Genomic DNA, 115918 nt, shown 5'->3' on the forward strand with positions numbered 1-115918 from the left:
CTGCCTTCAGAGCAACAGGAGCTTCAGTGAAACAAGCTGCTGGGTTTGAGTGACTGAGCTCAGAGATTGGTGTAAATCCAGATTTAGCAATCGCTTCTGGCCATAAACACCACGACCCTGCTGGTTCTCACAGTTTACCAGTGGGAAAGGGCCGAATTTGGTAAACTCAGACATCCATGTCACGTGCTATATTTATACAAACAGTGCAGCTCTCTCCTTGTAGGGGAGCAGCCCTGTCCCCATGTGGCAGCAGTCACTCATCAAAGGCCAGCAGCGAGTCTGGGATGGGGGGACAGTCCCTGGGAGTGTGGCTGGAAGCTGTCCACAGCTGTCTGGTTGTAGTGGTGTGCTGGCATCCCAGCCTGGCCTCTCCACTCCCAAGGAAGCTCAAAAGCAGAGAGGGAGGGTTCTGTGCTCCCAGAAAGGCACTTGCAATAGGTCTGGTGTTGGCAGCATCCCGGAGCACCCAGCCAGGAGCCTAACACAGAGGGCAGTGCTGTTTCTGAAGACAGTAGACAAACAGCATTCACATGGCTGTGACCAGATCTGATGTTGCTCTGCTTCATCTCACATTGATATAAATGCAGTTCTTAGAAAACCCAGAGAAACCTAAGCTTTACCAGCCCACTGATCCCTGTAATAGCAAAAGAATCCAATGAGGTAAAATCCTGCAAGAAATATAAACTTTGTAACTCCCTAAACCCACTTTGATTCCAGACTGTTGCTCTTGCAAGACAGAAGAGATTTTCCAGGTTTTGTCTGGAATTCAGGTTCACCTCCTGTGCAGGAGTCCCGGGCACCAGCCCTCTCTGTTCCCTGCAGGTAATACACATGTGCAGACAGAAATGCTGCTAACTCACCTGAGTTTCAGCACTAGTTTTTTGTGAGACTCTTGGTATTAACCAGGCCTCCTCTGAAAGGATCTTGAGTGTGAAGAGTAATGCAGGAGCAGTGTGAAACCCACTGGGGAGAGTAACCAGAGCAGCAGCATTGCTATGGCCACGGAGATAAGGGGCAGCTCTCACACCACAGCTGATGAGTGACATGATTTCTAGCCCTTTCAATGCCTTCAAGTGTTTTCCTTCTTGACTCAAACTAGAAGTAGCACAATTAAAAACAATGTCCCCTTGGAGGGGAAAAAAAAAAAAAGAAAAAGCGGCAATTTTTCCTTCTATTTTTAAGTCTCCCTTCACCACAATAGCTCCAATATTTCACTCCTGACTCAAAGGCAAAGTCCGAGGCAGCAGGATATGCTGTAGGGTATCACTCTTGCCACACTATTCATGTTATTTTCAAGTTCCTCTCTGCAGGGTTGATCTTGGCAGCAGATCACAGCGCCGGCGCTGCACAATGTAAACTGGAGCCATTGTTACTCCATCTCCCGCTCCTCATCGCTGCAACAACATTTCCCCACACGCCTCCCTGCGAATTGCTGCGTGTCCCATCCTGCTTCCCACCCCCCTCCAAAGGCCATTAGGCTGCTGCAGTTCAGCTATTCATCCAGCCCCCTCGGAGGCACTGAAATAAAGTGGTTTTTCTTTGGGGCAGGGTTTTGAGAGCTGGTCTCAGTGACAGCAGTGAGGGGCTGTGCTCTGGGCTGCCCACTGTTTCATGTCATGTGCACCAAGCAGGCAGAAGAGGGTGGTAGGGAAGAGGGCAGCTGTTAAAATGGCCTTAAATGGCTTCATTTTCTTCCATCACCTGCTGAAGGCACAGTTGTGGGTCTCGTATAGGGCTGAGGAGGGGATCCCTCTGCATGGGATCAGCCTATGGCGCTGTCTGAGGAGTGCACCAGGGCCTGGATTCATACAGCCAGGGGGCTTTGGCTGATGGAGCCAGAGCTGAGGATGAGGATTATCAAGGGTCTCAGTCTTCGTCACTGGGTTCCGCTAAATGGCAGTTGTTTCTGGGATTTTTCCATACAGCTTTGAGGCCCTGATATACATAAACATGATGTAAATATGTGTGTGCATCTGTGCTCACTCTGCCAACAGCACAAAGCCAGAGGGCACTGCACAGAACCAGCATGATGCTGAACCTCAGCTGACCCACGTTGCTTCATGAAGGTGCTTGGCACCCTGGACCAGCAGCTGCAGCAAACCCAGCCCCATCCCCATCCCCAGAGAGCTGCTGACAGCCCCACTCTGCCCAGGCTGCTGGGGATGGCACCCAGGATGGGCTGGGAGCAGCGACAAACGTGACATCCATGGGAGTGCACCGCCAGCCTCAGCGAAACAGGATCAAGCCTTCAGTCACTTGGCAACCTGCTTTATCAACCTGAACTTGTATCTCTCTCTGCTGCTGTTTTTCCAAGGGCTATTCATGGTTCAAAGCTGTAGACAATGCTGTTCCTTTCTTCACTCACTGCCACCTAGTTATCTCTGGCAGAGTGTGACTCTGGAGAGAAGCAATTTGAGAGAGGAAATACATTGGAGATGGAAATAGCATGGAAGATACAACAAGGACTTGACTTTCTTGTTTCTATCTTATTCAAGATTATGTTTCCTGACTGAATCCCTGAAGACATTTGAGTTGTTCTAAAAATTATGAAAGGAACAAAAGAAATTTTTTCATGCACATTGCAGAGAATCCAGAATGATTCTGCTGATTTCCAAAGTGTAGAAGTTGGGGAAATTGGGGTTGACATTTGGCCCTTGGCTAAAGCATGAAATATAGTGAAGGCCCAGGGGTCTGGAGGAAAGAAATGTGTGTCCCAATCAGATACATACATGGGAACATTTGTTTCAGCATCCCAGTCCATAGTCCTTTGGAAAATTCCTCTTGGTCTCTGCAAACATTCTATTTCATAAAAATTCAGTAGGTGGACAAAAAGTTATAGAAAAAGATAATTCTACAAATAATTCCATGACAGGATAGGATTTTGTTGAAAGAGATGACTGATGGAACCCAAAGCCACAGGTTTCAAACGTTGGCCATGATCCTGTTCCTTGGAAAGTTGCTGGATCAGCTCATCTGCACGGTGAGGAAGGTTTGCCTTCTCGTCCTGGGCTTACCCTGAGTTTCCTAACTTTAAACCAGAATTTGGCTCAGGAGCTCTCACACATTTCATCCATGTAAAGGTGCAGTTAAACAAGTGCACACACCCAGTACAATTTTTACAGCAAGGGTTTTGCAATCTGGACAAAACTTTCCTTGAAAGACTAAAGTTGTCCTCCCATGGGTGAATCTGATCAGATTGATTTGATATTCTGAAAAAAGGTATACATAGACATCAGTTATATGATAAGTTTGCAATGAATTAACAAAATTAATGAAGAATGAACAAAATAAAAAAAAAATACAGGAAAATTTAAAAAACAATAACCTTGAGGAAAAAAATTTAAAATCCTATTTTTCCTTACTTAGCTGACCTGTAGAAATTAAGGCAACAGTTCACATACACCCCAGTGGGATGGTGGCTCTGCCTGGAGCAGTTCCCTGAGGATGGAGGGTGCTCAGGGAAGCATCCCATGGGCAGAGCTTCTGCCCTGTCCCACCTCCTGGGACACCTGCACTGGCCAGGACACTGGAGGACAAAATGGCACCAGGACATGAACTCATCCCCTCCATACCATGGGGCTGTGTGTTGGAAAGCCTCACTGAGAGTTCTTCTGAAGAGATCCAGGGCTGCCCAAATGCCCAAACTGAAACTTTCTGTCTATTTTAATCTAATCCAGCATGATTGCAAAGCTTTTTTCCTGCCTGATCCCAAATGGATTTTCAGGCAGAGAGATTTATGAGAAGTAAACAGCTAGAGTTAAATAAACACTTGCAGGCCTCTGGCTATCCTGGCAGGGGACTAAAAAAAATAAATAAATAAAACCTGACGGTAAATATTAGCAACAGATATTTAACAGGTGGAGGAATTATCGTATGTATCTAGGAAAGAAAACAAAACAGGCACTCCTAAATCACCAGTGCTGATTTAAACATGAGCTTTTAAATATAGTGTGTGAGCAGCAAATGAGTTCTAATTGAGGAGAGCTTGTAAACAAACAACAGCTTTCATCTGCAGCATCACACACAGGCTCTGTGCTGGGGCTGGACCATGCTGCCACAGCCCAGGCCTGGCAGTGGAGAGGGGAATGAGCTCTGATGTCCTCAAGGAATGCCAAGGCATCCTGGAGCAATGAGGAACAAACCTGGGCTCACACTTCGCAGGGTCTGGATGGGCAAAAGGAGCAGCTCAGTGAACCAGGAGTGCACCAGGATCCTGGCACTGCTCCTCATCCAGCTGCTGCAGGCACCCAGAACAACATCTGGAGCAGTCAGCCTGCCATGAGGGCCACTTTTAAAGCCACCTCTGAGTGACCTCATTTGTCTTGCAAGAAGAGAAGTGAGGGCCCTTTCCAGCAGCTGTGTAGGCATCTGATCCGTGCCACAGTCACTCATCATTCCTGCTCTGCTCCAAGGTCCATCCAGCACCATGAGGAGTCTGAGGAGCAATGTGGGAGCTGGACAAAGGAGGGGATGTGCCTGGAGCAAGGCTGTGAGAGGCAGCTGTGGTCAGAAAGGAAAGGTCTGCTGCAGCAAAGCATGCACAGTTAATGCTCAGCCTGTGATGCAAGAGCGGGGGAGATGCAGCACGTCAGGAAACATCCACACAGCGCAGATACAATCAGGCTGAAAACACACAGAGCATGCCAAGGAAGTAACCTTGGATGTCTGCTGGTATTTTTTCTCTGGAAAGCAACAACAGGATATTACAAAGGGACAGAAGCATGGACATGGTTTCCAGTTCTTACCAAGATACATAAATTACCTGCCCTGGAAATGAGCATGAAAGGGAAAAGTGTTTATGCCCATTCCCAGACCAGGGCTCCTTAAAAGGCCACTTGTAGCAGTGTTCCACTGAGCTGTCACAGCCAGCTGGAGGTTTTGACATCAGGGTGGTCACACTCAGCATCAGAGCTCAGTCTTTCCACTGGTGTGCAGGGAACAGGCCTTGGAAAGTGCTCCCACTGCATGAGGGATGTCCTGCACCAGACACACTGTGTGAGCAGGCATCTGCTGCTGGGAAGAAGCAGCTAGCCATATTCAGATTTTATTTCTATAAGTTTTAATCTCTCTGTGCTCTGAAAAACGATTAATGGCTCAGATGAGCTGAACCAGAAACTGGCAAATCAAAGCCACCCTTGTTTTGAAAACACATTGCCCACAAACCCCAGATTAGCACCGTGCCCCGCAGCAGGAGAAACACAAACCCCAGCAGAATATAGCACCTGCAGCTCCAACCCTTAGTACCCAAATTTAGGCATGCAGAGGGAGCAGCTGAACCCCGAGCCTCGCTGGGACCCATATAGACCACCAGAGTCCCTGGGAGCAGCAGGTGCTTGGGAGCACTGCGAATCAAAGCACTGCTTTGGGGCACTAAATATAGAGCAAAATCCAAACAGCCAGGCTGGGAAATGTCTGCCATGTGCTGCCTGCACTGCCCTGTGCTGGGGGTCCCACACAGCCAGGATGCCCCTAGAAGGTGCTGCCTCCCTGCTCCCACCACCCCTGCCCACTAACAGGCTTGATCCAGGGTGACACGGTGCAAAGAGGGTTCTCCTCCTCACTTTTGCAGAGGATATTGCTGCACTTGAGATAACCTCACTGCTTTATCTGCACTGAAAGCGATGTCAGCAGACTGTCAGAACCTCCCTGGGGACCTGCCCTGTCCTAGGGCCTCGGGGCCATGCAGGAGGGATGTCCCTGTGCCACCATGCCAGGGAGCCTCACCAGGCTGAGGGTGGCATCCAGACACATCCCAGTGGGCCAGGGAGCCCAGGCAGCACCCCTGCACTTCCCAGTGCATGTCTTGAGAGAGCAGAGCTCTTCACTGTTCAATTTTTTCTCTTCTTTCTTTTTTTGGTTATCACAGAATCACAGAATTTTTAGGTTGGAGAAGACCTTTAAGATCATAGAGTCCAATCCATGTTCTAACGCTTCAACTAGATCATGGCACCAAGTGCCACATCATTTAATTAAAAAAAAAAAAAAAAAAAAAAAAAAGGAAGAGAAACGAGACAGCACACCTCACCACACTCACCTTTTAACGAGCCCAAGTGTTCAACTCCAGCAGTTTTACCTCCCATTGAGAAGCTGCTGCACTCACCATTTGTTTTCTTTTGGGAGGTGGGGATGAGAAAATGCAGCAGCCATTGAGCTGCAGTGCCCTGTGGAGGGACAGCCCTGCCTGGGGGAGTTTCAGCCCCACAGAAGGCAGAGCAGGACAGGGACACCAGCTCAGCCAGAAAAAGGGCTGTTCGCACATTCCCTGCCCAGGCTGAGTGGGGGTCCAGCACTGAGCAGCCCTTTCTCCCAGCCCTTTCCACCTCCTTGTAAGTAACACATGGAGGATCTTGGAGTGGAGCCCAGCCATGCAGACACAGCAGTGAGGGGACCACCAAAGAGGGAAGCACTCAGACAAGCCACATGGCAAAAACAGATACAAACTGTCCCAGAATTTCTAACCCACAGAGAGGTCAGGCCCCGGGCCCACAGCTAAAAAAGATACAAAAGAGGGACAACCTCCTCTTCCCAACAGCATTTCATTTTGAAATGATGCTACACCTACATGTTTATTTGAAAAGAGATACACAAAACTAATCTTGAGCTGCTTTTTGCAGCACTTGCAGGTATCAGGATCTAGAAAAGCCCTGCCAGAGGATTTCTTCTGCTCCTAAAGCAATGATCTGTCTGAAGCAGCTGTCGCACATGGGTAAGCTTTCCACAAGAGGCAGCCCAGTGATGAACCAGAGCTGATAGATAATGGTGGGGAGGAGCCTCTGGGCTGTGCTCCTCCAGCTTGAGCAGCCACAGGTCTGACAGGGCTGGGCACAGGGCAGTGGCCACCAGCCACCCACCCCTTCCTCCTCCTCCCTGCTGCCTCCCCAGCAGCAAACCACACATGGTGATGGTGGTGCAGCATTATTGTGGCCCTTTCAGCCTCACCTGGAAGGGTGAAGGGCTGGGGGTTCACCATTTGGGGACAGGCTGTGCCAACTGCCACTTGTGGCACAGCTCCTCAGCAGCAGGGAAATTGAAGAGGGATGAACCAGTGCAGTGTGGTACCCATGTAACTCTCACCTCTAGATCTTACTGATGTAGCATTCCCCAAAACACAGTCTTCTTCCACACTCACTGAGGCCCACATCCTTTTCAGCCTCCTGACTGCTGGGGAGGCTGCAGGGCTTGTTCCTCTACTGCCTGGTGTGCACAAATCCTTGTCATTGGCATATCCACCCACTCCAGCCCTGCCCCAGATAAACAGGATCACAATTCCCTGGCCCACTGTGGACCCCACATCCCAGTGCTGCTCCTTGCAGACAGACATGGCAGAGAGAGCTTCTCAAGGGATCCCAGCACTCACAACACTGGGATTCAGACAGCTTTGCTCTAACAAGAACCACGAGCATGCAGAGCCAAGGCATGAAACAATCACTTCTTCTTCATCATCAGCCTTGAGGCCAACATGGATCAAAAAGTAACCATTGCACCAGGGATGGTCAAGAAAGGATCTGAGCAGAGTATAAAACAGTGCTGGCCTTTGTGGGGTGCCCACACATCAGATACTGGTCAGTTTGGTCAACCTGACTCTAAAGGGACAGAGAATAATTTAGAAGATCACAGAGGTCATATAGGAAAACCAGCCAGAGACCTGGAACAGGCCTGCAAGTGGAAAGAGAACAGACTGTGAGTTTGAACTCCAAGACTTAGGGAGAAAGTGGTGTCTGCACTGTAGGCTCCCAAATGTTGTGGAGATGGAGAGGGAACAACTGCTTTCTGGTTTTACATCACTTTATTGAGGAGCAGGTTCACAACAAACAGAATGAAGTGCTTTTCCACCCAATTCATGGTGCAGTTGTGGATCTCAATGCCACATGATAAAAAAGCACAAAAAGGATAACATAATGCTACAGAGGAGAGATGCCTATCAAATATGACCCTAAACTACTAACTGAAAGAGCTGGATGGGTGTGAGAAGGGCTCATGCTGCAATTTGCTGCTGCCTTGCACTTTCTGTAAGCATCTTCCACTGGCCACTGCAGGACAGAGGATGCTACAGCAGATGGACCTTTGATGTGCACCAGTGCAGCTGTTGGCTGAGCACCTTCCACCCACAGGTGGGGCTGCACTAATGAGCAGGTGGGGTTATGCCCAGAGTTATGCCTGCAGGCTGATGGCCAAGCCTTCAAAGGCCTTCTGAGACCGCTGCCACAGCACTTTCCAAACCTGCTCCACTGCTCCTGCCCAGCCTCCTTTCACAGCCTATCAGCACAGCACATCTGCCACAGGGAGAATCCCCTCCAACCAAGCCTCCTTCAGATGGGTGGGAGAAAAGATAGGATAGCAGCTGAGAAAGACCCACAGCTTAACAAGTCTCTCCCTACCAACAGGGCTGAATGATTTGCCTTTGGCTGGCTTGCTGGTTCTTCTTTTTGCCAGAATATGTGAAAGCAACAGCCTCTCTTGGGAACCCAGAGGTCAGAAAACATGGTGCCTCCCTAATCATAGTCTTGTATCCTTACAGAATATCACATTTACACCTGCAAAGTGATCCTTCTGCCTTATCCACCACTGCAAACCAAGAAGTCTTAGTTTGACTTCAGCAAAGCACATTCATTCCTTGTGTCTCAGTGCTTATAAAGAGTAATATGGATGGAGTACAGTAATATGAGCAAAAACATGACATCTCCTCAATATTGCATAAGTTTTCCCTGGTTTTTTTTTCCCATCTAGAACAAAACCTGAAGCAGCTTTGTTGCCAGGGAAAAATAAACAGAGCTTTTCTTCTGAGCTTCTAAAGACTGGCTCATTGGTCCCTCAAGGCAGTTAATTTATGTACTCCTTTCATAAAGACAGTGCAAAGTATCCTTTGAGAAGGATTTCTACAAAATGATGCTGGATGTCTGCAGGAAACCCCAGATTATTAACTTTGAAGCAGGACAGGTGGGTCTCTGTTCAGCTCATTTGTAATGTGCACTGCCCTGTACATTGTCTGTTTCTTCTTGCTCTAGAAATAGTAAATACAATATAAAAAGGAGATTTGTATAAACCATCCAGATTTCCTAGATGGATGCAATCTAGCTTTTCCAAGGGAAAAGGTGACCCAATGAACCATGAAATCTAATGATTCTCATAAAAACCCCAAAACTTTCCGACTTCAGAATATTGTCTATGACAATTAATTTATAAACTTTTGATTGCAAGCACCTGTTTACAATCAAGTGGTTGAAGAAGAGACACTTTTGCACTTAGATTAAGTCTCTGTCACACTGAAAAAATATACAGAGTTTCATTTATACAAAGCAAAAGCAAAGAGTTCCACATATTCATAGAAAAACAAGGATGGACTTGGGAAGGATTTAGTCATCTCTTAAGGGGACCTTTGTTCCTTTACTGTTTTATAAGCCCATTCTATACCTCACCACCTGTGAGGTAAAATAAGAACACAGGGCTAGTCAGAGACTCCTTTGCAGCACTGAACAGAGCAGGTCAGAGAGTCACATAATTTTTTCACAGCAAGAGCAATAATTTAAGCTTGATACAAACACCAGCCTTAGTGTTGAGGATAGAGGAAGAGCAAAGATAACCTCTACTCCCCTCAGACACAAGAAACCTCCTAAAGGTCACTACTAGGCTGCCCAGGACAGCTCACAAGCTACTTGGACTGTTCTTCAGGCTCATCCTTTCTCCAGTGCATCCAAAGCACCAGGGCAGCCCACCAGCGCTCAATGACAATGGGAGTTCAATTCAGTCACACACATCATATCTCTAAAACAAATTCCTCTGCAAATTTGTTACATGCTAACCCCATCCCTTTAAGTTTCCCCATATCTAGAACTACAGCTGATGTCCTCTGCAGCTTTCAGGGCAGTGACTGAAATGCCTTCCAACCCTTAGCTTGTTCTTGGAAATGTATGGGCAGAGTGAGTTATTTTGCTGGATAAATTAACTTGCCATGCAAGCACAGTCTGATCTGAAGAGCAATAATTACGTGGCCTGCTGGAGAACAAACCAGACAACAGCAAATGGCCAAAAGAAAAATTGAGCTCAGCAGGTGTTTCAGGTTAACATCAGGTCTTTGAAAGAGCATCAGGGAAGAAAAATTAACCCAGAACTACTCATGGCTTAGAAAAATCACAAGAGTGCATTTATTAGTGTGCCTCATTATGTAGTTCTTGTAACAGAGAGGATTCTGGCAGCACCATAATGCTTAGCACATGTGCATAAGCAAGAAGTTGAGATGCAAGAGCAACATCTGTAAAAATAAATCAAGATGAAACAAAACTACTGAATAAGGTGAGATGAGGCATGTGGAGACATACAAGTAATTTAAGAGCAGCATAGAAATAAGATCTGCATAAAATTGATCAAGGTTAATTTGTGGAAGTCAGAAAGTTTACTTTTTGTTTGTTTATCCTCCTAAACTTATTAATAGTGTTTCACGTATCTCAGTGCACATAACTCACTCATCACATCAAGGAGGTGTCAAATCATTCTTGGTTTTGGCAGGGAAAGAGCACTACAAAATTGAACATTTGCCCGTGTTTTTTTTTGTGAATCCACAGAGGAACAACTCCTGGACATGGGATCAGTCCCTTTGTTTAAACAGTGCGCGATGACCACTGGTGTGCCCCCTTGCTACTTCAGTACTGGCAAGAAGCAGAATTAGCACCTTTGGGAGCAGTCAGACAGCTCATGACCAGATGAAAGAACAGCAGTGACCTTATTCCAAACATTCTTATTCTTTTGAGAAAGGTAACAGAATTAGATTTTGAGGACTGAGTTAGCTGAGAGTTGTTTCTGTAACAATGAAGACAAGCAAATACTCCAAGAAAAAGCAATAAAAAGTAGCTGTATGATGACTAAAATAAAACCTTTGCTAGAATCTAGAATTCTTTCTCAAATGCTGATAGCTACTAGGAAAAATTAATCTTTTATATTCCATATTATCTTACAGGAATTCATCTTTTACTATGTAAAATATCATATACAAAGGAATTGTTAGAGAAACAGGAATAGACCTCAACTGAGATTGGAGCATGACATGTAAAAACTCAGAATGGCTGCACAGTAGAGAAAGGAATTACTTCAAAATCCAACTCAGTTGGGAAAGGACACCTCCTCAGGCCCCTGCATGCTCAGCCAGCCCTCTTCTCACCCAGGAGGCCAAGCTCTGCTCAGAGAAGGCTTCACTGAGCAGCCAGGAGGAGAATCACTGCAGAACAGGCACATGGAACACACAGAGCATCCCGAGCTGGGTGGCACCCACAGGGATCATCCACAATTCAACTGCTGGCAGCCAAACACAGCCCTGTGCTCTGCAGGGAGAGCTGGAGGTGTCCCTGAGGCCCGGGGACAGCACTTGCTCCACAGGCTGGCTGTGGCTCAGGAAATGTTGGAGATCAGTGCTGCACACTCGGGTTATGGGAAATGCTGGGAATTAAACCTGGACTTTCACTCCTCCTCCCTTTAGCCTGGTCACATCTGAGCTCCAAGCGCTTAGAAAGCAAACAACAATCTGAAGTATCTTACACACAATGAGGGAATCATTTTATTAGATTATGGAAGACAGCAGCATTACAGTACAAAAAGTTACAAGAGTAGCAGAAAAAAAGTGTTTTTGGTTTAAATACTCAGGATTATACTGGGGAACATGAGAAGGATAGTACCCTTTTCTAAACTAACTCCTAACCAGGTTATCAAAATAAGTTTTGAATATTTAGCACAAGTAAAAAAGTTACAACAAACATCATTATAAAATGCTTTAATAAATAGTTTCTTTTCTGAAAGGTTTTTTTTTTAAGAACATGTCAAAAAAATGTACTAAAACAGATGATCCTGCAAAGCAAATCCTGCATTCCTGTATAAAATAACTGGTTTCAAAACATTCATGTTTACATTGTTCGTGGGCCAGAGTTTACACTCTCAGACATCCGTTCCTCTCAGTGGTAGGGTAACTAGGTGTATGTAGTGTTATGCTTCTTCAGTAATTAAAATAAACTTATAGTCTGCCCAGATAACAGCAATAATAAAAGCCTTAAAAAAAAAAGCATAAGCCTTCCAAAACATTTAACCATTTCTACTGAGGTACTCCCATCCTCTGAGCTTTGCCAGCCTTTTTCCTTTAGAGCGAAAGATGAATAAAGCACAACAGAAACAAGACTGAGGAAAATATTGTTCCCTTCATTAGGCCTGTATTTAAACGCAAAAAAAAAGTAATACCACATGTAATTAACATATTCACAAAAGAAAAAACAATGCCTCTCTATGTTGGTACTGTACAGTAGATGCACCCGTTAGTGTTCTTGAGATGGGCTGAACATGGGGATAAACAAACATTTCTGGATCTATTTACACGTAAGTGGTTATGCTCCTATGTAAATACAAATGACCAACAGATTCCTAACATTGATTGTATTAACATCATTTTCTAAACTGGACATAATACCAAAAAAAAGTCTTATAAACTGCCATAGAACCTCCTTTTCTGCAACATAAATTAAAAGGAATGACATGTAAAAAAAAAAAAAAGACCAAAATATTTAACTTATTAAATCAAATATACAGAGTGATTCATTTAATATGTACATATTTACAAAAAAGCACTTTCACTATTAGAAAATAAACTGTGTCAGTTGGGGAACCTAGAGTTCTCACAATTTTACTATATTGATATGGCAGTCTTTGACAGTTGCTATAGAAAAAGTTTAATCTCAAGGCACTTGTCACATGCTTCAATACTGCAATTCTAAAGTAATTCAACAGAAATAAAAAGGCCACTTTTAAACCACAGTTGAAAGATCTCTATAATTTTTTTTCTGTTCCTATTACAAAGTGTGTAAGGCAAATTTGGAAAAAATCTTACAGAAGCTACTAACGTAACAAGTGCAGTGAGCTGCCATTAATAGAGATTCAAAGTCAAGAAAGCAGTTTAAAGTTCACACAATTTCCTCAACCAGGAGGTTTTAAAGCCACCATTAAATTAGAGCAAGTAATAAAAAGAAATACATTCTGTAAACAGTGTACAGTCTTTTGTAATAAACTTTACACATATTGAAAATACAACCTCTCCTCTGCCACACAGCGAGTGTATTATAAGTAAACTTTACAAAAATAGCAACTATCAAAGATTACTCATTTTTTTTCATCTGACAGTCATTGAATAATTTATACAAGGCTAAAGAAACAAAATAAATTTTATTTATTATTTTTATTTATTTTTTTTACGCAAAATAAAGAAACTATGAACATTTGACTCCAGATATTTTTAGTCCTTGATGCAAAGTGAAGATGTCAATTTTTCCCCTCCCCAGCAAGCGCAGGCGCAGTCTGCCTACATCCCAAATACAGGTTAGTCTCTACTGCCTTCAAAGTTTGATGCATTCACATTTTTTACAGATCTGTTGTCCATTTTGCCTATTTGGTGGGATTTCTTTACTGGACTGCTCTCTGATGTGTCAGACACCTTTGTCGGCAAAGGCTTTGCAAGTTTGTGAGAGAGGAATTTGTCCATTTCCTCATCTCTTTCCTCCTCTTCATCCTCCTCTTCCTCATACTCCACATACTCCTCCACCGCATCACAAGTTCTCTTTTGAGGAGATATGAAGTTTTTGCATTCATAACGAATGTCTTTGTTACTGTAAGATCTGTCTATAGGATTTCTTATGGGATTTAAAGGTGCCCACTGGTTATTGGCACCCTCTTCTCTGGGAGGACGGCTTCTCTCTCTCTCTTTTCTCCTCTTCCGAGTCCACCACACGCAGATGATGATACAAGTCAGCCACACAATGCTAAACACCGCACAAAGAATTGGAACCAAATAATCTGGAGGGCAAATGGAAAGAAATAAAAGTCTTGTGTTAACAAAACAAGATATATAGCACTGGAAATTTGCAAGAGAAGGAGCCGTACTTGGCTACAGGTGATCACCTGAACCATTTTTAGGAGAAAGGAATTAAGATGTTTTTACAGCACAATAACTACCTGAATGCCCCAGGTCCATTTGAAAGTGCTCTTTACTAGTTTAGTTTTACATGATTAATGATGAGGGAGGAAAGCTCCATTTGAGATCTATTGTCCCCTCCAACAGTCAAACTGGTTTTGTTAAGTAGCATCTTTCTCTAGCATCTATGCAAAGCTGGCTGAGAAAACCTCAGTAATCCTGCTAATTTCTGCTAAGAAAAACCTTATCCTAGCAGCAGGCAGACAATGGAGTACTGTGCACCTAGAAGTACTGGCACTTGCACCTGCATTTATCATCAGAAAGAACAGTCCTTTACCATCAGTGTCTACAGACATTTATGTATCAATAATCTCCAAAAACATCCAGGTTAGGGCTATGTAACCGAACTGGTCATGAATTCTTCAGCAAACTCCTGTTCTACCTCAGGATGAAATACCAGAATATTTGCCCTAGGGAGAAGAGTCTTCACTGCTCAATGAACAAACAAAAGTTGTTGAGGCAATTGCTTTTCTCCACTCTCTCAATCCAAATCTCACTATAGTGCTCTCCCACATAGACACAGATTATTTCTCTAGGAAAATATTTCTCAAAATTTTATGTATATTTGGATTTCTTCTGCCCCCCTTCCTCAAGAGCTGTACAGCTAGGAGAGTATAACAGCTTTTTTCTGTTCTTGATAAGCAAAAACTCACACATGGTAAGGGGCAACAACAGATGAGGTGCTTTGTTTTTATAGAGAGAAACAGGGCTGTTCAACAGCTCTACAGACAAACGCTGTCAAACCACCGCTCCAATGCCTCATCCAAACAAATTCCCTCAGCAGTTTTACAATATCTGCTTACAGAATAACCTGGAAATGACTACAAAAACAACCAATGTTTCAACACCACAGTCCTTCCCTCCAATGTTCAAATGCCTTCTGAGCACATTCTTATGTGGAATGTGACACATTCTCAAACATTTCCTTTTGGTACAGGAAGGTGAGTACACTGCCAACATGGCTGGCCTCAAGGGATCTCAAAATTGTATTTTAACAGTTATGGGAAGGGTTGCACTCACATGAGTAACTGCTATCCTCTCCTGATTTTTCATAAGCAACCTAACATTAAATCATGAATGGGAGAAATACTTCAAAGAAAAAGAAGCTTTTTATTACAGCTTCTCCAAGATTAGAACACAAAGCTTGCATTCTCACTGCTATCACATCTATTATTTCATCATATGACCATAGATCCAAGTTCACTTAATAACAGGTTCTTTATATAGAATTTTTGGCATACAGATTCTAAATTCAGACTACTTTTTCTTAAAGCTAGAGAAGCCAATGAAGCATCTAAATTATCAGCTCCACCTAGATACTTGAGCACCCCAGAGAAATGAGATTCTCAACACATAGGGCTCTCAAGCACATTTTCTGATAGCTTTTCACCCATCTCAACCAATTAAGGGGCAGCAGTAAAACAAATAAAAACCAAAACCAGGTTATAAACCAAACCAAAAATAACTTCACTTAAGAACTAAGGGCCAGTGGTCAATACTGAACACCCATATTAAAATGAGGAGTCTGGAAACCATTTTGCAAGAGAACCCAAATTAATTAACTATTTTGGGAGACTCTTTAAATCTCATTGAGGTGGGAGGCAAAGTAATCTGTAGCCCTTTAGCCCTAGAATTTAATAAGCAATCAGAAAAGCCAGAGGGCTGAGGCATGCCAAAATCCCAGCTCAAATCCTTATCTCCTACACAACTGCTGTTTAAGGCAAGCACACTCCTTCAGGAGAGCTGAGGAAACAGTGCATTTGCCAAGACTTTAACAGATGAAAGGCATTTCCTAGAAGGAAAATGCAAGGGAAGTGGAACCAGGCAATTGTTTAGGCTATGGATGGAAGATCTTCCAGAAGATTATGTTGGGGAGGTCTAGGAAAAAGCTGGGAGAGCCTCCTACCATTGTAAGATTTTCACTCTGGGGCTTGGTTGAACTTGAGCCGACCAGTGGTCTTCCACAAGCCCATCTCCTGCCTCCCCCAGGCAGGAACACAGGCATGCAAAACCTGCAACAACTCAGTTTGGCACAGCTCTTGGAGATAAAGCTCTCCAATCACACCATATCCTCCTGAAGAGGAATGAATGCTACATTTCAAGCCAGCTGTGCACTAGTGAGAAACACATGTTGAAAAAGAGAGCAAAGTTTTACATCATGGCCAAGTATTGGAAGAAACTAGACATCTTTAACTCTGGTTGAGGTAAATAAATAGCGCATGAGCACTTCAGAAGAGATTGGGATCACACCACACCTTCTCTCTCCCTGAATTTTCATTTCCTCACAGCCTCAGTGCAGCAGCATCAAGGGCTGAGGCTGGTTTAAGGTTAATGTAGGAGAATTGGACAGGCTTGGAACTGCACACAACAACTCCTGATCTTATGAAAGGTGTGCTTGGGCTGGAAGTCAAAGCCAAAACCACGGCAAGAGTATCTGAGCATGTCACTTAGGGATGAGGTCAAGTTTAAATGAGCACACAGGCACAGAATCTTGATCTCAAAGGCACTTTCTCTTCAGTTAGTAACAGCAACTAAAAACACAACCCAGTGGATAATTTTCTCCAATATGTAAAGAAAGATAAGAAAAGTCTGAGAGCAGGGGAACAAAAAACACACCACAGAGGAGGTATGCACTGGAACCTTACCTGATGATGAATTCCCAACAACGATGGTCTCCACTTTGACCTCAGTTACTGCCAGCATGACTGTGCTGTTCTGTCGCTTGGTGATGGCATTGACTATTGTGTTAGCAGCATTCTGAATGAGGCTGTTATCTTGCTCATCTCGGTGTGGGACAAAGGACTAAAGGGAGTGAAGGGGGAAAGAAAGAAGTTATTGCAGTCACCTAACCATGAAAATGTACTTCTAAAATCTAGCAATATCTTAATTGAGTTCACTCAATTTGCCTGACAGTAGCTACAAACAGTTCTGTAAAAGCTTACCACAGCAACAGCATGGCTGGCTCTACCCAAACTGCAGATGCAGTGTCAGACTTGGTGGGTAGCACACCTACTTGTTAATTTAATATACCTCAAAGCATAAGCAGTGACTTCCATGTTACTCAAACTGATGAGCTAAACTTAGTCATAGTTTGGAGCAGTTCAAGACATGTGGATTATCTAGATAGAAGCTTGGACTAATAACAGTCTGCTCTATTTATACCATACACTCTGGTCCCTGCATCATGGCTCAGCATGTTCTTTACAGTACTAGCAGAGACATACAGTCCAGCTTCTGCCTGGATAAATATTTACCATGAAGATTAACTCTTTCTTGAAAACTAAGCTATACACAGGCATGGAAAGATTGAGCATCTAAAATAAGTCTTTAGTTCATTAGGGCAAAAGTTACTTTCATCTACTTGACTTGCACCTTCTTTCACTTCTCACTTAGTACCTTGTGTTTAAAGAACGTCCCTGAAGCAGTCATACACTAAATGCACAGCAGAAACCTCTTCACAAGAACAATCCAGCCACCTGTAACCCTATCTCCTTACTGAGAAGGTCAAGAGCCCAAGATTTCTGACAGAACAAGTAGGCACCTGTTCACTAATTTGGGCTGAACTGGTCCTTAAAGTAATTTATCATGAGCTTGTAGTAGCCATCTGTCATTAACAAAACCTGCAGTTTCAGCTCTCTGGCAGTGTAGGAAATTGTGAGATCATAAAATTGCTTTGCAGACAAGACTAGGCCACAGATTGGTCCACCTGCATTCAAGTGAAACAAGCTTGAACAACTTCTTCCCCAGTAAAAACTAATAAGAAAACATTTGTATATATATATATATACACACACAGGTCTCATACTTACAATAGCAACTTCCACTGCATTCTCTGTGGAGTAAGATGGATCACACAATATTATCAGAGTTCTGTCCCTAGAAACAGTCCTTGTAGCTGGTAAATACCGGATTTCAGAACAGATATTTTCTGTTGTAGTGCCCTGTTAGAAGCAAGGGAGATTGTGGGATTTTAGTTCAAGTAAAAAATAGCACGTAAAAATAAGGATCTTCAGATTTCTTACAGTTGCTAAGAACTGATGAAGACAGCAAAGAGGGGAGCAAGAAAGGGCAGAAAAGTGAAGAACAGGGTTTTGACTGAAGGGCAAAAAACTGAGCTTGCATGAATATGTTAGTACAGTCTGAGCCTGAAATGTGAATAGTTCTTCAAGACTCAAGAAGATGGAATATTCAGTACAAACCCAAATTTTGCCTCACCCGTTAGAAAAAGCTCAATTAAAAGCAACAGGAGTCTAGTAATAAAATTTCCAAGCTTATAATAGCAAGGATTCATACTAGAAACCTTAATCTTGCATGCTGTGACATAGAATAGACCCCTACATATATTGCCACACTTCATTAAGAATTCCATTCTCACCTGGGGGACTTTGTCTCCATTAAAAATTAAAGTAATTCTAGCACAGTCATTGTCCAAGTACCCAGAATTAGGCAGACACTTGATATTGATAGGCAGAGGTTCAGAGGCACTGCATTCTCCCCAGTCTGTGCATGGTGGCTGAAAGCATTTCATATACTTCTCCTGGCATTCTTGACCCATGGGACACTGGTTATTGGAATTATCCCAGTATTTGTGTAACAGACAAGGCTTTTTTCCACACCACACCTAGGAAATAAAAAGAATGAAGCACTGTTACAGGTAGTTGCTCTCATGCATCAAATCCAAATCAACAATTCACACAGAAAAATATCTCTCTTTTGATACTGCTGTAGTTCCATTAGCAGATGGATCTGCTTTTCCACAAAATGAGGACATTTAGTACAGACACAAGAGTAAAAATCCGTAAAGATAATCTGAGAAACCACTGACTGGGCATATCTCCTTGAAGTTTATAGATTTGTCCCACTTAACTGAGTTATACAGAAATTAAAGCATTTATTTTAATTTAGTCCTCTAGGCTTCTACAATATAGAAAGAGCAATATCAACATGAAGATTAATTTCCTCGATATTCACAACTGAGACCCTGCCAGAGAATGCAGAATATGTTGAGAGCTGATGCACATTGGTGATAAGCACAACCACTCCAACCATGCTCCCAAATGGTAACAGTTTGCTGGTACCCACAAATTACTGGGGTGCAGCAATTTCCAAACACAGCTCCATTCCAGGAACTGGACTTGGATGATCCCTGGGGATCCCTTCCAACTCAAGATATTCTACAATTCCACAAAGCCTTTAAGAGCCTACATAGTACTGCACAGCTATTAGGAACTTAGGGATTTCTTAAAGCACAATTGTCTGCAAGTGTTCCATTACACATGGAAGAAATCAAATACCACACATGGATGAGTTGAATTTAAGGCACATGTTCAAACTGCATTTAGGTCTTTTCCTCAGTCACAAAACCACTAGGATCTAGTTCACACTAAACATACCAAGGTTGAAAGCTCTCAATTCATAAAGCTAATGAAGAACAATACAAAAAGGCAGTTAATACTCAGTGAAAAATTTCTTCCTACATGTCCCCCACCTATGGAACTCACTAAATTTCACAGAATTCGGAGTTCTAAAACTGTGTTTGCAAAGCTTCAGCAGTGTGATTTATTTATTCTTTATTCCAGCTCATATTTTATTTTCTACAAGTGGTCTAGAGAGCCTGTTCTAGCAGGTTGACAGCAGGACAGTAACTCATGATACTAAGGACAATCCATAACTGCTTTTACAGGAAGCAACTTAAAAAAAAAAAAAAGGGAAATTTAGAGGAGACAAAGACTAACTTGTGCATCAAGAACAATGAGTTTGTTTTAGTTTTTAAGAAAATAGGCCAAAATGCCTACCTTGGTGCAGTCAATACGTCCATCCAAACAGTGGCAGCTGTTGCACTCCTGCTCCCACCGGCTGCCATGGGGAAAGGTCATTCCTTTAAGCCAGCAAGGCTTTCCAATTCCAATCACTAAAGAGAAAAAACAACCCAAAAAGCACATTCAGACACTTCACTTCAAGTTATATAATAAATACTATACAAATTTAAATTAAAAATATTAGCTACTATTCCTTACATATCAGACTATTGTATAAACTTTATACTGGCTACATTGTGCTCTATTGTGTTTTGGGTAAAGGTTGATAGCAGATATCAGAATACCTTCTTGGCATCTTGGACCAATTCTTCCAGGAGGACAAGTGCATCGGTATCCATTTATTTCATCTATACAGGTGGCACCATACCCACAAGGAGAAGACTGGCATTCATCAATATCTGGACAGAAAATAGGTAAAACTCAGTGACAAGGACACAGGACATTGTAATTAATAATTTACTGAGGCGTAATCTAACAGTACCTCCTTTCTTTAAAAGCAGGGGACAGTGTGGCTACAGAATTAATGTTGTAATTAAACAGTCCTGCCATTTCAGCAATACCCTGCAACAGATTTCTCATAATTGCACTCTAATTGAAGTTCTGTTAATCAAAACAGCAGTCATATGCTGACTGATCTCACAGAGCAGAGGTGTTGGACAGCTGAAGGTGTTAATGCCTTGTCCACATTCAGCTACAGAACAAGTCCCACATCCTGTTCTGGCACTAATCTCAGACATTTAGGCTTCACACAAAAAAAAGCATGTGTTTTCATGAAGTTATCAGAGTGCAAGAGCTGAACAATGATCTTGCTCAGCAATGCTCAAAGAAGTGACTTGCTGCAATACAAGTGACCAAAAGGAAGAAGAGTAACAGTTTAGTTTGTAACACACGTTTGATGAACATTAATGACCTTGAAATAGTGAGTAGATTAATTTAATACATAGATACTTAGCATAAAGTCCTCTTTAAAAAACCTTCAAAGACTCAGAGGCTTAGCCACAGAAACCAATGGAAAAAGGCAGGGAAGCATGGTCCATTCAGTGGACAGCAATGTGTCATTTGTTATCCTGGGGAAGTGACCAATACTGATTTATGCAACAGAAACCAGCACATCAAGTTGTGAGCTACAGGCACCAACTGCTTCATTTTCAACCAGAAACATCTTTCTTCCAAAGCATCTTTTGAAATCTCTTCCATTGAGTATGAATGCCCTTTCCAACCCCAGAGAAAACTGTTTAAACACCAGTTCTGGTCCAATACATGATATCAGCTCATTTTAAAGTACAGGACTTTGAATATGAACATGAAAAATGGCAATAGTGAGATTGCTACACTTGTAGGCAATGTATAACAATCCAACAGATATGGGAGGGCTTTTGGTTCTATTTTAACTTCCTTCAAAGGTGATCTAAACTTCTAAGATCTTCTAAGATCTAAACTTCAGCAGGGTTCAATTACTCTTTCCTCCTGTCTTCACACTATATAAGTTTAAGATTCTCCAGCCTATGTATGCTGAAAAAGGTGATTTAACTCTGTTTTTGAATCAGTCACAAAAGGCATTTTTTTTTCAAAGCTACTCCTTCCATCTATACCAGTCTAAACAAGTAAAAAAATGTCTGCAGCTCCATTACAAATGCAAAGTATTTGTATTTGTGACATCCTAGCCTTAAGGGGAAAAGGAGCAGGCAAGGAGAATTCAATATCCCTTTCTGGGTATCTGGATTTAGACACACAATGATTGCCATGCCTGGTTCTGAACTGAGACACCACTGAGCTGATGCTTCCACAAGTGCTGCCTTCCACCCAGAAGTGCTGGCTTGTTTGCTCTATGCCAGAATGAGGATGAACTTGAAAGCACATCACCATACTGAAGAAGTGGAAGGACCAAGCCCAGAAGCCTTGAGGCTACAGAATATACAAAGTCTGAGCTTCCAAAGCAGAAAGTAAAAAAAAAAAAAAAAAAAGGTATATATCCATTAAAGTTACAATGGTAAAATTCCTTTAAAAAGACAAAACCAAAACTATGCAAAAAACCAACCAAACAACAAAAATCCCCCACCAGCTTGCTCTACAACACTTCAAAATACTTTAGGGTCTGTTTTTCTCCTTCTTTTTGGCCTCTACCCTTCAGAATAATTGCAGTGTAACAGGTTTGTTTTCTAGCTTTGAAAGACCTTTATCATACTTCTGTTATTCATGTGCCAGCACTACACTCAAATGTTTTTATGTTTTTGTTTCCATTTGGAATGTTTCGGTGCATTCTGGTTTCTTACATTAGGTGGAACACATTCAGATATATGTCATCTTTACCAACAAGATATTTATCAACAGAGAAATATTTAAAATTTAAGCTTCTATGAAGCCAGCACCCCAGAAACCTCAGAATTATCCAAGAAAATCTAGCAATCAAGTCTTTAAGCATGATTTAAGCCAACTCATTTCAGTGCCATTTAATGAAATGAGTAACAGACCATAACCTGCTATTATTTACAAGGTATCAATACCTGGCTAACAGGTGGCTTCTGCTTCATTACTTGGAATTCAGCTGAGCTAATGTAAAAAGGCTCACCAGGTGTTCTTTCCAATTTGTGCAGAGTGGTACAACCAGCCAGGTACTTACTGATTCTGCAGTCAGGACCAGCAAAGCCAGGGGCGCATTCACATCGGAACCAGTTCACTCCATCGACACAGATCCCTCCGTTGTAACTGTGAATAAAAAAGGTGCTTAAAAAGCCATCTACACTGCTTCACTGGTCAATTAAAGCTCTGTTAATTAAAGTTTCTGCTGCTCTTTAGGGGGACAATGTATTTCTATCAAGAGCAAAAGCATAAAGCTAGATAAACAATATTGCTTAGCAAGTCTGCAGCTAAACAGCAACATCCTACAGATGCATGAGGAAGCACATCCACAGAATTCAGAGAGGTAGAACAGCACTTTCAAGGGAATACAAAGAAAGTCCAAGGCTTTCTAAATTTGGTTGCTTTTTTAATACATGAAGCACAGATGATGGCATCAGAGCAGATAACTGAGAAAGATAAGGCAGATTGTTTCATCCACATCAGTTTTTTCCCTCTTCAATCATAAATAGCAGCCTCTGTATTTAAAATATTCCCATTTTCTCTCCCAAAAATTCAGTTTTGTTTTTAAAAATGTTTATACATAGTAATTGGTCCAACAGGACATTTTTATATTATTTAAAATTATTTACAGTAAACTAACAGGTTTTGATTTCTCATTTTTTACTCTACCCAATTACAAATGCTTCAAATGTTATTGCATGTGATTCACTTCCTATCATTGTAATTTACTGGTCAGTTCCACCATGGAGACTACACGAAAATACTTTATTTGTTCATACATGAATCAACTCAGCTTGTTTTGTGGTCTTTGGTGCTGTCAAGGAATACGGCACAGCGAAAAAAAATGGTTACAAGATATTTTACAGAGGCTGGCTTCAATTATTTTAGAGTAAAATTTGTTCCAATCTGTAATGTAAATCCATATTACTGTGCTCATTTGTATTTTCACAATAGGTACAGGACTGGAGTTCATGTACTTACCATGGATGAGGGTTGCAGTCATTGGTATCTAGAAAAAAGAATATTGGCTAGTGTAAATAGTGGCACAATTTATTTTCTAAAATATAACACTATAGTTCAGAAGCCACTATATTTGATAAATAAAGAAATATACAGAAATTAGTGTTTTCTTCCACACTTGAAAAAAAAAGTTCAATTATCATATCAGCAGTAGGCAGCATAAAAACAGAACTCAAATTTAGAGTTTCCCTCCCACTCCCAAAGTCACACCTTGGGGGAAAAAATAAAAATCGAGGTTGCAGGCTTTACTCCACCTAGTCAATTCATTGTCTTGGTATGCCAAAGTACTTAACTGCTATCCTCAGAGAAAACAGCTTATACACTACTGCCTGCCTTCCAGATACTCTTCATTATTAAAATTATTATTTCTGTGAGGATTTTTTCCACTCTGCACACATTTCCAAAATTATATTTTTATAGAATGTCGAGAGTCTTATTTTGGCAGAGACTGGACGCAAAAAGCAGCACAACAAACTCTCCATTCATTACTCGAGCATCGTCTTCTTTACCTACCTCCCACTCTGAATGATTCAGATATTTTGGCACATGAACCCCATAAACTTGCTTTGTTTCAGTTAACAGCTCTCTGCCAGACACTCCCAATATCCCAGGGGGATGCAGGGGAAGAAGGAGAAAAGCCTTACTCTGTGTGCATGTGCGTCCTTCCCATCCTTCCTTGCAGATGCACGAGAAGGAATCCCCGCTGCCAACACACGTTCCACCATTCATGCAAGGGTTCAGAATACAGCTGCTGTTTTTAGCTTTGAAAACAGAAAAAGTGCCTGTTAGCCCAGAAAACAAAGAGTACCTATCATCTGGGTATGTCAGTGTCACAGTCCTAAACAGTATTTAAGTCAACAGTTAAAAACTTACAAAATATCAAAAAACCTTCAGAAATACTCAATCACATGACAGTCTCTCACCCACCTTCACCATGGTCCCAATTCAATTGTTTAACTGAACCATGAAATTTTAATAAAAAGGAATTACCTCCTTTCTGCCCCATTTGTGTAAGCATTCTTCAAGTACTGCTAAATTATTACTTTGGCAGCGAGTTACCCAGGCTGTGAGGTGTTGTTTGCAATAAAATACAAGTACTTAAAGCTCAGGTTTTGGTTAAAAGCTGCAATTGTATCTAAAAAAGTAGAAAAACTCCATTAAATGATCTTCATTCGACTTCCTGATCATAATGGAAGTTTCATTTTCAGAAAGATGCACCACAGATACTACGTTCAGTCTCCAAAGGGGGAAAAAAAAAATCAAGTAGTTCCCCACAGCAGGCATTAACTCTGCAAATCCCTCAGGAAGAACTGCTTAATTTCATTTTTCCTGGTATACCTGCTCATACACCTCATGGTCACAAACCTGGGGACTCTGCAATAAATTCCCAGAAAAATCTTTATATAGGGCCTCTAAAGACCAATAGAAAAGTCAAGACACAAGTCCAAGTTTTCTAAAACTGTTTAGGAGAGAAGCTATGGAAAAGACCATATAAGAAGCCAGAGAAGAACTGCTTCCTAAAAATCAGTATCATGTCAGGTGAGTGGAAGAAATTATTTAAATTTCAGTCACCACCCAACTGGAACAGCTTTGAACTGGCCAGCCTGAACAGTGTGTCTGTTTACTAAACAGTTGTTTAAATAAACATTTCTCTGCTTCATCTGTAAAAAATTTTAAAAGCTTACCAGTGTTGCAAGTACTTCCTATCCACTCTGGAGGACATGAGCAGCGGAATGTGTCCCCATCATCATAGCACGTCCCACCATTACTGCAAGTGTTTGCATCACACTGGTATTCACCTACACAGCACAACAAAGCAGTTTTGATTCCCATTGGTCTTGTTGAAGGTACTTTTAAATCACAAAATTAAAGAGACTTTGTATTTAAATGCACCAGTATCAGAAACACATTGTTCTGCTTGCTGTATTACAATAAACAACCCAAAGAATGGAAGCTAAGGACATCTCTCACGAAACTGTTTCACTGCATGAAGGAATACATTTTTTAAATGTTCCATTTTGTGACTGGGAAACTGGAAGGGGTAAGGAAAGTGCACCTATTTTTTCCACTGTGATTGTTTTATTTTAAATTTCAGGAACTCCAGTCCCACGAGAAGAAAATAAATCTTTGGGTACTCTAAAGATCAAAGCAAGGAACACTTACGTGAGTGACAAGTTTTGCCTTTCCAGTCATTCTTGCACTCACAATAGAAGTCATTTACCAAATCAATGCATCGGCCACCGTTGTGACATGGGTTAGGAGAACAGTCATTGAAATCTAAAAAAAATCCAGTTATTCAAATTAGATGATCTAGCTCAGCCAAGGCCTTGAGAAAACAGAAAAAAAAAAATCTCTTTATAAAGAAAATACATTTTGTACTACCTAAGAAGACAGCAATACTCATTATTATGAGGTTATCTTTATACAAGCAAGGAAAATACTTTGATTTAATACAGAACAACATGAATTATGACTTTCTGACAGCTTAGGAGCATTCAGTATGGTTTCCCAGTAAAGCACCAAATGTAGCTGGGTTTTTACAAACAGCTGTATTCTGAACTTCAGAAAGAGCTTTCTAGTAGGGACCACAAAGTCCTGAAAAGGAGCCCCAGCACAGGACATGCTGGGAGATGAGAGAGCCAGCTAAGGCTCCTTTGTTCTGTTTTAAAATACAGATTTACAGCCATTAGAGGTGGCTTAACTACATACATACATATGTGCACATATTAGACATACTAACACAATTATGGATTTTAGAGAAAGCTCCTTTCACTTGAAACAAACATTTTAATAGGGGGAACATAACTATTCCAGAACATACTTCATCTAGACCACACAAAAGGCTCTTCTGACAGCAATAGCTGCCAAAAGCTGCTCAGAAAGTATTTCACATCTTAATTGATGCATGTCCTGTAATAAGTCTCAGCAAGTCCTTGCCATCATGTTTTAGAACAGGCTTCGTTCAGAGCAGAAAAAGAAACAACTGCAGTTTCCTCTGAGGTGTCTTAACCATGAACTGGCCCAGTTCACTTCCTGGCCAGCACTCTTGCCTGTCCCCAGGACAAAAAGTTTTCTCCTCCTGAAATAAATGCTGAACTATACCAAAGAATCAGATTCTGCTCCTAGTAAAGGAGCTGAGGCTTTTAGAGCAGCTACCTAAAGGTATTTCTGAAAATGCTTCTGCAAATAAAACAATTACGGAACAGAGAAACTACCCCATTATTAAGCACATGCCAACCATCTCTGTTACAACAAGGCTGCATCATTTGGCCCTGCAACACTGAGCAGTACTCACTTGTGTCACACAGCTCTCCTTCCCAGCCACTTGAGCAGAAACATCTAAATGAATCAACTTCATCAATGCATGTCCCACCATTCTTGCAAGGTTTCCCAAGACAGTCATTGATATCTGCAACAAAAAGTCAACAATTATTGCTCAAAGCTGTTTTCACCTACTCAGAGGATTGATCTACATTTTTGTCTCTACGAAAAGCAGCACAGAGTTATTGCTGCATTTGTACATGCAAAAAAAAAAAGTTCAAACATCTGTTTTCAAGCCTGATAGGGTTTCTGGCTGTATTGTCTCACATATAACAAGTCAAGTCCAACCAGAGCATTACACTTACCTGGCAAGAATATTCAGGGGTTTAAAAACACCCAGACCAGCAATACAAGTTCTGGTCCCCTCTTTGTGTTCTCATTTTGGAGAAATCTGTAGCTTGTAAGACTGTGCATAAAGGTAGTGGCTACAAACACATTTACACTGAAGCTGGACTAAAACCAGTTTTCTATCACAGAGGAAATGCAAACCACTACTCTACGAAGACTCCTACCAGAAGAAACAATTTCAAGCAGTACATCTGAAACAGCACCTTCTGCAACTTTACTGACATCTAAATGTTTTATTTTATGTTGTAAACCTTCATAACACTAACTTTCAAATAAATTTATAGCAAAAAGAATAATCTTTTACGAGCTCCTACTTACTTTCATGACAGTATGTTCCAGTAAAGCCTCTGTCACAGGCACAAGTGAAATTCCCTCCTGGCTGACTAATGCACCGTCCATGAGGCCCACAAACATTGGATGAAATGAAACGGATTCCTTCTTGGGTAGCATTAGTGAAGACTTCTATTGTACAGCTGTCTATTACTGAAAAAAAAGTGAGGTCTTTAGACTAATGATCTCTATCACCAACCAGATTTTAGTTTTAAAAGAAGTTTTACAAGAATTAAAACTAATCATGATTTTATAAGTCACCATCAAGCTCTTCATAAATGAAGAGCACTTCCTCTCACTGCCTCACTATTTTATGAAGTCTAAGTGAGTGAAATAAAAACATTTCTGCATTATACTATTCCCCAAAATGCCTTTTTTTTTTAATGTACCACCACCAAGACAGATTTATGGACAACAGCAGCTACCTTTACAAGAATTGTTCTTGCAGTGGTCCTTGAGATGAGAACAATTTTTTCCATCATAGTCATCAGGGCAGGCACAGTAATAATCCCCTCCCAGATCATAACATTTAGCCCCATTCTGGCAAGGGTTAGGCTCACAGAGATCAATATCCATCTGTAAGAGAGAGACCACAGTTAGCAGCAGCTGCTTCATTTCCCAGGAGTAAGCAGCATTATCTGCTTTGCCAGAGACACAGATGAATGTACAAGGAACCTCAAGTTTTAGGGTTTATGAATCATAAATATTGCATTCCACCCTGCAAGACAGAAACTTCAGCTTACTTTAGTCTATCCTAATACAAAGCATGTCTGACACTGCTAAAAAAGTACTCCTTTGGAGGAGGCTGAATAAGCACATTTGCAATAACTCACTGAATAATTACTTAAGCCATTAGAAGACACCTTACTGCAACTTCTCAGGATCATTATAAGTCACTTGTCTGTCCTTCACACCCACATACCAAGTGCCACAAGGCAAGTTAAACACAAGTGCACTTGTCAGCTTTCTGTCTGCAAGAGACTTAAAATGCACAGAACCTGAATAAAATCCCATCCCCTAGAGCAAATTCTCTTCCCATCTCAATTAATACATAGAATTTATTATAAAACCACACAGCTTGGAAGGGACCTCTAGAGGTCAGCTACTCCCCACCTCCTGCTCTAAGTAGCTCTAGTTAGACTCAGCTTCTCAAGGCCTTATTTTAAAAAGTACCATCACTACACCACTTTACACAGTTACATGAAATGCACTTTGAAATCTGACCATCTGATCCAGAGAGCAAAATTTAAACTTTGCCTTCATAATACAACATTTAACATGAACATTGCTGCGGCAAAACCATTCTGCTGCTTTCTGCTTTAGACTGACACACAAGATCACGGATTCGTGATGCCCTAAATTGGTCTCAAAATCCACAAAGCAGCCTCAAAAGGGACATTTTTACATCATATATCTTTCCTCCAAATTATTTTTCTTAAGGACTGCTTTTCTCCCACTCCAGTTATCTTTCTCCCAAGAGAGATGTGAAGAAGGAAAAACTAGCTTTTCAACTTTACAGACATGAAATTAAGTCCAAGAGAGGTTTTAATCCCTATTTTTAGCAGTTCAGTAGCTAAATAGGAGAAAAATGCCAAACTAGCCAAAGGAGAAGGAACACAAATGGTGTTAAGTATTTAATTCAGAGAAGCACATACAATTCCAGTCACAACAGAAAATTTTTAGCAAACCATTTCGTGCTCCCACACAGAACATTCAAAGCAAGCTATAAAAATATAGCTATGGTCTGAGAAAGATTCTCAGATCTCCTCTATCAGATGTCTCCATTTGTTTCCTTCCATTAGTGTAAATTTCCCCTTCCCAATGCAAGTTCAGTAGCTGGTACTTTAGCATCTGGAATCAATGGTGGATATTTCCTGCAGCATACAAGGCAAGCAGCCAACTCCCCCCTATTATTCAAGCACATTTGCTAAAACTTTAATTACACAGTATTGTATTAATCAGCCCAGAGTACAGCACTGAAGTTATGATCCTTATGCAGAAACAGTTTATGAGCTATTAGGTGCTGCACCAGTTTGATTAAACTGGTTGGTATCTACAGTCCTTTTAAATTTTGACTAAAATGAGGGCCCTACTTCTTTAATAATGCAAATAACATAGAATAAAATTAAAGTTCAGCGTTTAAGAGAGATCACTCCAATATCCTCTCCAAAAAATTTCTGGAGCTAATCCAACAAAATTCTAGCCTAGTGCCTCCACTTGATACTAAGCATAACATCCAGATGAATGTGACTCTCAGCAAAAGCCAGAAAGTGAATACTTCATGCAAAATAATTTTACCCTGAAAAGCCTAATGTCCTCCCAAGAAAAAAGGAATATCTTTACCATGAATTACTTCAGGAATTACCACTAAGACTTCAATATTTCAGATCTGAGTCCTTAAGCACTAGAACTCCATGTTCCTATAATGATCTCAGAGTTCTGAGAGCTAATACTTGTCTATCTGCCTGCCTTTAGTAATTATGTTAATCATCACCATTATATATAATACAAATAATTGATATATAATTATTCTACTCCTGCCAATAGCAGTAGGATTAGTTGAAGGGTAATTCAATTATGTGCCTCAGCATTATTAGGATGAGAACCTAAAGCACTCCAGTGTAACAAAAGGATAAAAGGTCCTGAAAATTGCAAAAGAAAACATTTCAAGCTTAAGGAATACTTGCACAGCCTTAAAGCCCTTAGGAAGGCCAACACCTACATACAACAACTTGCAGTTTATCAGGCTGCAAATTCAAGTGTTCCAGCTACTATGACAGCGCTGCACAACAAATTTGCTTATTCAGAGTATCAGGTAACAGCTACGGCAGGCAGTGACGCTCCAGCTCTGGGCTACTCCCATTTAAACCCAGAGATATATTTCTTTCAGGAATTCAGTCCATGACAAGCATTGCAGTAATGTCTGCACTGGCCTCACCTCGCAGAAGACTCCTGAGAATCCCTGGGAACACAGGCAAGTGAATCCATTCACCAGGTCTTTGCAGCGGCCCCCGTTCTGGCAGGGATTGCTCTCACACTCGTTGGTTTCTATCTCACAGTTTTTTCCTGTGAAACCACGAGGGCACAAGCAGTGGTATCCGTTCACTTCATCCTTCACAGAGCAGGGAAAAGAAGCAAAAGAAGAAGGATTTGTTTATTGACAAAATTGGCACACAAAAATGCAAGTTACTTCTGTATTCTGGATTTGTGAACAGCAGTAACACCACAGAATTTTATTATGTGAAATGGGTGCAAGACTCTACAAGTACAGTGTTACATCTTTAACATTTGTACTTATTTAACCAAACTTTAATTGCAAACTATAAAACTCATAACCAGTCAGACAAAGATTAATTTTCAACATGGAATGTATTGAACAAGAGTTACCTTGCAAGTCCCTCCATGCTGGCACTGTCCATGACAGTCATTTATATCTATGGATAAAATATGCAAAGCATTAGAATTTAGACTGCAAGACTAAGCTGTAAAGTATAGGTTTAGCATAAAAATAGAGAACAAGTGATTTTCAAAAAGGCTTCTTTTCTACATGTTCCAATGGAAAGGAAAGATTCTCGATGTCTTAAAAAGATCCTTATTTTTTGAGAATTACCAATAGAAAATGACATTCTATACTTCTACTACATGAGATATCAATATAATTTAATATCAAACATTTCAGCCTTAAAGTATTTTAAATGGAATCAGTATATATTATTCAGAAACATGTAAGAGTCAAAATATTTATTAAAGTGTATCTCTAAGATCACTTTAATACTAATTACCTTTCAAAATACATTTTCAAACACTATTTTCAATTTACATTGCTATAAGTTAGAAAAATCCTGACAACAGGTATTTTTTCTTGTTAAAGTACATAAACTATCACTTATAATATTTTTTTCTGAAGAACAAAGCATCCTACTGTCAACATATATACTAAAGAAATACTAACTGATATGACAATTTACTCCTGTCCATCCTGGAATGCAGTCACAGTAATATCCACCAATGAGATTTTTGCAAGAGTAAGCATTAACACAGGGTTTCCCCTCACACTCATTAGCATCTGTGAAAGAAGAGAAAATAAAGAATAGAATAAAGAACAAACCCAGAAACAGATTACCACAGCACCAAGCAAAGTGTCCATGCAATCCCAGCATCAGAAGCTCACATTAAACATTGGTAGGGCACTAAAACCATTTACATACCACAGGATTTTAATGCACACTTGCCCATAGTAGCACATGCATGTTATCTTACTCTTCCCTTGGCCAAAACTCAAAAAGGCAATTTGTTAGTCAGGGAAAATCCCTCTCTGGCCTCCACAAGCTTAGTCACTGTTCTGCCACCATGGAAAAGGAGTTGCCATCACCAGTGCTGCATTTTGCAACAGAAAAGTTATGGTGCATTCTAAAAGACCTATTACAGGTAAGCTTAAATTGGGGCTTAAATATTTACAGATCCACTTGAAACTTCCAGCTTTGAGATCTGCTAAAGAGGAGCTAAGATACCAATAACGACACACATATTCTACATTTTCTTCAACAAAAACCATTCCAGAAACACACAGAGTTATTCATTGTTTAGGAATAATCTCCAGTGGTCTCCAAAGCTGTAGAATTACTTACCAAGCTGGCAAGTTGCTCCAATCCACTGCTGTGGACAGATGCACTCGAAGGCATTGACACCATCAATGCAGGTCCCTCCCTGAGCACAGGGGTTCGAGGCACACTCATCAATATCTGCAAAGGCAAAGGGGGACTCCATCACTCAGCCTAAAGCTTGGCTTCACAGGCTCTGCTTCAAAGTTAGCTTGAGATGAAGGGGGAGAATGTGCAAAGAAGCCTAGGCACAGATTAACACAGCTAACCCAATTTTTTAGTTAGGATTTCTCACATTTTTGTGACAGAGAAGATGAGCAAACATCTTCAAACAAGAATCAGATAACCTAATAACCTACCTATGATTTGCATGATCATTGAAAGTCATGTCTTTAGATTGTGACACATATTTAGCCAGTTTTGGTTCGGTGGTTGGTAATTTTCAGGGTTTTGGTTTGGTTTTTGGGGTTGGTTTTTTTTTTGAGGACAGTTGCTGTTTGAAAAAAGGTAAGCCACCTGTGTTCAAATTACAGGCAACATGCAAACCTAATGCAGCCCCACAATACATTTCAACCACTTCTCTGTCATCTGAACCAGACACTTAAGCATTTAAGTGTGCAAATCTACTTTTCTGTGATTAACGAAGGGAGAACCTTTGACCTTCACATTTATATTTCTCAAAATGAAACTATTCTATATTTTGCTTCAGACTGGCTAAGTCAGGAATTGACAAACAAGCTTTGGCAAAAGGCATTTCTTTGGATAGAGTCCAGCTATTCTTCCGATAACTTTTTGGTAACAGATCTCAACTGCACTGAGTCAATACTGTGGGCTGCACAGAACCCAACCTCTTTTCACTCTGCCAATGCTCAGCTGTTAAAAGACAGGGAAAGTGAAAGACTACCACCAAATTCCACACCCACAGAGCATGTTATCAACCAAGCATCAACCCTTCCAACCCAACAGGTCAGTCACCAGCAAACCCATACCCACCAATAGCACATGTTGGTCCACTCCACCCCGATGGGCAGTGACACTTGAAGCCTGACGAAATTTCATGACAAATTCCACCATTAGCACAGGGATTAGATACACAAGCATGCTCAGCTGGGGAGAAAGGAGGAAAGAAATTCTTGCTAAATACTCTTCCAGTACCAATTAAGGAGAACTTGCAGTTAAAAGCTGCATTGGGTAAAAGTAATCTAGGTAAATAACAGTGGAGAGATACCAGTACAGAAGTTTGGAGCCTTCCTCTTCCACCTGCAGAGAGTTAAGATTCCCAGGATGAAAATGAAGCAGGATTTCACTGAAGATGTATCATCCTTCCCACCTAATGACTTGAATGCCTAAGCACAGATAGCTCACTCTATTTCAATTCCAGCTAAGTTCCCCACTGACACTCTGCTTCTAGCCATGCACTTCCACCTCCAGAGCACTCCAGCACTTCTTTTAAATTCAGTGAGAAATAACAGAGCTGTATGCTGAGGTCTGTTGCAGAGGTCTGAGCTGTAGTAGTTTAAGGTCTGTTTAGCTTCATTCTAGCACTGCTCTTGGAAACAGCAGGGAATAGAGGTGCTCACAGGCAGTGATGCTGCTTGTCACTCCATGTAGGGCTGTAACAGTACAGAGGCTGCACAAAACCATCAGGTTGAGGAGGGACAAGCTTTTTGTAACTTCTTTTTGGTAACTTCCCCTCTCAGAAGCCAAGGAAGTCTTTTTGTACCAGTACCTAAGGCAGCTCACACACCAACCTACTGTTAAAAATCACTGTAGATCTCAACAAGTATACGGCTCCCTTTTCACTGTCTCCTCACTAAAAAGACAAGTTACTCCCCCACAGCTTTCAGAACAAGCTATGGCAAGATTTCCTCCATTTTAGCCTAAACTTACATCATGTTCTACCAGCTGAAGCAAAATTTAAGTTTTGATGGTATCTTTAATACCACATAGAGCTTTAGGAAGTTCAAAGATTTGCATCCTGATTAACTCCAAAAACCTTCTGCTTATAATAGTTTAGTGAACTTAAGGCCAAGCAATGAAGTGGGAAAAAAAAGGTTCTTTCCACCTAAAATTTTAACTATCAAGAACAGCAAAATTCATATGAGAAGCTGTGAATATCACATTTCAAAAAAGGATTAAACAATGCATCATGACAAAGAAAAAGAGCACCCAACTAACCACTATATGAAGCAAAATATGAAAGAACTAGAAACTGCACGCTGTCCATTTATCTCCTAAGTGAGAATAACCAAGAAAAGTCTCCAGAGACCAAAACTGTCCCTAGAACATGAACATTTTTGTCTTTGTGTAACACAGTAACACATACACAGACAGAAAAAAGCAACATGCTATCTTTGTATGTGGTTGAGATAGGAAGCAGTTTTTCAAGACAGATCTGTTAAAGGCAAAGCCATACTTCCTCACAAATGTGGTCTAAATGCTCTCCTCCATTTTGCCAATAGGCACAAGGAAGACACTTTTTGTTCAGACTGCTCAAGGTGACTCTGTAAGAGAGTTTGAGCACATTTCCACAGGAGTTAACATTTCATTATTAATCTAAATATATTAGAAGTCCCACATTAAAAGATTAAGTTTCAGTTGATTAAAAAGCATAGTCAACACATTCAGCAAACTAAAAATGGGGCCAAAGAACCACATCAGAGTAGGAGCTGAGGTGTCCATCACCACCACCTTTCTTAGTCCCCAGCTTGGAAAAGATGCATGCCTGCCAGCAAGCCAGAAGACAAGAAAATGGGCAGCAGGGAGTAAGGCAACAGGTTAGACATATGGCTTTCCCTATTTCATGAGACTACAGCCCAACTGCAAATTTGGATTAAGGAAGAGAAGTCAAAGGGAAGAAATAGTCTCAGTCTTATCTAAAGGGAAACTGGTGCAGCATCTCTGTTGTGTTTGGTGATATTTTGAACAGCCATGCTCGGGCCCCAGAAAGGAGAGGCTGAGCACATCCCAGTGCAATGCAGCAGTGCTGGGGCAGCGCAGGTGTCCCAGAGAGGTGTCCCACGTACCGATCTCGCAGTTCTTGCCCGAGTAGCCGTCGGGGCAGGCGCAGCGATACTCGTCCGGCTCCGTGTTCATGCAGGTGCCGCCGTTCAGGCACGGGTGGTGATTCCCACAGTAATTCAGATCTGCACAGAGAACAGGCTCAGTCAGCAGGGAACACACATCACACCATTCCAGACACACAGATGCCTTTCTGGCTCGAACATCCTTCACCCACATCATCCCCATATTCCAGTGGCTAGCCTGTGATCTGGTAACTATCCACAGAACAGGGAAGAATGAACAAGAGACAATTGCAGGAGTTAGAAGAGTCAGGACAATTCCAAGCCTTTTGTCTTGAACTTCCTATATTTCTGATGCCTAGGCACCATCTGCCACACAAGAATTAAGGCACAGAAACACTCGGGTAGTTGCACACTAGCAGAATAGAAAAGGGGTTAATGAGTTATCAGTTAATCATGCAATTTAACTTATTTTTCCTGTACATTAATGTTAAGTACCTTTGTTACAGAGCAGGCCACCCCAGTTGGTTTCACAATTACACTGCCATGGTTCATTACAGCTCCCATGAGCACAGCCTGGGTAGCGGACACACTCATCACAGAACTGTCCTTGCCAACCATAATGACACCTAAGATGTAAGTTCACATGTTAAAAGTTAGCAACATGATGCTTCATCATCAGCATTACATGTATTTACAACACTACACTTACCATTCTCAAGAACAAGGCCAACTGTTCAATGTGCAACAGATAACAACACTTTATCCTGTTTAGAAGGGACACAACTAGTCCTGTTGAACATCCTTTATGGGAACTCATCCTGCTCAGATGTGTTACACACAATGGCAACAAACACCACCAAGCACTACACGTTATGAGAACTGGACATGAATTAGTTGGTCTTTCACAAGAAGTCCCATCTTCACATAATCACCTCACACTAGGACAAAACTTGTGATTGATACAAGAAAGCTGAAATTGATTTTCAGGAGACTGCTGGCTTACTGCATTGAGCACCACAGTGTTTTTCTGTAAAGAGAGATTTCAAGATAATAGCCAATTTGCTATAGAGTGCTACAGCCTTAAAAGGCCAGGGCAGCCAGAAAGGCAGCAGTCTTGACAATTTTCTCAATGCCTGCTTTCTCAAGAAAACCTTTTTTCACAGATTTATTCCATTATATACTCAGTGTTCTCTACCGGCACTATGGAAAAAGTACTTTTTGGAGAAAGGAGGAGTGAGAACAGAAACAAAAGCCATTAATAATTCATTTGGTTTAGAGTTGAAATTTCCCCACAAAATTTCTTCTGAGACTGGTATCTTTATGTTAATCTGTATCAGAACTCCATTAAAAGAAGCAACTGTTTATGCTACAGGGGGGAAGGGCATAGGCTAATGATTTTAAAAAACATATTTATATTTCACATATATTTAAATTACCAAGAAATAGTAAGCTTGCTCTTTTGGGCCAACAAAAGAAATGCTCTGTCTGTTAAGAGTGTATTTCTTACACAGAATTCAAAACACATACTAGCAATAAAGAGATCACATTGAATGAGAGTTGAGCACATGCACAAAAGTGCAGCCCAATTGCCTAGAGGAAAAAAAACCATTAGAAATGAAACTACATTTTTTAGATTTGACATGACCATTTTATTTTCCACATAATTTATTTTATGCTCTTTTATACTATTTAAATCAAGTCTTTGGGGAGGGGCAGTGAGAGAAGACAAGGAAGAGAAGTATAAATGAGGAGTCTTGGTTCCTTGTGAATCAATCCCCTTCCGCTGTTTCAGTATTCTGGATCAATCCCCAGAGGAGCAGAACAAGCTGTGATGGAAGTACAGTATTTAAACCCTTACTGCTTACATTGGAAGTAAGGACTCTAGATGCAGCATCTCTGCAAAACCGTTCTTTTCATACAAGTTCTAGAGCTACTTTGAGCTCCTGTCCCAGTACCAGCTCCTGCCCTGAAAAGCTCCAAATCTCCAAGGAGGGCCTCAGCTGAGAACCCAGCCCAGAGGCCTTGATGCTCCTCTGAGCAGGGCTGGCAGAAGCCTGGAGAGCACTCACATTTTAGAAGCCTCTTTCTTTGGCTGCAGCAGCAGCAAGAGGAAACAAATACTGCTCTTGCTAAATTTGATCTCTTCCTTCCTCCTCAAGGACAGAAAAATCTTTTCAGAGGATGGTAATAATAAAAAAAGCACTGCAACTTACTTTACTGGCCCCGACCCAAATCTTCATCCATGCCAAACCTGGCACTACTGCCAGTGATTCACCATGACTATCCCAGCCAGAGCCAACTCCCCACCCACATACAACAAGCATTTTCAGGAGCTGAAAGTCTGCATCACAAAGCAAATAATCACAGTAACTCAATTTATTCTCCATAGCCCATGGATAACAAGTTTCTTTGTTTGACAGTGCAGCAGTGCTTAAGAATGCAAAGAAAAATACAGCCACCTTCTAGAACTTGAAGGCATCTTAAGCACCTACTTGAGTTTCTAGCTATGCTTGGTGACATTAAAGTTACTTCAGCAGAAAAAAAGTTGCTGCTTTTTCATGATATTCAACACAGTCAAAGTTTACTGTTAGTTACCACCATGCCTGAGGGAAATGATTTCTAGAGGCTAAAGCAGTCCAAAAGAACATAATGTTTACAAGTCAAAAGGTTACTATGTGGTAAGCTGATCAGCCTTCAGTATACAAGGAAGAGTAAATTAGGATTTCCTCTTGAACAGGAAGTCTGGTCGCATCCTACATTAACAGGTGCTAGAGCAGCGTTAATTCCACTTCCTTCTGAAAAGATAGAGCTGATATGGATCTCAGCCCACCCCAAGAGCAAGATGGGATCAATAAAGGTAAACCTACCCAGAAATTGGTATGTTCTATGTCATTTATGGGTATGAATGTGTCATTTATGACAAAAATATCAAGAAAAAAAACAAAGATGAAAATTATTAATGATTTACTATGAGAAGTCCAAATGGTACAAACACAAATTCAACATCATTTAGGGAAAAAAAAAAAAAATTCAAACCAAAATTCCTTTTCAAGTACCAACTACTTGTGCAAAAGCCAAAAGGAAACAGTCAGTGCAGCTAATAGTGGGCTAAAGTTACTTCTTCCCTGCCCTCCCATCCCAGTCAAGAATCAACTAAAAAGCAATTCTAAATTCTTCACATCTGACAAAATAAGAAAGCCAAATATAGAGAATCTATAAGGATTCTCATTGTTCAACAGACAAAGAAAATTCTTATTGGAATCAAGATTCTACTTCCTTTGTCCTTCCCCTCTGCTGACTTCATCAGCTCAAAGTTGTCTTCGCAGTCCAGCACACGCAAAACAAAAATCAGACCTGGCTTAATCTTAGCCCTTGCTGGGTTATTAGCAGTACAAAGAAGCTACCATAAATAGATTGTTACAGTTTAGTAACTTCCTGATGGAAGGCTGAAGCACAGGCATCTGCTCCCAGACTAAAGCATCCCCTTGGGTCACAACTAACACAGAGTGTAATTGGGAGAGAAGAACAATTGTTGGTTATCTCAAAACCAACAACTTGGAGAAGAGATCTGGTAATTCTACAGGAACACTTCACAGCATCCATTTTCCTTAGATGAGAGTCTGGGGGCTAAAGAAAAATGAGAATTCAAACAAAAGGCTGGAGGTGGGGGTGGGCAGGAGTTAACATGAGCAAAAATTCTAGACAACCCTTCAATAGGCAGATCAGAAAAACTGCAACTGTGCAGAAAAAATACTACTGTCATTGTCAAGCAGAAAAAGCCACAATAATTCAGCTCAGTGGGGCTTCAAACAGCTAAATTTCAGGATAAAGGACTTTCTACAGTAAATTTCAGTGCATTTCAAGAGGTAAATTTGACATCAGGGAATCCCACAAAAGCACTCATCACTACACACAGTTCAAAGTCAGAACTTTGAACACACAGTTCACAGTCACATCTGTACTCAGAGGTGGGGAAAGTGGGGAAAAAAAGCATGAAACAGAACATTTGGTGTTTTTATTTTTCCTGGGGTCATTCAAAACTAAAACTTATCAAGTCTAATAAAGAATTTTTCTATAGAAATATGCTTTCCTTATGTTCTTCTCAAAGAGATCTAATTAAGGAAAAAGCTGACAGTGGCCTTTGCTTTCCTTTGAGGAAGTTTGTTTTAACAACAACTCTTATTTAGTAAGAGCTAAGTTGAAACTGAACGTTTCCAAATCAGATGGAACTAACTAGATAGGAATAACTAGACCTCCTTGGGAAAAGAGGGGACTACATGACCCTGGAGATGTTGTCCAGACTCCATAAATTTATGTCAAATCCTACAGTGGCAATTATAGAAGTGATATGGAAAGGTGAAGAGATGTACTCAGATCCTGAAGGTCTGTGAACCATGGCTCCTCAGCACCTTGAATGATTAACTCCTCCTCATCCAAAAGGAGGATGCTTCTGCCACCACAGCAGAAAATCAGGGTGCCCTCAGTGGTCAGCTTAAACTCAGCTCTTCTGTACTATCTTCATATGTGGTTTATTCTCCTGGTTATTTGAGAGTCCTGATCCTTCTGTGCAGAAAGTTCAACTGAGAAACTTTGTATTGCACACCTCATCCAATGACTAATCTATGCTTGTTAACCTTAAAAAAAAAGCTCTGTAAATTCTGTTCTACACCTACTTACAGAGCTTTGTCAGCACTTCATGCAGAAATACACCTGAACCACCAAACTGAAGTCTATTCCTGAAGTCATTGCAAGAATATGGGGCCTAAAAATAAATTTTAAAAAATCTTAGGGAGGATGCAGGCAATGTGGTTCAAACCATTAAATATCACAGGTTACACCTCACTGATATATTGCTCATCATACAAAGAGTGAAGACAACATCATTGTGAGGTATTCTTACACCTTTTGATAAGCAGACTTTTTGGAAGGAGCCTCTTCCCAATCATGTTTCAAGTGGAAGCTGGGGCCAAAAAACTCAATACAGGAAAACAAAGCAAAAACAGTGACATTAAGAGCAGAAGCAAAATGCATCATTCAGGGGTGGGGGAGAAATAGCCCTCTTAAATAGAAAACCACTAAATTTTCTAGTGACGTGAACAGGATGGTGTTGCATAGGCCAGAACAATAGCTTTATATTAGTTATTTACTTAAAATAACCATAAGAAAGTCTGTTTAAACTTTTAGGAGATTACTTGTTGCACAGCAGGCAGCAATATTGCCCAGCTGTTAGATCCTACAACTCTGAGCATCTGGATTCAATGTTAATAAGCAGTACAGTAGTCATTCACTAAAACTTGTCACAGAAACACTTTGCCCACTTTCCTACCTTCAAAATAGGCAAGATAATTTTGTGAATAGCAAAGGAAAACATACTCATTAATGAGCTCAAATAATTTAATTACCTGAAAGCTTGTTATCTTTTCCTTTCACCCCCAGACTTATCATACCAAAAGATACAAACCTTTCCCTACAAACATTTTTCTCCTCTAATAAAGGAAGTTATTGAAAGCTAACAGTCTCACTCCAGTACTTTGTAGAGTTTTGAGAACAAGTTAAAAGAGGGGATGGTTCAAAAGTTTTTAGCCAAAACATCGCTCAGTTAAGTTACATAAGTGGCTCTAAGGGTGTGCCTGTATTTGCATTGGTTCACACCAGAACATGCTTTTTACGTGAACTGCCTGATCATTCCTGTTGCTGGTGTGTTAGTTCACATTACAGAGCTGTTCTGGAACAAAGGAATTGGATTCCTCTTAGGTTAAACTAAGGTAACATCAGACAATGTATGCCAGGAGCACACCCAATGTGTTCCAGCTGCAAACAGGCATTCAGGCCACAAGAACAGACTAGAGAGTCTAAAATTAAAAGTCCTGAAGTGTTTGGAGTGTGATATTGAGTTCTCTGCACTGCTTTGATCTACTGTTCTAGTTCAGCTGCTCTCCTCCACACTGCTGTGCTGCAGACACAAGTTCAAGCACTACATGTTTTCCTTCCTGCACACCCACTCACCTCTCCTGGATGCAGATCCACCTTTAGGATATGTTCTATACCCTCCAACCCACCCATGCAGAGCATGCCTCAGTTCCTTGACCAACAAAGAAGCAAAACATGAGATTCTTTATGTAACTTAAGGTGTCTACTTGTGAAAGGCTTGCCAACATTCCCTAAGGGCTCACCATTAGGACATAAAAGAAAAAAAAGCACACTAGTTGTAACAGCAGAACTCAACATGAGCAAAGACACAGCAATGGTAAGACTTTTACAAGATCTTGGAGACCTGAAGTTGTGATAGGATATCTTACACCAAAAAGGAGACAGGAGATGTCCCAGTCATGGTACCAAGTGCATTCCTGCAGGGCCAAACAGCAGCCTCACACTTTTTAGGGATCATGGGCAGTGCAGCATTGCTGGAATTGAGCTGGTCAGATGCCAAAGCAGCTAAGCACACTGCTCCAACCAAGTTTTTTTCTAGTTTACTGCTCAGAGCAGCCTATGAGATTTCTAATAATTCCATTCAGGAACACCTGTGGAAGATCCCCATCTCTTACCTTCTCCCAATTGTTAGAAGCTGGAATTTTATTTCCTTTTTCTTTCAGCTCTATAGGACCTTCTGCTAGTCCTCTACAGTCTTTCAATAACAACCTGTTTTGAAAAGCCTCATCAGATCACTTTATACCCAAGAAGGAATTTACAAGAATCCAGATGTTGGGGTTTTTTAAAATAAAAAGTTTAGACATAGTTCCCCAGCATTGATGTTAAACATGTTATCCACCCAACTATCACAAACCACAAGTGAGACATCAGTGATATTGGATAGCCTCTGAGAAGTCTAAGATTTAACAAAGACTCACTAGAACACTTTTTACACCACCGATACTCCAGGTAGTTGTAGCTCATTTTGCAGCTCCAGCTTTTCTGCATCTCTAAAGAAAGTACTGGATAACAGCTGAGCAGGGTGTGTAAAGTGACAGATGAAGGGAGCAAAATCACTTGGGAGATGGCCACAGCCTTTGCAGGCACTGCAGGACTGCTGAAGGGGAACACAAGGACTACAAAAGGCATGGCACTGGGCAGAAAGCTTGAGAAAACTTTTTCCATGGGGCAAAGATAAGGTACATGTTTAAACAAAACCAAACAAACATAAAATCACCAAAACTGTAAAACTAAAACTGTCACAGATAGTTCTAGAACAAGTCAGTTCAAACCACACAAACCTTAATTTATATTAAAAGTTCTTTTAAAAATAGTACCCTTGCTTGGTCCACCTTGCACAGAATTCACATTAGAGTACTATTAATGACCCCATTTCTAATTCATTTCAGTTAGTCTGCACACTCTAAAGAAGTTTTCATATCAGTTGTGGAAAGTAAGACTGGCATTTCCCAGGACAAAACCAGGCTCTTACCATGGCTGCAGAACACAAGCTGAGCAGTGTTAGGGATTCAACTTCTCTTGTTTTGTTTTCAGATGAGAAACAAACATTCAAAGGCAATAAGAAAAGTAGAAAGACTTCTGAAAATACCACATCCTGGCAGGGCTATGACAATGTAAGCCAGATATGAGGCCTATCTGGACGTCAACCAGAGCCATAGCACTCTGGATAACAAGGAAGTGAAAGATTGAGCTGTTAAGCCTAGTGACAGCTTATGAGTGGTACCAAACATACCCAGGTCAGCAGTTTTAATCAAGGAAAGAGACTGTCACTGGTGGTTTCTTTACATTCAACTCTGCTAATTTCATGAGGTCATTGAACCCAAGCCAGATATGAGCCATTAGATCAAACTTCATTCTCCTCTAGACAGCTTAATGGGATTTAACAAAGTACTTTAAATGATGCAAAAACATACAAAGAGTATCAGCATCAAGGCTCTGCAATGTTGTGTCTTTGATAATCCCTCCTATTTCTTTGGCCTGGTGAAGTCAATAAAAAAGAAAGACCATTTATCCTGCCACTACAGACCAAAGTTTATTGTCTTTCTTTATGCACTGTGGTAAAGACTGGTTTGTTTTCTCTTTAGGATGGTGGCATTCTTCCATCCTTGCAACATCAGCTAAGTTACTTTTGATTTCCTCAAGGATGTATTTTTTCATCTTTATTCAGGAAACTTTTATTTTTGCTGAATTGCCTCTACAATGACAAAAATACAACACCTAGACCCAGCCACACCACAAAATCATTTCCTACATCAGGTCATTTTGAGATTTCTGGTCATCCCTAGTTATTTTCCATTTGATGGAAACAAAGAAGAAATGGAAAAACATTTCAACACTGTAACTTTGTCAAAGCATATGGGTACATGAACTTGACCAACAGATAATGCACACCCAGAACCAGTGACACAGGCTCTATTAACAGTCTCAGGTCATTCAGCTACTTCTGATTGTAGTGTAACTTTTAATCCAAGAATTACTCTAAATTACACTGGAACATAAAAGATGGAGGACACATCTTTTCTTGAGACCTTGGTTGGAGCCTTGGAACCTCTAAGTTAACTCCACATTTATGCAAGTTGAAGATGGAAGCCATTTTCCAGCTTTTCTATTTACTAACAGCACTGCAAGTTTTGGCAATGAAGTAGCTTTTGGCACCAGCTGGTTCCCAACTACCTCACACCCATATTTTTTCTCACATTTTCATTTTCTTTCTGAATTAAAAAAGGACATTGTTTTCACCTGTTAAATTACAGTGGCAGCTGTCCAGAAACCAGGATGAAGGAATCTAGATTAAAATTCAATAGCACCAAACATAGCAGTTTCTTTTAAATAACAGCTTCCTTTGTACAGCTGAAGATAAAGGTCATGTCTGTAAGCCTTGTTTATTTTTAGGCCAGCATAATTTTTCTACAGAAAATATTATCCATTTTGGTTAAAAGCAACATTTCCAATATAGTCTAATAACAATGACAGAGTACTATTTAAAAACACAATTTAAAGCCTGTGTGTGAACACACTCAAGCTACCAAACCACCATTAAAAATATAGCTAAGACCTTTCTGCAATATTACAAAGAGTAGCCACACAGAGAAAAGCCATTGTTTTCCTTCAGTTTGCTGATCACAGCTCTGACTTGAGCAGACAGGCATCAAGAAATGAGATAAACTGCACACAATAATCCACTATTCCTTCCCTCAGTGCTTTCTTCCAGGTGAGAGAATCACCCATCACAATAGCAAGATACCTGGACAGAGTTCTTCAGTAGATTCAGGGTTATTTTTGTGGGCTCAGTTTAACTGGGTGGATTGCAGGGGAACACCTGGATTTACAACCCCAAATGCTTCTTCCCATCAGCTCCAGGCTGCAAGGAAAGGCTTTGCCATGTGGGATCACCTGTTGACAGCCCCCTTGAAAAGGTAACAGCACTCAGGTTTTATATTCCCTTCTTGAAACCTCCCTCCTCCTCTCCAGCTTCTGCCTTCTCACATCCAGCTGGTATCACAGAGAAAAGGAAGTTAAAAAGGAAACTACACCAACCCCCATTAAAAAAAACAAAACCAAAAACAACCAAAAGTACTGCTTTGTATTTGTTTAAATCTGTTTCTTTTACATATTTAGTCAAAGACTTCTTGCATTCAAAAAGCAAATATTCACAGGCTCCTAGGATGCTACTTTGACACCTACAGGACACCAGAAACCCTTACATGAATCAAAATTCATTAAAATAGGCTCAAGGGGAACAAATGCATTCTTGGAAGGCTCAAGGGAAGGAGTGTTTCTTCTTCAGGCAGAAATGATACTGGTCCAGCTCTCAACAACAATCTCTACTTCTAACAAAAAATGCCCAACAGCAGTAGGAGCACCCAATACTTGAAATCACAAGGAAGATACTTAGTGATATGGAAAAATGACAAATAACTTTATATATAAACATTCTTACACAAAAGGGAACCCATCATTTAAACATCTTCCTTGAAAAAAAAATTTAAGCCATTTTTATAGCTTGAGAAGTGAAACCACACACAAACTGAAGCCCTGCACTTGAAATTTACACTTCTCAGTCCGACCAGAGGGCTACAACACAACAAACCTTCCAAGAAGTCAGCAGCATCTGATGCAAGTTTCAGGGCAGTAAGAAACCACTCTGTGCTGCAAGGATTTAAGGTTTGCTTTGTTATCTGCCATCCCCCAGTGTTAAAAACATGAGGTTCTGCAGCAGGATGAGACTTGTCTGCGTGTCACCTACCACAGTTCATGAACTGGCAGCTCAAGCCCAGCTAAGCTGGACTATCTGCATCCCATTCCTGCCACTTCTGTGGAGGCTGCAGTAGTCAGAGGGATGAAGCCAAATTGCCTTAAATTGTCACAGCTTGTCACAAAGTGGTATTTGTCAGCTCTCAGGGGTTCTGGCAGCCACAGCTCAGTTTCACATCGTTCCAATCAAGCAGGTTCAACACAGCTCAATCAGGAACCACCAGGTGAATCCACCCTTACAATGGTGCATACCACTCTGACCACAAATAAACTCAACTTCACACAGGATCCCAAACTTGCAAGTGGACCTGTCCCATTTCTTCAACAGCCAGAGTAAAAATAACACCCACTTCCCCTTGACCTACTACATTGAATGCCTGAACCTTTACAGGAAAACAATCAACTGCCCTTGCTATCACAGCCTGCTTCAGCTGCATCACAAAGTTAAGGGAACATTTCACTCTGTTCTCTCACATTTAGGGACCAAAAAAATTTACCTGGGGGAGAAAGTTTAGGCTGGGGTTGCTACTGTGTCTCTATTTTACCAAACCTCTTTTGTTCTTGAAACAGCAACATTTATATTTTGGCCATCAAAATGTAATTGAGTGCTCTAGGACTGTGAGCATTTGCTCCTCTAACAGTCCAAAGAGCAAGCTTTCCCTTTCCATTTGAGAGGAACAAATATATAGAGATTAAAAATCCTAAAGATTTTGAAAATAATATTGATTTTCTCATTCAATAAGTTTTGAACTACATGAAGCAAATCTGTTTAGTCCTATAGAGGCAAAAAATAGCATAGCATCACAAAACAGTTCAGAGTATATGCAGTTCTTAGACACAAGACCTCTACTTCAAATCCATTTCTATCCATGTTCTTGTACAGAATTTTTCCATTTTAAAGTAGACTTATTGAGAAGTAGCAATATACAATGAGGATACTTGAGAGATCAGTGCTTCCCCCCCCTCCCCCCAAAAAAAGATACTCAAGCATGCAGACTTACTTGCATTCCCCAGGTACACTGCAGCCCCCATGGAGCAAATTACATCCTTGTTTACACACAGCTGTAGACACAAAAAGATCTGGGCATCAGTCTGGGCAGCCAGGTCTGCATTAGTGCAGCAGCAATCTGGAGCTCCTCAGGCAGGGCTCCTGTCATTTAGCCTGTCTGTTATGTGTGCAAAGCAGATTGCCTTTGCCATGTTCCAATAGTTGTTCCTTCCAGACAGTTATTTCACAGAACACAGCAGCATTACAGCCAAAAAGCTTTGCAGCAGGAGTGTCAGCACTCAAACTTTTATGAAATGCAGCTGTTTTTAAAACCAGGTGTAAGACTGGTATTATGCTGGAAATCCCAAACTTTAAGTGATACATGTCCTTGAGTAAGCTGTAAAAACAGTCCTTCCCATCATTAACGAGCATTTTATTGAAAAGGAACAGAAAACAAAACCAAAAAGCCCTCAGCAGAAAGAAGACTATGTCAAATAATTTTAGCCCTAATTACTGAAGGTAAAATGCAGAGATATTTGATTGAGTGGTACATTAAAAGACAGAACTACACTTGAATTTCTGTTCCCATTAAGATCTACCAAAAAGCTTTCAGCTTTGCACACTTTTCACTTAAAATTGTTTCATTTGCAGAAACAGTGTTATGGGTGCATTGTTACAGCATTGAAGTCTTACTGTGTAAGTGATGATATCACTTCAATAAAATCTTACATTAACAGATGTAATGCATCATTTTGCTTTGAAAGAACACCACCATTGAATAAAGTCAATTAGTAAATGGATGTTTCCCTGAATACTAGATTTGTTCAGGTATATTCACAGCATACATCAGAAGCACTGTATCCTGTGCTCCACTTTTCACTGAGAATGTTTAAATTAAAGATTTGTATTGATAGGACAAAGCCTGTAAGTGCTAAAATTAATATGCTACAGTACTGACACCACAGAAATACCTACTGCAGTTTACACCTATTCTACATACACCAGGGCTAATCCAAGACAAAACAAACATATTTACCTTGTTTGCATTCTTCTCCCATCCAACCTTCCATGCAGGCTTTGTTTCCATTTTGATCACAAGTGTAGTGACCAACAAAGTCATCTCGAGGGCCACAGAACTTGTTGCACAGAGCACTGTAGTAATTTTCATCACATTTCACCCTTATTTGCACTTCAAAGTGAGCAACAGGACCATTGATCTGCAGGGTCTTCCATCGATCTTCTGGGTTGATCATGCCAGCATGTGCCACTCGCTCTATCAACAAGTTTTCACCTTTTTGGAAAGAAAGGTAAATTCAACAGGGGGTTAAGTTTGGCAGCACACAAGGACATATGGAATCCAATCAGAAGTACTCAACTGGTTAAGGGAAAACCAAGCAAAGAAAATGTTAAGATGATAAAGATCTACTGTATAACTGAATTTTCCTTTGCCTTGCAAAGTTCATTACAGGAAGGCCAATTTAAAAAAGTGTCCCAAAGGAAATATTAAAAAACCCTGGAACATAATCCATAGGAAATAGCTTATTTTTCAAGGCAGCCAAACATACCACACCCACATGCTGACAACTAGCAGCTTTATCTTGATCTGAGGCTCTTCTTGCCTCCTTTTTGTTCTTATAAAATTGCAAGATCTGCATAATTTCATAGCTGAGATAAAGTTCTCTGCTGTGAGTTTAATTTAAAAAATAAAGCAAACCACAATCTATTAAATTTGCTGTAAGATTACTGAGCATTAGTGAATGCTCCTTTAGGCTTGCATTATATACATAAACTAGCTTGTTCCCATTTTATTATTCACTTTAAAATAAAGGCAAAACATCTTTAACAACCATGCCATAGAACGCTAGACAGCTAGTGTTTGACATTTTGAGAAGAAATAAACAAGTGAACTCAGGATTGTCAAGGGCCATTCTCAGCTCTGCATCCTCCTTATCCTCAGCCCCAGGGGAACTCCTGATAACTGTGATCCCTGTTGCAGCACACTCTGTGAGCATCCTGCCTTGTCCCCGTGGAAAGCAGCAGCTCTGCTACTGCCAGGCTCCTCTCACTGAGGCCAAACCTGCACCAAGAATTACACATCCCAGGGGAAAAGAGGATTCTAGGCTGTAACACTACAGAAACTGCCAACACTAAGTATTGTCATTTACATAAATATCCATTTTGTATCTTTATCCATGTAATTCTTTGTATAGAAGCTTCAATACCAGGAGTTGAGACAATTATAGCCAGTACAATGAAATGACAAAATTGCTTCAGCAAATATTAAGAATAAGCAAAGATTGGGGATTGAGGTAAAGGCAGACAGTGAGCAACCCCAGTGGCAGGAGTTTTCTAATGGGTTCACCATTCAAATCTGGTACCACCCTGCTGTAGAGCTTTTCTGGGTGACTGCAAATTGCATCTGGAACTACAAATGCTATTCAAGGATGAGAAAAAGGTACACAAGCTTCACTTGAACATATTAATTTCATACACATTTATGAAATAGCTGTAATATTGCCAGCTTAGAGCTTCAGCACTCATTTTCTTTAAATAAAGACTCTGTAAAATACATGTTAAAAGAAATGAATAATCAAAAACTTGCACACAGCAAGAGGCTGAGATGATAGTGAGATAAAGCCTGAATTTCAAATTATTAACAATATAGAACAAGCCAAGCTGGTAGCAAACAATTCTAAGCTATTACCTTTAGCAAACTCATTTTACCTACCCCATTGCTTTCTAGAACTAATTAACCTCATATGTTTAGAAAACAAAACCCAAGGAGTGACTGTTTCTCAACCAGAACATTATTGACAGTTTAGAGGAATCCTGTGCATTTCTTAGTAAAGTGTTTTCAGCGGCTCCAATATTAAGAGAAAAGAATAATTACAGAAGTATCAGGCTCTCCAAAGTATCTTCCCTTCTTGGCATCTTTTCCAAGCTTGCTTCTATAAAAATGTTTCCTCTTGAAATTAAAAAACATTGAACTTAAAAAGAATCCCTTTTAACTAAGCATTGAAAGGTACTCCAGTTTTTAAGATCTCACAGTATCTCTCTGCTTTATTATTAAAAGTGGTATTGCAATGTATAAGCTGTAAGTCATGCTTGCTTGGACTAGACTGCATGAAACATTTTATGGCTGGCCAAGACACACTGAAGCCTATCCCTCTTCTTTGACTCCCATTCCTGTGCAGAAGCTGCTCTGTCATCCAGCAGCATGTGCAAGATAGAAAAGGCTGCCTGCATTTTATTTTTGATCAACAGAATATTTACCACACCAGTCACCACTAAAAGTTGAATTATTAGATAGAATCACAGAATTTTTTAGGTTGGAAAAGACCTTTAAGGTCATCAAAACCATTAACCCAGGACTGCCAAGGCTAACACTAAACCATGTCCCCAAATGCCACATCTACACGTGTTTCAAATACCCCCAGGGATGGTGACACCACCACTTCCCCAGGCAGATCTCAGCATCCTTTAATAATCTTGTTTTCCTCCATTGACTAGGGAGAAACTATAAAGGAAAACATGCTGAATCACTGGATGGTCAAGGAAAATTGAACCAAATACACATTATGGAGCTGCTTCTCTGCTGTAAAAGCAACATAGGCTCCTTATAAACAGCTGCAGCATCCACTGCTGTGAAAGCATTTCCTCTAAGTGCATCAGATGGACTGAAGAACAGGTCCTGAGATTAAAGAAATGGCTCATATAATAAAATTCTTATCAGGCATCTTCAGGCTAATGGAGATTCATCAGACCCAGTTAACTGGAACAAGCATTACAGCTACTGCAAATGTACCTATGCAGAACAGACCTCTTGATACCAGGGGTCAAGAACAAGGGAAATAACCCAAGAGTGCTGTTTTTATCTTTTTGAACACTCCAACTTTATCTTCACAAGCTCCTCTGAAAAGGAATGTATTCAGAGTCTTAAGGGTTTTTCCTCAAGCTTGTATCAGTACAAGTAGGGTTTAACAGCCTAAATAAGCAAGCCAGGTAATTTACCCTGAGCCACAAAAGGCATGAGGGAAGCAGCTCCAAGTCATTTCATTTCTGATCCTAAATTCTTAAGTAGCAGAGTAAGTATGAGAGTTCTGTTTAACTTCAAATTTAACACTGATCCTTGTTAGAAGGTGCATCTTCCTGAGAGATCTGTAAACACAGGGAGGAACATGTTTGTCAAGGTTTCTCCTTCCTCCCCCACAATACCAGAGCGTGTCTGAAGAGATCCAGCCTCTCACACCTAACTGTTTTGATGAGACAAGTTTGCTCCCTGCGTCTGACTCTGCCATAGAAGTTCACCTAAGAGGTTCACGCTTCTTATTTTAGCTCTCAGTAAAGGCACAACTGAATTTCTCTGGTTATTGGTCAAAAAAGCATCATTCATTACTCAAATGTACATACACACAAACAGCCCGCAAGCAATTTCCTTGATTAACAGGTTTTCTACAAGCCTCTCTAGAAAAGCAGATACTAGTACAGATGTTTGCATAAAAGGAGATAATGCCTAAAAGCTATTTCTTTAATTAATATTCCCAGAGAACCTGATTTTTGGAATAGAAAGCCTTGTCTGAAGAGTATTTAACTGTGCAGTACACAAATAAGAACACTGCCCATCAGCACCCCAACCCTCTGCAGAGGTCAGACACTCCCAACAGGGCTGTACAAAAGGGGATGCTGGCAGTTGTTTGTAAGGGAACACAGTGACATCACATCAACTTCACACCCAAAGGAGCAGGAGGTGCCCCTCTCAGGAAGCACATTCTCTTCAGCAATATCTTTTGAGCACTATGGACAGATGAGTCTCCTACAGGTTAATGGGAAGGACCAAAGCAACCACTGCATGCCTGCAGCAGACACAGAGTCAAATGGAAAGTTACTTCCCATGTGAAGATGCCAGCTTGCCTTGTCAAGGCAGGGCTGGGTTGGGCACTGCCCAGAGCTCTGCTGAAGTCTGCCAGGTCAAGTGACTTACCTGCAAAGTGGAGCTGCTGTGACAGATGACAGTGAGCAGGCCCTCTGCAGTGACTTTGTATCTAAGCCAGCTTCCTCTCCCACTCTTCCACCCTCCCAAAGCAAACAAGTGGTAACGCTACACTGCCACAAGGTTACCCCTGAGCCAACCCTGCTGCACACAGGAGGAGAAAAACACACCAGCAGTTCAGGAATTGGGGGTGAAAGACCCTCTAGGAATTTGTATAGGGGAAACATTTGCTGTGGCAGACTTGCTCTTGAGATGGTACTTTACAGGTCAGCTCTGAGTCCCCCTCCCCTCACTGAGTGCAAGAAAAATGCAGGATGCTTGGACACAGGGAGGGAACAATGACAAATGCTCTAGAACCCTCAAGTTGTTCAGTGAAAGCCTCTCTAGGTTTTAGGGGAGGTTTTTTGTTTGCTTGTTTTCTTGTTTGGGTTTTGTTGTTTACTTTTGTAGTTGCTGTTGTTTTGGTTTTTAATACCCACTTTAGAATCCAAGCTGGAACACAGACCCTACTTTTAACTTTCAGCCTTACTCATCCCCATTAAAGGAAAGCAAAACCTGACTCTAGAACTAATTAATCAGTTTATAAACAGACTCTGGCAATTACTTTGATTAATCTATCTTACAGTAGCAACAGAAGATCCACGTAATCTGATCCCCAGATCAGCACAGCACTCAGGATTGACAGGGAGTTAAGCTTTCCACAGACATTCACTTCACCCCTCCAGGACCAGATATGGTCTTTTCTCTGGAGAAGCTGCTGTATTCCCTTTCCTCTTCTCCAACATGTGAATTTTTAGTGATCTGTGCCTGTTTGGCAGTTGGGTGGTGCTTGCAAAAATACATCTTTGAATTGAAGCATCTTTGCGTCTCGACAGATTCACAAGGCAAAACCTACTGCCAAGATCCTTCAAAAAAGAGAAAACCTTCAGCATTAAGGAATTCTTCCTAAGAATCCTATATGCAAATCTAAATTGAAGCACAGCTAAGAAACACATCTCTATCACAAAATCAGAAAACTGACTACAGAAACATTAAACCAAGACAAGCACTTCGCTAGTCTTCTGCCAAATTACAGGCCAAGAGAGCCTTCCTAAATTCACCTGACAAGCCTTCAAGCTTTCAGCTGCAATACAGCTTTGCAGTACCTCTCTCTGGCAGCCTAAATTAAAGGGAAGTTCACTTTCCATCAGCAGTTTCTCATAGAGCTAAACTGTAATCTGACACTTATATACTCTCCCACAGTTCATAGAAACTGTTAATTTAAGGAGATGGCACACTGGGCCTCCAGAAAACACTCTATATCCTGTTGGCCTCAAGTTCAGGGAAAAAAAAAGAATGCAAGTAAAGAGATTTGTTAGAGCTTGTTAAACTAAAAAGCATAACAAAGACCTAACACAAGCCTGAGATGACTGTCTTCTTATCAAGTGTATTCAAAAGAAATCTGGGGTTTAAAGCTACAGATTTGCAAGAGGATTCAGCAAATTCTAAGAAATTAACAATACTATTATTTATTACAAAGCTAAATAAAAAATTAAATCCAGCACTTGAATGCATAGAGATGATTTACAGGATAGGCTGTCTCTATGTTCAGTCCTTTCTACAACATCTCATGACTTGATTTGCCCTCTGTAACAAGACATGAATATTCTAATATTTGCTGTACTAGCTGTACCTAGATAAATTATTCCCAAGCTGGAAATCATTTATATTAATTAACACCACATAGTATATTTTAAAGCATTCAAGAGGATTCCTCCAATCTGTTACTATGTAGGATGTCTAAATTTATTCAAGATTTGGGCTTAGTCTGCTCAGCACACAAGATCTCATTTTGAATACCACACCCAGCTTTAGGAAGTGCCATTCAAGAAGGCCGTGGACAAGCTCAACTGAAGGGCTGCAGCAACATTAATCAGAGATATAAAGAAAACACAGCCAATAGACAAAGGCTAAAGGAGCTGTTAAACAAGACAAGTTTAACTCCAACAGAAAAAGGGTTCAGGTAGCAGTTAAACTAAAAACTTATCATTACTAATACAGAATCTGATGATGATTTGGGACATATGTAACCTTTTCACGATCTTAATGCTCAAACACCTTCCCCTACACTGATCCCAATTGAAATGAAACAGTCCATCAATAACCACAATGCAAGCCTGAGGTTCATGTCTATCTTGTAGCCAGAAGTATTGGTTATTTTAGGACATATTTGTAAATCATTTACAGAGTGTAGGTTCAAGCTGGAGTCCTGCTTTAGCAGCATTCTGGCAATCAGCACCTTGATCTGACTTTGAAATATTTATAAAATAGTCTTGCTTTCACTTCAGATCAATAACCCTGCCTTGACAATGAGTATTACCTTGCATTTTCAGTCTGCAAATGCTAAGCTCCAGTACTTGAGAAGAAACAGAGAAGGGATCATACCATTATTTAGAACAATTTCAAAAAAACCATCAAGTACTTTTCTTATGGGGAGCAAGAACGTTTAATTGCTCACATGATCATGGAAATTATTGCATAGCCTGATCACAAGCAGACTGAGGAGAATTTGAAGTGCAACTCTACAGATTATCTTTTTCTAAAAAAATAAAGGGTCTAGCATGATCTGTAAACATTTTTAGAGCTAATTATCAAGAGTCATTGTAATTACATCCTTTTGTTACAACTGTCCATTCTTTTTCCTACACAGCAATAATTTTTCACAGTTCCTAACCCAATACTCACTGTTTGGATTTGTACATGCCCTTTACTCTGACATCAGCTTTGCCTAGAGCTGATCTGGAGGGATGGCTGATTGCAGCAGGATACAATTTCCCCCCTCCCCAGTCTGCACACATACAGCACAGAATAAGTACAAACTCCAAGCTTTACATAAATACTCACCAGCTTTTGTATCATTATCCCAATCCCATGCTTCTAATATTAATGTGAACGACCTCTGAAAAAAAACAAGACACCAATTAGACAGTAATAAAAAACTGTTATAAGCAGACAAACTGATTTGAAATAAGCAGATATTACTGCTACAAGAAAGCCAACTGAAAGCAGTACCAAATTTCACTTCTCTGTTGTCATGTGAAAGCCCTTGAAAGCATCTTCTCAAAAGCATGAAATATAACAGCATTAAACATTGTGGGACAAGCCATGCTACCAGCAAAACAAAAACATTCCATGCACACACACACATATATTGAGGACTGAATTAGTATTACTCTCCTCCCACTGCATCTAATTCTCAGCTTTGCTTAGCCACAGAAATGCTCTTCAGAAGGAGCCCTAAAAGGTTTAAATGAAATGAGGTTCTGAACCTTGGGAAACAGCTGGGATATTTAAGAATTAAACAACTGAACCACTTCCCCTAAAATGGAATGAGAGCCATCCTTTAGAAAGCACATGAAAGACTAAGTCTGTACCAGATCTGTTTTACAGAAAAACATATCAAAAGAAGAAATACACAATTCACCCTGCATCCATCAAAAATTTAGACTTCTTTCTCATGAAAGGGTAGCATAAAAAACAGAACTACAAAAGACACAGCAGAAGCAATTATTACAGTAAGCACACCTGGCACTGTACTTTTCCCTGAGGAAAGAAAAAACCCATGATTTCAGACAGTTCTTAAATGATTTAGAAAAAACAAGAAGCCTTTACTTCACTAAACCAAGGCTTCAGGCATTTTTCTTGGTTTATGATCAAAAATGTAGGACAGATGTTAATATTCAAATACTAAACTTATTTAGAAAAAAGTTATGCATACAGGTAAATTTTAACTGCTTTGAGTTGAACAAGAATAGCTGTCAAACCATTCAGCTTTGATAGTTTCCAAGTGCTACAAGTAACATTGAGAGCCTCACATACATTCAAAATCAAGGTAAAACCATCAAGAACAGAAAAGAGTCATTGCAGCACTATCCTAAAATCCTGCTATACACATCTTCATACAGAGCCAAGCCCTGATGTGTGCACAGTTCACAGCCTAATGCTCTATAAATCTACATGGGTATGGGGACATTCAGCCAAGAAATTGCAAGGACCCTCTTTGGAAGAGGATTATGTAAGACTTCAGCCATCTTTCACAGGGTCATTAGGACTATTTTAGTGCTAAATCAAGAGACGTGTGTTTTAATTTTGAGATAGCTCCTTATGTGCTTTACACACCCCTCAACTCCACACCAAGGAGGGTTGATCATAACACTGAAACCTCCCCATTTTAGAGCAGCAGCAGCAATAGGATCAGTGCAGCACCCCAAGCAGAAGGGCTCCCTGTTTGAGGTCCTCCACGACTACAGCACAATCATTCTACTCAGAACTAATGCACTTAAGTGTTAATTTTCCACTGCTCAGTTACATTAACATACAAACCACAACTCAGCCTTAGAAAATAAGTCTTTCTACTGTGTTTTAGGCTTCAGACATATACTACGGAAGATAATTTTACATCACTGAAACAGAAACAGGTTTAGTGGTGATTATTTAGATTAGACTAAAGAAAGGAAGGAGAAAGGGAGCTCAGCAGTGACCATACTGGACAGAGACATACTTGAGCTTGCACTGCCCTTGGAAATGGAGAACTGAAAGAGATCAGTTGAGAAAGCAAAGGGCAAAGGAAAGCAAAAGACAGCACAGCTCAACTCCATCCAACTTCTAAAGATAAACACTAGCAGAACATTTTAGTAGCTTCACCCTCCAAATCCCTGCACTCCCCAGTCTCAGCACTTAGGAAAGCAGACAGGATTCTACTGTACCCTGAAAACATTACCTGCAACGCCTCTTCCTAATTGCTACCTGAAAAAAAACACCCACAGATTGAATGGTTGCAAAAATAAGTTCTATATAATACTGCCCTAACATCATCTCCTTATGTTGCATCAAAATTATTAACTAATCCAAAATTCTGCAAATCAATGCAAAGTCCAAAGTTATCCACATCTTCCACTTTTAACTACTCACCTTCTAACATATCCCTCAGTTTTCCTTGTTCCATTGATTTGTATTGGAAGTACAGACCAGTGCTCAAGTGCTTCCAAGATGTCCATTTACTTATGTAAGGGCTGGTCTTTCCTACTGCAAATTGCCTGTTACATCTGACTGCCCACAAAAGACAGCAAAAAATTTAACATGGATGTGCTGTCTTAAGAAACAGACCAGTCATCTATGCTTTCCCATCATACCATTTGAAAGCAGAGCTGTATCTGTACTCAGGATGCTAAGGAATTTTGATGGGTAAAGAGCTGCATGCAATGCACTGTTTCAGCACGATTGTGCTGGACAGTGTGACTGAGGATAAATAAGCATTTTAAGATGCTTAAGACAAGAAATCCCACAGCTCTGCTGGCAAACCTCATGGTCTAAGTTGGCACAGTCTCTGGAGCAGAAAATACTGCTTTATGATCTAATAAAAACTTCATAGCACATCATGAGCAGCTATGGCTCTGGTGCAGAGCTGCTCCTCCAAAATGTGGAGGAGCCCACACAGCTCATGTTGCCCGCTCGTGGCTTTGCAAGCCCCAGGTCCCACAGGCCTGGTCCCCAGCATTTGCTTTGACCTTCTTCCCAACTGGTCAAGAACCACAGCCCAGCTGTAATAAGTTTAAAGAACCTACACAGCAAAGAGAAGACAAAGCCTTTTAAATCCTTTCACTTCCCTGTGCCTACTTTTATGGGTGACCAGGCTGGCACTTGGCTGTTCACACATGAGCAAGCATTTGGGGTGTAAGCTTTCAGGAAGGCTTGCAGTCACACTTGCAGGAGATTAGAGATGTTAATCAAATGACATTACACAGTATTGATAGACAAATCTGTATTTACTGGACTGTCAGTTTCAGCTGGGACAGTTCTCAGTTGTGCAACTTCTGCTCTCTGCTGAGTTTACACAGCCACCCATTAAAAGCCCCAAACAGACACAGCAAGAATGCAACTGTAAATCTGTTTTTTATGGCTATTTTACCTCTGGAGAAGATAGTTAAGGTTACCAACCCAACCTGTCACCCTTCCTCATCTCCAGCTGGCCAATAACTTCAAAGAGGAATTCCTCCCTGTGGTAGTGCAATGGATCATCACATAACTACTGCACCTCAAAAGAGAAAACTGGTCCTTAACCCACTTGTTCAAAAAACTCAGTCTTCCCACTATCACATGTACCAAGTGTTGCACTAGATCTGCTTACATGTCTTTGAATTTTGCACTTCACTGTAAAACAACAGCTGAAAACTTACAAAAAAGCATCTGTGTTACTAAATATGTTCATAAAATGCAGCACTGAGAGCTTCCCAGTTATGGCTCAATAATCAGAAACACATTTTACTACCAAAATGATTTATTAGTGGAAATTTTAACATACATACATTCACCCTGAGTGTAAACCTACCTAATAACCAGAGTAAGAACTGAAGTTTAATAACACTAATGGACATAAGTTTTAAAGGATATTTTCAGCTTCACACTGGCCATACTCATTTTATGAAAACTCTACCATCAGCTGACATTAGTCACATTTGCACTCTTCTACAGCAAGTCTTAACACAAACTAACCAACACATCCACTGACACCAGCTGCAAGTAACTCCTCTATAGCAGAGACATTGACACCTGACATCTTTCTTAAATTGTGCTTACAGAAATCAGCAACTGAACTTGCATTAATTTAGCTCTTGTCCAGAACCTAAGGAGTACCTATACAGCAAATATTTAACCCCTCACATCATCCAGCAGTGTCTTGGCTTTTTGATGTATCTTAAATATGAATAGACCTGCTTGAAAGTTATTTAAGAACATGTTTTCCACAGAGATGTAACTGTGCTCAAGTTCATGCATAAATCTAACAAAAAGCACTACAAAAGTATCCTAAAAATGTCCCAAAATCATGAGCCTGACACAACACACACACACCACCACACCTTCTGCTTTAACTTGCACACAACTCTTGCTGTAGGCTAATAGAACAGCAGGACATGTATATTCCAAGTCTGCTCTGATCTCTACAAAAAGCTTTGTGAAGTATTATCTGTTGTTCATTTCAACCAGTACTAGCAAAATATTTAGAAAATATTGTTAAAGTGGCCATGGCACTGATTTGAGGGGGAGGGGATGGGGGTATGGAACATACAGCACTGGAAACAGACTTGATTCTACTGACTCTGGTGATTAAGTTTATTTCTTGAAAGAATTAAACACACAACATCATCATTTGTGCTCATCACATCAAAACTCAGAAGATGTTAAAGGCTACAAGTCAGAAAAGCATCAGTGCACTTCTGCAGGAGAGCAGAGCTTATGCAAGAGCCACCCCGTAGGAGTTAGCTAAACAGAAATGCCAAGTAGCTTGGAAAGATACAAATTAAGTTTGTTGATCCTGGTGATGCTGCCTCAGTTGTGTTTTTTTTCCCTCAGGATTGGTGTTGACACAAGCAACTTCAAAGCATTATTCCTCTGTTTACACTAAACAAAACACTCCCCATACTATCCCAGAGACCTCCTTTCTGGGGAGGGGGGAAACAAGACCTATAATATTGGTTTGGCACTGTCTTTTCATGAACTGTTACTATCACCTTGGTATCTGCAAATCAACATTCAAAAGGTAGGGGCTTTTTCTGGCAAACCAGTCATGTCAGAATTTTCATCCCAAGAGAGATGATCAATCTGATGGCAGCATTTTCAGTCAGGTATAGAACTTAAGAGTCTCCAACCCACAATGTGAAAAATGCCAAAGGTGAAGCGTGAGATGAAATCAATACTTGAAGTTTTCTGCATCAATAACATTCTACTGTGACTTTTATGCTAACAGGCAAGAAGTTATTGACTTCACATAAATAAAAGGACTGATTGGATTGTCTACACAGAAAAATTATTTAGGAACCAGCTATGAAGCAGAAAAAAGTGTTGCTCCTAAACAAATCCCAAGCCCACCTTATCTTCCTGATCTGCAGTCACACAGTAAATGCAGGGTCTCATCTCCAGAAAATACTGTTTCTTTCCAAACCTCAATGGAAACATTTGTACGCAAACATTTCAACTGCCCAAACGCTGGATAGCATAGTCTTACTGCAGGTTAATTTCTGTGACTTCTGGAACAAGCCACTACCAATATCTCTCACAGCCAAGACCATTAAGTCTTGATCAGCACAGTCAATTCTCACACTTGCTTTCATAAGAAACTTTGAGCCAAGTGAGACAAGCACAGGTCTAAGGGCTTGCCCCCTCTTTTTTTTTTTTTTTGTTTCAGCACCTCTCCCCTCCCCCAGGCAGCCTGCTTGCCATGGAAAAAGCTGACTTCAAGGCAAGCATATTCCATTTCCTTCCCCAGGAACTCTGCAGCAAGTTCATACAACTTCCTCATGAATAACCCAGAGGTGGAAAATGAATAAGGAAAAAAATGAAGAAAGATTCTGAGATGATCTAGGACTCACAGTCAATCCAAGTCTAAGGGCTGCAGGTTTATCTTTTAGAAACAGACATTATAAAGCCATAATAGGGACCTTTACTGAAGGAGTAAATCATCCCCATTTGGGGTGAACATGGGGGTTGGGGGACAGGGACAGGGTAGAGGGCTTTTTCTGAAACTTGAAGGATATTTCAGCCACTTGCATGCAAGAAGCTTGTTTGCTGAATTCAGAGACCATCCACCACCCAAAATCAGAAAGATGATCATCCTTTACATCTTCATTTTTCTTTTAAGGAGTGAGCATAGTGAGTCCTAAACCTTCCCATTGCAAATCAGGGCCAAACAACCCTATTTTATTAGGAATGGAAAGCTGGGTTAGAGTCCTTCAAACATCAGCAGCAGATAGCAGAAAGCAGTTGAGCAAGTTCAAGTTTTCTATTTGAGAGCAATTAGTGCAGTTATACTCCTCTTGGCCCAGTCACAAAAGCAAGATGATGTTTACAAACTCTGGAGCCCTACTGTTGTGTGAGGGGAACTCTTTGTGAATTAGCCCCACCTGACAATCTTTAGGAAGTCTGCAAAACCAGGGAGGGCTGAGAGGGGCTATTTTTTGCCATGGTTAACAGACAACAGGCTGATATCGCCTCCCACATGAGTCTGAACACTCATTCCACTCCTCCACCAAACTAAGCAAAACCTAAGCTGAAGGAGTGTGTGTGTGTGTGCATGTGGGGGTGGCAGAGGGAAATCTAGACTATTAAGATAATTTCATTGCAAAAAGAGCACAAATAAAAACAACAGGTGAATAAGAGTCAGTCCTGGAGTTAATATATCAAGTTTAACACCCAGGTAGAGACTCACTTCAGGTAAAGAAAATTACCCAGCAACTAGGTGGAGGTAATCCTATCAACAACCAGCTGCATGCATCTGAAAGATAAAACAACTTGAAGGAGGAACACAAAGGGGTATTACAACATCTATTCGGCAGTGCCTAGTGTTTTACAAAACAGGAGCAGTGTGCTTCTCTCCAGGGTGATCAAACCACCAGGATCCTGACATATCTTACCAGAGAACACATTTGTAGCAAGATCTTTAGAAGTCTGAATATACTCTGATCCTCCTGCAGTGGCAGAATGCAGCAGGAGTTTCCCAGTGTGAAGGGGGTCTTTATATACCAAGGAACATCAAACATTTTGGCTGTGGAACTCTTAAAATCATCTCAAGTCACATACAAGCTTTAGCTAATGCCTGTAGGAAACAGAACCATTTTCACAAAAGCCCAAAATGCCATGACAGACTGGAGCTCCTCAAGGCAGGACATTAATGCAGTCACCTCAGACCACATAAAAGCAAAGTGAGAGCCCTCAGGAGATCCATCTGCATATGGGAAACTAAAGCATGGGAATAAAGACTGCACAGCTTTCCTGTAACTTAGCACCCTAGACAGAAACTCAAAGCACATCTCAGCCAAGTCAACCTTGTGACAAATGGCAAGTCAGAGATAGCACATTTGGTTCAGCACTGGCCCTGACCTCTGATAGCACCTGTCAGACAGCTGCTGCAGCCAGGGCAGCAGCATCCCTGAGGAAAAAGGAAACAGGCACCCCAGGAAGAGTTTTCACAGCACCAGAAACAAGAAATCAGCTTCTCATTTAAAAAACCTGCAGGAGATGTGACCAGGCAGCAGTCATGGGAGGATTTCATCTGAAGAGGAGCTCATCTGCTGACTTCTCTCAGCTCCTGGAAGAGCCCCTCCCTGTTTTAAAGCAGTGCTTTTCACCATTACACACATAGCAGTAATGCTAGTCCAAGGGAACAGCAGTAATGCTTGCCTCTGCTTTTTATAGCTGTCTGCTGTTCATCCCCACCCTATCCATCCCCCTTCCCCTGATTCCAGCATGTACACATCTCTGCTGTGTTCAGGGAGATTAAGTTCCAACTATGAAGTCTGAGCTGCCAACTGTGGCCACTTAAATTTCAGCAAACACCATAGGATTGACTTAGAAGTCATCTGTTTGCCATATACTTTCAGAACAACAAAAAAGAAGCCATCAGTGAAAATTCAGCTACTCAGGACTCCATGATAACTTGCCTTTCTTGAGATTTTCCAGCAAGAAACAAGAATATCAATGTTTAATACCAACCCATGCTATAAGCTGTCAGTTTTCTTGAAACACTTCTATTTTACTGCAAATGCCTTCTGCCTATGCCACTCCTAGGCACCTCCTCTGTGACACAAGTCTCAACAAAAGTATTGGCTCATAAAACTAATCAATACATCAAGGAGGAAAGATGATTTTTTCCCAAATGAATAAGCAAGTTTAATGCTTATGAAAAAATAATTAATTTCATCTTAGATGAATGACCAGTAACTTAATTCTAGTTACTAGAACAATAAAATTCTAGGTCTTTCAAAAACTTCTTATCCTCATCTCTTTCCATGGTGTCTTTCACAATTCTTGTTGAATTCTGCTTTAGTAGGAGTACAACATTGCAAATCTCATTTTAACTTCCAACCTTGTTGAATGTAAACTAATTTTCATAGAGCCCATCACAACCCTGGGTTAATGACACCTATGACCTTGTTCTTCTGTGCAAATGTGTACTGATAAGCAAGGTTTCACTAAATAGATCTTTTGATAACCATAACCAGCTAGTCCTTCAATCCACCAAAGCCATGCAGCTTCTCCCAGCTAAGCGAGTTCCCTTCACAAACTCAAGTTCTTTGATCACAGAAAGAGATCTGCCTCCCACTCTTTTCTGTGTCTTGACTACTTAATATTTAGAAGTCTGTTGAAAAGAGCACCTTGGATAGGAAAAGAAGTTAGAGAAAAACAAAAATCTTCTAGGAGGGGGATTGTAGTCCAGAGAAATGCACAAAGAAGTAACAAAGAATCAAGTTATTTCCATGAGAAAAATGAAAGAATTGCCCAAAACTCCTCAGCCTGGAAAAGACACAACAGGAGTATGTGACCAAAGCTGAAATGCTTCAAATAGGCACCAGGGATGGGTCAGGAATAGATAATCTATTTCCATGGTCTTGGCAAGAACTAAAAGATAAGAAAGGAAGCTAACAGGAGTCATGGCCAGAAGCAATGAAGTCAGAGAAGACTTTTAGGCAGAACTTGGCAAAATCTACACACAGGTGGCCCAAGGGAAAAGTGGTTTTAGGAGTTTTGTGGGTCCAAGGGCAAACTGGCACAAATACTTTGGAGAGAGCAACAACAACTATTTCTGGAGGCTCTCATTTGAAAACAAAGCTAGGGACAATGACAAGCAGTTTTCTATATTCTTGCCCTTGACATCCTATGAACATTGTTTTACATTCCCTGAACTCCAGTTCCAGTACAGGTGTGGTTTTGAAGCAATCATTTCACTTTTTCTGATGGCTGACATTAAAACAAGACAGTGCTAAAATTAATAAAACAATTACACTGTGGAACCTTGCACACTTGCCTGAGCTATTACCATCTATCCAGGATAATCAAAATTGTGACCAAGCAGTGTTTGAGGGAGAAAAGGAAGCCAGGAGACACAAAGCACAATTCTAAATCAAATTTATAATTTTATCTTGGAACTTCTATTTGAAAACCATGACAGAAAAAGACATAATGGAAAAATCTAATCATGATTCTCCTTTCTGCAACATTGAAATGTCACATGAAATAGAAGAAATGCAGAAATTACCAACCCATGCATGCTATTCAGTCAGGTACCTGTTGCAGTGAATGCAACAAATGCTATTCAGATAAAAGAGACAAGCTGAGCTAAATCTACTAACTGGGAGATCATATTATTTAGAATAAAGTTTAGAAGACTGTAGGCTTCTGAAACTTCCCCTGAGGAAATGGTAATCCAGACAGCCTTTTAATAGTGATTAAGTCAGGTGACACAAAGCAGAACATACTGTCATTCAAGGCAAGACAACAGAAATGCTCAAATACAGCAAGCACTTACTGCACTAGAAGAAGATTGACAAGTGTCAAGTGAAAATAAAGCTTAATGATTTCATAGCAATTTTCACACAAAAATTCATCAGCACACTTGTGACAAAAAATCCTGGTTTAACTATAAGAAAAAAAACACTGCTTGTTTTGGAGAAGACTGGTATACCAAGGTTTACACAGAAAAATAACTGAAATAATTTCATAATTCCTCTCCAAACTTTAGCTATTCTATTGACACTAGCCAAAACCAATCCCTACAGGCTTCCACATGGCACAGATGAAGGGTAGTGCTATTCCTAATTAACCTTCCTCCATTGAGAAAGTGATTCTGCACTGTCTACGTGTGTCACTGAGCCAAGTGTCACACCAGCCACACATGTTATTCCATACCAGCTGAAGAGTAAGCAAGAAATGCCTCCCCCATTAAAAGCTGGGCCTCTCAGCCACTCAGGAACCAGCCTAAGGAACAAAACAGCATCTTTATTCTCCAGAGAGAATTAGGGGAAGAATAGAATAGGAAAGGCAAAGATTAGTTTAGCATGACTGGCACAGAAGCTGTGAAGGCAAGAGCATCCTAGACAGTCTGGAAATTACAGCTAAAAATTGTTAGGAGTTAAAAGATGAAAGGGAATAAAAAGTAAAAAACACTCAAAGACTTGCTGCAGGACTTCCCTTACTTCATTGAACCACCCCAAATACAACACTACTCTCCATAAAACACAACTTAAAATCACACACGGAATCCTTGTCATTACACAAGACCCCAGACAAACCAATCTCTTCAGAGCAAACCAGGTTAATTAGCCAGATTTCCAAAAGATGCTTCTAGATACTCTGCATGGACCCCTGCAGCACTCCTGATAAATGGAAACAGTAAATACATCCTTTTAGCCATTTGGGTGGGCCTCAATATCTGCGTGCCTGGCTGCTGCTACAGGCTCAGCCCAGGCCTCAGACAACACAAATTTGGAATTTGAGCAGAGATCAGAATCCTTAGTGACCTCAGGAACTGCATTTTAGACCAAAATAAACAGGAGTAGAGAATCAGGAATTAAGACACTACAGGTCTTCGGGAGCCATATCTATATACAGGTAAACCAACTGCTGGTAATGTTTTTCATTTGAACTTTTTCACACTCTCCAGTAAGGCAAAAATGCCTTTAAATTTTTTGTCAAGTAAGCACATTTTTGTCAAGTAAGCACTCCTGCAGGTCGCCAACAAGTCCTGAGAAAAGACTTGCAGAAACTCAATAACCTTTGAAAGCTCTGCGAAGCTGCTTTTCTCCCAGGTAAAGGAAGCCCAACTCACCAATTCTATTCCAACCTCCTCAGATCTGCTGGGCAGAAGCCTAGCATCCCATAAAAAGCTTTAGGCATGTGGAAAACAGCCTCAAAAAAGGAGAGCTTGTCCCAGCCCCAGCAGCAATGCTCTGTTTATACATGGCCACTGTGAAAGAAAAATCAACACCATAGAGAAGAATGACATGTACACAAGGTAAAATCCAGCTGAAAACAGTCTTAAACCACCCTGCTCATCACTTTGCTTTGTTTCAAGTAGTTGATAAGAGCTAATGATGAGCACAGAATACAAAACAGTTATAGAAGAATCACTAGTCATTCTTCCGACAGGCACAGCTCCCCTCTGCTAATTTACCCAAGATATCTATATATACTAAACCTCTGTGTAGTCTGATTAAAAGTTAAATATTTGGGTATCCTTTGATATGGGTGTTACTGTGCCTGTCCCAGTGTGGTTTCTCAAAAGTATATTGGATTATAAAATAGCATTGGCAGGATATTACTCTACACCTTAGAAGAAATTAAGTAGAGAAGGCAGACAATTACCAACACTATTTTAAGTATAACAGCTACCAACAAGAGCAATAGGATTTGGTATGGAACACTACAACCATATAAAAGAAGAGAAAACATCCTAGTAGCCTACCTAATAACTGCCAAACAAATATTAGTTTGTATTCTGCCTCTCTCTCAAACAGGAAAGCCTAGTGAACATCCCCCAGTTGCATTTCTCTTTTTGAGAGTTCTAGAGCAAAAGCAGCAGAAAGGAAAATGAAATTAACCCCACGTGCATCAATCCTGAAAACACATTTGAACCTTAAATAACACCTTCCATCCTATTCAGGGAGAACACAAGGTGTTGATTTTTGAGATTAGAAACGAAAATAAATCAGAAATTATATACAAGATCAGAGTAGCAATTCCAGCAGATGTTTGCTAGTATCCAGTTTTAGTGGACCAAAAAAACAAAAAATCAGAATGCACTGGTTTAGATAGAGGATCACAGGATTAAGTATCAACACACATTTTGCCCAATCATTATGTTACAGAAAATAACCCAGCTACATCTTAAGATATTTTCATGACATCATAGCTCATGAGTTCCAGTCCTTTCCACCACAGCTGGAGCTGGCACTGGGAGTTTCCAGAAATCCACCCAGTTAATCCAATAGCAAAGAACAGAAGAAAGTATTGATGAAATTAGGGAACAAAGAAAAAAGACTTTTAGATAAAGAGACATGTACAAGAACAGTACCAGGCAGACACTTGGGGACCATCTGAACATCACTCCATTAGATTTAAGAGGAAGCTTTCAGCCTTGCTACCACCTTTGAACTGTTTCAGACAAACTTGATATTAACCAAGTATCCTCGTCCTACTCTTTTCCTAAAGTTTTGGAAGAAGTCCAAGATAAATTAAGCCCATTATACACACACTTTCTTGTTGCATTAATGAAAGCATTGCTAGATTGTCTCTTTTGAAGTGGATGTAACAACCACGAAGACCCATTAACGGTTAGTGCAAGACTTGTTTTATGCTAATATTTAGAATTCAAAGATGAACTAGTAATTAATACTGCTCTTCCCCTCCCCTCTGCACTCCATGTGGCATGGATATTAGTGTCCTCTGGGCACTTGAAGCCATGCATCATTATAATTTCAACTTGAAGTCAAGAGGGAATTAAACTAACTATGTAATAACATACTTTAATTATTGTTCTAAACACAGAACACCTGCATGCACTCTCTTTTGTATTGGAAATATGCATACTAAGAAGGTAAGCAAATATATAAAAAACCCAGATATGCCCCCAAGTTCTATGTATGCAAAGACCCCAGGAAGACAGAGTAGTATTTTAATCTTAACCCTTTAAAATAACATTAGCTGCTAATAGCACTGCAATCTTTTCCTTCATTTTTGAAAAAGCAAATGCCCACAAAACCAAATGCAGCTAATGAGCTCTAGATGTCTTGCCTTTGGAAGAGGAGAGGCCCACGCTCAACCACTGTTCCCAAGGGAGCAGAGATTGTGGCAGTGTTTTTAAGTCCTCCTCAATTCCCTCATCAGTCCTACCCAACTGAGTCACCTCCAGAGCTCCTTGGGCAGCAGCAGCCACAGCTGAAAGGGGACACCAAACAAAGACTCCACTGGCCACAGTGGTGGCAGCAGCTGGTGGCTCAAACCCTCATGCAACTCTAAACAAAATCCATTCTTTTCCTCCATGGCTTTGGTTCTCAGCACAGGCATCACCACAGGCCTTCTCAACAATAAAACCACAAATATTGTGTTTCTGTTTGTCTCTGTTTTATTGCTACATTGAGTCACACAACAGCTTCAGTCAATTTGAACTTCACATTTCCACAAGAGACTTATCAAACAGTGTAGAACTGCTCATGGCTAGAAGTGTCATTAATGCAAAGAAAGGGACAACACACCTAAGCTGTCCTTCATTTCAGCCCCCAGCAAAACAGCAGCTCAGTTGTCAACTTCTGCACATGCTAAAGAGGCTGGTAGGGAAGCAATCAGAAATGAAATGCCTTATTTTAGTTCTCTGCAAATTTACAGGAATAAGTTGAGCAGAAAAATAAGAGTCACCACTCCAAGAGTGGGAGCAAGTTCTTTCATGTAGATCAACACACACAAGGAACTTGAATAAAGGATTAAACAGGGATTATGCACACAGTTAAATATACAAGGTAGAGTCAGAGTTTAGCTGTGAAAAAACTAAGTTCATAAACACATTCCTGAGACAAATGCTTCAATCATATCCCAGCAGCAGGGCTGAATCTTCTGAGCAATGCTTTGTGGCTACAGTAAATCTTTATCACATTTGCAGCACCAACCACTACACTGGATTTAATTACTATTAAAAATTAATTGCTTACAGCAGCAAAGAGACAAAGCATAAAATAGCCTATGTAGCTCATAATTCCAAGCTATTTGAATATACAACAACCAAGACATGATCAATCCCAACAAAGCAGCATCAGAACTTCAATATTCAATCATCTCTTTCAGATTCCTGTAAACTGGAGGGGATCTGATTTAGCTTTACTTTATTACAAATCAGAGAAAAACCACAAATGGGAACACCTTTGGAAGGAAAACTTTGTAACAATGGTAGAAAAGCACATGAAGCAGCCTTTGAAAGTAAGCACAGGCCCTGCAAATTTACTCTAAGCATGTAAATTCAGAACACTCGTCTATTTTTTCCCCTTCTCCTCCCACTAACATGGATCTAGGAGCTATGAAAGGGAGATTATGTCAGCAAGTCTTCAAATTTATTTCATTGCTGACCCCCAGTTGCTCCTCTGGTGGGTAACAATGTTATAGCTTTCCCCATAAGCATGAGTATCAATAGAGAACACAACAAAGCCATGGAAAGTAGGCCAACATTAAAAAAAGCCAGAGTAATTTTGTAAGTCCAAAGCTGGAGCCATAAATCAAAAATATGTCCCAATGACTACTTTACAATTTCAGCACTTCATTTGCCACTGACTCCCTGCTGTTCCAACTTTCTCCACATTCCTTGGCAAGCTGAAGATTCACAGAGTACCAAATCTTCACAATCCATCCTAATGGCTTAGGGACAAACAAATTATCACTGGTAGCAAGCTGCCACAAGCCAAGACTATCTTTCCTGTCAGCCAAAGCTTATTTTGTTTACCTTACATCTGCAGTGATCTGGGAGTAGATATGAGCAGCTTGAGAAGCTCTGGTGATACACAACATTTGTACTTCTGCCTGAGCCTGTGACAATTAACATTCTGACAGCCCTCAGACCAAGCCCAGGACACACAGTGTTAGATAAAGGGAATCTGAATTCTGCAAATTAACCTCTGAAGAATTGCCACCAGCTGGGTTTGGGCAACCACTTGACCTTCACTCTTCTAGAACAAGAGATGTGTGGTTTATAGCTTGGTAGTTTCCCCAGAACCCTGAAGTTATCACAGCTGAACAGCAAACATCAGAAGGCACTGCAGGAGCACTAAATATCTGACAGCCAACACCTTACACGTCTGTGCAAGTCCAAACACTTCATTTTCCCCACTTCCTTCCCTTCCTCACTTTCTGATAGGAGAAAGCACCAATATGTGTGGATGAATCATGGAAAAATACTGTTCTACAAAGGTGCCCAACAGCCAAACACAACACTAAAATATTCTGGGCCTATATATAAAATATGATTTAAACAACAGTTTATAACCAACACAGGGGTGCTATCAGGTCATTGTGGTGTACAAAACCAGTCACACTGAGGGGCAGCACATGGATATACCTGCCCTTAACAGTCTAAGGACGCATGGTCTGACTTGTAGACTTTGCTGATTACATGTACCCAGTTACAGCAGAAATTCCATGCTGTGACACAACAAAAATCATGTCATTGATAAGAGAGTCAGAACTGTCAAAATCACCACTATTAAAAAAAAAAAAAAAAAAGAAAGAAACAGCAGCTAAAACTATTAAGCAGTAGCACAGGTTACCAGACAAGTGCTGTTAAAATTGTCCTCAGTCAGTAGGAAGAACACTAAATAGTATCAAAAATTGCACACTCTAAAAAGCTTCTACTTCAGTAAATTAACTGAAGATCAATAATTAAGCTATTTAAATATTTCTCAACTTACTGCTTAGAGCATATGTCAATCATGTCTTCCAAGTATGAACAAGTTCCCTAATTAGATCTTAAGTTCTCCAGCTGGAATCCAGGACCTATTACACTAAAAGTGTAGATTCTGTCTCTGCAAAGTAGACTGTTGAACTTTGCAATGCTATAAACAGCATCATACATATTCAGGAAAAGGGAAAAAAAGCAAGAAAAAAAGGAAGAACCCTGTTTGATGCTTTAGTTAAGTGTTAGCTCATACAATAATTTTCTCCAATTTGCATTAAGGGGTAAGGATATTTTTCCACCCACCATAGGATACTGCATCAGTATTAAGATTCACTAAGAGTCTGAAAATGTAAAATTTATCCAGTTTGAACGTTAAATGCTTAAAGTTATTTAAGATGGTATGTTCACAGTATTAGAAAGTACTGGAGAGACTAGAGACACAGTGGACTATGTGGAACTAGAAAAAGCACTGTAACAATAATAATCAAATTCTAACATACTAAACAAAGCCCACCAGAACACATCCTGCTGGAAGCAAGACACATATAATCAGGAATTTCAAGCCCAAAGCAGGATGTAAACAGATTGCAGTTTGTGTACTAATACTCCAGCCTTATCTCAGATTTAAAAATTTAAACCCAACTGAAAAAAAAAAACCACAACTTCAGAGAATGAGCACCTGTGCATCTGTCCTAGGGGCATATAATTGGTTACTCAAGGACTATTAGGCTGTTTCTTAGCAACCTCTGCAAGCTCTAATCAAGTAAGACCAAGATTGTCATTTAGCCTTGAAATGCCTTGTCCCTTCCATCTAATGTAGCTTCCTACTGAGGAGCAAACAGTCATTGCAACCAGAGATAAAATCCAGGCTTACTACATGATTCAGGGCTCTTGTTCTCAGAAGATCCTTACGTTATATATGCTTTTTACACTTTGCTTAGCATCTGAAACAGTAATAATAAAATAAATATTTCATTTTTCTCCTTTATATACAAATTAAAGGCTAGTTACAACTATGAAGAAAACCCTTGGGAATGGCTTAACAAATGAGCATAAGGTATGGCTCAACTCTTAAACAACATTTTATAACTGTAAATCATTCCCCTAATATAATAACAGGGAAAATGGTTAATAGCAAGAACAGTGGTAGTGACATTTCAGGTAAATAGCAAGCATTTCTCTCAAAGCTCAATAGTATTTAAGTCTTTGGTGATGCTGAAATGTGTCTACTATGTTGCACACACTGGACTTCTAAAATTAACTATCTATCTTCAAGCACAGTCTGGCCATCAGACCAGAAAAAATAAAAAAAAAAGCAAAAGCATTGGAGTAATCAAAAAATAAACTCATCTGTTCAGTCCTAGTCTAGCACTGCTGCTTGTCTGCAGTATCAATGGGCACGTGACAGACTGTTGAAGACAGCACTCAATCATTTAGAGTATTTTTCCTGTACAGTAAGCAAAGGCACCAAAGAGTGGCTACATCAGGGATGGCCACCCCTCCCTGACTCTGGTGATCTACACCAGAGCCATCACAGCACTCTCCCCAGCTCTGTCCCTCCCAACAGGTCTGCTCAGGTGCACAGAGGGGAAGGAGCAGCTCCCAGGGGGGCTGCCCACCCCAAGGGAGACAGAAGGTGAGTGGCGTCTAACGTGAACAGGCAGAGAGGCTCTCACCAACCCACACTGGTTCATGCCCCAGCCCTGAGAGCAGGGACAGGGTGGGGAGGTCAGGCTGCACCTCCTGTGAGCAGCTCCAAAGCACTGAATGGACACAGCACATGCCTCCAGCAGTCACCTCTGACCGGAGACTGACCCGTTTTAGACACCCACTGACCAAAGCCAGAGCAGATTTCTAGCAAAAAGCCCATCAGAGGTTTAGCACAGTGCAGGAGAGGGAGGGAATGGTGGAATTACTGCCAAGGAACAGCAGCAACTCTCCTTCAGGTAAGCAAATGGATAAGCATCAAGGAGAGAGAAGCATTGCCAGTATATCCTTACTCCTCGCTCCTTGAAGCAGCCTCTCTCCTTCCCAGCTGATGCTCTCAAGCTCCTTCCAGACCAGAGAATTACTGAGCTAGAACTGCAGAGGAACAAGGGAAAGCAAAGGGGTGTGCTGGCAGAAAAGGCAGGGTCACTTTCTGATGATGTCTCCTCTTCAGGTTGAGCAGGGCTGAAACAGAGCAGGCAACAAGCAGGACCCACAGAGAGTTGACAAAACACTGGGCCTGTTTTCAGAAGAGCAGGGAGGGAAGATCTCTGGCACACAGTCACCTAAAGCTCCTGCAGATGACTAAGTATACAGTGTGATCATAGCTGCTTTATGAACTTAGGGTAGTTTTTAAAGTACACCCATAGCATGTATTTCAGAGCCAACACAAAGCAACACCTAGAGGAAAAACAAGCAAAGGAGTCAGACTGCACAAAAAAAGATGAATTCCACTCATCTCATCTACATGAAGTGACTCAAAGGCATTACTCAACAGAGCTGCCCACAGGGGACAAAAGTAATTTTCAAAGTTAAAAAACAAAATCATGATTTACCTTACACATCTGTCTCAAATCTCCCTTCATATAAGAAAATATTTGTGACAAAAATACATATTAACAAATATACTAAAAATTCATGAGACCATTTCTGGCCTCATGAAAAGGTAGTTGTTCTACATTATTAATTGTTTGACAAAAGCTTAATTTTTTGCAGCTTTTGTACTGAAAAACACTGAACCTGCAATAGTTTCTAAAGCAAGCTGCATTTGCGAAAGAAATACAAGCAGTAGCTTCAAACACAGAGGGCAGCTTCTGCCACACAGAGCCTCTCAACATCTACACTCACATTTGAGCTTCACAGGATCATTCAAGCCACCTAAAATACAGTGGGAACACAGTCTAATTAGGCCAAATATCACAATTCTGATATAACACAAACCAATTACAATTTCACCCCAACTACATTCAAGGTAAACCCGACTGTTTAAAGATTAAAGCCACAAGTGGTTATGTCTCCAGCAGATTTTTTTAAATTGAGAAAACAGCATTTGTAACATCTTTAAACAGCCCAGACACAAAGCCTGTACTGCACTGCAGTGAATCAAACACACTCTGCTTCTACCTCACATCCTCTCGTGTAAGAGTAATCCTGACTGCTTTAATACCTATTCCATTTTCAGGCAAAGATTTAATGCCCACACCAGCTGTGTGGCTGGGAGTGTAGCATTTCACAGATAGGCTGCCTGGAGCACCTTCTGGAATAAAGATTAGAAAGCTGACAAGAGGTGCACAAGCACACTGTCAGTGTGTCAGGCTGGGAGGTGAGGGACTCCGTCTGCAAGTTTTGACTTCAGCCTCAGTGTTTCCAATAAATAAGCACATGTTTATTTAAGGAAACTTTCAAGGAGTATAAATAGAAGTGTTCTTTACTATCTGACCATCTCTGTGACATTCAAAAAACCCCCAGAACTTCAAGGTATAAAGTTTAAATAGTTAGCAGAATACTGTCCTTTGAGGCATATTTATTTCAAAGACATAAGAAATTCTAGATTTAGTGACATGAATGCATGAAAGATTAAGAGTGCAAAGAGCACTTCTGCTTAAAATTAGAAGACAGATTTCCTATAGTTACATGAAACTTAAGTCTTTAGACTTTCTATTCTGGGCAAGCTGCAAATAGTTGCTGGCACACACAGCATGCCAATAATAAATCCCTTTTTCAAAGAGTGGTTCTGAAGTGGTCACCATTAAGGCCTTGGTTCTTTTTTAGAGGTGACACCTGCAGCTGCTATTGAAATCAACTGGAGTTGTCACTTCCCAGCATTGCTGAAGTCACTCTCTAAAACATCATCCCATTATCTTCTTTTAAGAAAGAGCAAAACAAAACCTGAAAACTACCTTTTGCATTTGTGTCATTTGAAACCAAATGGATATCATTTTTATAATAAACCATTTCCTCAACCTTTTGTTTCTGATCAAAAAGGCTTCAAGGCAAATGCAGTACTGAGCAGGTGAAAGCATATAAATTCCATTAGGTACCTCCCCAAAAGTGAGGAAACATGGATCCATGTTTTCTGATTCACAGTGTATTTATTCATGATTTGCAACAAGCAGGGGAAGGCTTTATGAGCACAAGGACTTCAGGTGTTTTGGGAAGATTTGAAATATTTTAGCATGGCAGTTCCACAGGAGTCCCAGAGCCTGCTGACAAGCAGACAGAGGTAGAAAGCATGCACCAAGTTTGGGGAGGGAAAGTCAAAGCAAAGCTGCCTATCTGGGGAAAAAAGGCTACTGGTAAGTAAGACATTAAACATTTATGTAGATCATGAATATACAGCTATCAAGTAGATTATTTTTTCCATCCTGATTTCCTGAGCTAACCAGATGTGAGGCATGCACATCACAGCCTATCACAACCAGGTGAATTTTACATTTTGGCATAAGGTCTTGCTCTCACTTCTAATTCCCTGCCCTCAGGTCTTGCTTGGAACTGTGCTTTTGCAAGCAGTTTCCTTAAGAAGGAGTTTTAATGGAGCACAGAACAACTAATTACAGGTAAATCTTGCTGTGTATCTCGCCTGATTGCAACCTTTTTCATAAGAAAAAACATACCTCCTGCTCCCCTGGTACAGCCATGCCCAAGTTTTTCCAGTGCTAAATGGCCTAACTTTAACCTGCCTAATTTAAGCATATCTGTCCTGCTGGGTTGTCATCCAAGATGACAGGATGCATGTTTACTCTATCAGGGAGCAGAGAGTAATCTAATCCAGGATATTTTCATTACAAAGCCTCAAGATCCTGATCAGAGAGCACTGATGGCTGTGTTGAGACAGGAGGTAGACCAACTGTGGGTCCACCAGCCAAAACAAAAATAGACAATAGCATTTCCTACAGCCAGGCTATCTGGTTCCCTAGAGGCACCGAGGATCCCAGATAATGAGCTTGAAGGCTAGATGTCTTCCAGGGCCCTAACCACCTTCATCTCTCAAATTAAAAGCACTGGGAGAGCTTGATGCAGAGTCCTACAGTTAACCAGACATGAGGAAGTACCAGGCAGAATGCTGTACCCATTAAGCAATAAAAGCTTCAAGGTCAAGTATTCCTGCTCAGGTTTTGGCAGGGGAAGGGGCAGGTTGCTTTCTAAGAAATTTAACATTTACTGCTGCAGCCAAGCTATCCTCTCAACAGCTTTACATATTTGATGGTTCACACTCCTGTGTATGTTTTAGATCAAGACTCAACCCCTCCAGGTATTTGGATGAGAACCACACATGGACTGCACACAGATGAAACTCACACACAGCCTGGACTTTAAAATTATTGACATATTTTATTTACCTGAGAGTTAACATTACTTCAGGTTACAGAGTGGTGCTACAGTCACACTCTAAATAGGAAAAAAACACTAAGTGCCAAAAAAAAAAAAAATCAATTAGTTTCTAAATCCTAGCAGGGAAGGCACCCTTTATCCAAGGAATTTGTAAGGGCTGCCTGAACCTCTACCATCTCTCCTCCACATTGGTTACAGAGTCCTAGCTAAGCACCAAGGAAAAGGAGAGGTGAAAATGCTTGTTTCTGCTTATCTCCAGGACCCTGAACGCTGAAGTTCACCTGGGGAGCTCAGAGTATGCAGTGCCCATGGGTGTGCTGTCAGTCACAGCAGGATCTCAAAAACACAGGGGCTGAGAGGAGCCAATGGTGCATACTGCAATACATGATTTCAGCATCCTCAACTAGTCAGAACAATTCCTCTATATGACTAATTAACTGAAGTCATGGATGCCATACCAGCATTTACGGTACAGGAAAAACTCTGAATTCCCTGAGGGAAAGAACAGGGTGGAGGGAGAAACCACACACAACTCCATTTCATGGCATCTTGCAAAGGAGTACAAGAAATGGTTCCACATAACCCATCCCACAGAACAACCAACTTTAAAATACCATCTTCAGAAGCAACCTTCACTTAACCCCAAATCTAAAATTCTGCCAATGGCTACTGATAAATATTAATGTGCCAGGTATTTGTGAAGCTTCAGTGTCTGAACAAACAACTTTGTGCTAGGGGAAAAAAAAAAAGCTCAAGACTAACAAGCCTAAACTGCAACTGATCAGAATCAACTTCAAAGCTACTTGAATTCTTCTGTCTTCTTTGTTTTAAAGTTGCACATAAATTTTAATTGCATAATTTGTTTGTTAACAATCTCAAACAAGCATTAAGCTTCAAGTTTTACAGCAGGAGGCAAAGAAAAAAATGTGAGGTAGGTGGGTGAAGAAGACAGCTGTATTGTTCTAGCTGTTCCTCAGCCTCTCCCACTGCCAGATTTCTGTGGATGATGTATCCCAAGGTAGCAATTTTAAGAACTTTCTGGCAGTATCCCAAGCTCCCTCTTGCAAATCAGAGATCAGACTAATGATATTAAAAAAAGAAGGACAGGAAATAGGAATAAGCTGGATAACTGACACTGTTTCAAACACTGGAAGTCACTGAACTCTGGTACTGCAGCTTTACAGAAAAGACAGTTGTCCAAACTAAAAGATTTACCTCACGAAATTAAAAAGGAAAAAAACAGTAAAACAAATCACTTTTCAAGAAATTAGTTGCTTTACAGCTACTGCTAGCTTGGGACACTGTGGTATCACACAGACTTTAGAAACTCTCTCCCACCCTGAGCAATTTATACATTACTGCATTAGTGTCTAAGTGAGGAAGTTACCACTCAGGTGAGGTTCACTAAAAACTCTGCATATACTCATGTTGGTTTTCCTTACCATGAAGCTCAAAAATTATAGCTAGAACTACTGAAATAAATCCTCTTCGCAATGCCAACACCAAAGCAAATTTGTTTCATAAGTGAAGGACACAATTTCCAATGCTCTTTACTCTTGCTCCTTGCCATCACATTAAAGAAACAGTAACCTCATTACAGTTGTACAGCAAAAATAAAAGTCATAGGAAAAGACTATGCCCATATTATTGTTTCTCAGTGGCAAACTCGAAGAGAGAAAGAATATTATTTAAGAGTAATTTAGAAATTACCCCAGGGAGTTGAAACCTAACCCAGGAACTCAATCTACTTCAAAACCCCCTCGTGATAAACCAGCACTACAATTAAGCCTCTCCTTGCAAAGCCTACACAGCTTATGCACAGCTCTGACAAAAATGCTGTGTGCCCCATCAACAGACTGAACAGAGTTCAAGATCTAACTACAACATACAGGGGGGACCTCTTTCCATAGGTGTATCCACAGGCTGTTGTAAGTAAAACTACTCCACAGCTTATTTTTAGAACCCAGGGTGGGCTGGGAGAGTATTCAGTAAACTGTCCAAAAATCAGCTAACCACCCACTAGACTGCAGTGGCACTGTTTAAATAAATTACAGCCCACTATGCAACAGCTGCAGGGGAAAAATGGTGGAAAAAAGAAATACCCCGAGTGTTTCAATTCCCTCAAAATGCTGGAGCCAATGGTACAAGAAACAGGAGCAGACAGGGCAGTGTGGGCTGGGGACACTGAGTTAATTCACCTGCAAGAGGCAGGTCAAACAAGCCTTACTCGGGACTGGGTGAGCACAGAACAATATCCGGCAGCTGCAAGGTAAGAATGTGCTTATTCCAACAGAGAAAAAATCAAACAAGGCTGGGCTTAGGGACCTGCAGCGCAAGGATTATCAAACTCTCCTTGTGTTTCAAGTAGCAATACTAGAAACTGGCAAAATAAAAGCGTGAGTTAAATTACCTTTACTTCCTCATGCAGATAACATACAAAGTTTGAGGTGCTAACGTTACTGAAATCTCCTGCTGAAGAGTTTACGATTTCATCAAGTCTGTATTAAACGGCCAATAAAGAGGAGAAAGAATCTTAATTTTCTCTTTGATCTTATAACTTAAGAACACAGTTCTAAATACCCTGGGTTTATGGTATCGACTATCCCCATTAACAGGAACATTTCCAAGTTCAAGAGGGCACAGGACCAACAAAGGCCATCAAAACACCCCAACCTGGCAACCAGAACTTAAGTGCCTCTGCATGGAAAAATTTATCCGTTTTACCTTCTTTATTTTAAACATTTAACTGCAGCAAACTCAGTCCTAAATTTGCGAGTCACGAGCATCAGAGGTTGGAGGGTCCCTGGTAGCACAGAAAGTGAAATGATTTATGTAGACTGGCTTCCTTTAGCTTGAAATGCAAATGAAGCGGTTTTGTCTCCATTCCTAGCAGGCATTCTCCAAGTAACCGAGATCCTGCCAGCTACAGTCTGAGAGGTCAGCAAGGGCCATTTCATCTCTTAGTCACCAGGTGCCAAACGCACCCCGCAGGTACCGAGGCTTCCGATACGCATCTCCGCACCGCGCCGGGGCACTGCACCATCCCCATTCCTCAGCACCTCGCAACTTGCCAGCTTCCACCCCGTGGCCCACTTGGACGGGCTGCGGGCAACAGCTGTGAAACTCCCTGCAGGATCCTACCTGCCTGCAGCCGGGCAGGGAGCCCAGCCTTCCCTCCCTCCCTGCGGCCGCTCCCAGCTCCCCCAAAAGCAGGAGGATGCAACGCATGCAGGCTGCAAGGACAACAGCAGCGCAGCCTGCAGTCCTCCATCCCTAAAGGCGTTCAGAGCCAGGCTGGACGGGGCTTTGAGCAACGCGGGCTAGCAGAGCTGTCCCTGCGCACGGCAGCGGGGCTGGAACGGGATGGTCCCTGAGGTCCCTTCCGACCCACACCGGTCGGTGCCTAAGCTCCCTTCCAGCCCACACTGTTCGGTCCCTCAGGTCCCTTCCGACCCGCACCGCTCTGCGCGCGGCGCACAAGGCGGCGCGGCCTGAGGGGACAGCGAGCTGCTGTGGGGGCGACACGCTGAAAGCCCCGAGCGGCGGAGCGGAAGGCAGAGCGGCGCGGGGGCGGGAGCGGGGTCCCGCACGGGCGGGCGGGCACACCGAGCCCGGCGGGCACAGCGGCGGTGTCGGGGCTCGAGGCGGGCTCGGCCCGGGCGGTGCCGGGGCCGCGGGCCTGGCCCAGGTGCGGAGGCTCCGCCCCGCGCAGGTGCTGGGACCCCCCGGCGCGCGCCCCGCCCCGCCCCCGCCCGCGCCCCGGCCCGCGCGCTGCGCCCGCCGCCAGCGCCCCCTGCCGGCGCAGCCCCGCAGCGAGCCCAGCGCGCCACGGCCGCGCCGTCGGGCGCCGCTGCGGGCGGGGACGGGGGGGCTCTCCCCGGTATTGTGATTTGCCTGCCTTCAGCCTCTGGGGCCCGGCCACCACCGCACGGGCTCTTCCCGCAGCACCCGCGGTGGCTCCTGCCGCGCAGCCGCCCCCGCTCCCCGCGCCGCCGGCCGTGCCCCGCAGCCCCGGGAAGCGGCGGCCGCGCCCAAGGCAGCGCCCCGGCAGCTGGCCCCGCTCAATAACGGGGGAGCGGGAGCGGCGCCGACGGGAGCAGACGCGGGGGAACGGCACACAAAAAAAAGGCTGATAACGAGAACGCGATAAAAGACCTACCGGCCACGCGAACTGGAAGGGAATAACAATCCTGCCCGTCTCGGGAGTTCTGCCTTGGTGCGAGTATTTGTTGCTGTTCAAATAGAAAATATTTCCACCGAGAACGGGAGTAGATCCGAATCCGTAGTTGCAGGGTCCGACCGGGGTGATCTTGGCCTGATATTCCTTGAGGCAGACTTTCACGTAAGTGTCGCACTCGTCCCGAGAGCAGTCCAGGTTCTCGGGGCTTTTCATGCCATCGCAGCATTCCCCATTGAACAACTCGCCGTTTACATTCCTCACCGAGTTAAGCTGCAGCTCGAAATAGCCCGTGGACCGGGACACCTAAAAATAAAAACCGAAGGGGAGACAGCCTCGTTACTACCGCGGCCGGGGGCAGCACCAGCAGCGCGGTGCTGCGGGTCCCCGGCTCCCCACGACAACTTTCGCCGGCTGCGGGTTGAACCCCGCCGGGGCAATATACGTATGTGTACATATATATACATACATACACGCACACAGCGCTATAGACAGAAATACAAATAAGAAACGAGCAAGGTGCAAATGGAGCAGGCAGAAGGCAGCCGCGGCCCCGCGGCCGGAGCGCAGCCCCCCGCGCCCCGTCCCTACCTGCACGCAGGAGGCGAGGAGCAGCGCCAGGCCGAGCGCGGCGGCGCGGGGGACCCGGCTCGGCCAGCCGGCGCCCCGCATGCCTCCTGCTCCCGCTGCTGCTCCGCGCCGCCGCCGCCTCAGAGGAGCCCGCCGAGCCCACCGGCCACGGACCGGCGGCCGCTCGCGGCATGGGCGGCGGGGGAGCCGCCCGCAGCGCGCCGGGGGGCGCAGGGCATGGGCTGCCGGCGGGGCCGCCCGGAGCGCTCCGCCGCCGCTCCCCTCCCGCGGGCTCCGCTCGCCCTCTGTGCGCCTCGGCTCCGCGGACACCCAACAAGTAGGTGCCGGAGTGACAGCTTCATTACCCATTCGCCGCCGCGGCCGCCGCCTTCATATTAATGAGGGGGACGGCCCGGCCCCGCGGCCGGCGGGTGGGGCCAGCGCCGCTCCCGCCGCGGCTCTTAAAGGGCGGCGGGCGGCTCTCGCTCCGCCCTGCGCTGACCGCAGCAGGGCCCGCCAGGTGCTGGAGGGGGATGAGATATGCGGGACACCCGCGGGGTGGACACCCAGCCCACGGTGTTGGAGGAATAGCCACGGGATGCGTAGAGGAGGCGTAGGGTGGGTGCACCTCTGCTTGTAAGGGAGCAGGCGATGTGTGCGCCCACGCTAGGGTGGAACTGCCCAGGGAATGTGCAGACAGGCATGGAAGGGCACATACAGCCAGGGAATGCTTGGGGTGGGAGTACCCCAGTAATGCAGGAATTGGCACTCCTGTGCAGGAGTGCTTGGGGGGGAATTGCTTACAGCTGTGCAGGAGTGCTCAGGGTGGGATCACCAACAGCTTTAAAGGAATGCTCAAGCAGAGATCACCTTCAGCTGTGAGGAGTGCTCAGGGGAGATCACCTTCAGCTGTGAGGAGTGCTCAGGGGGGATCACCTACAGCTGTGGAGGAACACTGTGCACTCAGTCACGGACGATGGCAATGGGTGGCTGAGCCTCCAGGGATGTAGGGGCATGGTATGTGCAGATGTAGCCATGGAGGAGAACAGAGCGTGGGATCATCCATGCCAGTGAAAGAGCACGCACAGTGTGTGTAGCCACAGCTGTGGAGTGTGCGGGGTGGACACTCCCACCCGTGGATCCAGAGGAACACTGGGGCTGGCGACACCCACGGCCCCAGAGGCGTGTGTGGGGTGCACGCACCCACAGCTGTGCAGAACCACACGCGGCTGTGGCACAGTGCACGGGGTGCGAGCACCCACCCTCGTGGGGAGGCACAAAGCCTGTGTGAACCCACAGCCCCGCAGGAGCTCACACGGGAGGGCTTGCGGAGTGACATGTGCTGCGCACAGAACAGATGGCCAAGTGCTGGATCATGTCCTCCTCCAGTGGTGGCTCAAGCAAACATGAGGGTAACTGCGTGGAGATTTCTCCTTTAGTTTAAGCACCCTGTGATTTTGATCCCCGCTGACAACTATGAAAGCTATACATGCAGACAACTGCATGCTATGGATACAGTATCAAAGCCCAGATCTGCATTTTTAGGACCCAAGTTTTCCTACTGTTTCTCTCCCTCCCCCCTCTCCCCGTTTAACTCTTTCGTGCTGCTCATCCACTGGAGTGGACAATTGGAGAACAAACAGCTCAGAAATCAAAGGGCTGTCAAGTTTCCCCGTGCAGAAAAGCTTTCAGAGAGTCTCCCCCTGCCTTTTCAGCGCCCCGCTGCCCCCGTCCCTCCAGCAGCCAGCCGGCACGCTGCTCCTCTGCTATTCATGGCCAGCGTGCAGCTGCAGCTACTCTCCTAGGCTGACACAGCAGCAGCTGCTATGTGTGTGCCAGCTGGCTAGCCGCTCTCCAAAATCCTCTTGTCCGCCCCGCTCCCCTTGCTTTCCTGCTTCCCCACCTACAGACCTGCTTCGCCTTCCCCACCACGTCTCCCACTTGCCACAATCTGCTCCAGTTTCCTACCTTCCCCACTGTCCTGAGCCTACCCCTCTGCTGTCCTGGTTCACCTTACTTGCTCTCTAGGAAGCATCCCTTACTTTCCCTCTCATCCCTCTGGAGCTCAAACAGGAGCTCTCTGAAGTGGAGAGGTGAATATTGCTTTTAATTATTTTTATGTGTCCTCTCTTTGAAACTGTGCCTCCCCAGATAACTGCATTCAAGCATTTTTTTGGTTAAGATAACCTCTGGGATAACCACCTTTAGAAGGCGGCAGGGGGAAAGTGAGAAGAGCTGAGGGAGGGTTGTTATGCTGGGTTGAAGTCTCCTATTAAAGTTGCTGCATTTTGTTAATCAGAAACTCCACAAAGCCATGTTCTTTGCCCAGCTGAGCTGCTCGCTGGCTTCCAAATGGACAGGCAAATGCTTTTTAGTTTTTTAATTACTCTTTCTGGTGGCTGAAAAGGAGTTTCTTAGATGAGCTTTCTGCCTAAAGATTATTTTGTGGTGGATGGCAGCCAGAATATTTTGCAAGACAAGTATTTTGTTTGCATGTATCATGATAAACAAACATAAAACCTCACAATCTACCTTCAGCACTATGTGGTCAATATGCCTGTGGAGGAAGACATATACTTTTATCACCAAGCTAAGCAAATGTAATACAGAAGAAAGATGATCCAGTAGTTACAGCATATGCTCAGTCTCTACAGAGCCAAGCTCAGTTACCTGCTGTATCACAGAATTTCTTTGTTACTTTGAGCACACTGTGTGCTCTTTTTTTTGCTTTGGTTTTGCCTTTGCAAATATTCCACACTACTCAGAAACTCTGGTGCCGTTTTAAAATGCCTTTTCTCACTGTAACCTGACTTCACAGGAGCAGAGAGGGAAGGTGTAGCTATTTCCGGCCATTCTCTCTGCTTGGGGAAATTTTCATTTTATTCTTCTTGGTGCTGCAGCCCCGTTTTCAGCCTGAACTTCTTAGTTCTCTTGCTGTGGTTATTATTTTTTGAGTGCTGTGGAATTTTATTCTCCTTTGGGTAGGGAAAGCTGTTTTATTGCAGTTATGTAAAGGTAGTGGTGGTTTTCAGGTAATGCAGCAAGAATATTTCTTAGCAAATGAACTTTGAGCTTTTAGAAAAGCCTAGTGGCCAGACCAGGAGGTGAATTCTGAGCACGGTTGGGAGGAGACATCCCTTGCAGCTTGGAGAATGTGCATCAGATGTGAGTGTGTGACCAGCCCTGGAGGAGGGCAGTCCAGCCTCTGGAACTGTCCCTCCCTTCCCACCGGGGCTGCCTCCTTCCAGCTTTTGGGGAGAGATGAAGTTCGGTGCCTTGCTCACTTCCAGCAGGCCACCAAACTCCTGCATCCAGGACTGCAGTGGCAGGATTTGCCCCTTTTTCCCCAGCATTTCCCGGGCTCTGGGCTGCCCTGCTCCTCCTGCTGCAGGACAGCTCCCAGCGCCGGGCTTCCCCCGCAGGAGGCGGCTGCCTCCATAACTCATTCCCAATCAGCTGCACGCTCCCGGGGCTGCCAAGTGTAAGCCAGTGTCTCCTCTTACACACACACCTGCAGCCCAGGCTGCTGTCACCCAACCCGCCGCCTCCCTCGGCCATCCTGCATCTGCCCTGCGCCAGCAGCCGTCCTTTCTCCAGTGGGGGAGGCCAAGGCCTCTCCTTCCCCTCTGCGGGGTCATTGTCCCCTCACCTTCCCCAGAGAAGGTCCCTGTGCCTTTGTGTTGGGTCACAGGGCTGTCCATGCAGTCCCATGCCTGCAGGCACCTGCCTACTGCTCATGGAGTTGATATAAATTTCCCTATGCTGAGCACAAGCTTTGAGGTGCTGTTCTTTTGCTCCCTCCTCACCAAAACAAAGGCTGCCAAGATCCAGATTAAAAAAAAAAAAAAAAAAAAAACAAAACATAAGTATCCTCCCATTGCTCGTCCCTTGCTTCTTCCTGCTGCCGCTCCTTTTCCTTTCTCTGGCAAACTCCTGATGGTGGTAGCAAGGGGGAACCAGGGGCTGTGCATGACAGAGGGGGGGAAGTAAGGCTGAGAAAACTCACGGTTGACTTTAACAGGAGTTTGAGCGTGCAGCCAGAAGTTACTCATCCTGCACAGGGGACAGGACTGGAGAACATTGGTCCCTCTGGCAGGGGAGGGATGCACTCACTGCCAGCCCCAGGCAGGGTGGAGTCCCAGCAACCCACACCTCCTCCTTCCCAGCCCTCTGGGCCAGGGTTTTAGCTTTTGTGCTCTAGACCTGCACTTGTGCTAAGGTTGTGCCTGCATGCAAATCCTTTGGAAGTATGCTCATTAAATAATTTGCATAAAATATCCCTGGAGGATCTCAGCAGCTAGGAAGTGGTGGGGTTTATCCATATGCCTTAGAGGTACAGGAATGCCATTTATCTGTATGCATAGGGACATGGACATACATCTCACTTACCCAGGCCAGAATGTCTCCACTTGGGAAAGTTTAAGGCAAGAAGATCACTTTGGATGCTATCCATCTGAAAATTGGCCAGAAAGGCTACAGCTGCCTGTCCTTGAGAGCAAGGCATTGCAAGACAGAACCAGCTGTGAAGAATTAATTTCTCTCCTTCCTTTTCCATGTGAAGCCTTGTGTGTCAGGGTTAAGGATATGGATGGAGGATACTGCTGAGGAACAGAGATAGAGGGTAACCACCAGAGAAGAATTTTCTTTTTCTCTTCTTTGTGTAACTTGACCGGAGCAAGGTATTTTGAGTTTTGCTCTGGGCTTGGCATACAAGGACATGTCCTGTCCCTTGACTTTGACTGAAGGCTCCTGTTTGGTTTGTATGTCTTGTGTAATGTCATTAATAAGGGTGTACATGCATGTGCTTGCTCTTCATGGAAGCAAACCAGATCTAAAGATGCAAAGATGTTGATTTAAAATATTATCCAGTATAAGCCCTGGGAGTGGTTTCTCTTAGTTGGGATTGAGCTGCCTGTACAGCCCAAGACAAGACCAGGTGGAGAAGGCAGAAGGTAGTGCTTATATTTGTCCTCCTTCATGACTACTACTATGAAAGTAAAGTTATGCCTGATGGAAGTTGTGCCAGGGGAGGAGCTGAGATCTTGGCAGCACCCTTTGCTATTTCAGTGGTTGCCCAGCTCTGATCTGGCACTGGTCTCTGTGGGCTTTAGAGCAGAAAAGAGGTGGTTTCCTATCGTTTTCACTTTGCAGCCTGATGTACTTTCTGCTTTTGGGGCTGGTCTTCTGCCAGAGAAGCATATGCTGATTCTGGCCCAAGAAGACAGTTGGACACAGTTTGTGCAGCTCTGGGTACTAAAGGCCACCAACATTGATAAAGTGAAGGAGAACCACTGAGCACAGCCTTTGAGAGTTACTCCCAGCTTATCACCACCTGTGTGTGAGCCCTGCTTAAAGTGGGAACACCTGGGGTGAGGGTGGAGGTGTTAACTGGTCACTTGGGAAAAAAAAAAAATAGAAAACCAGCTCAGCTCACTTCTGAGAAATAATTCATTCTATTAAAAGTGAAGTTCCTTGCTCTCCTAGTGGTTTATCTTCATTGTGGGTTTTCAGAAAGCAGCCCATCAGAGAGGCCTTTTCCAAACTGGCTGAACCATGCTGTGTCTGCTGCCCACATCCACCCTCTGTTCCTCAGGTTCACTGCAGCCATCCTCAAAGAAACACCTGCCCATGGCTTTCCTGGTGCATGAATCACAGAGAGCAAGGTCAGAAGGGATATCCAGAGACTGCCTAGTTTATCCCATTCCACAAGGAAGGAAAACCAGTGCCTGCTTCTTGCATAATAAGTGATTAAAAGACATCCTCAGATAGAAATTTCTTAGCTGTAATAGCCTGTTCTAATGGTTAACCATTAGAAAATGCATGCTGCTGCATTACTACCTTTTGATCCCACTTCTTGACCTTTTTGCAATGGATGTGGAGCTCAGCAAATTCCTTTCCTCTCTGCTGCTACCCTTTATGTATTTGAAGACTATTGGTGTCCTCTCTCTGATGTCTCTTTTCTACAATTGAAATAAAAATTAATTTTTGGGTCTTGCATGATTGTTGAGCATATTTTTTAGACCTTTCATCATTTGTGTGGTCCTATTGTAGTCTCTCTGTCCAAGTTCCTCAATTAACTTAAAATCCAGTGCCCCAGATGGGACACAGAATTCCAGTGAGATCTTTGCAGCACTGGATGAGATGAGAGGAACACATCACAGGCCAGGCAGAAATCACTTCTGGCTGTAAATGCCACATGATGCTTGCTTAAATAATTTTTTCCTTGGTGGTTTTTTTTGTTTTTTTTTTTTTTTTTTTCTTGTAACACACAGTGTTGTTGACTTCAGTTTGGTTTTGCCATCTATTGAGCATCTTTTAGCCTTGGAGCTTTAGGAAAAATATCTAGGTGATCTAATGAATTTGTGTTAGCCATTACTCAATTCCTTGTTATTTTCCAGATGTTTCAACAACATTGCTTTAATCCAATTTTTCTCTGGAAATTCCCATGGTGTTGGCTTGGGCCATGTTCTTAAGCTCCTCCCTTTTCCAAAAAGGAGTTATGTCTCACTTCTGCAGTATTCTGACACCTTGTTGGTGCTCTGTGGGATCCCAGAGAGCTGTTGACAGCCGTGAGATTGCTTTAACAAGCAGTCTAAGCACATTAGATGTAATCAAGGCAAGGGTTCTTTGCTTATTCTTTCTTTCTTCTAGACTGAGATGTTCTCTTGTCATCCATGGCACCATCTGAGCAATCTGGGTACAAGTGATCTTTTTATTGAAAGCTGCGGTGAAGGAAGGCAGGTGTTTTTCTTTCCTGTTGGATATTTCTTATGATAGAAGGCCTTAATGTCCCTCATAATGTATTTTAGGTTTTCTTGATGTGCTCTCAAACCTGTTGGCTTGTATTTCTTTTTTCATCTTGATTTTTCTTGTTTGGTCCCTACATTTTCAGCCTATACATTCACATTCCCATGCCAGTGAATCTCTTTTCCATTTTCTGAATAAACCATTTCTTTCTTAACAGGTCAATGAAGTGGTCATGTTTTAAGAAAATAGTTTGTTCCTTACAAAAGCTGTTTTCCCTGCTCTGCTGGGATTGTTTGAATTGATGCCCTTACCATTGTTTCTTTGGGGTTCTGCAAACTTTCCTGAATTCTCTTTTCTCTGAGACTTATTATCAGTACTGTAAGGTTTTTGAAATATGGTTTCTGGAAGTCCATTGTATTTATTTTGCTGTTTTCCTTTTTTCCTTTCCTATGGCTTGTGAACTATGTTGTTTCATGGTCATTTTCACCCAAGCTGCATTCCTCTTGCATGATATAAGTGGTTCCTCTCTTTGGAAAACTTAGTTCTCATTTTGATTATGTATCAAGATTTTAATCTCTTTTTATTAATTCCTTATGCTGTTTGTATGATTCTATCAGATGATCCCTTATCCTCTTCAGCAGCCCTCCAATGATATTCTAATGAGTAATGGTATTTCCCCTCACTAATAATGGCCCTGCCCAAGCACTTGATGCTTGTATTTACCTGCTCACTTCTCTAATCAGTCCTTGTGGATCCTGGTTTTATTAATCCAGCAGGTCAGGGCACAGAGATGCTCTTCCTGTCTTGCATTCCATGCTGGCTCTGATCACCAGCTCTTTTCCTTGGAACATCCATCCAGGTTCAAGCAAGCCAAAACCACCTGCACAGCCATGCATTCATTTCCAGGAATAGAGTTATAAGTAGCTGGTGCCACTCGTGACCAAAATAGCTAGTGCTTTATGCATGGAAGGAATTTTCCCTTCCTCCTTTAATCCATGAATTAGCCTGACCAGTGCTAAGAAAACCACTCTGAATAGGCTGAGTCTAGACAGCAGCCAACACATCAGATCTCTGATTCCTGTGGAAAAATCATAGGAAATTACCCAAGATGCAGCTAGCAGTTTATCAAATTGAAACCTAATCTAGATTTAGACTAAGCCACCGGCATCTTTGACCTGTGGTGGGACCAGGGAGGTCTCATATCCCTCCCCTGTGTCTGGACCACTTGTCAGAACAGAAGCTCTCACTGACCAGAAGGTGCTGTTTTCCTGCTAAGAGGTGGCAGAATTCAGGAAAATGTAATAAAATGTTTGTGTCTGTGGAAAGGACATATTCAGTGAGTAGGGAAAAAAGCAGACATCTGTCTATGCAATAAATTGCTATGGTGCAATATATTGCGGTGTATTTGCATAGAAAAAATGGTAATTTTCTCTTCATACAGAGTTAGTCCTTTCTCCACATTAGCCATGTGGCTGGGTTTGACCAGCTCACACCTTGTTAAACCTCAGTGTGAGCAAGATAGAGAGTATGGTAGATGAGGGAATTAAAAGTATGAGTTATTTAAAATTATGATTCCATCTTCTTTGAGAGCATCCTACTCACTGTCAGCAGAGCAGGGTTTCTGCACTCCTCACTGGTATTAGCCTCTTTCCCAGCAGCTGATAATGTTCATTAAATCTGATGACCTGGAAAACCTACCCAGCATTGGAGGAGGAGGAATTACTTTTTGCTAGCATCCTCTGTCATGCAGAGACAGCTGTAAGACAATTTGTGCTAGAGCAGTCAGACCTAAGGAAATGCAGATCTGTACCTGATCTGCACTGCTGAGCATGACCTGGGGATGTCCCAGTGTGAGCATCCTGCCAGCCCAGCCTCAGCAGCAAAGAGGCACCAGAAAAGCTCTTCCAGTGCAAAGATCTGTTAGTGCACTTACACAGTGACACTGATTTAAAAAAGGAAAATTTAAAAAAAAGAATGATAACTTTCTTATTAACAACACTCTTATCAATTTTCCCAGTTATTAATGAATTTATTTGAATTGCTCTTCAATGTGCAATTTGATCTGATTACATGTTCGTACAATCCTCTGTTTCTCTCACTGACACCTCCAGCCATTTATGTTTTGCAAAATAAACTTTATAAAAGTTTTCTTTTTAGGTCTTCTTTATGGCTGAGATTGTCAGAGAAGAAATTGTCCTTATCACAGCTCTTAAACTAAAATATTTGTACCCCTGTCTGCATTCCCACTGGGATCTCAGTCAGTCTCTGTTCCCTTCAGCCAGTGCCTTCCAGCACTTTCCGTAAGAAGGTGATGTGCAGGAGGGGATGTGCAGACCTCAAGCTTGCAGAAGACAGCTCAATTCATCCACTGGGATGGATCAGATTGCCATTCCCAATTCATCTATTTATGCCCCAATTAACCATTCAAATAAAATTTTTTATCACTCCTAGTTAAAAGCACACATAAATGGAGCTTCCTCTTCTGAACAGGAAACTTTGCTCCAAAACAGAATTCCTTCCCCCTGAAGCCAGGCAAAATAACCAAGAGGGGTGAGAGATGATTCATCTACTAGCACTCTCCATCAAAAACTGCAGCTAAAACAAGATTACTAAGAAGAAGAGTGCTATTAAAGGAGGAAACTGCTGCTGTAATTTTGTTAAGGAACACGAGATTATTTAAAAGCCTTTTAAAAATTGTGTTTGTTCCGGGAGAGGAGGGAGGATTTTAGAGGAAGGGAGAAAGATTATTAGTCTTTCTTGCCTATAAAATTCATGCTGCTTCCCTTGGCCTAACCAGGGATTTCAGGAGCCATTGTAAGTCATTACTCCAGCCCTAATGAACAGGGGACAACCTGCACCTTAGCTTTGCAGAGGCTAAAAGCATAGGAAAAAAAGATTGTGAGCTGTAGAGGATTTGGTGCACTGTACTGCACATAATTACAGGTTAAGATTTTGTTTCCAGCAATATTTGCTCCTGCTGGTGACAATCCCTGGAATACTCACACAGCAGCAGTCTCATATTGCTCAGAGATGCTGTATAAAACTCTCAGAGCCATGAACAAGTGAGCCTCAAAGCCTGTGCCTCACTTCCCTCACCCACAACCAGATTTGCACCTGCCCAGCACACAAACAGTGATGAAGGAGGGGGTGAAACAGGCTCCCACCACTTCCAGCAGCCTCTGCTGTGTTGTTCCCAGCAAAGTGCACAGCACACACGTGGCAGTGCCGTGACCCCATAGCAGGGGCTGCAGGGGCAGAGATTGGGGTGATTCTGTGGGGATGATGTGGTGCTGGCTGCCCACCTTAGCCAGGCACTGCTGCTGCTGGGTTTGGGCTGTCTGTGGTGCACAGGGTCTGCTTCCAAGCAAAGCAGCACAACTGTCCCTGGGATTGAGGGCCAAACCTTGGCCTGGGAAGCTGGAGATCCTATTCTGCTTCTGAAAGGGGCTTCTTTGCAAACCAAATTGCCAAACTGTGAGTATTACTGAGAGAGCTAAGAAGAGGATTTGTGCAGATGCAGATCACTGGCCAGGAGCTACATGTAGACTCTCTAAAATGGGATTGTGCATAGAGAAAGCTGAGGAACTGAAGGGATGCATTAAACCAGGCACTGCAGCCACACAAAAAGCATTTTGTGTACAGTGTCAACTTGCAGCCAGAGCTGTGCATTTTTATCAGGTTTTCAAGGTCAGACAGGAACTTGGTGGTCAGGATCTGGTCTGACCTCAACTGGTTTTCAGGCTTTCATTCTGTTTGCTTTTATTAAAAGAGAGGCTCTCCAGCAGGGCTCCCCAGGACTGGATCAGGACGGGCTGCTCACGGGGCAGAATGTGACCCAAGGGATGCCAGAAATATTGAGAAAACACTGCTGAGCAGCAGAAAGCTCCAGGAGCCAGCATGGGTTGTGTCTATGCATTTCTCCCTGGCAAGGGAAGGGTGCTGTGGAACAGAGCTGATACCTGTTTGTTAATTCTAAATTAATGGCATGTTTTAAATGCAGAGCTCCACTGAGTGGAATGGCATAAAACTTTGGCTTTGTGATGTGTCAGGTTGGGGGGGCTTGAGGAAACTGTGGCAATTCTGGACTTCAAAAAGAGAAATGTTAAACAAATGAACTTGGAATTGGAGAGAGGTTCCAGTAATGAACAATTTTGAATAAAAAGATTGAATTTATGCTGGAAAAAAGAAGTTCAGGATGTGGCTTGTTTTCTGTGGTTAATCCCTTCTAAATATTTAAGGAAGAAAAAAAGAGGGAATGGAAATAGTGCTTTGTTTAAAATTAGGATCAGAGGTTCTCCTAAACACATGAAGGAATGCTTCAACATATTGTACCCTGGGATCCCTCCCCTCAAACAGGCTCACCCTACTCAATGCATCCTGGAAGAGTCAAAAATGAGCTTGCATTTTTTAAGTCTACATCTAGGATTTGTTAGCCTTCGAATTTGGGTTCAGCCCTCAAAGCATGTGTCTAAAGCATATGTCACCCACAAGCCATGTTGGCCTCATACAAAGAAACGAGGAGTCAGACCTGCTGTCACTGAAATGTGCAAAATGACCTGGGGCTGGAGAGAGACCCTCCAGCTGTGGCACCAGACCCTCTGCACACCTGGCACAGCCTCCCCTCACTGCCCTGCCCTGTGACACCTCTCTCTGCAGGCCAGCAATGTGCCCAAGGCCTCTGAAACCCTTCATCCATCCAGCATGGACCAAAACACAGAGCTGGCTGCACGCCCGAATGCAGGGGGTTGTGGGTGTATTGTGTCTTTGCATACATTTCCAGGGAAAACATATTACACCTAGCTTTGGATGCCAAACTTCTCCAATTATGAGAGAGCAGTAATTCACCAAGGAGTCAGTATTCCTTCAATTTCCATTCCTTGCAAATGTTACTGAGAATCTGTTCTGAATGGAGGCAGATGAAAAATGCTACATGTTAATGCATATTCTGGGTTAGCTGTCTTTGTTAAATTAGAATGAATGCTGCTCATTTCCCATCTGGTCCTCTTTGACATTACTTCCAGAATATATTCACAGCTCTTATTTGTACAGTACAAATGGCTGGCTGTAGTACCAACTTTACCTTTTATAGGCTGCTAAAATGTTGGTGCCAGATCACAAAATAACATTCTACTTCTAGGAAGCATCTGTGGGCATTGCTTGCTCCAACAGCTTTCTTTTTTTCTTCCTCTTATTTTCTTTAAGTGTAACCATGTATGTGAAGTGAGTTTGTTGTCAAACCAAGTGAAAGTTGACGGCTTGACAGCCCTAGAGCCTGCAATCTTCCTGGAGCAGCGAGGATGCAGCAGGCAGATCAAGCAAAGTGCTATCAGCCTTCTCATCTCTTCTGCACAGCCTTCCCTGAGGGCTGAAAGCACAGATATTTCTCCATCTGCAGCTGCTGGTTGGTGCCTTTGCTGACTTCTGTGGCCAGGGATTTTGTGTTCTGGATCCCTGCATGCTCCGGGTTGCCCTGAAAAATACCAATGCAACGGCAACTGAGCAGCTCTGAGCCAGCGCTGAATCCGGTGCTGCTGACCTGAGCTGGTTTTCTGATTATTCCTAAATCTTCCCATCCATGAGTGTTTGTTTCTGGCAGTTTCCTTAGCAGGCTCCCTGTTCCAGCAGCCTCCGCCCCTGCCCTTCTGTGCATTTCAGACCTACCTTGGTAAACAGAGTGTTGTGATCCGAAACGCCCACGTTGTTCTGCCTGGAGTGACCAAGGGCTGCAGCGTCGCGCTGGGAATTCTCACCATAGCAACTACCAGCATTGACAGAATTTGGTACTCATTAAATAGGCTGTTTGTTTACCTCTTGGGCAGCGAGAGTCGACTACAACCAGAGCTGAAACACTGCCAGCTGAACAATGCTGGGCTGCCATCATAACTTCACGTGTGGCACACATAATTACTGTGTTCTGTGAGTGAAACAGATACGGGAAGCCTGTGTGGGATGGGAGTGTTGAAGATGCAGGGTGACACGGTATTATTATCAGAAGATCAGCGAGCGTGCTTGTCAGACACTGCTACGTGCTCTCCATGGATCCAGCAAAAAGTGAGCCCTGAGTCACATCCCCTTGACAGATGAGCTAAATGATCATTCACAGGGGTCAGTACATGGAGTTACCAAGCAGCAAATGCACAGGGGGATAAATTATTGGTACACCAGCAGAAAATCCTGGAGCTTGCAGATAGAGGCTCAGTGCTCAGCTTCTCAGGGATCAAATGTGTGGGAGTGGTTTTTAAGATGGTTGTCAATGCCCAAAATGTAGAACCACCTAAGAGTGCAAAAGTGACTTTCAGAAAACACATCTTGTGATCCATGCAACCATTTCAGTTCCAGCAGTGTGGCATCTGCCAGCCTCTGGGCAACCCTGTGCTTCCAGTGGGGCATCACCTGCTGCAGAGCTGCTGTCAGCTCTTCAGCAGGGATACTGGTGATACAAATAAAAGGAAGCACCACAGCTGAACCTCTTCTCCCACCACAAAGCTGCCCAGCCTCCATAGCAGTCTCTGTTGGGGTGATGGCTTTCAGCACCTTCACAGGGGTGCTGCTGCACACCCACACTGCTCAGGCAGGAACAGGCTGATGCTCAGCCTCAGCACAAGATCTCCAAACTGTGGTGTCCCCCTGTCACAAAACCTTCAGGCAGCCCTCTAAAATCAACTAATGAGTTCTCAGCACAGCCAAATCCACAGAGAAGGAGCACATGAAGCCATGGCCAGAGCATGGACTGGGAGCATTGCACGCTGAGCACCCAGCATCCCATGGCACACAGCTGAAGTTTCTGTCCAGCACATGAGTGCATTGACCACTCTTCCACACCCCCTGCATGGCTCCAGTCTGGGTAGAATTGCTGCTTGCCCCTGCCTGCTGCCAGAGCACCACTGAGGTCTGGGATGTTGCTGGCAGTGAGGACCCACTCCAGGCAGCAGCTACAGTGCATGGCTGTGAGATGCTGGGAGAGGAGAGAGAAGTCCTAGTGGCCATTCCTCATTTGGCATTCCCTCTAAAAGGAGCCAGGCTGCTGCTTGGGTCCCTGCCCCAGGCGGGGAGGGGGCAGGACGTAGACTGAAGTCCCTTTCTGCAGTCACCTAATTAGAGCATTTCAGAAGAGGGACAGGTCCCAACACCATCCCCTCTGCCCCTTAGGGAGCACAAGAGGTGTCCAGTCACAGCTGGCACGCTCAGGACTTTGTGCAGGCAGGGGCTTGTAGGAAGGGAGGGCAAAGGGGAGAAATACCTGTGAGACAAAGGTGAGCCTGGGAGCCAGCCCCCACAGCTCTGCTGTCTGCAAAAGGCTGAGGATTCTGCATGCTGTTATTAACACTTTTCCTCAGGTCATACCTTGAACTAACCTTTGTCCCTTCCTTAGGCAGTAATTTTTTCCTTTTTTCCCCCCTAACCTTATCACCTTGTAAACAGCCCTCCCTTCTGTGCAGGTGCTAACCCTTCTTTTCACTTACCTTGGGTAATTAACAAAATTAAACTCCATAAGTTGTGCTCAGATATACCTAGACTGGAACTGCTCCTTCTTTTCCAAACCCAAAGAAGGGGTTTTAGAGCGCTAAACTTGCCTGTTTCCTCTAACCATGTGAGTTTGCCTGATGAGGGTCACTATACTTCTTTTCCAAACCCAGAAAAGGGATTTTAGAGTTCTAAATGTGCCTGTTTTCTCTAACCATGTAAGTTTGTCTGATGAAGGTCACTATACTTCCATAAAACTCTAGCTTTGCTTAATGGCAGGCAGAAGAAAGCCCTGTGCTCTTGTCCCTGTTCCCCCAAATCTTTCCACATCTGTTCAATTTTAAATGCACAGGGTTTTCCTTAGGGGTGCCTCGAGCATGGGGCTGGGGAGTTGTTTCCTCTCCCCACCTCCTGGCACAGTTACTTTTGTTTTGGCATCAGTGGCAGAAGGGATGGGGAACACCACTGCATCCCAGCCCGGTGTGGATGGTCCCCTGGGGACCCTCAGTGAGTTTGGCTCCTCATCTGAGCGTGCACAGTGGCAGCCAGGGAGTCTGAGCCCCACAGCTGCCTCCTCCCTGTCCAAAGCAGCAAGAAGAGAGCCCAGAAGGCAGTGGGGAATAAATTACACTGCAGCAAGGGGTTCATCTACCAGGGCATTGGGAAGGTTTGTGCAGGCTGGGCCACCACAGCTTTGCTGCCACCACCCAGGGCACAGCTCTGAGCCCTGCTGATCTCACCCAGACCCAGACTTCGATGTAGAGGGACCACTGTGATTCACTTGGGCATCACAGCTCAGTATTCCCCAGATGCTCGAATTTAGCTGGCATAGATCTCATTTTCCAAGGTGCCAGACTCTCCTCACTCCCTCTGCAATGAGGCCACAGCAGAAGCACCAAACTAAAGCCTCCAGTTTGGACAGAGAATGGGGAGAGCAGCAGCAGCATGCCCAGAGGGGAAAGGTTATGGCTCTGCTTTGAAGGGACAAGGATGGAGTGCAGGGAAGGCATGAGGATTAAGCAAATGCTAATGGGGAGCAGGTGAATGGGTGATCAGATCAGAGGGAGAGCTGCAGGCCCTTGCATGTGGGGACAGGCAGAATTGTGGGGCAGCTGCTGGCCATGGGGCTCTTCCTGGGGCTGCTGCCTCTCACAGAGGTGCTGCTGTTTCCAGGCTGCTCATGGCAGCCTGCTCTGTGCTGCTCTTGTTCCAGCCCTACCACTTATTATGAACAGGCACGTTGCACATTTCAAAGTATTTTTCTACTGACTGTGATATAAGCAAGAGTATGACAAAAATGTGGTCATGAATATTTCAGGGTGATCATAGGAAGACCTTCAACAGCTAAAATTTCTTCAGTGTCAGACATTTGGTGGGGCTTGAAGATGCAGGTGTTAAAAGATGGTTCCCTGCCATTGAGATCTGCAAGGAGAGGGGTGATGGCATGTGTCAGGCTCTGATGGAATGGTAATTTCCCAGTTTCCCAGGAGACCTTTCAGTCATCCTTGTGTGGAGCTTCCTCAATACAGGGGAAAATTGCAGTCCCTTAGAAATTCATCCCATGGGCAAAGGAGACTTGGAAGTTATATCTTTGCTCAACAAATAAGCAATATGCAAAATTATTAAATTAAACTTAAAAATAATTATGTGTCATGATTTGACCCAGGACAATTAGATTTTGTATATTAGCTAAGAGGAAAGATATTTTTCCACTGGAGTATTTATTTCTGCTTTCCAATGTCTATGATTTCTCATGAGCAGCAATTCTTCAACTGCACTTCCAAACATTGAGGGGAGCAATTGAGGACATTGTGGAGCTGAACACTGGAAGGAAACCAGAAGACTGTTTTTCTCAATCCATAGAGGTGTCTCAACCTGAGTCTTTGCTGAGCTCAAACCATCCCCAAACACCAGCAGTTGTTTCTGGTTATTGTCTTAGAATAACACCAGTGGCTTTCCTGGGGCCCTGTTCACAGCAGAGACTGCTTTGGGTTTCCCCAGGGGGAGGGAATGACCCAACCTGGTGCACATGAACCCTGCTAGAGCCTTCCTCGCTGCCCCTGTGCTGGGCTGCCAGACATCAGGAACTGAGCCTCTCCCCCTGTGCCCTGAGCTGTGGGACTGTGGGCACATCCACCTGCCCACTTGGGATATGCTCCTTCCCCCTGTGAAGCTGCATGTCCATGTTTTGGGGCTAAACTGAAGCTGGGCTTCACAGACAGCTAAGCCCAAACCAGACCTGAACTCCCAAATTTATCTGGGTTCAAACACCTGGAAGTCAACTGCTGTGAATGAGACAATAAGTTGCTTTGTTTCCCATTCCTGACTCATCCTCTTTTACTGCCTCACGTTTTCAGCAATGAATGAGTCCAATTGCCAGTTTGGAGAATTATTTTTGTGGCAGAGCGTGCCTGATGGAAGAGACAACCATTGCTATCCATTTCCATTAGCAGCCTGTCAATAGAAATTAAATTACATGAATAAGGCACTATCAGTGCCAACATCACTTCAGGAAAACATTAATTAATCCTCATTTACATTAGTCAGTGCTACCATCAAATAGACTCTTCTGTTGCTACCAAAGCCATTTCCACAAATGATTGTTGCTGTCTGATAAACAGATTCACAGAACCTCACTGACTCACTTGTTGGGCCCTCGCCATCACATTCGGGGTCTGAAGGAAGCAAATGCTTTGTGGGATCCTTTCAAAGCCCAGGTTTGACATCAGGCCTTCCAGTCATGTTCAAACCAACACAGACACCAGAGAGGTGGAGCTTTGGGCTGCAAAGAAAATAAATCCCCAACTAACTTATAATACTCACAGCAAATTTATTTTTGTGAGGAGTTCAAGATGTGCCCATCACCAGTGTAAATAAACATCCCTGAGGGTCTGATGATCTTTCAGAGGGGGCTGCACAATAGAGGGAAGATGGATGGGACTGAGGGACTGATCCTTGCCTTCTGGCTCATGGAGGAAGGATGGAAAGCTGAACACCTTTCTGAGAGAACATTTAAGTCAGACATGCCCTATTTAAACCACAGGATGTCTTTACTTGTGACTTTTTGAGCCTTGCTGAAATCCAGATTTGCGAACAGGCTCTGCCTTCGCTGCAGGCTGAAGGAACAGACATCAGAACTCCAGTGCCCTCTGAGGGGCTCCAAGGCTGGCTCTGCAGCCATCCCCACCTGCCAGCCTTCTGTCCCAGCTAAAGACAGCAAGGAGCAGTGCTGCTGCATCAGGAGAGCTGTCTTTTGCACACACCTTGTGGGAGATAAAACATGGTCCATGCAGAGATTCACAGCTGGGACTGGAGAAGTGACATGAGTGTGACCATAAGGAGTCATCATCACCCCAAAGGCTTCTCCATAAAGCTCTCACCATTCCATACATCCATTGAGCTGGCACACCTGACTTCGCCACCAAACAACACTGACATGGGTCTGCAGCATAAGCAATGCAAACCCTTGGCTTCCCTCTGGGTCTGCAAGCTGGGATGGTTCAGAAAGCACTTTGGAGAGGTACTGTGACCTGATTTGGGACTGTCAGCCCTGTTCCCAGATGTGAACATGGGACACAGCAATATTTCACTATTTCCAAGTCCTCCCATGACTGTGGAGGAAGCACTGTGACCTGATGGAGGAGATCCTGCTCCAAAAGCTGTGGAGGTGTTGGCTCAGGCTGAGCCACACACAAGATAGAGCTGGTCACTACAGGTGCCTCTGCCTGTGGTGGAAATTAGAAATTATGACAGCAGTTTTGGTGGCAAAAAACAGAGGGATGAAGAAGGATGAATGAGGAAGAAGCAAAGAAAATACCAGAACATCTCAAAATAATGGCAATAACTTTCTAAATAATTTGCACTGCAGGGCTTGCTTGCTGGCCACAGAGGTGACTGTGTTTCAGCATCACAAATAAGTTATTCTGCTTTGCTGCAGGAGACAAAACGGCTTAATAGGAGGTGGGAATGGGTGGAAATGGAAATTACAATCAGCAGCAGCTTTTGCCAAGAGATAAGAAATGCCATTAGCATCTCTTCTCTGTGGCAGACTGCTGGGTCATGGGTGCTGCTCCTCCTCCCTCAGCATTCAGGAGAGCATTTCCCCCAGCCTCCAGCACTGCCAGAGACCTGATGGAAGCACAGACCTGCAAATTCACATCTCCATGGGAGAACTGTGCACTTGTGCTGGGGGTCTTTCTTTAAACCCATATGCAAAAGAAGAACTAGTACAGGCCTATATGCTGAAAAGCACAATTTTGAGCTAATAATGGTGAATAGAGAAATATCAGAAAAATCAGCCTGAAATCTCTGGGTTATGATAGGATTTGAAATCCTTTTCAGTGCTTTGGCTATATAGTATCTGGCACAAACTGGTGGTTACTGTAATAAGTCTTTAAGTCTACTTTAAGTGCCCTTCCACTTCTTTTCTTCCTTGTGTTCATCTTCCAAATGACTATATGGGGATGTATTAAGCAATAAACAGTAGAGTCCAGATAAAAAAAGCTTAGCTGGGATAAAGCTAAGGCAATATCCACACAGCCAGTGCATGCACAGGCAAAAGCAAGAGCAGGAAATGTAGGATGCACCTCAGGAACACAGCACATGAAAGCAAAATATACCCCATAACCCTCCTGAGATTTAGAGCGAGGAAATGGAGATGTAAACAGCATCTACTTCTTGGTGCTGTTCCAGCGTGAGCAGTCCTGGGAGGACAGGGATGGGCAGCAGTTCCCACCCTGGGTAGGAGATGCTGAAATGGGGCTTTGAGGCCCTGCTGGTCTGTTGGAACCCAGGACATCCCTCTGGCTGTCCTGAGCAGCCCAGACCCTGCCAGGGGGCTCAGAGACCCTGGCACAGAGCCCAAGATGCCCCTGTGGTTTTGATTATGACCCGTGGAGCAAGTTACCAACCTTAGATGAAGATCTCTGCAAGCCATGACAAATTAAGTAGAATGATAGTGAATTTATCATGGGGTGAAAAGGTAGATTTTGGGGTTTTTTAGAATGGGGATTCAGGGGGGCAAGATGGAGGGATCTGGGTGTGTCCTGCCTTTCTCCTTCTTCTTCTTCTTGGCCTCCATCTTCTGCTGCGATGTTGGCACTTACAGATTGGTTTAGAGTAGAAGATCACTGTCTAACATAGGTGATAGGTATTGGGAAGTAATTGTAAACACTGTACACGTAGTTTTTGGTATAAAGATGCAACACCACCCCAGGAGCAGGCAAAGTGCCCTGGACTGTCTTGCTGAGCGGACCTCAGCTGGACAGGAGAAAGAATTTTATAGATAAGGAACAATAAACAACCTTGAGACTGAGAACTGAAAAGTTCTGACTCCTTCGAGCACTGGGCTGGGAAAAGAGGCTTTCTAACTTTTTTTGGGGTCACTCTGACCAGTGAGAGACCCTGAGATTGGTCCATGGAGGGGCTGCCTCCTGCAGAGCCCAGCCTGGCCCTGGATGTGGGCACGCAGGCATCAACCTCCTGCTCCATCTCTTCTCCATCCCTCCATCTATGGGGAAGGAGTGGTTTTGAGCATGTTCCCCTGACCCTGATGCCTGAAAAGGTCTCTGTGGGAGATAATGGTGAGCAGCCCTTGAAGAAAGCTGAGTTAAATCTGACTCACAGTGATTGCTTGAAACGTGCTCCCCAGTCACCTGCTGCCTTGTACTGAGTGCCAGATTAATATAATGAACCCCTGATCCTTCACTTAATAGCTACACTGTGGCTCAAAAGCTGGGGACTCCTACACCATGTAAATTTGCCTGGATTTGATACGCCTACTGGTGACCTCCAGCCCTTTGAAAATGGTTTTGTTCCTTGGAATAGAATGGATTTATTATTTTTTTTTTTATTTCAGTGAGATAAATGAAACAGGAGTCAGGTCCCTAATGTTATGTTAAACTGCATTGAATTAGCTGAGGCAGAAAAATCTCAACTCAGGTAAAATGTCAGGTATTTAGGATTTTTAAATGCTTATCTCCAGCTTTCCTTGCATGAGCTGCTTTGTTTCTTTGTTTTTACACAGTAAGTAAGTTTTTCATACTTTTCCAGATAATTAACCTTTCTGCTTCAAAGCCAAGGGTGAGGATGTGAGGGCTGATACTCCAGGGGGACAGGTAAAATTAGAATCATAGAATAACAGAACACTTTGGGTTGGAAGGGACCTTAAAGTTCATCCCATTCCACCCACCTCTGACATGGGTAGGGATATCTGATTAGGAATAATCAGATAAAAATAATGTGACACCAGGAAAGACTGATAGTGCCAAAATCAGGGAAGAAATTACAGATAGTGTTACCTTGATGTGCTTAAAGAGCAGAGTTAAAGAAGTCAACTTCAGTATGTGCTGAGACATCAAAGCCAAAAATCACCTTCAAATTACTCATCACCTTAGAAAACACACTTTTAATTGAAATCAATCTCCTTAACTAAACTCAAAGACTTGTTTTCATCCAGCCCTGTTCCATCTGGCCAAGGCTGTATTCAGCAGCTGGCATGTCTCCCACATGGCCAGTACTCCTATGGCATGGTGAACAACTTTGTGTCTATGTACCAAGCACTCCCTGGTTTCTCCCACAGCCCGGGCAGCCAAACAGGGAGCTTGGCAAGGGGCAAACCCTGCTCTGTGCCAGTGACAGAGGTGACTTCTTTCTGTTTTGCTCCTGGGCAGAAGTGAATCCAGCTGTAAGAGGAGGTGAGGCACTCTTCATGTGCTGCGTGCCACTTCCCTCCAGCTCTCAGTCTTTGCACTCCAGGAGGGGCTGGGGGCTCACTGGGAGCACACAGGGCTCTGGGGGGCTCTTTCAGTGACTGCTGAAGAAAGCAGGTGGTGGGTTAGATGAGGGAGAACAGATGGTCTAAGGAGGCTCTTCCTACACCAGGCTGGAGAAATCATCTCCTCCCTGCACCTCCCTCAAGCAAGCTGCACAAGCTGTGGCAAACTATTCACATGCACTTTTTTGGTGTATTCCTCTATTTTTTCTGTGCACAGTATGAGACATTCATTTATTTTACTGTGATGCATTGCCACCACAATTTAAGGCACCTGAGTGCCTTCCACATGAGGAACCAAGGTGAAGTCCTTGGACAGGAATGATCATTTTCTTCTTGCTCTCTTGTCTCTCTTGTCCCTTTGTGGGTCTGCTGAACAGGCATGTACAGGTGCACCTCAGGTGGAAAGGGAGGGGAGAGGTGGGAGATATCCACTGATTTGGCTGTGCTTCAGCAAGCTCTGCATTAATACATCAGATATTCTGCTGTCTGAATGCTCAGAGGCAGTGCAAAGTCTTTGTGTTCAAACCACAAAGTCTGCTTGGTGCTATGAAACATGGAACATTCAGAAGTACCTCAGGCTGAACACTCTTAGTAACTGGAAAGTACCAATTTTGACCTTAATGTCCTAGTTTCTCATTTTTTCAGCTTTCTAAAAGAGGTAATGTCACCAAGTCTCTCAGGGAGGTGCAGGTGGGCTCCTCAATGCTGGCAACCTGCTCAGCTACTGCAAAGTCTGAATGACTCATGAAAACTGAGGTGTTGATGTAGTTAAAGACATCCTTAAAGCTGCTGATTTACCTGTGCAGTACTTGGTTTTCCAGTCCTATTTATAGTTTCAAAGATATGAACAGTCCAGGAGAAGTAAGAGGGAAAGAAAAATACCATCCTCAGATTGCAATTCATTGGTTTGATCCTGGGATGGCTGTTCATTGACTCAGTTAAAATAACTTGACAGATTTTCTATCTCTACTGTCAGTTCCATCTCAAATGAGACAGTAGAATGGTGGGCTGAAAGCTTCTGTAGAAAGGAGATGGAGAATGGCCAGGATGGTGAGATACCAAGTCCCTTTGGCTACAGAGACTTCTTATTTGTGTTGCTGTAACTCTTGGAGGCCCAGCTGTGGTCCAGCACCTCAGTTTGGAGAGTTCCTGTTGATTCTCCTCCTCCGTTGCACATTTGCTTTGAGATAACAGGTAATCGCATGGGAAATAGAAGTTGGGCAAGAGACCAGGACATGCTTTGGTTCTCAAAGGCTACTTAGAAAAAGTGAGGCATTTCTATGGATAAGTACATGCCAGACATCCCATCAGGAACATGTTTAATAAGTCAACAGTGATGACCCCCCTAAAAATTGCCATTTGCCTTAGATAAGACATATCTCTGTGATAACCTCAGTATTTGCCTTATTCAAGATAATCCCCATAACAAGTAAAATGAACTTGGTGCTATTTGTTTAAGCAAAATTATTTATGAAGGGAATGGCTGGTGCTGTAACCTGCAGGTGTTCTCAGGTAGGTGATGGTCACAGCCATGGCCAGCCTGGGGTGGTGAGCACAGCACCTCAGGGCTCTTCCCATCCACTGTCCCTGGGAAGCTCACCCAGATGTCTGCCACAGCCCAGCTGGCCACGGTGAGACTGAGCAAAGCTGCTGATTCAATTTTAGTCTATGTTTTCAGTGTCCTTTCTCAGTTTTCAGCCAAGGTCCTTCCTGGTTTCCAGGTGTTTTGGTGGCTGTGGGCAGGAGAAGGTGGCAGGCTGGGAAGGGCAGTGGGTGAGGATGTGGCTGGTCCATTGTCTGAGGGACATGGAGGTGGACTAGATCTCATATGGATGGGAAGGAGAGCATTGTGTCCCCAGCCAGGGATGATCTGTCCTTTTTACCTGGTAAAGCAAAATTCTGAGAGATAATTCTATGCAAACCAAAAAATTGAGAAAATGCTACAGAAGAGAAACCAAAGCAAAAATTCTCCTGAAATCAAGACAAGCTTTCACCATCAAGATTTTTTTTGTAAAAGAAACAGTGGACATTTTAACTTTTTCATTGTAATGTATATATATATATATATATATATATATATATATACACACACATATATATGTGCATGGATGTGTATGGATGTGTGTGTGTGTCAATGTCAAATCCCCCAGTCCAATGTCAAATCCCCCAGTCCAAGCCTGGTATGCTGACCACTCAATTGAACCTGTGAGGAACATTATACAGACCTACAGACCCAGGAATGACAAGGATTTTACAATGGGCATATACACACACAGGACCCTGAAGCCTAATAAGGAAACTCTTTACCATTTGTTTAAAGACTACATAATTTATGTTTTTCATCATCTCACAGGGGAGAGAAGGTTGTTTACTTTGATTTGTTGATGCAGCAATTTTAAACACACGGTATAATATGTGGAGTGTATCTGGAACAAAACACACCTTATTGATCATGGTGTAACCAAACCAAAAGCCATGGCAGGTAAAGAAGGAAATTGTGTAAAGCATAGACAGTGCACCATTCTCACTCATATTATACACCAGAATTCTTTATGTGATGTTTGTGATCAAAAGCACCTTGCATGACAGAAAAATTAAAAAGTAAACTTTAAAATGCCAGATCTGAGTTGTGCCTTGAGGGAGGAAGGAGAGAGAGGTATCCACAGAGTCACCCCAAGCTGCACAGCTCCCAGAAGCCGTGGATTGAGGTTTGAGCTCTCAGGGGCAGGTAGCTGTGGAACCAGAGGAACAGTGAGGCAACTCCATGGAAAATCCGCAGTGATAAATTGTTTGCTCTTAATATAAGCAGGTTCATAAACCAATCTGATCCCTGAAGCTTGATAGAGACCAGATACCAGAAGGCACATTTCCAGCTGCAGAGCTGGCAGAAGCCATACCTGGGATCCTGACCCAGGTGTAGCCTTACACGGTGTTTCAGACAGGTTGGATTACTCGCCGTGTCCTCACTAGGTTACCCAGTGCTGTGCTGTTCAGTGAGGCTCTCAGAGCTAAAACAGGCTTTGATTTGGTCATCACAGGCAGAGTGCTCTCTCTTGGGTCTGTCTGATGGTGCTGCCAAGCAAAGCACCATCTGGCATGGGTCTGAGTACTGACATGGGCCAGTCACTGACACCAGCAGCACAGAGCTGGGCAAGCTGCGCAAGCCCCCGGGATGGGGCCTGCCCTGGCCACAAGGTCCCCCTTGGTGGCAGAGCCAATGCAGCAGTGATGCTGACCCCAGTTTGGCCACAGGGATCATTCTGCAGCCCAGGTGGCCTCATGATTTCCTTCTGCACAGGTCTCATCAGCCCATCCTCCCCTCAGTGCCCACAGTTGGGAGCTGGCTGCCCCTACTTTCGCTGCCGTATCCTCACATCTCCTCTTGTTTTCATTCCCAGTACACAAGTGCACTGACGGTCCTAAGTGGGGAGAGCAGACCTTCAATTCTTCAAACTTTTTACAAGAAAAGAGTGCACTTTGCCTAATATGGGCTGCTCCCTGGGCTCTTTGCTTACATCTATAATTTTAAACAGAAGGAGTGGGTTTTGCTGATGGCTTTTATCCCCTCCTTGTTCCCGTTTGTTTTACTGTAAGGAAAATGTAGCCACATAGTCTTACTTCTTTGTGCAAAGGGTTTGCATTCAGGCAAGAGATGAGAAGTAACAATTTAAGTTAGATAGCACATTTTCATAGACCCAGTAATCAAATGTTAGGTGTACACTGAAAAAGCCAGATTCTGCCTTCAGTTCCTGAGCCAGATCAAAGTAGCTGGACTAACCAAACTAGAGGTCTAATTCAAACCTCTAGCTTTGTTTACACCAACTTCTTTTTTTTTTTTTTATTCTGAATGCTCTTAACATAAATTGTTACTCTTTTTTTATTTTTTTTTTGTAATACTTTTCTTTTATGTTTACATCCTAATGCAGCTGGGAATTTTTTGACAGTATCTCTTATCAGAACTTCTTGCATGGTGCCAAACATCTTCTGAAGAATTTTGTAGAGACAGAAAAAAATAATTTCATCATGCAGGGACTCGTCCTGTAGCTTAACTTTTTATTAGAGGTCATGAAATCAAGATATCAAGCCTCAAAGTGGTTAATGGCTAGAGCAGACTAAGAAAATCTTCTCCTTATCTCTTCCTGTGCTTTTCCCACTGAGATATTTTTTGACAAAATGAAGTTTTAGCTGCAGTGAAGGCTCAGGAAAGCCTAGTTTCTCTTATAGAATATAGAAGCACTTTTTCATAGCAAAATTTCCAGCTTCTTATAGCAAAAATGTCTCAGCAGAATGTTTCGACTAAATTAACTAATAGCAGTGTGCCTCTGTTCCTATTACTAGAATATATTCCAGACAGAACTTGAAATGGAGTAGACAGCTATTAATACAACTCCTTTCAGCTTCTGAATTCTTATGTTCACATGGCTCCCTCTGAAATTTCTTTGTTCATGCAATAATCCTTCCTTCCCTGTTCAGAACATGCACTTGGTTTACGTTTAATGTTCATTTTGCACTGAAGTTGCCAAATATGAATAGTATGAACATCAAATGCTTTTCAGCATCTCATCCCTCTGCTCCCTGGGTTTGTCAAGGTACCCAGGTTGTCATTATAAATGCAAATATGACCTGCTGTTATGACAAACAGCAGCAGCTAAAGGAGCATCAGGCAGTGCAAGGGAAGGGCAGCCACCCCTGTGTTGTCTCTTTTGGAGCCTTTGGAGGCCTCAAGGTGATGCCCACATGGATGAGCATGGTGACCCAGGTATCAGCTTGGCACAGGTGGTGTGACAACCTGCCTCTCTGAGCTCATTAGCTCTGGCCATGCTGAATTTCAGCCAAAAAATCCCTTCTCACTTCTCCCTCACAGCAACTTGCTCCATCCTCTTGGCCATGCTTCTGGAAGGGTCCTGGGGTCTGGAGAGGACAATGTTAGTTGTGGGGAAAATGTGGGGGTTTTTTCTCCTTCCCTGTGTTATTTTCCAGCTGGATCAGTTTCCTAGGCTGGCTCACAGACACGCTGTACAAGCAGGTATGTGTCAGGAGGGATTTTCCCCGGTGCTGGCGCAGGAAGACGTGTGGAGAGATGCAGGAATGTCAAGAACCAGCCACACTGTTGAACAAGACCCCTCATCCCCACATCTTGGCCCAGGTGGCTGGAGCAGTCCCTGGTGAAATGGAACCCAAATGCCTCCAACAAGCTCTTGATTAAGCCATTATGTTTGTGACTAATTTCTTAAATATCTGCTTTTCTTCTTATGTTCTCTCAAGAGCCTCCCACCGTGCAGTTGACTCACATGTGAGCAGGTGCTGCTGGCAGAGGCAGCAGGTGCTGGTCCCTCCACCCCTGCCCCCATACCCAGCCCCAGCCCTGCTCCTCTGGTATCCCCCATCCCCAGCACTGGGGAGGGATTCTGTCCAGACCTGTCCTGCTCCTGGTGGGGTCAGGGAAATTACACCATGATGTAGTTCACAACATCCAAAGATCCATCTAGATGGGGAAAGAAGAGCAATTTTCCTGTTTGCTTTCTCTCTCAATGAGAAAGAAAAGGGTTTGCAGTGCACAAGGTGGGTTCTGGCATAAGAATTCAAAGAAACTGTCTCATAATTTTTTTCCATCCAGAAGCTGTCTCATCATTTCTGTGATGCATCCACATTTCAGAAATCACCATTTTCAGTGCACAGATTGGGCAATGGCACCGTGGCTGGTGGTCAGGTCAGGCCTGTGAACAAGCTGGTCAGCTGCACAGCGGGAATGAGAACTGTGTTTAACTGCAGCTGTTACACCACTGACAAATGAACTTGCTCTCCTCCTGAGTCAGTCTTTCTTAAGGGAATGACAGGAGGGGCCAACTCACACAATGCTGTAATGAAAATATCACTGGAGCACTTGTTCAAAAATTGCAGCTCAAGCATTGCCTGAGAGTAAAGTAACCCAGCAGCCTCAGCCCTTTGGGTAGAGCTCACCATGCCTCTAGTCAAGGCATGGACACCAGAGCTGGACCTCACTTTGCATTTATGGGAAGGTCAAGCAGGAAGGAAGCCAAGGTAAAGAGTTGCATTTCCTTCAGTCAGGCATGGGTGAGAGGATTTTCACTGCTTGGTTGCTACTGAAGGTCTCCTCTGTCTGCTGGTAAAACCCTGCCATGATTCAAGGCATGATTTGGGAGCTGTGGGCTGCTGGAGGAGGGAAGGCACCTGTGTGTTGAACACCCTTTTTCTGCTGAGGTTCCCTTGGTGACCCATAGGTCACACCCAGGTGCAACAGGCTCCATCCATCCAGAGGAGGCAAAGAAGGATTGTGCAAGTAGGGAATGCTGCTGAAACAGCTTCAGACTCACTCAGTATGGATCTGGGTTTGGTCCACAGGGACCAAAATGGCATAATCCACTTATTTGGGGAGCTATAGATCCCCTTGTCCTCCTGCAAGCCATTTGCCAGCCATGCTCTGCTCTCTGCACTGCTAAAGGCCCTGCAGGGTCAGGGAAGGCCAAGACAACCAGCCAACCAGGCAGCAGCAAGAAATGCCACCACACAGCTCTGCAGTGAGGAGAGAAAGGGCAGCAGACACCTGTCTCCAAAAACCTCAAAACATTATTAGGGTCTTGTGGCAAGAAAAATATCACTGGGAAAGATGTTGCTGTGCAGAGCTGGGGCAGGGCTGATGTCTGCGCTGAGACTGTGCTGAGCCAGCTGGTGGATCTATACAATTACCAGACCCCTTCCCTCCTCGTCCTTAGCCTGGGAGAGCAGATGCAGCACCACTGAGCTCATTCCTGCTTTTTCTTCCATATTAGGTAGACCCCTAAGTGTTGTGCCCTTCGCAGAGCTCACATCATCTCCAGACAGCAGCAGATGGCACTCGATGGCTTGTGTGGTGTCCGCAGCTCCTTACGCCTGTCTCACCCTTCTGCAGCTCCAATTCCCTCCTGCAGCATCGTGCCCCATCCCATCATCTCTTGGTGGTGCTGCCACTGGAGCATGCCCTTTCTCCTGTTTAAAGATATCCAAGTGCCACCAGTGGCTGTGAGCTCCCTGTCAGTGGGTTCTGCTTGCATCGCACTTCTGGTGCTGCACTGTCCCAAAGAGGTGGCAAAGACATCTCTGCCTCTGCCAGTGGCCTCCTGAGGCTTGTACAAAACTTGGGGCCCTTCTATCAACCTTGGGGCCTTCTATCAAACTTGGGGTCCTTGTATCAAATTTGGGGTCCTTGTATCAAACTTTGGACCCTTCTATCAAATTTAGGGCACTTCTATCAAACTTGAGGCCTTCTATCAAACTTGGAGTCCTTGTATCAAAAGTTCAAGAGCACCCTCACAAGCACAGACATCACCACCAAGGGAAACAATCCTGTCTCATGGCAGGGGATGTCAAGGAACAAAGCATCCCTGGGTCACATTGTACAGTTTTATATTTGACAAGGTTTCATAGGGGCTTCATCCTGCTTTGAAAGAAAAGCCCTGGGTGCTCAGTCTGGAGTGGTGGGCCTGCATTTGGTGGCTGTCAGGGCTGTGGTGCTCCAGGCCATTGTGAGGGGCTGAGCTGGGGTCGGACAAAGGGTGGGGCTGGCCTGCCCATGGTGTCCCTTGTACCAGGCTGGAGGCTGAGCTGGACAACAGCCAGAGCACAAACTCGGGCATTGAGAGCTTCCCCTCTTGCACCCAGAGCCCAGTCCCTCACAAGAGCTTCTTGGGCACAACTCAGGACGGCTGCTGCTGTGGCTGTGGCTGTAGCTGTAGCAGTGGCCAGGCTTTGGTGCCTGCCAGCTGCTTTTCTCTCTCTTCTTCCTGCTCCCACTTCCCCTCCTCCTATATCCCTCAGAGCCTTATCCTCATCCCTCATCCTTTGTATCCCTTGTCCTGTAGGCCATGGCGGCCACCATCATCCTGGTCCGGCTTGTGCACAGCCCTATCCAGTATGCACAGGTGGTTGGTGAAGGGCTGGAGAAGGAGACATATCTGCATGGAAGTGTGTGCAAGTGCCAGGAGTGGCAGAGGATTCAGCTGCTGCAGAAGCAGAGTGGCAGCTCCTGGGGAGTCACGCCGTGGGCTGCCTCGCAGCAATGGCTGCTCTGGGCTGCTGCTGCAGCCCTGGTCCTGCTCTTGGTTCTGTGCTTTCTCCTCCAGAAAAGGAGCCATGAGCCAGAGAGCAGTGGCCAGATCCATCCAGCAGCAATGTGGATGAGACCACAAAAGATGAAGGAAACAATGCTGTGACAAAGAAAGTCCTGGTGATGAGTCCTAACACACAGAGCTGAGCTTGTGGGGGCTCACACCTGATGAGGTCAGTATATATTAGGAGTAGTTCATGTTTAAGTAGTTAATATGTAGATAGTGCACTTATCCCCCACCAACTGATAAGTAGTTACTATGCTGTCAGTGGAGAGATGCTCAGTAGGGAGAGTTAGTGAATTTATCCCTGCTTTCCTGTCTTCTCAATAAAATATAGTATTCCAGAATCTGGATTGTGCAAGTTCTTATTATAGTCCACCAGCCCTATTGCGCTGAATTGGTTCTAATCAGAAATTCAGCCTATTTGCACTCTGCCCATCTTATCTCACATGATGAGCTGCAACTCATTAGGGTTTAATTTCTGCTGAATTTCTCTACCTTTAGTGCATCAGTCACGGTATGGCCTTGCCAGGGGTCTGGTGCCAAAGTGGGCATGCTGGATACAGAAACTGGGCTGCTGTATCAGCGGTGAGATTTGCTGCTGCAGTTTTCCTCCAGATGCAGAAGCAGACTATTGATTCAGAGTTGATTTGGCTGAGAAGCCTGTGGAAGGTAACATCAGTGTGGGCACTGTGCAAAGAGAAATCGCTTGAATTTTTTTCAGGTATTTTATGCTTTCACTTCCCATCACAGAGCAGTCTTTGCAGCCAAGGGGAGAAGGTGTGCACTTAGCTGATAAAAATAAACAGCATTCTCAGCTGCATTCCTGGATTTAATATTTGCAGGTCTGATGTTCACTTGTGTTGCTTTGGCAAGCGTGAGTACGCTCAAATACTAAATATTTACACAGCGTGTCACGTGTAGATGGGGAGGAGGGAAGGTATCATCCCTCCCTCTTACAGGGTAGTTAAGTGACTTTTCCATGCTTGATCTGGATCCTAACAGGACCTGAAATCCATCAGAGCTCTTGGGGCACAAGATTGCTCTCTTTCCCTGGGACTTTGGGAGCCAAGCTTTTGGGAAATGGTGTCCCTTGCCAGGGGTAAAGGAGCAATAGGGAATTTGGCATAGACAATTGGATAAAGCTTTGGGTGCCCCATCAAAAAATCAGGTCCTTGTGTGCACTGTGATAGCATCAGTGAGACCAGGCAACTGTACCTCATGCACCATAATTTCACCCAGGAAACCATGCCAGGGACTTTAAAGAAGCAGCTGCCCCCTAATTCCAAAAATCACCCAGACTTTTGAGAAAACTCATCTCTTCCAGCCTGTGCAGCAAACAAATTGTTGCTCTTTCTGTTGACAACAAGCCATAAATTATCCCATTATAAAAGGGAACAGCAGCCAGAGGAGCTGTGCTCAAACCAGCTAGCAGTCATTTTATTTTAGCAGGGAAGGGAAAAACCCTTGTGTTTAAAGGAGATACCTCCCAGTTTACCCAAGGTGCCCAGCAGCCTGCTGGCTTCTACAGGTTCCTACTGTAAAGGTCACATAGATGGCTTGGGAATAATGCATTCCCCTTGCTCATGTCAGGCGGATGGAGCTGAAAGTCTCTCAGGACTGGTTGTCTCCTGCATGTTTATTTTATTCAGTGGTATCATGTCAGTGTGTCTGCCTAAATATAGCTTCTGTGAAGAGCATTTCTAAGTTTCCTGTTACAGTTTCACTCGCAGTTACCTTACAGTAAATGGAGGAAAATCAATGTAATCTCAATTACACACCGCCTCTAAATGTGCCTTGCTGGAAATTCTGCCCGGATTGATTCTCCTCTCATGGCAACTGCCTGTCCTCTCTTCCTTTCTCCCTCTCTATCTCTCATTTTTGTTGTAATAAACCACAATTTTATAATTTAAAGCCCCATCACTCTCCTTTCTCTGATGTGCCCTGCAGATAAGGCTTTCACAGGAACCGACAGTGCAGAAACCATGGAGTCCCTGGCCAGAGTTGCAACAGTGCAGTTGGGATTAATTGACTCTGTGGCATTAGGACATGACAATTTCAGCAGCTTCAACAAAGTAAACTGAGCAGAAGGGTCAAATTCAAGGTAATCTCTGAACAGCAAACATAAGTGTAAAAATACCTTCTTTTGTCTTTTGCAGGCAAGACAATCCTACAAGTAGCAAGAAAATTATTTACTTAAAAATTTATTCCCTTTGCTGTGGTGTTTAAACACAGCTCATTCACCCATCCCCACTGCCTTCTAGTAACACATATCCACAGATCCACAGAAAAACTACTATTATCAAATCCCTGCAGTGTCAGTGGCAGCCAGTCACCAGTAAACAATCACAGCTATAAAATGATCCAACAGATGTTATGCTAGAGATGAGTAGTCCAAAATAGAAAGTCTAAAAATACATCTCCAGGGCCAAATCACACCCTCTTTTTATGCTGGGCTCTGCCATTTTTGGCCCACAATTGGCAATTTGATTCCAAATGGAGGTTGTCCCACAGCCACAAGCACACTCTGGGATGGGACAGGATGGGGGGGATGTTGTCACGTGGGGCCCTGACTGCAGTGACCACACACAGACTAGTCCTGATCCTAAACAAGCTTATTGGAGATATTATTATTATTATTATTATTATTATTATTATTATTATTATTATTATTATTATTATTATTATTATTATATCAAACATCCCCATAATCCAACATCAGGGGCTTTGCTGATGCAAACAGGCTCTCAGGAATTATGCACACTGATACATATTTTCAAAAACTCACACCTGAGGTAGGATCTAATATCCAGCATGGTTTTATTGTATGTGCAAAAATCAAAGCACCAAAGCTTCAGCTGCTGCAGGAAAGTGGAGTGGAGTTATGGCAGAGAGAGATCCAGTCACAACAGGGGATGACACCACTGTGCTGCCCAACCCAAGAAGGGGCTGGGGCTGGGTGTCCTGCACTCCCACCACGGGTCCCCAGTTCCTCAGTCCAGCAGGGATGTTTCATCAGGAGATTTTGGTTTTATCTTGCTTTCACATCCTGAGACTGAGCCAAAAGGAGAGCACAGATCCCTCAGGGGCTGAGCAGCTGCTTTGCATTACAATGTCTATTAAAGCCTGGAGATAAATGCAGGGTTATTCTCTGCTCTTTTGAAAGGAGAGACCCAGAAGATGTGTTGGCAACATCCTCTCTGCAGAGAAGGGTGTTTCAGCCAGAGGGGCACCAAAGAGGGACCTCACAGACCTGTCACCATTAGGTCTTAGACACCTAAATGTTCCTACAAGCAAGGAGCAGGTGACAGCAGTCATTTGGGCCTATCTGGGTACTATCTTGGGCTCTGATCCTATCAGACCTTGTGAGCCAAACAAGACAAGGCCGCAGCAGCAGCTGGCTGGGAAATTTCCAGGAAAAAGAAGCAAGCAAGCAGCCTTTTCAAATCTGACCCTCTTCTCAGTTCAGGGCCCCTGCAAGGAGGCTGGGACATGAGGCAGGATGGGGCATTAAAGTCTCAAATGCGAGGTCAGTTCAAAGACCTCACTCCCAGCCCAGCTCTGGGACATGGCCTGGACAGGAGGCTGCATTTCCCAGTTTCTTTGGCTCTTTAAATGTTGTGTGTTTAGCTTGGGTCACCATCGAATGGAAGTGGATGGCCATGACAAAAGCCCTGAACAGAAATGGAACTTGCCCAGCCAGAAAGGGGGTATGGGATTAGAGGAAGGTTGAAAAGTAGAAAATTTCCTGGAAGAGTGTAATAGGTTCCACTCCCACCTCTGAAGGCAAGTCCCTGGCTGCTTATATAAGAAACAGACACAGCTGGAGAAGCCCTGGCAGCTTCCATCAGTGCCAGGATGGGGCAGGAGGGATGATCCAGAGGACACAGAGAGCTAATACAGGGGATATCCCAGGGATGGCTCTGGCTGCCCTCCACTCTGCTTGGCAGGACTGCTGTTCAGTGAGCCTGACCCACCAGGCCCATTTCTCATCCCAGTGTGGCACAGCCCTCAGCCATGCATCCATGGGGAGCTGCCCTGTGCTGCCCTATGCTAATGGGATGAAAGGATCTCTTCATGCTCATCCTTCCAGACCAGCAGCCTGTTTGCTGCCTCTCTTGGCTGCTCTGGGATGGTCAGAGAGGAGCCCTTCTCGAACTGCCAGGTGAACTGTCCTGCAAAGTGCCCTGCAAATTGTCCTACAAACTGCAGGACCAAGGGCAGGGCAAGCTGCTGGGCCATGCGCCACGCCTGTTTGCCCATTAGTCCATTTCTTGCCCATTTGCCCATTTCTTGCCCATTTGCCCATTTGCCCATTTTTGTCCATTTTTGCCCATTTTTGCCTCCCGGGGGCCATTTGACCGTCCCTTGGCTGCTCCTGGCACTGCCCCCTCCTCGCCTGGTTCTGGCTGGACCCGCCGGGCCCCAGGGCTGTCCCTGGGCTGGGGAACCCCCGGCACTGCTCGGTCTGAGCCTCACCCCCACACTTACTTACCTCACACACCCACTGAGGTTGTCACTGCTGTTCCTCCCTCTTTGCAGTGGTGCAAAGGCAACTCCCACATCCCCAACGAGATGGGGGTGAGATGGGAGGAGATGAAGGCCAGAAAGTGCTGATTTCTCATTTCACAGCTTGAATAGAAAATTTCATGTGATCTCAGCATCCCCCCTTCCCCACTGCCCTTCCCTGGTGATGAACATGCTTGTGCCAGCTCAGATTCAGTGCCTGAGCCATGGAACACCATCTCCCTATGGCACTTACAGGAGCTTCCAAAGACATGGAGGTGGCTTTGTAATGGAAACCAAATGAGATGTCTCCTAAAACATGTTTTCTGGAAGGCTCCTGGCTCACTTCCAGGAGAGGCCCTTTGGTTCTGCCTGGCACAACCTTTACATGAACTCCCCCTGCCCAAAGGACAGTGGATTGTAGGTTTGGCTGCCTGCATCCCTCATCCAGCTGGAGCACATAGCATTAGCTAGGATGTTCATATTTCTTGGTGAAAGAAAATAATAAAAGCAGAGCAAGTGTTAAGGGATGCCCACCCTGTGTTTATTTTCTCCTGACGTGCTCACACATCTCCAGTTTTTCACAGATTAATTTTTACTCCCTGTGTTGTGGCTTTTTTCAATTTTACAGAGACTTGAAGCTGAACTCATTTACACTAGAAAGAATGTTCCTTGCTTCAGCTTCCCAACATGGGTTAAAATCAATAACATTAAAGTTTATTTTAAACACTTTAGTTTAGCAAAGCTATTTTCTCAGCATTCCAGCCTGCTGTCAGTTTTTTCACTGCTATTTGCAATGCATTAGGTGTAGTAAAGGAGTGTTTCACAATCCCATCTGCTTTCAAAGACCTTTCTAACAAACCCTGCAATGAGGATATAATTCATGCGATGACCTTGGTCAAAAACAAACATAGGCCCCAAGGTGCAGCACGTGCAAGGGAGTTGATACACACACAGGTTTCATTTTAAAAGAGGTTTTATGTGACACTGTCTTGCCAAAGCTGGCTGGCCTTGTGTACACCCAGCAGCATCACTGCTGCTGGGCAGGGAGCTATTCCTTGGCTCATTTGGAATATACATTTTATGGTTTTGAATAGACCCCATAGCCTGGGAAATGCCCATGAGCTGATGTTTGCAAATACATGATGCCATTACCTTGTCAGCAGAATGAACCTATGCTCCATATTGTCCAACAGCAGAACTTGAAAGGGATGATCAGACATTTCTGTGAGTGTGAAGGGGTTGGGGGAGGCAAGGTGGGTGAATAAATTTGCCACAGATGACACAGCTCTGCAGGCAGGTCCCCCAAGGAGAGGGCAGTTGGGTTTTCTGTGCTGCAGACCTGACTGCCACAGACCAGGCTTCAAGCAGCTGATCTGGAGCAGCTGCAGACTCAGCTGCTGTCATGGAGCATTGAGCCATACATGGACCAGGCTTTGACATTTCCCCCCACTTCTGAAAACCAGGTCACCTCTCAGGTGCTGGCAGTGGCGTTAAAAGTCTAATTTTAGGCTCCTGGCTGCAGCAAGCATCCCTGTAAATGCTCAGTTTCTCTGCCAAGCTTCTGTAGGCTGGAGTGGAAATTTGCATCAAGAAGGCTCCACTGTCTGCACTCTGAATGGAAATAAGAAAAAAAAAATACTCAGGGAGATCATCTGGACAGAGTTATCTCTGAGAAGGCAACACAAGCAATAGAGAAAGAATTAGTTATTTTGTTTTTCAGCACAGTTTTGGGGTCCAGCCTGTGACTTTTCCATCTTCCCACCCTCCCTATTGAGCTGCAGGCAGTTGCAGGCTGCCACCCCACTGACCGTCCCTTGGAGCCCCTGGAATGGTCCATGCTCAGCACCAGCTACATGCAGAAACAAAACTGGACCAGGAGGTAGCTGTGAGCATCTTGAGATGCTGTTGGCTCTGTTGTCACACCTCACATCTGCTGCACACCAAAGGGAGATGGGGACTGCAGGAATCCTGGCATTTTGTGGGAAGGAGGTGGGAGCAGGAAGGGATGGTGGGGGCTTTGAGGAAGAAGGGGAGTGGATACTTGCCATGCTGTCCCCATGGTCCCACACACATAACTGATACTCTGGGATGACCCCTGGGTTATCTGAGGCTGCAGATTAGCCAAGGACTTGTTTGAAAGGACAGTTATTTTACAGTGGTGTGAGTTATCTGAGATGCAGGTTGCATGCATGAAAGCACAATACTTGGAGCTCCTCAATTCAAAGCATTGTGATGTGATAGTGAGATACATATTATAGGGCCTTAAATCATGTCTACAGCCCTGATTACAAATTCACACAGTCCTGTCTCAGCATGCACCAGGAGCAGAGTCAGACCTGGAAAAAATTCTTTGGGGATGGACTACTCAAGTGCTCCAAATTCCTGCTCAGTCTCTGGGGCAGGATACTGATTCAGTGTTACCTCAGGCTTTCAGCTTGGAGAAAGCCTGTGCCACTTGCAGAGAAGGTCCTGCAGATATTTGGGGCACAGCGGTTCCATCCAGCCACTGCCACTCTCCTAGCACAGGAGTACAGACACAGGCCAGCTGGCACAGTGTCAAATCCTGGCCCTGCAAAAACTTGTGGATTTTCTGGCATAGGCCAGGGTTTCACCAGGCACATTCCTGCTCAACTTCATACCTTTTATCCTTGTTCATTACAACTTAAAATCCAACTGAACAGACCACCCAGGCACTGGTCAGAGAAATGCATTTTCCAGTGTCTGGAGGAACAAGGAGGATTGCCATGTCCCTTTGTCCTGGGTCTCTTGTGCCCATTTACCAGGCAGAGTCTGCTGTATTGTTAACT

General features: G+C 43.2%; 1 protein-coding gene across 2 annotated transcripts; it reads right to left on the reverse strand.

Annotated features, from left to right (window-relative positions):
* Positions 1 to 11539: 11539 nt before the first annotated feature.
* On the reverse strand, positions 11540 to 79880 carry JAG2 (jagged canonical Notch ligand 2). 2 transcript variants are annotated; one of them, XM_058806406.1, is made up of 26 exons: positions 79533 to 79880; positions 78924 to 79247; positions 54088 to 54142; positions 47251 to 47505; positions 46228 to 46288; positions 35537 to 35667; positions 35042 to 35161; positions 33009 to 33122; positions 32043 to 32156; positions 31367 to 31480; positions 30802 to 30848; positions 30353 to 30526; positions 27840 to 27990; positions 27403 to 27567; positions 26711 to 26824; positions 25579 to 25692; positions 25101 to 25214; positions 24060 to 24176; positions 23377 to 23404; positions 22436 to 22521; positions 20100 to 20213; positions 19792 to 19907; positions 18372 to 18617; positions 17806 to 17937; positions 16642 to 16798; positions 11540 to 13818 (listed from the first exon to the last, which is right to left on the reverse strand). In XM_058806406.1, the coding sequence occupies exons 1-26, from the start codon at positions 79878 to 79880 to the stop codon at positions 13346 to 13348; spliced, it is 3984 nt and encodes a 1327-aa protein (XP_058662389.1). In that variant the 3' UTR covers positions 11540 to 13345. The 2 variants fall into 2 exon arrangements, with proteins under 2 accessions (XP_058662389.1, XP_058662390.1); XM_058806407.1 differs by lacking the exon at positions 31367 to 31480 and having other exon boundaries at positions 79533 to 79595.
* Positions 79881 to 115918: the final 36038 nt, after the last annotated feature.

The sequence above is a fragment of the Ammospiza caudacuta genome, chromosome 6 (genome assembly GCF_027887145.1).
Source record: "Ammospiza caudacuta isolate bAmmCau1 chromosome 6, bAmmCau1.pri, whole genome shotgun sequence".
In the NCBI taxonomy this organism is placed as follows: domain Eukaryota; kingdom Metazoa; phylum Chordata; class Aves; order Passeriformes; family Passerellidae; genus Ammospiza; species Ammospiza caudacuta.

Bases quoted from the DNA above. Each gene is read 5' to 3' on its own strand.
- JAG2 (XM_058806406.1), bottom strand. From the start codon at position 79,880: ATGGGTAATGAAGCTGTCACTCCGGCACCTACTTGTTGGGTGTCCGCG. The intron at 46,289-47,250 runs GTAAATATGTTT...TTGTGTCTACAG, and splicing joins GGGAGAAGAATGCAAACAAG to CTGTGTGTAAACAAGGATGT. The intron at 27,568-27,839 runs GTAGCTGCTGTT...CTTTTTTTTCAG, and splicing joins CAAGAACAATTCTTGTAAAG to TAATAGACAGCTGTACAATA.